A 121,896-nucleotide genomic window follows, 5' to 3' on the forward strand; every position below is an offset into this window, starting at 1 on the left:
GGCACTCTCATCAACATCGTATGATATGGTTCAGCTTTAACTCTTTAGTTCCGGATGTGTCGTTTAGACGTGTGAAGAATACGCGCTCACATACAGCAGCTTCTATGAGCTCTGCCAGCGTCATAGTGTAGGTTTCACGTTCCCCACTCTTGCTTAATAACAAATTTGTTGGAAAATTGGATAGGCCAGGAAAGATTTTTCCTGCCACATGAACTGTTGTCTAACGTCTTTTTTCTAGATCAGCTATTGCTTATTGCACAAGATAGTGCCCGCGGACGACTTTTTCAAGGTTTTTTGTAGGGAAGTAACTTTTTCCTTATCACACCCGTAACCGTAACAGGCTGTATGATCTGATGAGCTGGATATGGGTTAGAATACAGTGTCTCGCTTGCTATCCCGTAAGACCGGTTGGAGAGGAAAATTACGATTTAACTGCACAATCAAACAAAAAGGTAGATAATCCAGCGGTGTAAGTGTTGTGAGGCACGTTGAAGATACACAGAATGCCTTCGGTGAGTGAGCGTTGGTCTGGCGTCATGTAGTTCCAATTCAATCTAGTAGATAAAATCTCTTCACATTCTTACGCTGACACTAGCTGAAAGGGCTACAGAAAAATACGTGGGAGGAGAAAGCGTCATTCGCGTGAAGGCGAAATGCAATTTGCTGCGAGCCAGGGAGCGGCTCAGCCTGCCCCAAAAAAGCAGGAACTTTCCAATTCAATACCACCACGGGGCACACTAAAGAGTTGGTTGAATACGCCGGCACAAGCGATCTCGTTGCTGGCCTCCGTTTGCTTCGTGATACTCTGTTTTAAAAACAGGAAGCAAGACCAGCTACGCTTGCACGTGCCAACAGGGAACTTGGGTCGGGAACGACGGGGTACCATTTTGCAGATTTGGCTACATAAAAGAGAGCATTCAAATTCACGCGATCACACTTAATAGGTGGGCAGGCACAGGTACAGCGTAAACTTTTTTCTCTTTATCATTTGCCTCCAATTCCACCTCTGTACCAACCGTCCAAGAAAATGAGGAAAGGGACGCTACGCTCCGTCTGTTAGCGTTTGGACTTTCATACCGGGTTGTGCATTCTTCCGAATGACATAATTTGCTTCATCTCGTAATCATTCGTTATTGAAATAATCGTGGATGAAAAATTTGGTCACTCTTTTATTTTTGGCCTCTTCACCACTTACATTACCGTTCAATTTATTGCAATTTACCGTTTATGGAACGGTGCTCCGGCCGGTGCACTAGCGCTTCCGGTTGGCTTGCGACTTGCGTTTTCGCTACTTTATGTAACATGGATTAAGATTCGTATTTGCTTTCAGTGAGTGAAGGCATGGCGTGGATGTGGTTTTGGGTTGATAAAAGGATTTTTTGTGGTATGTCGTGGTATCTTTTTGTCCGCAGAAATGATTTATTTGTATCTGCCGTTTAATGAAGAGGTTTTATTCGTTTTTAGACTGCGCGATGATTGGTGTTAAATTTATCGTTTGCTGTCACTTCATCGTTTTTACGACCTATGTAATTGAACGGTGATGTAATTGGGAGACTATTGGTTTAATAATATTTACCTTCGTAGTTTCTGTGGGTTTTTGTTTTTCTATCTTTGAAAGAAATAAGCAGGTTGGTGTGATATTTTTGACTTTTTATTTGTATCAATTTGACAAGCGCTACACCCCGCGGCTTCAAAATTCTCCTCTGTCATCAATTGAATAAATAAATAAATTTGCTGCTTGCACTGAGCACAACATCAATAATCTATGTTTCTTATTTAAGCAATTGTTTACACATGTTCACACCATTATGAGTAGTTCTACCAGCAGAAAAATTATTACCAATTATGAATATCATGCATATAAATAGTTTTTTTTGCAGATCTTAGTCAGAAACACTTTTCTTCTTAATAATTATGTAACGGGATAATACAATCACTTTTTTGTAATCACTTTTTGAGAATAATCTTTGATATGGCATGAAAAGAACAAATAATTGGTGAAATAACATGAAATGTAAATCAATACATTTTGGTAACTTCCAATTACCAATTTCATATTTTGATAAAATGTATCAAATTGTATATTGCACTACACACTCATATTGTACTTCAAAGCACCCTTTTACCGACGACCGGCTTATCCAACAATCTTTAATCCAATATCCACATGATTTCACTGAACCAGTAGACGGCAACCATATACGCAATCATCGCATGTTGTGCAGGCGGTTATTCCAAAGCCTCAGCATGCAAACAAATAAACAGCAACACATCAAACGAATGACGAGTATTTCGCCGGCGTCAAATTTCAGTTGGAAAAATCGCCACCACCACGGTGACGGCCTACGTGACAAAACGAATACTTTTTAATAAAGTCATAAAAATAGTACCCATACAACAGCAAACCGCGGGAACCGAAGACAGTGTACTGCGTTACCATCGGGTTGCTGGTCATAACAAATATTAATAATAACAACAGTAGCCTGCACTACACCATTGAGGGAAGGGAGGCTGAACTGGCTGAGCGTACGGAATCGATTGCCATGGATTTCAGCATTTTTTATGATGGAATAAAAATATCATCAGCTTAATCACCAGTCTATAAAAGTCGACGGAAACCATTAAACCGGAACACACTCCGGTTGTGGACGGCTTACGGGTGACTAGCCCAGGGTACCCGACTCGGCTCGATAACCTGACCGAATCCTGAGGAAGGTGGGCTCGACACGTTCGTCGAAAATCAACACAAGCTCACATCGGCTGTACCCACACAAACACACGTGGGTTATCGTGGTCGGAACGGAAGCGTGTAAAAAAAGACCGTTTAAAAGTCATTGTCGAAGGGAAATGCTGAGCCGGGCGAACTTGCACACTAGCGGGGTGGGATGGAAGGTCATCAATTTTTTACATTCTCTTTGGCATCTCGTGCTGCAGGCGGCTGCAGCCGATATCAGTGACAGGCGTCGACCAAAGCTATCACCCGGTTGGGTTGGTTTATTGGTTGCGTTTCTTTTATTTTCAGCTCATATTGGGAAGTTTTTTTTTAAAGTGCATGTAGATTGTGTTTTGTTTTTCACTCAAAAACCATCCCCATGGTTCCATCTTATTTGAAGTAATGGCACAGTTTTAACAAGACTATGCTCTTAAATTTTTCGTGCCACTTTGTGGCTACATCGTCCCACTAGTGTCTTTGGATGGCATCAGAACTTTCGCTGCACCGTTGTTTGATACCCTTTTTCCAAGAATTTATCACCAATCTATGAGCTCAATTTTACGCGCAATAATTCAGTGCATCTCGGTGAAATCTCCTCTCAAACTCGACCAAGCAAGCATCCGCTTACGAAGAAGTTTCCCTAACTTGTCTCAAGATTATTAATGCAGAGCGAACCAGAGCTTAAGTTTACTCGTTTTTGTATGTATTTTTTGGAGGATAAAAAATAAACAGCGCTGGATGGCATTATTTGATGGTGGTCATAAAAAACCCTATAATACAATTTAAAACCTTCCCACTTACAAGCAAGTAGCTTTTATGTATCTTTTTTCTAAGCATATTGTGCGAACTACTGAAGTGTTTTCGTTCTGCGCTCTCGGTATCTTGTGACCAAATGTTGGAGAAATAAAACTGCAATAAAGCGTCGGTATTAGTGATGGGTAAAGTTGGCAAAAATCCGGAGTCGACTCCGATCCGACTCCGATAAATTCGGAATCGGCTCCGGAAGGTAGGTCCGCGCTGCAATATCCGGAGTCTTTCGGAGTCGTCCGGAGTTGCCCGGAGTCGGAGTCATCTGGAGTCGTTCGGAGTCGTTCGGAGTCGTTAGGAGTAGTTCGGAGTCTTCGGAGTTGTTCGGAGTCGTCCGGAGTCGCCTGGAGTCGGAGTCGTCTCCGAATCCGGACGACTCCGAACGACTCCGACTCTGGGCGGATCTAGTGGTTCCATTTCGCCGGAGTCGGAATAGAACTAACAATAGTTGGAGTCGGATCGGAGTCGTGGGTGCGCTTCATACAGCATATCACTAGTCGGTATGGTGCTTTAAAAATTTATAACCTAAGGACTGAGTAGCTATATTCATAAAAAAAAACATTAAAAAACATGTTTTTATCACAATCGAATGACCTGTTCACAAAAAATAAAATTCTCGACAAGGTTTCTGATTTGTTGTTATCCTTAATCGAGTTATGACTGTTTTCACAAGAGATATAGCAACTGGAAGCTGGAACAGATATAATCATTATGTCATTAATTTTTTTTTCTCAATTAACTGAGCAATGAAGCACACAGCATGACATTTACGTTGATGAGCGGCTGGTACTACGCTACACAGGTAGACACACTTGTTGAAAGTGGAAATTCACTCGAACAGAAATAGAACACCGGACTGAACCCAATAAAAACCTTCAAAGTCAAAGGAACTGTAAGGTGATATCTCATGTCCAAACTCTGCTTCATTCCTACCAGACATGACTTGTCTCCTTATCTTTTAATTCTTTTTTTCGTTTTTGGTACATCGGGATTGTAGCGGTGATACCTCTCTCACTTGATATTTGCTGTAGTTGTTTTGTACCAGCTCCTAGCACTGAACTTAATGTCGCCATTGTTGCGTAAAGCCTTGATTGTCATGTTAATTATGACATGGGAATCAAAATGGTTGAATTATGAATGGGTCTGTCTGGCAGAAAGTGTGGTCATTTTCACACTACCGTCATATGTTTTCATTTCAATTGATTTGAAACACAGGGCAAATTTCTATCCTAAAACTGATGGATGGGTGTGTTGGAGTGTGCGACAAGTGACGAGCCGACCATGTTAAAGGGTTTGCAATGTTCTATTCTAATTCTATTGAATTCGTAAATATGAAATATGCAATTGATTTCGCCATCACGCTTTGCTCAATTGCATCACTAGCTTAGATCGCTTCGTAAATTTACATGTTTTTGTAATACTCAGTGAAATGTTATAAAAGGTTTGTTTATAGGTCATCACTATTCAGCTGCAGGGTTATCTAGTTGGCAACTGCCTTGGACAATTCGAGTTCCTTTTTTTATCATAGTTTACTAGTTAATCATGCCCAATTCTTACAAACATTTGGAATATTGAGTAATGTTTCATTAAATAGAGAGATAGAAAAGCAAAAAGAGAGAGAAAAACACAGAGACAGAAATTAGGGAAACATTCGCGTTACTCGGATTTTCGGGTAAGAAGAACATCACGACTTTCAATAAAAAAATACTTTATAAATAGTTATTTATGATTAAATCTACTACTTTCATGCACTACATTAATAAAATTTGTGTGGCAAATAATGTTATTTCTGTTTTTTTAGCGATTTCAAAATTTTAGCGAAACTGCATGTTTTGGAGCATTCTTGGCAATTGCTGACATTGTTGGACAATTGATTAATATAATAGTACCGATTGGACATCTGAACTCTATAAAAAGCGTAGTTCAAATTTTCGTATTCAAATTTGTCGTGTAACTTAGAGAAAGACTGTTCTGTTTTACTCAAATAATTTATCTCTACATCTTACGTCATATTTTTTGAATGTCAGTAATAATATTTGTGCATAGATACTACATTTTGTAGCAGTAAAATCACAAACATTCGATGTACAACCTCTGACGCATCGCTACAGAGCTGTAATTTAATCAATATGAAGTTACCTATAATCGTCCATTATACTTGTCAGACCTGCGCTGTTTACATGTCCTATCATTTTCACATATCGCATCATTGTCACCAATCATCAAGCAAAACTACGGCCAATATATGGTTTATAATTACGCTCCAGAAGAAATGGATATTCTCTGGCTTGTTGGATGATTATCTGATAGAGCGGCAAACATTGTATAATCAACGCTCTGCTATGGTTGGACCCGTATCCGTAAGCATTCCATTGCGTAATTGTTGATTTGAATAAACTCAATCAATTCCGAATTTTTCCCACTCATTCTCACCTCACCAATCATCATTAGTTTAACCACCTCTGTGCAGGCAAATTAAATACCCTCGACTGAAAAACTGTGACACAACTGTGTAAACAAAATATTCACTGTAACTGTGGCGCAAAGAGAAAAACAAGCATTCAAAGCAAAATCACTCAAATTGGCTCGTATATTGTTAGAATAAGATTCAGCCATTCAGTGCGGGAATCGTTCAAATGCTCGCCAAAAACAGACTAACTCTTATCGTAACCGGAATCTTGTGACTATCTTCAATTGATACAAATGAAAATAGAATTTGGTGACTCATGTCCGATGGGCGTAATATAGCTGAAAATGTTTGTTTACACCATGCGCACCAAACTATACCAAACCCTGTTTGAGTCTCATCGTAAAAATTTATTCTGTATAAATTCCTTAACTTTTTTTCTTCTCTACTCTCTGGCCACCTTTCAACACCTCGACTGCTATGTTGTAGTGCATTTGATGAAGCTTGTTCCACTTTCTCGTCTATGGAAACACAAGCAGAAATCGTACAAATGAAATTCCTTCGCATTGCCTAATGCAAGTACAGTGGAAATAGCTTGCACTTCACTGTTTGGATCACAGTGTCACAGAATTTCCAAAAGGCATGACACCGTGCTGCGTTGTCATTGCACCTCAGGTATTTGTGAGGTGAACTTTCTAGAAGGCAATATTGTCTCGACGAACAGCAAGAACTGTTACCGAATCCAATCAACAATCAAACATAATGCAATGAATCATGTTCCAGTGCGTACAGCGCTTGTAAATTTGCAGAGAGAAAAGCTGACGGTAGTAACCTGTTTGATTGTTTATCTCTTTAGGTTTTTGTTAAAGCAAAATGTGTTTTTGGATAACTCTCTCTCTCTCTCTTTCTCTCTCTCTCTCTCTCTCTCTCTCTCTGGAGAAAACATTTAGTACATGTTTGCTTAAAGGTATTACAGGTAAAGAAATATTTTATGTTATGATATATCATTATATTTCCCGATTCTTAGCAAAAACCGAGACTTGTTTTTTTTGTAAAGCAGCAGTATTCCAAAAGCCTACTGCTCAGGAAATACGATCATCCCCTTCTGCTTCCTTACTCTCTGAGGAATTTTTTTCGGTGTGCTGAGTTCCGAGAAGGCGAGCAGATGAAAGTAAAATAAATGCTGTGCGAGAAGGCGAGCAGATGAAAGTAAAATAAATGCGCCCTGGACCCACTGCTCCCCTTTTGGATTATCAGCACGCTGCACTTCTTCCACTCTTCTTCATACCCTACCCAAAATATCCCCTACTAGTTGATACCCAAATTCCACGTACATTGTGCCGCTGATGTGCAGTGAGACCGGTAAAGTGTGAGGACAAAATGTTGCTCCTTAAAGCTACAGTCTCACACCACCTGGTCGTTGACACTTCCTTCCCTAAGCCAACCACCAAACAATAACCATGCGACCGGTGACGCTTTAGTGTTGTATTTGTACGCCTTACTGCCCAGTACCGAAACGGGCTGCTGTTTACAAATGTGTTTCATGTTCCGCACATAAAGCAAGTGCAAAGCATAACAATTAGTGCACACCCGGGAAATGGTATAGCCGCCAGTGGGAGTCGACAGTGGAGTGCTGGCAGAAGAAACGATTATACATCCAGGCGTCCGAACACCGTAAGAGACAGTCACCAAACGATGGGCAGCACGTTTTGCCGCCCCGAACCTGGGCACAGTGTTTTAGTGACTTTGACACTCCCTGATGTGTGTTTAGAGAAATCTGCGGGATATTTCTGACAAACCTGCCCAGTCCAGAGACAGAGTTTCGAAAATGGTGATGCTTACGTGCATTCACGTTGACCATGGTTCTGAATCCGGAGAATGTGGTGGGATAGAGACTAATACCAGGAAAGTTAAACTGTACATATAATATCTGAGCATGACGATAGTGTTAAATACCAACGTGTACTTTATTCTGCATGCTCTATCCAACTTCACGCCCTAAATATAAGCAAGTCAGTAGAAATGATAACATCTCACTAGCTGCTTCAGTACACATATAGGTGTTTTGTGTTTTTGGTGTTGGATAGTGTTATTGAAGCAATTGAATTAAAATCAGTGCCGTTTTGATTGTAACTTGTTCACTGGTCCATCTGTCCGCACGAGCCTTCAGCACTGTCGGTCTTAACGGTGTCGGAAGACCGGCACATAGTATTCAGGTGTAGATATACAGTGAAACGAATGTTATTTCAATTGCTTTTTGTACTAAAAGAAGCAGATCGTATAGGTAACAGGTTGGCTCATAAGTCCCCGGTCTAACAAAGAAAAACACTTTTTTTTGTCAAAATTCGTTTTTATTATTCAACATAGTTCCCTTCAAGAGCGATACAACGATTATAACGACCTTCCATTTTTTTGATATCATTTTGGTAGTACTCCTCCGGTTTTGCCTCAAAATAGGCCTCAGTTTCGGCCTCTTCATTGCAGCCAAATTTTTTCCCTGCGAGCATCCTTTTGAGGTCTGAGAACAAAAAAAAGTCGCTGGGGCCAGATCTGGAGAATACGGTGGGTGGGGAAGCAATTCGTAGCCCAATTCATGAAATTTTGCCATCGTTCTCAATGACTTGTGGCACGGTGCGTTGTCTTGGTGGAACAACAAAATAACTAAAAATGCTTGACAAAAGACGCTCTGTACGCTCTGTAAATGTACCAATAGTGGTGGTATTGCACTAAAATGCGGTTCATATGGCAAATTAAAAGTTATTAAGTTATTTACGTTAGTGTGAAATGTTCTTTAGCCTTTTACAAAGGGTTTAAAAGTTAAATGGGGTCATTCCGTTACTTAGTGACCGAAAAATCCATTATTTTGTGACATGTGTCAACATTTTTCCAAAATCCGTAGGATTTCATAACGAAACTTATTTTTCTGTTAACGTTCTAAACGACCACATAACCACGCAATTACTAGTTTTTCAACATAACTGTTATGTAATGTTATTGTTTTACTAAAATTATTTGCCTTTTGACCATATTTATGCATTTTTAAGTATAATAGTGCCATTATAGGTACACAAAACAGGCATGTTCCTATAGTGGTTATAGTAATAAAATCAATAAAAACAGGTCGTTTTAGATTTTTTCGAGAAAATTTTTAACATGTCGTACTGTTTTCACTAAAATAAGCAACAGAAATGAGTTTTCTGTAGGTAATTTACCAAAAACAGGCCAAAATTCGCTTATATGGCTGAATGAAAAATTGACTTCAAATCAAGCACACTCTTCCGGGTTAAGGTTGACGACAGGTGTGATGCAGTACTTTAGTGAATAGTTTCATCGATCAAATTTATACATTTTTTTAGGATCAAATTACGAAAGATATCATTATTATGGCAGTAATCCATGCTATTCATACGAAAACAGCTTCGAAACTAAGTTTCATAGATATTATACACCGTTTTTGATGCATCTTTGTTTACCACCACTATAGGAACACAATACGACGACTATAGAAACCATACTACCATTATAGGTACAACGAAGCAGTCACAAAAATATGTATTTTTTCATAAATTTGATGTATTTTATGGTAAAAATGGTTGTGATTCCGTAGATAAAACATATTCCAATTGGTATGTGTTAAAATATTCAGAAATTGTCCTTCCTGATACTTAAAATTCATTAAAACACATCGGCACCACTACAAATTGCACCACTATTGGTACATTTACCCTATTATCGCTTAAAAGGAAGGTCGTCTCAGGTCATTTCCAAACGATGTTTTGTACGTGTTGAAAACGGTGTGGATTTTTTTAGATAACACTTATTGTGCTGATTTTATTGTGGTGTAATCAAAAATTAGTCCACTGTTCCTGGTTTCCGTTTCAACTAAAGGGCGAGGGCAGGCGCATCCTGCCCTTTTATCGCCAAACTTATCGTTTTCCCTATCTTTCCTCTCGCTCGCTTGACTTCCCTTTCACTCTTTCTTCATCTATCCATTTCTTCTCTCGCGCTGTGACCTGGCAGATTGTTGGGCACTCACGAGTTTCCAACAGTACGATTTCTTTCCTCCAAGCATCCAAGCTTCGGCAAACAGGCAAAGTGCTTGTAAGCTGTTGTCATTTTACCTTATTACATTTATTATTTTGAAATGTCACCTTCACAACGGTCAAATAAAATGGTTTTGGAGTAGAATTATCTTTTGGAAATGATTGAGTTATTTAATCTAAAGTGGTTACTGGTCCTAACAAAAATATAGGAACAAACAAAAATATCCCAATGTAGTACATTTAATTATAGTATTTTCTTAATGATACTATAGGCATGTTCAATAGGTAATTATATTTCAGGGTTTTGCATTTGATAGAACAAAAGTATCAACTATTATGACAACCATTGCAGATGATAGCACAATTGTATCACTTGATATTACCAAACTGGTGCGACACTACCAGCAAAATACATGCTTTCGCGACTAAAAGCATCCAGAGTTAGATTCTGACAACCAAATCAGATTATTTTTTTGCAACCAACACAAGAAATATGCAATTTAGTTGTAATTATTAAGTTAATTAAATGCTTTCTCTTCCATACCACGGTACCAGTAAAGCACATACTCTGGCGTATAAACGCGTTTATGCATACATTTTGACAAACATACCAGCTTTTTTTTGTTCCTTGTGAACACATTTTTCGTAATTGTACTCATTCTGTTAATTATTTAATTATTGTGAGCATGAAATTAAAACAAAAACACTAATTTGTAGCAAAATTTACCACTTCGCGGATATATTCGCGAAAGCATGTCGTACCAGCTTTGTAATATCAAGTGATACAATAGTGCTATCATCTGCAAGGGTGCCATATACATGAAAATTTAGTCTTTTCATCTGAAGCGGTTGTGCTATCATCTCCAACGCTTGTCATAACAGTTGATACTTTTGTTCTATCAAATGAAAAAAATCGTACACATGCTAAACAAAAAGTTCTGGAAATTTACGTAAAAAAAACTATAAAACATCAACCATCTTCAACGTTATTCTTCTTGACGTACCAACCTACGCGTTTATATCAGCCTATACATTTATACAGACTTTCGAGTAGTAAGTCAATCCTTAGGCTATCAGGAAGTTGCTAGTTCGGTTGAGAATCGGTTTAAACCAAACTTATCATGCAGCGTGTAGCTAATATTACTCCTGTTTCTCCTTCAATGGTCTGGTGCATGTGCATGCATAATACTTAAACGCGTATTCATTGAAGCCAACTGTATCGTTCAAAACACACCTACCTCTATTGTTAACAATATAGCTTTAAAGGCACCAACCAGATACCTATGACTGTTCGCGCTATTATCGATGGTTAGCACCTTGGTCATCTCATTGATTTTCGCCAAACACAGTCTACACATACAACATACCAACTACAACGGATTCAAACAACACGCAACTAAAATCGATTTCCCAGAACAAGCATAGACTTTACGGAAACAAATACCATTAATAAACCAACAATCACCTCAAACAATGGGAGGAAGCACGCTTGGACGCACCGTTGGATTTTCTCACGTTCGAAATCATTAGCACACGCTCGCACACATCCAGTAGCTATCGTGTATATTGGAAAACAACAGCATCCGGTAAAATCGAATGCCGCCAATGCTGCGAGATAGATAAAGGGATTTACCGACCGAGTAGAGGAATGCTGGGCTGGGATTTCAAACTGTGACCAGCTCAACCAAACCCGATGCACAGCCAAATAGTTATGCCAAAGAGTGTTCACATTCGAAAAGATGCGTTCGTGAATCGAACAGAAGCAAAGGGGAGTATCTGGAATGCTCTTCCTGTTAGTTTATGCTACAGTCATTGCTTAAATTGATCCGGAAACACAAATTTTGGTCAGTGAGTAGTGAGTTTAGTATCAAACAAGCACATAATCTATTAAAATTTGGCTTGTTCAATTAGCCAGTAGTTCTGCTTCTCTCTCTCTCTCTCTCTCTCTCTCTCTCTCTTTCTCTATCTCTCTCTGTCTATCTCCCTCTCTTTCTCTCGCATTCCTACTGCCACCATCCCATTAAAATAATCTATCTCTTGCTTTGCTTCATGCAATCATACGAACGCACACACACACTAAAGAATCATACAATATCTGGCGTAATGTTAGAGGGTTGAAAAACGCTTGTTTAAGGCTCCCCATTCTGACTAACACTCACACGAGACTTAATGATACAACACTCCCGAGCATATGTATCTCCTGTCGTTTACGAGATCTTATTATAGCTGCAAGCATTCACCTCTTTCATCCACATAAGCTACAAGCTCCAGCATGAACGTAGAATTCAACGTAAATTTTACGTGGAATGAGACTAAGACTTGCTGGTTAAAGTTGGAAGCTGGAACACCCTGCTCCTGCCTCGGTTCCCGGGAGCAATATCGACTGCTATAAATGATAATTTCTATATTCATGATAAGACTCATCCGGTGTTGTGGCGTGCTTTTTAGAAGGATGCATATCATAGCACCGTCTGCCATTGATCGAGCTTTGCCCCTATTTCACGTTCAAACCCCTCGAACGTGGTTTACTCATTAGCCAACCACTAGTGGCATCGCACACTACCGTATACGACGCGCATCGAACCAACGCGACCACATTACCGTTCATCGTACGTTTCGTGGAATTATAGCGCGATAGGAGCAGCCAAATTCAGCGCTACAGTGCTCAACATATTTGATAGCTTGGTTCGCGTACTATCATTCCTTCGAAACCGAACCAACCGACCCCTGATGAATGCATTCATTGAGGCATTGGGGGGAAATATTTGCATTGAAAAATCAATAAATTTTCATTATCATGCTTTTCATCACGATCACACCATGCAAAGCGGAGATCACTCTGGAGATGCTGCATGTGAGTGTTGAAGATGGTGGCACAAAATTATCCCTGTGGGCCCGAGAACATTACCGACTGTAGTGCTGCTTTCCTTACCAATCACACCATATTTTCTGACCATATAGTAGCTCACTCTTCAATTTTGCAAACGCTTGCTATTTGCTTTGGACAACGCGTGTACGAGACGCATAAAAATTATTAAAAACGCAATTTCAAATACGACGGAGAACGTTTTCAATGATACATAATTACCAAAAACGCATAACACTAATTATTTCGACGTTCAGCGAGCTTCACTATTTTTTACAGGCCTGCCTTTGAACAATCAAGAACAGCGCACCGCAGCCCAGTGAATTCGGTGTGATGCAATTGTATTGAACTACATTATTGTACTTAAAGAAAGTGTCGATATAACCTGTTGATCTTACGAAAATTATTTGTACAACTTCCGGATAATATTGACTGCTTAGGAAAATCATTTTAACGATCTGGAATTATGTTAAAAAATGTCTTAAACTTTCTAGAGTATTTTGCAACCGGACAGTTGTTCACTGCAATAGTTGGCCGGCCCATCTTTTGCCATTTTTCAAATTGGGTTTCTATTGGACGAAACTCTTTTTTACTAATTAAAGCAAACGCTGCACAGCACCTAACATAAGCATCCATAACGTTGAACAGAATTACAAATCAGAGTAGCAACGGTACTTATATACACTCCAAGATGCATATCCAGTAAAACTACCGCTTATATGCACATTGCAATCTTATACAGCGTCTTAAGTGAACCACTTATAAATCACCATGCTCATGCGATGAAATGGCTTTATCGGCTTGACTTGTGACATCGAGATTAATTGTGTAATCTATCGCTCTCTCAAGGGCTATCTATCGCAGGCCAATTGTCGGTGATTTGAATATTACAAACTCGGCCCTGTTTCGATCTGTTTATGCTAATGGCATCCTGTAGTAGATTTGACCCAACGGTGCATACACTGTTGCATGAAACGTGCATGGCAGCAACGATGATCAGCTTATGTCCGTTTCTTACCCCTCTCCTTCTGTACGGTTTTCACAAAGCTCACAATGTAATTTGTCTGCAATCTCCATCGTCAATAATTGATGCATCCACGAAGAATAACATGTACCACCAGTAATCAAGACATCGAAAATTATCCAAGCCGTACCTACATAATTTGTCCTCTATCCGAGAGAATCGTTCCTACTCGAGAGACGGATATTGCCACAATTGACAACTGCTGCCGAATTAACTGCAGTACGCAGAGCATCTGCAGAAATCAACTTCCGTCCCGTCAGCAGCAGATGCCGTGCTGCCGTAAGCCAATCTTTGTGCCCGAATCCAGACGCACATAAATCTTCTGCATCAAATGCGTCTTTTGCTGAATGCACTGAGCGGTTGAGATGTTGATGTCAACAAGGAGTATATGGGAACCTGAGCGAATAATATGTGCGAATTTCATAATCTCAACGCCATCATCTGTCACCAGAACGCTAACGGACGCGCATGGGTGAAGACGGAGCGGAACATTTTGCATCCGGATGCTTTTAGGGGGTTTCACAAGCTTTTCATCGACCTACAACACCCAATCGAAGTTGGATTGTATACAGTGCAATAGTTCTATCCGGCTCTCAGTTCGATACTCTTTAGCCACCCCATTCATGTAACATTTTAAAGAGTTCACATTTGAACGTATAGTCCGTTATGTACGTGGAAACTCTTCTAAAATCTGCCCTCCATTCCGCTCGGTAATAATCCTAAACCATATTTCTGTTACCGTACCAACCAGACCCACCCGGTCGAACAGACATCCATCCAGACGAATTGATTTTAAATTATGAGCCACACATCATGCGCTGAAAAGAACCCTTGTCCTAGGAGCTTAAATTATGTATTTATTGTGCAGTAGGGACGGCCCGGCCGTACTGAAGTATGCAACAGACAATAACACACCATGTACTGGGTATGTGAGAGGGTTTGCATGGAACTTTCGAGAAATTATACTTCATTTAAACAACACAAAGGAACGTTTATAATTTATAATTGCACAGGAAACTTATTTAAAAAAATCAAACATAAGAACAGAATTTCAAAGCGAAAAGGCAACGCAACACCAATGTTATGATAAAAGGGTAGTGAAAATGAGTATAATAAGGTTTTCTTTTTTATTGACTACTGCAAATGCCACCAGCTACCATCGGTGGAGAAGTAAGAGGGTATAATATGTGATCAATTAGTCGTTCCATATAATCCCTTTCATGTTTATACCTTGACGGTCACTTCAGATGGTGCAATATAATCTTCTGTATTGATGATAATACGTAGCAGTGAGGAAGTCGGTCAGGGGGGGAATTTTAAATGAAAATAAGGTTTTACAAAATGTGTTGCATCAATTGAGAGCTTAAATTTGTAAGTTTCCATTTTTATTCTTAAAATAGTTTTCACAGAACTGAATTGTTTGCTAATGTTGTTGAACTGATCGACCCATTCAATGAATAAAACAATAAAGTGTAAAGTTTAGAACATTCTAGCGCTATCTTTGAAGTATAAAATTTCCAGAATCAATTATAAAATCAGTCTGTTTACCATCCTAGTCCCATCAGTCTGTTTACCATAACTGGAACTTACCATCCTAGTAAAAGATGCCTGCTATAGCAGTGACTGTACAGTTATTTTTAAGCATTGTCTAGCGCACTCTATCCCACATTCGTGGCAGTAGATCATCAATGGCTACAGTAAAAAATCAAATCAAAACCTGTGCAGTCTATCATTCACCAACAGCAACTAAATCAATTAATCTTTGCTACACCCTCACGCTGTGCAAACAATTAAGACTCCATCTCACCCGTATGATAATATTTTACTCAATGATAAAAATTTACTCGGGCGTCATTTTTAAATCCATTTCTAAGCCCTACGCAAAAAGCAGCGCGTTTGATAGCACTCTCTAAGCACGCTCACCATTCGTGATAGGGCCATGAGTGGATAGTTTATTGGACTTTGTTCAAATAATCTATTGCACTGCATTTTGAAAACTGGACGCGCGTGAACGGGTAATAATTCTATCCGTATCGCGGCACGCTCTTTTTGCGATGCTCAATTGCCGCACATCGTGTTACATTTATTGCATCGTGTGTGTTACATACGAATGCATCGAGCCAGTGTCGCAATCTGTACAAGCAACGATGGATGAATGTTTGCAATCCGTCCGACGCGTCCATAAAGAATGAGCGCCGATACTTTTCTGATGTGGATGAAGCGGTATGGTGCTGAATGAGATAAGCAATGTTGAGTGTTTCCGAGTTGTGTTCGTATCATTTTCCTCCTGCTAAGTTCTGCTCATTAGTCGCCAAACATACATCGATTGTTTTTACTTCCCGAGTAGTACTACCATTCCCGTCAGAACTACGCATATATACACAAGCTATATACACAAGCTAACCCTGAAAAATTCCGCAACACGACCAATAACGCTGCCCGAGATGGCCTTCGTTTCCGTGGCCACAATCTCGGTAGTCACCGGGCAGCATACACGCACAGGCTCCCTTGGACTTACTGTTGGGACAGAACGTACATCAGTGATACACGCCGTAGTGTGGTCGAAGCTTGTGGATTCGCAGCACAACCGAATATTTCTGGACAGCGAAGAAAGTCACATCAATTGTACGCATCTCCAGGCATTACGAACATAACCGAACCATACATTCCTCCAGTAACTTCCCGTCAAAGAAAAGCATCAGGTGCATTACACTGGGTCGCGGCGGTACAAACGTTAGCGCGCACGATCCCGATTGTCGGCGATGGACATGTTCCAGCCGGCGACTTTCTGCACGAACAGCATCAGCGTGTGTAGTATCGAACCAGCGTGCATAGTACCGCACGACCAGTGTCAGCTGAGCGCGTATGTGTGCCTTTAGGGTAGCCTGCTCACCGGCCAAATGCTCAATGCCACTTTGCTGTGGATCCGGTAACGTTGTAAAACAGCGGAACGCCAGTTTGTATCCGTACGCGCGGTGTTTCCCCGTCCGCGAGGATATGCACCGTATCGGTGACGGTTTTGTAAAATGTTAAGGTTGATTTTAGGCACTGCTCGAGCCACTTCAGAATTATGCTGACAAAGGGTAAATTTTCCACCACGCTGCCTTCGGCCATCGAAAGTTCTGAGAACGTTGGTCAGTCGAGAACAAAGGTAATTTAAAATAATCATATGTATTGTATTACGTTTCAATTGGCAAGAAACGTGTTGTTAAATGTTTTCACATTAACGAGAAAAGTGTTAAAATTATGATATGCATTTTTTTATTCATGCATGAACTCTTAAAGATTGTCGAAAAGATACGGTACGGAGTGTTTGTTGTCAGTCTAAGGCTTCTTCTATTTGGTGTAACGTTTTACGCGAGCATGCTGGCCTATAGAAACTTTTGATACTTAGCCGAATAGTCAATCCTTGCTACGGGGAGACGGTCCATTCTGAACCACGGGACTAATAATGCTAATCAACTATAAATAATGTCAAATTTATAGTAAAGATAAAAAATCTACTGCATATTTTTCATATGGAGCAGATAAGGCGATGCAGTTAACATCTTTATCGTTACATTTGCATTACGTTAATTGTTTTGATATTATCTCTACAGCCAGGAAAAACTTTTTTTTAATGCAAACGTTAGGACCAGTGCATACTGAAAATTTAACATACACATAATTGCATCGAAAGATTCAATAATATAAGAGAGGACGTTTAAAACATTCTCACAGATAATTAAAAAAAAAAATTTTTAGCAAAATATAATCAGCTTTGAGGTGATAGAAACTTCAACAATCCATAAAAAAGTTCCATGTTAAGGTCCTTTGTAAATATGGCTGCAACAATAAAAAAAAAAACAGTCACTGTGCTAAGGTGCTAAAAATGTACACTCCCCTAATCCTTAAGCTCATCAACAACACCGAACCTGTTAGTGAGTGTAAGGAAATGGTATATGTAGCTGAATCTCATTGCACATGCACGGTTTACGGCACGTCATTACCACCATTGTATACACTTATCACGTAATGATTTTTAAAATTTGAAGTAAACCACTGGATTTGGACCACTGGAACCACTCTTTACAAATAAGGCACAATTGAAAGTACTTTCACAGCTGCCCTCTTTACTACCAGCTCGAGAAAACTTCACCAAAACTGGTCCAGGGTATGAATTGTTTAATGAGTATTTCATTTTGCGTTACGCTTCATCTCTGCATACGGTTTGCTGTATCACATCAATAGTTCAACATGTACATGACCCTATCTGTTTAGTTCATTCTCCAGAACGTACAAACATATTAATTCTGGGCCATGATTATATCCATCTTTGTCTGGCAAATGTTACCAATCTGCTTGCTCAGTGTACGCTAATGCTCATCGAGCGATGCCACATACTCGTCCACGAACACATCCAGCTTCTGCTGCTCCTCCGCAGCCCCTGTCGACTGCAGCGCTTACTCCTCCAGGGAACTCGTCTGTTTAATTGATGTTAAATTGTTTACTGCACTCACCACAGATCACCTGCTGGCAAGTGGTGCTGGATAGTTTTAATTGATGTTCCGGAAGCATCGGGGAGTGGTACCGCGTCGGTTGCCCCCGGGACGTGCGGCTACCGTCGAGGCCGTACTTTCATCAGCTCACTTAACCCAAGCCGAACGATGCCGTGCAATGCAGCGCCACGTTGCCGCCGGTGTGGTTCTCTGCAAAAATTGCACATCTTCAGTGTACACGTTTGACAGGATACGGTTGTCAGTTGCTGAAAATGTCTGATGATTTTTATCCAGTTAGTGGTCGTCGGATCCCAAATAGTGTTTGTGGCGTGAAAATGAAAATGGAGAAATCGAATTAGTTTTTAACTCAAATAAGTCGCGTAAAAACACTGTAGCGCTCGGTAGGGCTGTGTTCGAATTAAAGTTTTTGCATATAGGATTCGGATGAAAGTTGTAGAAATGAGACAAACAATTTCAAATCACTTCATAACATCCAAACCGACAGCAGGACGCAAAAAAACGGTGACAAGCATCCTGAAATACAGTGCAACGGGGCGCAAGCTGGCGCGGTACCGAGATAACCTTGCGGTTGATTGAGGAACGGTTCTGCTTACCGCTGACTGCGTTTCCATGAAATTGGATTGACAGTGAAAGATTAGTAGGTTTATAAAATGAAAGAATACTTAAATGATGCAGTTTTTCGATGAAAATTAAAAAAAGAATCGACAGGTCGATGCGTGTTTTTAAATTAGCATATGTAGCTAATCCGATTGGATTTTCATCCCAGGAAACTGTAGCATTTTTTGCTTTTTGTTCAACTTAGTGACATTGATCGAAGTGAATTTTGATTTTTTTCTTAAAAATTTAAAATTTGTAATTTGAGTTTCAAATTAAACAGAAAATTATAATTTTAAATGAAAACAAAAAAAGCTCTCAAAAAGCATGAGAAAAATCAACCGATAAAATATGTATACCACCGTGAAGATGAGAAAACTTTGAGTTTTTTTGGGGTTTGATGAAAAAAAAACTTTCTTTTTGTCACAGAAAAATCCAATTTAAAAAAGAAACAACTTTTGGGACAAAAAAGCGATCTCTATTAGGGGCAAGTCTGCCACCCTATTTCATAGGCATGATATGTCAAAAATGTAAACATTGTTGTTGCGTGCAGCGGTATTGTGCGCTATTATGAGCAAAATGACCCATTCATTAAAGCTCAGATTGCATTTAAATCATACTATCATTTGTTCGATTTTAACACTCCTTTATCCCTCTTCCGTTCTCGTCTTCATTCTTCCTCATCCTTATCCTTTCCTTAGTAATAAAGAAACATTGTTAACCCCTCGAGTTGGACATTTGTAGAAATAAATAGATAAATAAATAAATAAATAAATAAATAAATAAATAAATAAATAAATAAATAAATAAATAAATAAATAAATAAATAAATAAATAAAAAAATAAATAAAAAGATAAATAAATAAATAAATAAATGATTTGTACACTTATCCTGTACAAGTACTTTTATGCTTAGCATATTACATCAATTTCTTTCATCCATTATCTGGTTGAACATCTTGCATATATATGGTAATTTTCATTTTGGTTGGTTTTGGTGCCAACTATCACTTCTAGCTTATATTCATGTGTTGAAAACATCTGTTGATACTTTTTTTGTTGGTTTAATTTAAGGTATTTCACTCTCACACTGTGTCAGATTTTAGTCTTTCAGGTGGTCATATTTGATAACACGTAGAGACAGTGTCTCAAAATACATTACGTATGACCATTTCCCGAACACGTTCTATGATTTGTAAGAGGAACAATCATTTAATTTATTAAGCATCAGGTTCAGCCAACATACTGCATGATCATCACGAAAAACTGGTACAGACGCTTTAACACTTGCAAAAATAACATAAATTATATAAAGCTATTTACTGAAACCAACAACTAATAACTATTATTTACACTCATGTACGCCTCGAAATTCATGGGATGAAAGCCATACGCTAACAGCATCATCGGTTTTTGCTGTCTGTTCATGAGAAATTCCTTCTGCTCTTTTATTGGGAGCTTATACCAAGGCATAGAGATGATCTTGTTGTACATTGCGTCAATCTATGATAAGTAAGTTGTAACTGGTCTTAAATACTACGCAATCCGGATCGTTTAGGATTATACTACCTTAAGCTCTACCAAATGTCCAATCAAAAAGAATCCTGATAGTTGAACGAACATCACATACAGGTAGGAATATGTTGGGTACCAATCAGTCTGTAAAAAGATATAAACTATCATATAAACTAGTTTATTAGATTTTACGATGTAGTTTATGCGCCGGTCTGGTGGTACAGTCGTCAACTCGTACGACGTAAGTACATATCCGTCATGGGTTCAATTCCCGAATAGACAGTGCCCCCATACGTAGAACTGACTATCCTGCTATGGTAACAATAAGTCACTGAAAGCCAAGCTCACTTCACTAGTAGTGAGTACTGGCAAGCCTTGACCGACAGCAGTTGCTTTGTCAAACAAAAAGAAGAAGTTTATGCGCCATGCAAGGGTACACACCATAATATGTTTCGTATGTTTCAGGGACGTCCAATTCCAATGGTTCTAGAGAGCTTTTTTTTAAATATCAAATTTTGAAATGAAATTGACCTATCTGCTGACCCATTCAAGATCCTATAAATGGTTCATAGTATTTTTAAAAGAAGCAAAGATATGTTTTATTGCAAATTATGTGCAAAATAAGGTAGAGTTACTTGAATCGTTATTTATAATACAAGCTTTTTTGTCAAATACGCGACAAATACTAAACGACATGTCATTTTAAAAACTGATTCTTCTTCTTTCTCTTTTTCTTCATTAAATGAGTCAAAATGAGTTAGATAATGTAGAAAACAGAGGCAAACCTGCACCTCGATAGGGCTGTCTAAAATAAACATGGACTTGATAAAATTAACATTGGACCAGTCCAAGTACGTACAAAGAGTCAAAGTAAGTTTCGTGAGCGACGAAGTATGCAGCACACATTGCAAAATGATGTGTAAAATCTTGTATTCTTTATGAGATAGTTATTGTACGAATTTGTTTTCCGTTTAATTATCTCTTGGTTTATGCTTATAGCTGACAACCAGGCAGGGCATTGGTATGCGAACGATTACAAGCGACGGATGTGTTATTTATTTCTGGTTACACATGTGTGTTTCTTGGAGCGGTGAACTCGTTTCTCTTCGCGTTGAGCCATGTAAATTCCTCTGCGCATGTCCACGTTCTATTCCGTTGCTGCATTGCTCGGTATGGTTTGTTCGTAGGATACATTCGGTCACTTGTCTTCTTCATTAACATTCTTCATCCAACCAACCAGATTTGGTGTTTCCATGACATGGTAAGAGTATATTTATTAAATACTTTATTATTTTTGTTTTCAGTGGGTTCCACACTCACTCATAGTTTCATACGTGTTTTATAGTATAATAGACTAATATAAGGCGACTTTTAATACCCGTTGGTCAGAGTTGTCCTTAAGAGAATCTGTGTCAATTAACCTAAACCTATCAGTGCCATAATATTTTATACCTCCCAAAAGCACTAAAAGCATTGCGTAACATATTGAAAAAGTTGCTGTTGCAACTTGTGTTAAACAAATAAGTCCAAAAATGCGTTCAATCATGTTGAAAAAGCTTTAAAAACATAAAGAAACAATTACTTAATCTGGGAAATTGAACAATGCTTGCTCGCCTTACCTGGTTGACTGTTGATGATCATGGATGCACTGGATCCACTTGTGACGAATTTCCACAGTGCGTTCTTCATTCTCAGTGGGGTTGTTAAGCATTTTTTCTAGCTGACCAAGATGCACTATCGAAATGTCTGCTCTGCTAGCCATAGCGTACATTGCGTACATGAAAAACAGAAAATCGGTCAGTATTGCTCCCAGAACTCCAATTGCCAACAGATTGATCTGAAAACATATCGTTACTGCATACCCCAAGGAAGAGCTCCAATCACAGAACGGTAGCTCGTACAAAAACAAAGGCATCACTTTTCCCGTTGCAAAGTAATAAAATGCTGGATACATTCCGAATGCAACTGCCAGAAAGATATATGACGCACTTATCATCATACCAAAGAATGCGACCTGTGTGTCTAAGCACACCAGTTTCTTCTTCAGATCCATTTTGATAACGTTGAAGCACTTCTTGTTCCAGTTTAGCAGTAAATAAATTAATTTGTTGGACTTTAGAATGTCCCACAAAGAATTTGATGTAGAGCTAAAAGTAAATACTTAGTATTTGTAGGCCATGATTGATATTGATTTGAACACTTCCTACCTGTACAGCAGTTCCCAGCGTTATGAGGACCTTCATCATATGAATTGGATCATCGATGTACTTTCTCAGTGTCCAAACAGTACTGGCAAAATATACTGTTATATGAAACGAAACGTAATACGAGGCTGGCGTGAACTTTCCAGGTGCTGTCCACATCTCAACCCCGGCCACTTTCGAGTACACAATCAGAGATTTCATCAATTTACGAAAACCTTCAACATTTGCCATTGATTCAGAAAAGTTTATCTAAGAAATGTAAATTATTAAACAAATATCGTTGATAATGCACAATTTGTTGCAAAATTCAATGTTCTTCATTAAAAAATATGCCACAACTTAACAACTGACAAATCTAACGAGCAACTGATTTGCAAGGTAAATTTGTAAAGTTGAGAAGTGCCATTTACAGACTCGAAAGCTAGGAATTAATTTATTACTAAGCATGGGAAGTACTTGCAATCATTAAAGCTTTGCAAAACATTGAATTGAACATCAGTCAAACATATCGTAGCAATTAGGCGTCTTATTAGATCTAGAGCAAAATTGATGGGAACTTCTCCCACAACAGTCTATGTGGAGGTATTTTCATATGCCAGTATGCCGTGGGATACTTTGTTAAGGACAACAACTGTTCAGATTTATTGGAAAAATGAAATTTAATTCATATCTCAGCTGTTGAACTGAATTAAAAATGTGTAGTTTTACAACAAAACATATGCTTGATATGTGTGTAGGGAATTGAGTTCGTTTATTGTGTTTAATTCAACGTTGAGTTTACAAGTATGTCTTCGTACTTTTCGTAATAAAACTGTTCTCAATATTGGATGGATCGATAGTGATAACGCGCTCTTTCTAGCAATCTACCTCTCGCTCTCCGCTCTCCTGCTTCCATCGGGTTATTGTTGTTTGTGTTAAGGGGGCAGTCAACTTATCGACTCAATAACATGCACGTCATGAGTTCATTCCTAGAATGGCCTCGCAGGCCAACGTGGTTCTGGATAAGACTCGAAAACCTGTATAGACTGAGATGTCTGCTTAGGACATTAAGACAAGACGTTATTCAATTATATTTTTAACAAAATTTGCTTCCTTTTAGACTATTTATACAGTGAACTCTCTTATATTTGAGAGCCAATATGACTGTTAAATTAGAGATAGTTTAAAGGCAATAGACAAAGGGCAAACATACTCTGAAAATAATGGGATAGATAAAAATGTTCGAAAAAGAGAGGGTTTCCAAATTTTAGAGTTTTCAGTTATTACAGAGTTCACTGTATAACTCGTTAAATTGTATCTCTTAATGAATATGTATTACGGTTACCCATACTCCGTGTAATTGAAATATTTGCGTGATTATTGAAAAATCGGAAAATTGCGTTTTTATCGGACTGTGCGTATGTTTGACAGTTTCTGTTGTGTATGTATTGGTGGAATAAGGATAGGGGGATAGGGGGGCCGGCACACCAAGAGCAACGGCTTTGCGTAAGCACGTAAGCAAAAGATTCGCGTTATAATTCAATAAGAGAGATAGACAGAGAGAGAGAGAGAGAGAGAGAGAGAGAGAGAGAGAGAGAACAGCAGCAGCAGCAGCAGCAGCAGCAGCAGCACACATTCCTAAGCAAAACCAGAAGGCGAGCTCACCGTGCAGCACGACGAATTAAACTGTTTAGCCACAATGATTATTTTCGGTTCCCTTCGTTAGCTGGTACTGCACGCACCGGTGAGAAATCTGCCAATTGGCAATAGCGTTTCTTGGCGTCAGTGTATGCAGCAGCTAGCAGCAGATAGAAGTGCCTTGCCTGTTATCCAATTTACTTTGCTTCTCGGTTCAAAAATAAAGTGCGATGCTATGACATACGACGCATACACCCAAGCGTCCCGTTTGTTGAAGTTTTGGGGTCGTTTGTTCAATGCGTTTACGGTTTTGGCTTGCTTGCAGCATAGTAGGCTTCCACACACAGCTTGACAATATCGAATTGCAGCCTGTTCAACGTTGTTTATGCGCCGACAACAGCACCGTGCTGCGAGGAACGGGACAGGAACCAGGATTTGTTCTTATCATGGTTCCTATCCCATTCCTCGCAGCATTGCGCTATTGTCCGCGCATTATGCAGCGGTACTCCAGGAAGCACACTGCAATGAAATGACTCAAAACGAGACAACAATTATTTTCCTTTCGCCCTTTTCTTTCTCCCACTTATTATCCTTATCAGATGGAGCGATTAATTGGGAAATTATTGTATTCTTGTTCAAACAAAACCCATACCTTGATGAGCTGAGCGCAGATGTTGACGGTGATGATGACAATCATGCTCGTTCATGGTGGTCTAATGCCTCAGAGGGAGCAGCAGCAGATGTGTTAATTCGTAATGGTATGCATGAAATGTTCCAAAAGGTAGATCTTACATACTATAGGAAGATGCACAATCGGGAATCTAATAATGCGAATGGTATTTGCCTGATCAATCATACTCGAAAGCGTCTTAATGATGCTCTGATGCTATGCTCGAGTAAGTAGTAGTTGCATCAGTAATCAATCAACCGAAACATTCCGGCACTAGCAGGAGGTATAGGTATGCGCATTCCATTTAATTTGCGAGTTATCGTGTTGTCATTATCATTATTGACTGCCTGTTCGGTATAAACTATTCGTGCAATTATTGTTCACCAAACGTTTAATTGTGCCCTTAAATTTGGTGCCTTTTCCGGGTGTGAACACAATCGTCGCGGGTGTTTTGATTAAACCTATTGAGAATGAATTGCGAAATTAATTAACCTAGTAAAAAATATTGTTTCTTTTTTTCATTCGTTACACATTTCAATGTTACACATGTATGCCAATAGGCATTATAATATTAGTTGCTGATCAGTTAGGCGCGATACAAATAGACTTACTATGACTGCGATTTGCAGCAGATCTATGGGAAAATTAAATACGTTGTTAATTTTCTACCATCTTCTCCAACATCTGTGAAATGGTTTAATTTTGATCATCAAAGGATATTCCGTTTCCGTATACTCTTTGATGTGTTTTTATCTATTTATCTCAAGGTGTAAAGAATTTGTGTTATTACTTTTTTGATACTAATTTAAAACATAAAAAATCTCTTCTAGTTCCCCTAATAAAATTCAGGGGAACCCCACACGAGTTTAATCCGTTCCAGTGCTCCAATTGTTTCCTTAATCGAAAATGTACTAATATAAATTTATATTAGTTGCTAACACAAATAAAAATGTCACAATTATTTTGACGTTCAGCTGTTAGACATTTCCTGCTACATTTTTTAATACAAAATAAGCCAGTTTCGTTACAATTAAACAACTGTTTTAAGTAATTATTCTTAAGCACTAATATTTTTTAAATTTAAGATTGGCATCAAATTTACAATGCAACATCATATGATACGAAGTAGTAGCAGTTTATCAGATCGTTGTGTAATTTCGTATGATATTTTGTTCATTATATTAATCCTACAACACATATCACCAAACATTTTACCATAACATAATATTTATGGTTTTCTGAAAATGGTTACTTGAATCATTTGGTGATGATGATGATGACAAATCCCACCTCTTACCCCAACACAGGTTTGAGAAGGACGAAAGTATCTATAAGATAATTCTACTCTAATAGTTGTTATGAAATAAAAAACGAGCAAGTGGTGGCTTCGGAAAACTCTCAGAGGAACCGTCCGAGTCATACACACACCCAAGATGACCAACATAGTTTCATCAAGAAAAAACGGGTCATACTCCATCGAATACAATAGCTTTCCCTAGCACCCTTACGTAGTCCGCCAAGAACCAATACATGGATCCGGCGCACCACTTATCAGGACACAACTGCGACATGCATATGGCCAGTTCCACTAGTGCCAACCGCTGACTCCAGGGTCTCTGGCACCAACGGCTGGCTCCAGGGCACTACCTTCCGAAGCAGGAGAATTTAATGTATCCCTTACGTAGCTCGCCAAGAACCAACTAGTGGATCCGGCGCACTACTTATCGAAACACAACTGCAACATGCATATGGCCAGTTCCACTAGTGCCAATGGTTGGCTCTAGGGCACTACCTTCCGAAGCAGGTGAACCTAATGTATCTGGAATTGGCCACTTACAATCATCAATGAGTGAATCCTGTTGTGACCTCCCAGACCGTGTGCAAACCGTAAATTCCCCCAAATAGATCCCGAACGTCCACTTCAACGCGCGCGTCTCTCAAACCTGTGTTGTCTCTTTCTTATATTTATATTTTTTTAGTTTAAATTTTCATATATAAAGAAAAAATCTTATCATCATCATCAAGATCGTGATGACAACTGTAGTTACACATTACATAGTGACATAGGACATCTACACATATTTTACGTTACACAGTTTGCTTAACATAAACGACGCACTTACGTTTGAAATCAAATAAGTTTCTCGCATTCTTAATTTCTCCGGGTAATCTGTTGTACCTTTGAATTCCTTTGAAGAACAAAGAGTTTCTGGCACTTTGTGACTGCAAGTTGGGTACCCTCGGCTCATTAGCCCTGCGTGTGCAGTGCCGGTGGACGTCGTACCCCCGAATTATGCTCTCCCCCAGATACCCAGGCAACAGGCCTTTTAACATTTTAAAAATAAAGATCATGGTCTGGTATACAATCCTCTGCTCTACCGACATCCATTGAAGAATATCTAGCATAACAGTGGTCGGCGTACGTCGTCCGCACCCTAGTACTAACCTCACGATGCGATTTTGCAACCTTTGAAGCTTTTTAATTTGCCCCTTATTGCCAAGAAATAGAATGGACGAGCAAAAGTCAAAGTGCGGCGATACCAATGATTTGTAGAGGTGAACTTTCCCAAAGAAGTCGAGATCCTTCGCCAATCTACTTATTACTCCACACTTCTTAGCCACTTTAGCGATGACCCAGTCAATGTGAGCGAGGAACTTTAACCTGTCATCTAGGATTACCCCTAAGTATTTAGTCTGTCTAACTCTTTCGATTCGTTCCGAATTTATCACAATAGATGGAGGTTCGTCCAATACACCCGCAGACATCACCATGTAACAAGTCTTGTTAATGTTTAATGCCAGCTTTTTGTGCTTCAGCCATCCATCCAAAGCGTTTAAATCGATATTAATCAGAGACTCTGCTTGCTTGATATCTTTGTGCGAGATAAACAGAACAGTATCGTCAGCAAAAGATTGATCTCACAAGCCTTCAAAACCTGTTTCATGTCATTGATATACATGATAAACAAAATTGGTCCAAGAACACTACCTTGTGGAACACCAAGGGTGTTTTCTATAGGCTCTGATACAGAGCTACCAAATAAAGTTCTCTAATTTCTGTCTTTTAAATAACTTTCGAACCAACTGAGATCCCTCCCCACAATACCAAAACGCCTTAAGGTACAAAGCAATAATGGCCTAGATATTGTTTCAAATGCCCGTTTTAGATCCAAGGAAACAGCAACTATCGATTCTCTCCGATCCATCAACACCCTCCACCTCGCCAGTACAAGATTCAGAGCAGCATTTCAAGTATATTGTCCCAAGTTTAACGCGGAGAGAGGAAGAATTCAAAATTCACCCCAGCAATGAATAGAAACAGGGAAGAGCGCTATCTAAAGCGTAAGATGGATATGAGAGAGTTGGTTAGAATAATGATCGCAAAACACGGCATGCAAGCATTACATTTTCGTGGTCAAAAGTAAGCGACTTCAATAAATAAACATGTAATAATAAAAACTGACAACTGCTTGCAATAAAACTCCATCAACACTCGGATTTGAGAGCTAATTTTGTGCGTCTGAAAATGTTTAATGAGGGACTGAGAACATTTCTTAAATTTCTTAAGCCCCATGGCGTAGCGGCTATACGGTTTTGTACGATAGCACTGCTAGACGCTTTTTAGATGGATAGAATATAATAAAATTCTCTGTTCGATTGTGTTAAAAGTAGGATGGTTTTATTAAATATATTTCTTTTACAATTTTTGCGCTTCAGATATCCTCATCTAAATATTACACAAATGTTGAAATTATAAAATCTATATATATAAAAATCTCGTGTCACGGTGTTTGTTGCGAGCAACCTCCAAAACGGCTGGATCATTTTCAACGAAACTTCGCACACACCTTATGGTGGTATGAAAATAGGTTTTAAGATTTAAAAATCGTCCAGATGTTACACTAAACTTAATTTAATAATGATTTTCTAACTCTCATACAAAGAGCAGGATTGTTGTTGTGTTGTATACGGCACTTTGACACTTGGTGTAAGGTGCCTGGCGGTTTACACTCGATGATCGGATCCTGAGGGGATGCGGGCACGATACAACAATCCCAAGTAACAAAGCAATAATGGAATATTTTAGTTTTTTTTTTGGAATGATTCAGTTTGTCGGGCCAGCTAGTATACAATAAAAATAAAGTGTGGAGGAAGTGAAGTACTAGGCGTCTCCATAAATAGTTTAAATTGTTTGGTAGGCCGCCATGCACCTCCAATATAACAATTGCAGAGTTCCTTGAATCTCATTCGTTACATACTCATAACAGGTACAAAAATGAGTATAAAGTAAAAAGTGATTATGCTAGCTTTTCTTCAGACTTTCTGCTGACGAATCTTCAGACTTTCTGCTGACACCTAATAAGTAGACAGAAATTGTCATTCCAAACGAGTAGGTGCTAACGTATAGAGGACTTCTCAAGAATCAAATAAATAGTGTAACTTATATTGGAAGACTTAATTTGCCAGCAACTCATTGTTTTGTTCAGAAACACCTGCAGCGAAATAAGTCCGTTATCTAGTAGTTGAGAAATCTTTGTGTAGACAGAGGTAGGCTAGAGTATTCTTTATTGCAGCCATTTGTACGGCTATTTGTACTGCTATGTAATATTTTGTACTGCTATGGAACCCGATTATACAAATTCTATTTTGATAATCATTTCATTTTAACAAATCATTGAAGACAATTTGGCGTTGACGCGTAGGGAAAAACTTCTCTATGGAGCTCATTTTCTCGATAAGAGTCTAATCTAAACCGGAATAGGAACAGCCAGTATGTGATGTACTCTATTGCCTGCGGGTATCAGAAGACGATGATGATTTGCATATTAAAGATAATAATATAGCCTTTATTTTCAAGATTATTTGCTTGAACTTGTCCGTTTTATTTTTTGTTTTATTAAAAAAACGAACTAATGTTTTTTTTCTCAATAAAAAAAAAATCATTCAAATTATTATTTTCGAATTTGCGGCTTGAAGAGGTTTTCGGGTAAAGTTAGTGTTGCGGTAGCAACGGGTAGGTCTGAGGAGATTTTTAAATTGCAACGAAATGTTTCATTTGGCACGACTAATTTGGTTAGAATTTGAAACTATTGTAACTTATCTTATGAGAACAAGATCGCTGGCCTAAAAAAACATACATTTTTAGGAACGGCTCGTTCTTGAGTTCATCGATAAGCGTAAGCAACACGGACAAAGCGTAGGGTAATAAAATATTTTTAGAACGGGTACATCCGGTGGGTGCAACCATTAGGAGAAAAAAATGCATACAGGACGAAAACGCGCATATGTACCAGGTAATGAATGCTTTGAGTTATATACCCAAAGCAAGGACGTCATAAAATTTCAAGTTTTCTTAGGATTAATCTAGAATGCGTAGAACTGAAGCATAAACGAAGAGGCATGTAAAAACACAAGGAACATAAAAAAACCATTGCATGGATTTCCGAAAAAGGGCACAATATTTTCACACGCACTAGCACCAATACATTTAAACAACGTGTACGAACACGTTTCAACACCATCGAATATGTTAGTATATAAGAACCACTTTTTTTTTAATAATGTTCAGATCAATTCCAGAACCTGAACGGAGAACGTCTCGATTTTCTTTGAACGTCTTGGCCTTTCCTAGGATTTGCTTTAGGTCTTATCCGGGTCACTCTGCCCCATCCGAAAAGTTATTGTATCAATTGTGCCACTTTTGCAGCATAGATTTCTACGAACCGTGAATACTAGCGGAAAGTTTAATGCACAATTGGTTATAATAATTCCTTTCGGGCAGAAAGTCATCTTTTCCAATAAATTTGTTTTCGGTTGAAACTTAGGACACTGAAGGCCTTTCCTTCGCGTGGCCTGGCTCGAGTTCCGTCGTCAACAGTTAGAAATAAATGTAAAACTAATTTTTGACGGTTTCTAGCAATGTTAAAAATTTCCATCCTCTTACCAACTCGTTTTACTTTGAAAAGAGCAAACACGGATCTCGAACGCTAATTTATTTATGATTTCTCTTCTTCTCTCTCTCTCTCTCTCTCTCTCTCTCTCTGATGCTCTCTCTGTCTCTCTCCCTTACAAAATTTTCCACGACTCACTTATTTGTGTACCAACAATTATTGTAAAAGGCAAGTCTTTTACCAAAGGTGCTCTAACCTTAAAAACTTTAACATAACTAAGCTTAAAGCATTTCCAAAAGAGTCGGTTGATTTAACATGACCAAGCTAGTTAGTAAGATTGATTGGGCATATTTAAACCGGTTTAAACTTTTACGTTTCAAAACTAGCAGAGCAGAGGTAAAATAAAAAAAAAACAAGCAATTACACAGTTTTACACGTTACGGAAAGGATACACGCAGATTATTGAAAGGAAAAATGCAATTTAGGGAAATAAACAGGCAGCATTTGGTTTTATTCATAGCTGCATACCAAAATGGAATAGAATGAGAAGAATGAAAAGGATAATAGTTTGCATCACAACTTATTGCCATAGGTTTGTCCTAACACATAATTGTTTGCATGGGCTCCTTGATGTGCGATTGCAGTTTTCGCATCTTAAGTCAGTACGTATATACACACAAACACTCATGCACGTGCACACAGTACTTGTTTTTGCCAGGAAAGTTTAAATGCTCCTCCAGAATCCACAATAATGCGTCTAGTGATACAATTTATGCCTGGTAATTCTTTTTAATCCAATGCTGAAAGTTGACTGATCCTGTTTTTTTTCTCTTTATCTTTGTTTCTGGCACTTCACTTTTATCACTGAAAGAGGAGAGAAAAAGCGAGTGTAAAAGAGCGAGAGAAAGAGAGAGAGATAAAGAGAGAGATAAAGAGAGAGAGAGAGAAAGAGAGAGAGAGAGAGAGATAAAGAGAGAGAGTGCGAGATAGAGAAGGCGAGTAAGAGAGCAGACCGAGAAATAGAATCTGGTTTTGAATGTGGTTTAAATTTCATGCTGCTTAGCTTTTAGGCAAATAAAAAAGTGTTTATTGGTGTCATTGTCTGCGTGCTTGTGCGTCTGTATGCATTTATCAGCTTGGAACGAGTGCATTTTCTCATTGTTGCATTGTTGCAACCCGATGTGGATGGCCCCCAGGGAATTTAAATCTGTAGTGTGTCATTTCGGTTCTCGTTGGCATTTGATTCGTTTGCCTCCCGGGCGGAGGGTGTATAAATGGTAAAATGAAGATATTTTGTCGAAAGATTGAGATAGTACATTGTATTTAGGGAAAAGCGTTGTTCTGGCTTTCTCGATCCCAGAGATAAAGCACCTTCTGCCAGAGAGATGTCATTCAATCGTATTCTATTCGTTTTTTTGCTGCATAATCCAGAAAGCTGGTGCATGACAGTGACAGCGATCCTTGACAAAAAGCCAGATATATATGTACAGCGAATCTGCGCCTGCCACCGTCGACATGCACTATACGATTATTTCTCAACTGGGTAGGAATTATTCTCAAATGACAGTCCCTTTGCTTCGGGAAGGTATTGTTGCTTGCGCTTTTTGTGCTGAAAGATGCACCGAGCACAACAAGCACCGTGTGGATAACAATTGTGCGATTGTATGTGTATGTGTGTGCCTAAAATAACAAAAATATCCAGCGGAACAAAACAAACTTCAACTTTTGGTTTTGGAAGTGACGCACGATGATGGTGGGCGGAGGTGCATAATGCACCTTCACAACCAGTTTCTTCTACACGCAAAGTGATACTATCGTGTTGCTGCTGCTGCTGCTACTTCCACCGGTGAAAAGGAGCAAGGCCACTGTCTGGGACGGAAGCTGTGATGCAATGTGATCTGCATCCTATTTGTTCGTGCCGGGGCCAGTTTTGAGATGTTCTGAATACAGTGCTGGAAAAAAAGAAAATATATGTGCGTTATACTACAGATGTTGATGTGAGGAAGGCTGAGGAGTCACCTGGTTCCACTTGCTACCCAGAAAGTACACGAGAGCTTCGAGTTTGATAGATATTACAGCGCGTTAGCCTTACTTTGAAATTTGCACTTCTCAACCTCGTGGCCCGGCTTTCGTGTCTAGGCTGACTGAACAACCAACGGCACCATCGCCCCAGAGGCAAAACGACAGGTAAAGGAAAATTAAGTTGTTGCGCTTCCGTCTGTCCTCAGCAATTTCGCAGTTCCAGCTTGCCATAAGGGTAGGTCAGAACAGTGGGAGGACAGTTTAGCATGTTACACGTGAATAATCCCCAAGTAGGGAAGTATTGTACAGTACCTTAACACTTACACATTGTTGTCGTTTAGATATAACCTATTTCCAACGGAAACGTTATCCAGCGTGTGCTTGGAAGATGTATGAGTGAGCTACTGAAAATCAACCCACATACCCGAGAAAACAATGGGAGGGCAAAAGGGCACATCGTTTGCAGAAAGACATGCTTTCCAATTTCTGGTCCCGCCCATGTGGTCATAGTACACATGAGTGGTTTTGATATCTGGTACGCGTTTTACCAGCCAACTGATCATCTTCCCGTTCAAAACTATAAACCGTTTTTCAAGAATGTGTCCTACATCTTGGAGCGAGCTTGCAAGCAGATTGAAGTCCTCGTCCGGTAATCATCACGTGCCTAACGCTTCACAAAGGACAGGACTGGCACTGCTAACGATCTGCTTAGCATCCAGCTTCCACTTATTTTATTTCACCTCAAGACTGAAGGAAGACGATTCTGGTGGGCTTTGCCCTAGCGATACCTTCTAGAGGTTTGGTAAGAGAATCTACCTCCGTTCGTCATCAACAGCTCAGAGCTGCACATCACTGTTTGTGGTGCAGCCGGCCGACGGAGGCGTGAGGGGAAGAAAACATTTCAAGTTTCACGGCGGGTGCGATTCACAATCCTCAGTGTCACGATCTCGTTTGCTTGTGATTGTGGTGCCGGAGCCAGAGGAGCTGTGGCCGCCCGGAATGTCAGCTGATACCATTTATATGGTAAAATATATAAATCGAGCAAGTGCCAGGCATGATGTGCCATCTGGTCGGTCGGGGTTTTCCAGGTGGCTGTGCATCACGGCCAGAAGAGAAACAACTCCTCTACACGAAGAACGACTCCGAGAGAGCTAGAAAGCTGCTGCTGGAGGAAGAAGCAAGCATAGCAGGCTAAATAATAATAATTTTCACCGAGCAGCATTTGATAGATTTGTAGTGAATATGATAAATATTATACCAGAAGCGTGCCGGCACAATTGCAAATACAAAAAAGTGGCATCATGCACGCACAGAAGCATCAGTAGAAGCAAGTCGGTTCGGGTTGGAAAGTGATCTGGTAATTTAGTGCTGAAGTGGCTGACGCTGGAAATCCCATTTTCGAATAGACTGTTTTCTTCCTTTTGATAAAAAAAGTAAGAGAACGAAGTAATTCTGGTTCGAGAAGCAGTCAAAAATAACATGGTCGAATATACTCCTTTCAATCTAAGAACGTCTTATTGCATGGTTTGGTTTGATTACCATTGTGCAGCAATGATCATGTTTGTTGTTAAGAACTGAGATTTCACTGAGTTACTAAAGCAGTAGGGCTAGCGCTGGTTTCTGTCTGAATTTTTGCTAACCATTGTCGCTTGCCAAAAAGCTAAGATGATCAAATCATGCCAAATTTTCTCCGCAATCGTGGGTGTTCAGAATCCCTGTACTGGGCCCCTATAGTTTATGAGTCTCTTCATCCATGGGGCCCCTAACTAGCACAGAAGCTCTTGCTGAGCCTACTGTACACATTGTTCTATATGCTGGAATTACCATACACGGAGCCCCTACATTGACAGGGCCGCCCGCGGCCGTTAAATCCGCCACTGGTGTTGAAATTGTACATGTTTCATTTATAATTTATAATTTCTGAATGCATTTTGCTGGTGTCTTATAGTGCACCGAAGTTGAAGACTAGCAATAGGGGTTTGGTTTCACATCCAGAAATAAATCTTCTTCTTCTTCTTCTTTGGCACAACAACCGCTGTTGGTCAAGGCCTGTCTGTACCCTTTTAGTGATGAGCTTGGCTTTCAGTGACTTATTGCTGCCATAGCAGGATAGTCAGTCCTACGTATGGAGGCACGGTCTATTCGGGACTTGAACCCATGACGGGCATGTTGTTACGTCGTACGAGTTGACGACTGTACCACCAGACTGGCCCAGTGTTTTACCAGTTGCATTTTCCGTGTTGTTTCAGGTAATGCAATGTGTGGTTTCCGTTAATTCAGGTAACCTTTAGCTCTCACATTTCATTGAATGTGTTCAAGACCAGGTCAGAATTAAATGGCTTGGCATGTTTATTTGAAATTAATTTTGTGCCTTTCTGATGGATTGCAAAAATAAAGGCTTTAAATTATTATTATTATTATTGGTTCGTAGGCAATGGAAATGGAATATATTAATTACCAAATTAACCAAATTAATTTTGTGCCTTTCTGATGGATTGCAAAAATGAAGGCTTTAAATTATTATTATTATTATTGGTTCGTAGGTAATGGAAATGGAATATATTAATTACCAAATTACCAAATTAACAACAGCTTGTCCATAACTAAATGAGCAACTGTTGATTAAATAATGTTACCACAAAATAATTAAACATGAAATAAATTAAAATTCGCTTTGCGTTTCAATGCTTATCATGAAGCTTAACCAATTTGTAGAAGTTACCATACAGCAACGATGCTCTGCTGCAGTACGATGCAAATGCAGTAAACTTTAACGACAGTATCGTAGAATTGCAAAATCAAATAAACCACTAATAGTAACGTATTCAAAAAAGACAGTCCCTCTTCTTAACATAGTGCCATAATTATTGCTGTTAAAGCGATGAATAGACCGGTTCCGAGCTGACCCTCATTCGAAACGACGAAACGACGACCACAATAGGAAACCATGCCAGACGAAAACCAGCTTTATGGCCGCACTGCATATAGCTTGTGGTATTGTTCGAGTGTCCGGGTTTTTAGGAAAATATTGAAGCAAAACGATAGTGTCAGTTTGATAAACGTCGGAACAAAGAACTTTTGGTGCCGTCTAGCCGTTACCGCCGTCATACCTTGACGACTCTCCAGAGTTGTATTTCTTTCGCGGCGTCGTTCTTGTTAGGGGAACGGTATCAGTGAAAGGAAGAATTGTGTCGCCGATGCCATTTTTCTACCATTCTGTTTCGCCCATTCTTCTCTCTCTCTCTCTCTCTCTTTCTCGCTCTCTCTCTCTTTCTCTCTCTCGCCATCTCTCTCTGGCCGATTGGTGAGAATTGCCCAATGCAAATCAGAGCGGGCAGTAAATGATGGAAAGGAGGATGTTCAATCTACCGTGTCCTGCGGCATTTCTAGGAACTATGGCTGCGGCTGAAAAGAGTAACTATTGTGATAAACTATTTTGCTAGGGTCGGATTTTGCTACGGAGCAAGAAGGGAGCGTACGATGGAGTACTTTCATGGTTTAAAGCTTGTTTATAAGTTGCATTTGGTGGAAGTTCAGGGAAACCATCATCTTTTAGCAGTTAGTTAAAACAATAGTTGGAGTGAGTATGTGAGGGTGAATAACAGCATACACTTATGCAGAGAAAACTAGGGAAACAGTTATAAGCATTTGGATTTAACAGTTGCTATTACAAACGAAAGCATGCTTGAAAACAGTAATAATTCTCGGCTATACAGACATTAGTCGATGAACAATAATTAACAGGCGTAAAACAAGTATTTATGTCAGTTTAATTATTATGATCAACACTTGTTGCGAAAAATTAAATTACACATAACATTGCAACATGAGACCCATATGCTCCCATAGCCTAAGCATAAATCAAAGTAAAGGTATCTAAAATTAGAACAGGCGCTGTCTTGCATCGTTGGCTATCAGGGCCATTCAACTATAATAAAATAAAACTTTCCGGTAGAGTCCCTTATGGCTGTAGAATACAACTACGAAGGAAGTCGGCTATTTCTGGATACGTAAAATAATAAACATATTTGAATTGTGATGATAGATTTGAAAAGTAAATACAATCGAAAAATTCACAGAGAAACATTTATACATATTTCAATGGAAAAGTAAAGCACAAATTTCAAGAAATAAAAATGTTTTAATCGACAAGACAGAATTGATATGTTTCATTAAATAAAGCTTTTATTTTATGTCATTTATTCAGTTTTATGTAATTTAAAATTGCTTTGTAAAAAGCGTTAAAACACACAAGTCCATTACAGTTGATTAAACAACTTTGTGAGCAAACAACAATTGCTGGCTTAAGAAGGCAATCGCAAAACTCAAATCAATTACAAAAACATGACGAAAACTGTCTGCATCTTCAAAACCAATCATCGTCTACACTCTTTGAATAGATAAATATAATGCATTGCGTATTACCTCCAAGCGCACTCGTCTAAAAACCACTGCTACGATGTTAGTGTTTTCCCTTCATTAACTCTACACTGCCCTTCACTTGTTCTCGCCATGCACAGCGTAGGGATTATACATTGACACAAGTTATATCGGATTAAGAATCACAGTTTATCTGTTCGTAGCTAATTTAAACCTTATCTCATCCGTTGGCTGTTCGATTGTAGCAGCGAGTGTTTACTGGAAGAAGGGAAAGTGATCATCTCGGGAGCGGATAAGGGACTTGCCAGAGAGCGAGTACACTAAAGCATTTTAAATAGTCGATTTTTCTTGTTAATCGGTCGTAATGGGTTAAACTCCTTGCTGTTTGGACCGACCGGCGAGCTACAGTGGAATGATGCTAGTGAGTGAAGAATGCAAAGGACGTTGCCGTTCTTCGTTTCGGTAGGAAATTTGTAAATATCCCCGAACGTTTGGTGCCAATGGCACGGAGCATATCACGAAAACTTTCGTCTTTACAAACAACAAACAACCATTAGCTTGGTCTCGCCACGTTTCACAGCGCACACGATAACACGTCACCATTCGGGAGTGGATCATGGAACTGCGCTGGGCGGTGGCATAAGAGGGTACGGCCTGCGAGCTGATGTTGAAATATGCTCGGTACGGTAGTAAGAGGAATACTTGCAGTTGCTTTGCCGTTTGCTCGCTCACTGACTGGGCGCAGCGAAAGTTGTACCGTTGCCGAAAAAGTTCTAAATAACTTTCCCTGATTCATTAGAAAATGTATTTAACTGCACTGTAAATTGATGTTTGCAATGTTGAGGATTAATTGAAACAAGTTTCGAGCGTGTTTTTCGTAGCTGCTTTTAGATTGTGTTTTCTCTACAAATCTGCACTCCTGCAACAATGTGGGCGTTGGGGCAAGTTTTATTGAATTGTTTGCCGAACAAATGTTTTTGAGTTTACTCTGGAATCTGGTATTATTGTTACATTAGATGCCCTGTGCCCTCCATGGGTGTGTGTGGAAGAGAGTTTGATTGGGGTGAAGCTGTTAAATTGTTTCATTCTTAAAGGCTTGCTAAGAAAATAATTAATTTGTAATACTTTTTTACTATTTGCATACTATTGACTGCAAGCAATGGAAGTTGGAATGTATAAAGTAGAATTTATTAAAATTTCCCAAAATGAACACGTATAAGCCAGTTAGTTCAACACCTCAGCGATGAACACGATGATCGTACAGAACCGTTACTTGGATATGGTATATTCGAGACAAAATATACAATGTTAGGTTGATTTTGTGTAGATTGTTCATACATAAACACTTGACGTCCAAATTAAATTATGATGCCTTTCTGAACATTGTTCAATCGTTACTATAGTCGTCAACCCGAACGATTTATTGACATGCTTGTCAAGGGTTAAGGCTTCATATGGATTGTTTCTTGTAGCATGGACTTATGATTTGGCTGCGTGGCACTATTCACACTTTTCGTATAGAGTTCAACTCTTGCTCCTGAAATCAAGAGAACATTCCATTTCATTTTGGGGTAAGCGGTGGGACTCATCATCATCATCATTAAAAATTATTTAAGTCTGGAGTATTTGCAAAATAAAATGCCGATTCCTTTCGAGCTCTATCAAAACTCTTTATCCATATGTTTGATAGAAGCATAAACATAAGTAATTCATTATTTTTCATCAATACATTTGTATAATAAACGAATTTAGCTCTACTTGAAGTTCCGATTTTGGTTTAAAAAAAACTAGTAATTATGAATTTCAGTGTAAATCGTTATCATGCTGGCTCCTTTTTAGATTTTTTCAATGTACTTCCAAAAACGCTCAACTAACCTGGTGGAATGGTGGCATTTTATTGTTTTTAAACAGATTATGATTTTAAATCCAGAGCATGATTTATTTATTTTTAAGATTTCTTCTCGATGGAATTGCTTAGTTATATTAGCAAATAATCAATAGTCTCGGCTCTATGAAAATGTTGCGGGAACATTTGTCACCATTTCGTATGATTAAACTCATATTGCGGGAACTTTTTTTTTTGCAAGAGAAACAAATCAATTTGTTTCACGTTTATTTGTTGCAGGAACATTTTGGAATACGTTTGCACACCAAAACAGTCAAAAAATAATTTTAACTTCGTCATACAATATTTTAGAAAGAAAATATGTGCACAGTTTCGGGAATAAAAAGGAAAATCCAACAATGATGCCTTTTTACAAATGTCGCTACCCATGCCTTATGTCGTTAATTATGAAATGTTTTTTTAGTTGATTAAAAGTGCTCGAGTGCCACAATTTTGAAAAAAAGCCTCTTGCTGTACAGTGCTTTGTTTTTCTACTTTTATGTTTTCGTTGCTGTTGTTAAAGCCCTATCATTGCGGCAAGCTGAACCCAAATGCCTGGATAATCCACACGTGCATAATTTAGCAGCTCAGGGTGCCGTGCATTGTACCATAATTCATATCAAACAACCAGCTGTAATTGGCCTGGGCACAGTACTTAAGATGCAGTGCTAAAAAACGTAGCAATAGGTTGGCCACGTGGGACATGAACACCGAGTAGGGGAAGTAGTGAGGTGTTTCAGACGCGGATGCAAAACTTCTATTTAATAAACTCATAACCCATGAATAAGTCAAGCATGTTTCGTTGGCCACAAGCATAGTGAACCACCCGCCAATCAGCCAGTGTGGTACCATTTAGTGCCGGATGTAGCCTAAACCGGCTACCGAAATGGTCTGTAATTTCCGGGCGCGATGTGTAGTGCGAAGTTTTCCACTGTGGCAATCCCCAGCAATAGCGAGTGCATCCGGACAGGAACCGTGAAATGGTGTTGGCGCCCAATTTGTTACCCAGTTTTGATTGCTGCTCATTGGCTTGGCAGTATTGTGCATACGAAGAGAAACAGTCACCTCTCTGCTACCCACCAAAAAGCATACTTTCCAGTGGAAGAAGAGGGATGATGCATGATACCTATTACTAAAAGTTTGGTAAGCCTCCACGAACTGGTGACCGGTACTGCCAACGCCTTAAAGGAGTTAAAAGTTCCTTTTCCGTCTGTTTGTCAGTGGGCTATCCTTTGTTCTGCCCGCATAAGAAGCTACAACGTTAACTGCAACAGTAAGTTATCGGTAACAGGAATACATAACAGGAAAACTAAAACACACACCCACTATAATTCATCCACAAAACCGCCGAGCAACGAGGTCTAATTTGTATTCGTTATTGCTCTACTTTATGAATGTGTGTTTGTTCCCTCGCACTATCACCTTGAATAGAAGAATCTACCCAAGGTTAAGGACGTCATTGCAAAGAGTCCTTCCAATGCTTGCAACGTACGACGTACGTCCTTGGTAGGCATAGCAGATTGAGCAATTCATAATTTATTCATAAACTTCATTATATTAGTCTCCCACGGATAGTAGATTCTTGGAACGGATCACCCACCCCTTCCAACGAGATGCCCACCTTGTGTGTGCACGTTTCTGTCTCCGTTTCTACTGCATTATTTCTTTGTTTCGCTATTTCTCACCGTGCGTCACACTAATATGCGATAGTGGCAAATGGTCGCTGGGACGCGAATTTTTTCCGTTTGTTGGCGAGCCAACGAACTATAATGCCGTAAAGTTTTGTGGGAGGATTGTAACCAAGTCGTCGAGCTCGGAAGATTCAACCAGATTCGAAAATGCTCCCGTTTTCTAGACCAGAGTACATTCAAGTAGATGAAATTTAATATTTTTTTATTTATGTTTACTGATTTCATTGTTTACATTTTTCTTTTTTGCTTACTGTTTTTTGTTTTTGTTTGTGCATAAATGAGAACATCTCATCAATGTATTCCCCCACAATGCCTTCACCCATGTGCGTACACTCTCACAATGGATGGAATACTTCGTCAAGAGCGTGCCCTACAACCGATGCTCGATCAGGAAGCACCAAGCTAAGCTCAACCCCGAGTAGTAAAGCAACGTAGCTGTCTCCCCTGGTGCACAACACACTTCATTCGCAAACTTTATGCAATTTGCACGTGATTTCAGACGGGTGGAGTAAAGCACATACCCATTTCCGGCCATTTGGTGTTCATAGGATAGGCAAATGCTGTGGCTACAGTTGTGCTCAAATGTTGTGTAAATATAGCGATATAATTATCTAGTGCCCATATTTACTTGTTTGGGCATATTCACAAACAGTTCACTTTATCAATGCATTACATTTCCATCCAATCATAGCACAAAACGTTACAAATCAAACATAAGTTCCTCGAATCGGAATGCACCGCAATCGTGGTGCGTTCTTTTTCTCTCGTAAATTTAGTACCAAACACTGGATACAATGGAATGGTTTTATTTGTGAGCATCAATCATAGTGACATTTTCCAAGGCAAACAGTCACCGAATCATGCCAACCAGAAAGAGAAAGCATACTCATAAATCTTGCACTGCAGTGTACTGGACGGCATAAATATTATTCCCTTCCCCGATGCCGATCGTCGTAGTATGACGCGATGGAGGGTTAAATTTGTTATCATGAAGTAAACATGCGGAGCAATGCACGTGGCCTATCAGCTGCATCGTCATAGTCGCAGAAATTTGAGCGTGTGATGAAGCTCCAACTCGCGATAAGATGCTGTCTTCTTCGGTATCCTTGAAAGCAGACTTTTATTTTGGATTTTCTACACCTACCTGACTCCAATCGCAATTGTCAACTTGCATTTCATTCTATCACAGGAAGCCTCTCTCTACACCCAAGCGTACACCGTTCGTCCTTAGGAAGAAGGTAAAGTTTATCCTCTACAATGCTAAAGCCACAGCTATTACTTTGCGCTGCAGATTACATAGCAGAGGAAGAGGTATTCCGCCTTTGGGAGCATACTTACTGTTGAGTGCATTGTAAAGACGACTCTCCAGTGGATTTCGCACTACAAAAATATGAATACAATGCGCCAAAAGGAACGACTGTGCAGACAACTTCGATATTGCGACAAGTTCGAGTATTGAAAAGAGCACACTTCCTGTACTAGGACCGCATCTGTGTGCAGGAAACTTGTGCATAATATCGGCATCCTGAATTTCTGAACTTGCAATGAACACCTAAAAAACTTTTACCACGCCAAACTAAGTGAAAGCATGTCTGGTAGATAAGATGTTTGTTCAATTCAGAACAAAAAATACTTTAGCAAACATACAATTTTATTACATTGTTGTAAAACTTTAATATTATAACTGAAGGCAGGGGAAGAAATATTCACCTAAAAGCAAGGTAGTCATGTGTGTGTATTGCACAACAGTAAGATGTCCCTTGTCGGTATAAAATACAGTGAAAGTTCCAAGCACGCCAGAGACACGATTAGTAAAGAAACTGTTGCAAATCTTCAACCCCTAAGAATTTTGGGAGTTAAAAACAGCACATTGCAACTGTGTGTACGTGATTCAAGTGCACCCCTGCAATTTGTCTGCTCCAATCGACGCCTCAGCATAGCCGCAGTTGAGTGAACCGTAAAAGCGCACGGTTTGTGCGCACCGTAAAAGCCGATGCTATTAGTTAAAAAAATTGCCTGAAGAGTAGCAGTGCGATGGCATAAAGCATCGTGAATGGTTTTATGAGGTTCGTTCTCTAACGAATGCAATTAGACCATATGGCTCCACCACGAACTGTCGGTCAAGCTGTACCCTAAATGAATATCATATCAGGCTTAAGAGACTAAGGGGTAAATTATAGATCGCCGGATATTTTTGTATTTTAATGCACCGTTGGGATTGTTGTCACTGCTTAGAGTAGGAAAGTAATTAAAATAATGGTGTACTTTGTAAATAACTTCAAATTGTCTACTTCGTGGTAGAAGGGCGATGGTGGTGTTTGAGTGCACCCTGAGTACTGTTATTGGTACAAGGTAGAAATCTAGGTAGTTAAAAAGTAGTTGACAACGTTTCATCCTATAAAAATTAAAACAAAAATATTAATTCATTAAAATAAATAATAACGATCTAATTTTTTTTTCTAAAAAGAGAAGTTATTTAAAGCAAAAATTGAAACAAACACTAACCAAATCGACCGAAACGAGATATTTACTGAAACTTAAGCCAAGTTTGGCGCGTGATTTTAAATTTAGCCGTGTTGTATTAATTTAAGTCTCCACAGGCCAAACTCTTGTTAAAACAACAACATTGTTTAAAAGATATACTTGTTACGAAAGTATTTACTTTTTTTTATATTGCTCTAAAACAGTCAGTATCTTACAAAATCAAACAACGTGAATGATTATTTACTGCAGTCCTTACGTGTACAGGTGTGTACACATTTTCTAAAAGAAATCATTCAAGTAGATTTTGCATCAAAAAACTATTTATGTAATAGCTTACTGTGTAAGTAAAATACTTTTTTCTTCCTTTTTTATTTCCTATGTTCTCTACTAAAATTTGACCCAAGTTTAATCGATTCATAGATGATACAAGTTCATTGCTGCCATAAAAAATTACATCACAAATAGAGTTTCTGTGGATTTAAGATTACGCGAAAACTACGGATCATGGCACAGAAAGAAGATATCTGCACCACTGTTTGTGATTCTTTTTTATATTGCAGAAAATCTTCTTGAATGCAAGATTATAAAATAAATCAAATCGATATTCCTTAGCAATTATTTCACGCAAATGAGTCAAATAATAAAAGAAAAATTATCAATTTCAGACTATTTTTCAGTCCAAACCCTTCAACATCTTATCGTTAACGCTATTCATTTTCGTTATTTTTCGTAAGTTAATGTTCTTGAAGTGATTGAGTCAGTATGATTTAGTCCTCACCCAACTCTGGTCCTTTTGCTTTGCACTTTGGTTTTTAATGCAAATTCGATGGCGACATGACAGCTGTCATTATGCAAATATTATGGTAATCACCAGGAGCGGGAAGGACAATCACAATAAAAAGATCTAAAAGAAACTTGAGCACCCAGTTATATAACTAACCAAAATGCGTCAATATATACGCCAATATAGACGTCAGAAGACAATAAGCTAAATTGCTGCAGCAACTGTGCAAATAAGGTGAGAAGCATAGTTTCGGATCTTGCTGATATCCGGTCCTTTGGAAAAAATTTTACCCGAACGCAATCGACCAGTACCAGTGGTATTCTTCTATTCATCGTCATCGTGCAACCCATGTCCAGAGTCATGGTCACTGGCATAGGAACACACTCTTTTGTTATGACAATGAACCAGGAACTAGTTTTAGGTGAATAAAATAGAATTGAAAAAAATAAAACTTATGCAGAAATAAAAAAACCTCTACCTTAAAAGCACTTGCAAAAGTGTCCAACAACAGTAGTTTGGTTGTGAAGAGGATTAAATATCTGGAGCGTGAAAGTTGCAACCACAACTTTTGCTATTCCCGCGCAAAGTTAGCCGGCGCCGCCAAAGAGAAAGCGAGAAAGTGGACAAATCTTTGTAGTCGTTTTATTCGTTGCTCTTTTGCACTATTTTTGAGAGACGGAACAAGACAAAAATCAACAAATGCGCAAACGTGCACAGTTGGCAAACACTTACCACAACCAGGCGCCCTGTCTGCATTGGTCGAAAGTTTGGTGACAAATGTTGTCAAATAATATCAACAATCAGCTGGTGCGAAAGAAATTAGCGTAAGTCTTTCACAAACCTTAAATCGACTCACTATTCATTAGACATGGTTACGAGTTGTTTTGATAATTATAATTTGGTACGGTGGCTTGACCATCATACGGTGAAAATCCTTTTTTACCGTGTGGTGTTTACCGGTAGAATGCACGTAGAGGCACAAACGCCAACGTAGCACAGATGCATGTTGTACGAAATGGAGAAAACGAGTGCTGACTTAAGCTTCTTAACAGGGGAAACACATTTACATAAAAATTGCAGTTTCAGCACACCTACTTACACAGCTACTAACTCACTAACTCACATACACGGTAAACCTTGCACCTTGCTTGCGATGGGCTGCGCTGTGCAGGGAATAAATATCTTTGCAACCGGGACATAGATTTCTGCTTACAGTGCTCCTTATGCTGTTCACGTGTTCAGCAAGGGAAATTGAACGTGTACGAACAGCATAAGCAATTACACCGTTTCTTCGCACATGCTGAGCATCCGTATGTATCCGTGCGATAAGTTGCTAGGGTAGACTAAAAGGGTAGAGCTTATATGGTAAGTTCTAAAATTTTATACTAAACTACAAATCCAATAAAATGAACGTGTGGTACTAACTCAACGAATTTTTCGTGATGAAGCTCACATATATTTTCCTGTTAGCAAATTTTATCACATATCACAAGATGAAAATTGATTTATGGTCGGTTTTGTATAAAGATATTTTACTAAAAAATATAACTGGCACAACATGTGAAAATGTTTTCAAACAAGGTCATAATGAACAGATCTGGGTTTTTGTTAATGTTGAGATAATGCATGTGATGCTTTGTTTTTGGGTTACATTTTTTTACCCAATTGAACATATTATTGAATACATTTATTTTTATTCACTTTATTGACGACCTGTTATGGCATCGTTATAATTTTCTATTCGCATTAATATATTTTCTAACAATAAAATCAAACCCCATTTAATAACAATTGCCTGTTTTAATGAAATTATTTTTTATCTTTGCTAACCCGCTAGTGTTGGTTACTTGATGAAAACCTAAATTATATTTTTTTTTTGTTTCATATTAAGAAATCAAGATCATATTTTGTTCACTAATTTAGAAAACAACCATATAACGTAAATGCTATAACATACCATCACCACATTAAGATGTACATTTGTTACTTCACATCTGAGACAGTGTGTCTAATAACCTACAAGCTGAACACCGTTCGACCTTAAGATGGTAAGCATTAGTGCTGAGTCATACAAGTCTATTAACGGATCGACCTGGAGTTGGGTGCAGCTAGGCCGGAATCGATTCGAACCCATGAGTGCAACGATTTCGGTACGTTCAGTAGGATTAACAAAGCATATGCAAATGCGACCCATGGGTGCGACGAGTTCGGTAGGTTCTATAGAGTTTGGTTGGTTCGTACAAGTTCAATAGGTTCATTAGGATCTGTAGGTTTGTACGAATTTAGTAGTCTTAATAGGTTAGAAGGGTGTACACGAGTTCAGTTGCAACTAGCGAGCATGCACTTTATATAGCTCTATAGCTACCGAACCTACTGGAACCGATATTACGACCCACCCATCACTAGTAAGCATACTACGCCATTCAGCAACGCCATAGGCCGCCTCTGTGTTAAACCGACGTGTACGAAGCACCTGCTTCCAAAATTGTTTTCGCATTCACGCTGTGGTCAATATTATCTGGTGGTGCAAATACTCGCAAGCAAAACCTGTTATGCATGCTGAGTTTTGAAACTCATTTCACGTTTTTTAGCAAACGGGAAAAAAGTTTCATTAATTGTATACACTGTTCACTGGCACGTATACTGCTGTTGCAGTTGCATAAATAAGTATTGAATTAATAAAATGCTCTCCTTTCCACGTTTCCCAGACATAACCACCTGAATTCCGTGAAAAATTGCGTAAATGCTTGCCACGCCACAAATGAGACACGTAACAAAATGAGCATTGAGCTAATAAAATGTACTGAGCACGCTCTGAGCAAGACCGTTTGGTTCGCTGGAAGGTCTGAAAAGGAAAATCCCTGGTAATCCATCATATGAGTCGGGCACGTGATTTTTTGCAATAAAAAACAAAAAAAAACGGCTACCTTTATTTACCTACCCGAATGCTAATCTGTAACGCGGTGCATGATGTTGTTTGATGTTTGAAAGCGCAAGTCAAGCAGAACAATTTTTACCACTTCAAGAGAGAGTTTTGTCTCTTGCAGCTGAACAGAAATTGATGTAAGAGTGTGAGAAAATGGTGCTCTACCTATCGTCGGTAGATGCTTCCAGCGCCTGTACAGGAGGCACCTTGCCAAACTGATGAAGTGGCTGTAAGATGGCTGTATTGGGGCTAATATTTTGTTATAGGCGCGGTGAAAGTGGTATACTGTCGGGAGATTAGTATTCCGTGCACGTTTCACAGTTTGTATTGCGGAAACATGTCTAAGCTGCGGTGGCTTAGCGATGGCCCTCTCTAAATCCGGTGTAATGATGTGTATAGCAAATGAGAAGCCACGCGCTTTCACCTGCAATTGTTTATTTTATATCGTAATTTTTTATCTACCTGAACAGATGATGTGCGTGGAAAAAGTATTTTATAACTAAGCTACTACAAGAGCTTAAGATTCTGTTTTTGTTGGAGATCTTTTCGTGGGTTCAAACTTTATAGGAACTACGCAGCCAATACGCAGCAGGACTGACTTTTCTGCTGGTTAATAAAAAGGTTTCTGGCATAAAAATGTTACCAAAGGGTATTGCTACAAATATAATAAAGTTGTAATATTAAGTTTGTTATGGCGTTGAAAGCACCAATTGATTCTTCAGAGATTATTAATATTATACGATTTACCAAGGGCTGTAAAAATCTTTCACAGCTTCGAGACAAAATCGACTGAGCTTCGATCGATATAAAACGACAAAGATTCGAGTCGAAATGGACTGATATATAAAACGTGGTAATGGTAAATGACTCACTTTCCCTAATGACACAATAGCAATTGCCCAAAATTTTACTTTACATTTTTAAAATCTTACATTTGCGGATAGAAACTATTCAGCAAAGAAAGTAATAATTAAAGAAATATAAATTTGATACCATAAATGCACGCAAGTACACTACATATAAAACACAAAACTATGAAAACTCAATTTAAAACATGAACATTCTACGTTTAATAAAAATTCTTTACAATCTACAAGCTTTCTTCCTGCCAATTACAATCTCCAAATCCTTTACCACTAGTAAAAGTTTATTTAACCCAACAAAGAAGGAACACTTTCCATAAAAATTTAGTGCATCGAGCATTTACCAGTAACGAAGCCTGATTATTTGATCGGAAAGTCGGTTGAATAGCATGACCATCCAAGTGGACATCGTTGAGACGCTAGGATCTACCGAATCGACAAAGAAAACGGTCCCATGCAGACGTCTCGCTTCCTGAAATCCCTTTTCCATGGAGTTTTATAGTTTCTTTTAAAATTTTGAGAACAAGTGTCTGACAATGCCCGGCATCGGGCACAGACAAAATTTGTCATTCCTGTTATAGACCCTGGTTGGCAATAGCTTAGCGGTATTTTTTATCGTAAAATTTATGCAGAATTTTTGTTTATTGGATTCTTGATTGGTTATGCTGATTGTAAAACTGCACAATGATGAACTAAAGAAGATTGCAGGCACAGTAAAGCGTACATTGTATTATGTCTAGTGTTTTGTGCCAAAAGTCTTCTGGGTGACGGTGGATCCTTCCACGGTTCAATGATTTAATTCGCTTAGTACATACAACAATAAAACACATAGCTAATGGTTGCTTCCTGAGCATTGAATGAAATCGCAAGTAGAATAACTGAAACGTTTAGCCCTTTTATGATGCATTTGTAAACCTTTTTTTGCCGAACATTTCATGAAACCGCATGAGTTTATTTTAAAATTCAGCATTGAGTATAATTACAAAATAAAAACACTTGCTAAAGAAGCAGTATCAAAAGTAAAAGGAATGGAAAAAGTATGAAAACGTTGTTTGATGATGTAATTAATCCATCTGGAAATGGACTACCCGTGTCTCATACTTATGCATACCATTGAAATCGTATTATTTTAATTGCATTCAGGAGAATTCAAATTATTTTAAATTGCACATGTTGATCATATTACCTTTTACATGTTACTTATCATGAGCATTTTTCTCTCATTCTCAGAAATGCTTAAAAAAGAATGCAACGCGCTTGTGTCCAGCATTGTTTTTATTTTATAGTTTTTTTTTATTAAACTCTTATATTTACAAGTCCGTTCTTCACGCATGCTTTTACGACTTTTAAGGGTTTGTCGAGAATAGGGTCCCAACGTCCATCACCCACGGAGCCCTCGTTGCTAATACAGTCGACTGTTGCTTATTACTTACTTTGCTTGCCGTTAAAGTCCCCACCGACCTTTTCCCGCATCTGATTTACCGCATCATCGTTTCTAGTTTTAGAAACATTCTTCCTACTTGATTGAAAATACAAGTTACTATTTGGAAGATACTAGAGAGGGCAATGCATTCTCGTGCTTGGCGCACAGCCCCCAAAACGGCACTTGCAAACAAAACATACTACTTTCGTACTCGTGGTGCATTATGTTGAACGAGCTCTGGCAGCGGATCGATCGGGATCATGAGCGTCTTCATGTCAAACGCGGTCATGTCATTCACGCCGCCACCCTCGTCGCAGTAGTTGATGATGTTCTCGCGGATGTCGTCCTTGGTGGCCGGCTTCTTGTTGAAGTTTGCTGAACGACACCGGGAGCATGAAAAATAAACAAACATGTTGCGTATAGAAGGAGGCTCCAGCTCGAGTGCGATAAAGTCGGAGAGCTGTTTGGAAGATCCCTTGTGTCCGAAAGCGAAAGCGATTTATCTACATCGGATTCTCGTAGTCGAATGGCTTTCAAACTCTTCGTACTATCCGCGTTTTTTTACCATCGTGAACTTATCCGCCCCGTAACCGCTGTTTTCAATGATTTTATACTAGAAATTATTTATCTCATCATCATCATTCATCGCCACGGTCAGTATCGGTGCCTCGGATAGCACACTATCGTCGGTTTCCTCAACCTCGACGAACCACTCGTCCTTGGTGAACTGAGGCGGCATATTATTCCGATCCTTTACCTTGATGGAAGCTGTCCCCGTACCTTTAAAACCTCCGCCATCGGTGGCCACTATCTGCAGCGAGTAGTCGGGCGTCTTCTCCCGATCAAGACAGCATACCGCCGTCGTGATGAGTCCCGTGTCCGGATTGATGTCGAAGATCGGCAAACCAGTATCCTCCTCGATCGCGTTCTTCTCAATCGAGTAAATCACCTTCGCGTTAGTTCCTTCGTTGATATCGTCATAGTCCTTGGCATTTATTGTCATCACGTGCATGCCGATGATACCATTTTTGGTCACGTTGCCGTACGCAATTCCGTTTGGGAACTAAGGCGCATTGTCGTTGACGTCTTTCAGGTTGATTCAGAGGCTACACATTCTCTGGATCAGGTGTGAAAGGTGGACGATAGGCAAGAGAGGAAGAAAAATAATGAGGTTTAATCTTATTAGATGTGAATACTTTGGTTGCATTAAAGGTTTTGAAATGAAATTGTGTTTCATTTAATAAAGCCTAAGAAATACTTTGGTTTTGCTCTTTGTTTGCGGTTTTGCGGCAAGAGAAAGTTTACAAAATTGCTTGATTTAATTAAATTTATCTATTTACTTGAGAGAAAAACTCGTGTCCAGCATACCAAGTACGATGGAATATACTTCTATTCCCACACGAATCATTTTCAGACCCAACACATGGCATAAGTTGGAAGTTATTCAAAACTGTACAACAGACCAGAATCTAGTTTCGCCATCGAAAAGTTTCTCTATTGGGCCAAGGCTTCATCGCACAGGAGAGGCACATTATCTTTTGTTTCTCCTGACGTTTAAGTTCCTGCAACGGAAACTTAACCTGCTCTTTATTGGGAGTAGAAAATGGCTGCAAAGACTTCCAACGCTCAAACAATTCTTAAACAAAACGGTCATCATATTCCTTCAGTCATTTAGATGGCGACAAGGTTGTGCCGTGAACTTTTTCATCGCTTGTTCGAATATTATCAACCGTACGACCGAAATAAGGTTCCTCCATTTCATTTCAATGTTGTCTGCAGTGCGGTGTTGCCGCAGTTCTCTTTATTTCGTTTCATACCATTGCCTCAGTTAACTGCAGTACTTTTGCTTTGTTTTTCGCCACTGGCAGTCAACTTACGCTTCCGAGTATCAAATGCTGACCTACCTTAATCACAAATATTTCCCCCGTGGCAGTGGCGGATTAACACGAGTGGAGGCCCTAAGCGGTCGCACAAATGTAAGCCTTTCTGAAGTATTGAGCGAGACGCTGTATGAGGTTTTCTTTGCAAGAAAAACGATTGGAAACCAATTTACCAGCGAGGGTATGGGTTCCTTTTTTTCTTTTTCCCTTTCCACGCTTAGTTTACGTAGTGCTTAATCCGCCCCTGCCCCGTGGACTTGTTGATGTCAAAGTTGCTGTCGGAGGGATTTTCTTTGTGAACACCGGGCCCAGTCAGGAAGTACATGATGCTGTTCGGCCGCTCCACGCCCGAATCCGAAACGGTAACCTGTCCGAGGAGAAGAGCAATACATAGAAAGAGAGAAAATAAGTGGCAAGCGAATGTTAAATGAAACCAAAAATAGGGCAAAATACGAGAAATCGGCATAGTAATCGATTGAATAAGGCTTGTTTCTTCGAAATTGATCGAAGAAGCAACATTAAATCAACGAAACACAGCACAGCCACAAGGTGAACGATAGCTTTTCTCAGGTTTGCTTTATGCGCTGTCAAGCTCAGTCAGCACTGTTGCGAACGTGAACGGGAAATATGAATGCTTCGTAACCGGATGATTGGCATGACTATTTGCTCGTTTGGATCGGTGAGATCGGAGAAAAATATCAACGAACACCTGGCGTGTTTGGGTAGGTCGGTTGGTCTTGGTACACAGCTTTAACAGCTAATTCAATTCAATCGTCTGTCCGTTGGAAAATTAGTGTTCCATTTATTACTGAAAATTGCACTGGTCGGTGATGTTGTATGCTAAAGAGTAATTCGTTTGGTAGGAGGTAAAATCATTCAATTTTTTCCAGAACCACACCAACCCAAAGTAACGTGACGTTCAAGTCCAGCTCGAACCTGGAAGGTGTATAGCAGCTCGAGACAGTTATGCCTTCATTAGTCCATGAATGTTTTTTCAGCCATTCTGATTGAGTTGTAGTGATTACAACGTAGCTGACTTGGTTACTGGCGTTTGTGATTGATTACTGTTTGTTTTATTACCTTTAAAACAAACAAGATGGAAGGAGACAGAGATAGAGGGAGATAATGCCGTGTTGATTGGTCGTTGCCGAGCGACCTGTACTTAGGACCTAATTGTAGTTCTTAGGACCTAATTGGAGCTAAGTGTTTGCACCTGTTTAAGCAACAGTGTTAAAGTGATAAAATAGACATGTGTTCTCTCATAGGACAGTGGGTAGCTGCCGGGATGAAAGTCCAACATTTAATTATCTTATGTTTTTAATCGAGAAATTTATTGGAATATACAGTATCAAACAAGGAAAGGCATGAGAATTCAGTCCGCTAGTCGTATAAGTTCTTACGATAGAGACTTTTAAAGTTTTAATTCTTGAGAAAACTCATCATAACAACTACATGTTTGTACCTCCTTTAATCCATGGTAACTTTTACAAAAAACAACCAAAGTTTAAAAATAAATATGTTTTGGAAAAATTCAATCTATTTTAAACAAAAATGCTTATTTTTGTAAATATGTCAAGTACTAAAATCAAGCTAAGAGTATTGTGTGCACTACTTCTTCTTAATTTTATCAATCATGTATCTTTAACATCATGCCAAATTTGAACACCATAATACATCATGGTATCATGTATACCACGTCAAAGCTTTACATCTAAACAAAAGATCTGTAAAGAAATTAGCCGCTACTTCGCCCAACTTTGGCAGTTATTTACGGTTTAATGACAGTATAATACTTTCAATAAAACAAAGTGTTTTCTGGTAAAGTATGAGTAATGACCTATATTTGGGATGTTTAGGGCAGTTGTTGATGGAATTTGGAATGTGCTTATCAACGATGACGTAATAATTGATCATCGATAATTGACAATGTTGCTAGCTAGTCAAATGTACCATGTAAACTTTATTTTATTACAGTCAGGGTACGTAGTATATAAGCGTAGTATAACCCCGAATATTCGTTACGCAGCCAAATAAAAACTTGTATGAGATCTCTTTCAAAAAATAATTATGATCTTTGTTACATATTCATAAAACATACAAATTTTGTGTACCTAAATTCAATGACTATTACTTTTATACCGCTCTACAGTGTCCACTGTGTTTTGCTCAGCAGTGCCCACTGTGTAGAGGCTAGGCTGATACGCAGGGTATTCAATTAGATTATAAGCGTTCACTTCTCTTCCGTAATAAACCCAAACAAGGACTCCTCTTCTACCTTTAGAAACTATCATAACTATTTTCCACGAGCTCGAAACTAGGGCTGCTTGATATAACGGAACGTACGTACCATTTATTAACAGATTTTATCTGAATCGTCAAGAGCGTCGGTCCGGCCTGGATTGAGGGTCGTTACAAACGCTTATCCCATTTATCTCCGATGCACTGAAACACTGCCCTTGCAAAGGTAGAGTGTTGGTTATACGTGGTGTATTAAAAGCATAAGACTTCCCCCGTCCCAACACGGCAAGAAGCGTGCTAATCGATCTTTGTTATGTTCATCGTGTTTCTTGTTTGATTTCTTTTCGCTCCATTCTTACAAGACAGAAAAAGTTCAATGTTGTGGCGCGCATTTAAAAAGCTCCGTCTTTGCTGTGTTGCTGCAACGAGGGAAACGAGAGTGCTGAGCATTAAGGTGGCATACAATAGCGGAGAAAATTGGTGTCGAGTAAATTGAATAGAGTTTCTGTTTCCATTAGTGGGGAGCTATTCGCCTGTGTCCTTATGGCAAGTGTAAAAGAATAAGGAATAAGGAACAGTACAGCAACCAGCACGACACAACCAGTTCGCCGGTGGTTATGTAAATTTTAATGAAATTTCATTCTACTTGATAGATGTATAATTTTTTGTCCTCTCTCGGTATGCAGCGACATTTTCCTTCTCGAATCTACTTGTATTTTTCATGGCCTGCACGCCAGATTTTCCATTCCAAAAGTTAATACGGCTATCTGGGCTTTGCGGTGGTCTGTCGCATTGTCGTCGTCGATGCAGCTTCGGGTAGACGAGCCTGAACGACCAAATTTATGCAAACATTCATTCATACTTATTTCTGGTGCAAACATTGTGTATGTTGTGTGTATGATTTTCAGCGTCAGATTGTCGGAAGGGCGGTTCCGGGGACGCATCTGTGTCGTGAACACGAATGTGGAGGTCACATTAAATGAGTTTTCGGGCAATGCGTGCGAGTAGGCGCAAAATACCGACGCCAACCAGAAAGAGTATGTAACGACCGTGCATTTATATTAATTAAAAACTTTGCTTCTCAAAGTTCACGCTCTCACGCAGATTCCAGCCGGTGTTAACGGCGAACTGGCCTAGCGACGCACCGAGTGACGTTTCCGCTGCGCAAAGACAGATGGGGCAAACTCGCAATCAGAAGCCAGTTGGCGATGCGTTAATGTTCGGTGATAGCTCATAATTGGGTGGAAATCATTTCACAGGAGTTACCCGACGCTTCGACCGGATGTAGCTGGGTCGCCGGATGCGCAAAGCTCCTATGGCATTAAATAGCAATCTGATTTAGAATCGCTTTGCCAACAGCTTGCTGTGCTGCTTGTCGGAGGGATGCTTTTTTAGTGTTTATTTGGACGCTTTAAATGTGTGACAGCTGTGAACTATCAATCATCCTCAGATACGAGAGAATATGTGAAAGATTGAGCTGGTGGTGGAGTAGCGTCAAAATTCTCCCTTAATCACACACACGGACAAAAATACAACACACACTAGTGCAATCAGGGTGCGAAGGAATCGGTCTCTTCGTTTCCTTGGTTGAGCGCATGTTGATGTTATTATCATCGTTATCGTTTTCCCCGTGCGAGAAGCTTGTATACAATCAAAGTCACGTTGCCAATGCTGCCACCAAAACATTTTCCAGCGTGCGATATGAAGGATTGAAAAGAGGATAAACCTGAGGATCATGTGTGGTAGAGCACGGTGCTCAATAAATAGGCTTATGCTTTCGCCTCACTAAAAATGTCTTTACTTCTGTGCACGGAAGCGAAAAAGACTAAGGACGTTTCGGTTCGTATGCCATAAGGGGGAAAGTTTCTTGTTTGTTTAACGTTCATCGGTAGTGGCGGCAACTATTATTTATTTTTGGCATTACATTGGTCCTATTCGAAGTAACGCGTAATGATAATTCGTAGGGCTCAGAGAAGCAGTTGAAGTGACAAAAATGTTTGCGCCAATTATTTATGAATAAATGGTGTTGTTCAAAAATAGTAGAAGAATTGAATAGAAAAAGAGAGAATTACAAAAAAATGAAAAGATTTTTTTTCATAAAAAAACTCCCACATTAGCATCAACTCTGTACCGAGTAAACCCTAGCGAGTGTAGCACTGGAATACACTGGAAAAGTGACGATTAATATCTGAAAGCTTTCAAACACAAAAAAAAACTAAATTTGGTTTGCTTTAAGCTGAAATGCTACCCTAACTTGCTATGACCATCGAAGCAAATTGCTAAAATCATGTTTATTTCCATGAGCCTCCTCATCAGCATCAACGTGCCCTCTACCGTCTTCTCTAGCTGACCAGCATCTTTGTAACCGTTCAGCAAACTATCTCATAAATTAAATAAATGTTTTTCAAAGACATGCTATCCCAACGAGTATGTGCGTCTCCGCTCTGAGCTTGTGCAATAGAATACAGCAGCATACGAGGCCAGATAAGCCGACCCTTCCCAGTGCCCATCGGAAGCGTCTGCGTTTCGGTTTGGCCCAGCGGATGTGTGTGTAGCTGGTGTCATCAAGCATACCCCGTTTTACTACCAAGTACCACCAACTAAGAGGAGCAATGTAACGGTCAAACCCATAATTGAACGTTCGAAAGCAATAAAATTGATAAGTATCTGATAAGAGACAACGCACAGAGGTCATTTATTTCACTTCACCCGGGGAAAGTGCTGCTAAAGCTGCCATCACATATGCATGTCCATGATGTGTTCTAATCCTTTACGAAGCTAATGTAAAATACAATCTATCTTCTCAGTGTTTGTGGTTTTTGGGAAGATGGGGATAGATGAAACTACCTACCGATAAGGACCGGGCTCTATTCGCACAACACTATGCAACGCACGCATCGTCAGTGAGCTTTTGGGGAAGACAAGTGCCCTGTTTCTGGTAAGAGGACAACTTTTTCTTTGATCGCTCGCACGTTATGTGGTGAGATGCGAACAGGAAAGAGAAAAAACTAAGACGAGATCTATCGGTATTTCATGAAGCTTCCTTGCATTTCGAGCACTCGTGAGGCCATCTTTAGAGTGGCGGTTATTGAGGATTTGTTTAAACTTTGGCGAAGGAACTTTACTTTTTGTTTCTGCGCTTGCTAGTTTGGTGTTAGGCAGCGTGTAACATCGGTACTGATCTGTCATCTAATAAATCCACCATCATAGTGCTTAAAAAACTCGACGTTTGGTTTGCCAAAATTAAATACAATGTTTCTGTTCGTTCCCGATTGTAGCACATAACTACTATTGTCCCGATTGTAGCCCATCACTACTCTCGCCGATCGCTACAAATTGTTCGACGGGTCATCGATCGCTTCGTCATCACGCACACCATTAAAAAAAAAAGCATTATAAATAAAGCGGCAAAGCCAAATTCTTTCCTCTTGTCATTCAAACTTATCTAGCAAGCATTACGCTTCGCTCATCATAGCAACTCCTTGGCGCACACAAGTGGCACAGAATTCCAAGCAATACCACCCAGATTGGTAAAACAAAAAGCACACAATCGGCTCTTTTCAGAGCCACTGATTCTTTATTAAGAACATATTTAAAAAAAAATACAAAAACACAACGTAGGGTTCCGTACCAAACAGTTTCCTTCTATTTTTTTTTGTGGTAAACTAACCGATGCAGATGCACCTTGAAGAATACCTTGGTTTGAGATACTCCGTCATACATTCTTCCGCTAGCTATCCGCGGTCAAGTGTTAACCCAAGTAAGATGTAGCTACTTTTCGCTGTTAGTGCTGGTCATCAGCACAGTAGTTGCATTACGCTTTTCTGTAGTTTTGTTACACCCTTCCACAAGTCGTTTTTCGTTAGTATGGGACAATCAAACAAATGGAGAACCGCCGTAAAAGGACTGTATTAGGACTAATATTATTTACGATTCTCTTTATAGCACACCGTATCCTCGGTTCCTCGGGACCATTATATGGTTCCTCCACTTCAAAAGGAGCTGAGAAGTTTACGATTGATTCAACATGTTTGCAGTTCATGTGTTGTAATCCATAAATGGGAGTGCTGCTTGGTGTTGGCATGTGTGGCATGAGGGAGCCCGGTGGATACAGTTGTAGCCTTGGTGCAATATTATACGGCCACGTAACTGTACAGACGTGATTTTTACAGCAATGTTGTCGGCGGTGGTGGTCATGTTTTTCCCATTTTATGGAAACAATTTTATTCTTGGATTCGTTTGTTTTACTCCTTCCCGAGAGTAGTACGTTTTCTGCTTCGGCGTTTCAAAAACTGTTATTGCCGCCGTTCCATAGGCGGTTTGATAAGTGAACATGGGCTCGTTCGTGGGCCATGTATTCGGTCTGTAAAACGACACGTTTGTGAATCCTACAATTCCGTAGAAGGTGAAAACGTATGCCTCTTTCATGGATCGGGCAGAATCACTATGAAAGTGTGTAAAATTGCGGGACGAGAGTAAATTTGTCGTAAAACAGTGAAATTGTTTTTTACGTTCTCACGCCATCCACCCCGTTCCGACGTGCGCGTTTATCTACCATGCCATAAGTAGTGTGGTATGACAGAAACACTTTGTTTTTTTCTCAAACACAGGAGAAAACGATTTTTGGGTGAAATAATGAAACCAATAGCAGTGCACCACCATAAGCATCTCATGACCTAGGGCAAAGCGAACCGGATGGCTTTTGCCCGATGACAGTACCGAACCAGTACACTGACTGAATATTGTACGAGAAAGTTTGGAATCTAACTTTAACGACCCAAAAATCGTGGAAGGGAGTGCATGTGTGTTTTACGGAATGCATGGTGCCCAACCGACGACTGCATGCTACGTTTCGTAAGCTAGTACGACCAACTTTACGACACCATTTTGCTACAGCAGAATCCCGACTTTCCAGTTGGGTTGGATCACAGTGAGTTAACATTAGTGAAGCTAAACAGTCTTTGTCACTTGACTTTAGCAAACATTTTCCATTACGTGTTTGTGTATAGAATAATGGAGAAGGAGTTGTGGAGGTGAGAATGGAGATAAGCGAACTTTTCGCATTGTTTCGGGTATTTGATTGCATGGAGGGGGTGTTCCATTCCGTTGATTAATGATTGGTGGAATTGAAAACCTCGTACGACGCGCAGATACCAAAGGGAGCAAGTTTGATGAAAGTGAATTTATTAACTACGACGAGCTATTGAGTACACAAGAATAGAGTTTGTGCGTGTCGAGTAATTAGAAAAACGATATTTGAGTTGCTGAAATAATAACAAGTTTGAGATGCCTTCATTTTAAGAGTCAAAATTCGATAACTTTAAAAAGCAATCTGTTTGAATCATTATTATTTTGTTTTGTAGAACGTCATAATTGTATATGTTTAAAGTTTTGTTTTGTTTTGTTGGAGATCGGAACTCCTTTTCAAGGAAATTAAATAGTAGTAACATGTCATATTTCTTACAGCTGTTATGTTAATCTTGATTAAATATGTTTGCTGGCAGTCATGGGTTGGTCGCCGAGCTCTTCAAGTTAGGGTCGGATAGGCATACCGTTGAAATGAATCAGCTGATCATGTAAAGCTAAGAGTAGGAAAAAATACCAGAGGAGGGGAAACTGGGTGGCATTTATCCAGTCTTCAAAAAGAGAGAAAGACTGAAATGCTCTAATTTTAAGGTGTCCGTAATGCCGCCTACAAGATCCTGTCCCATATCCGTTTCTGCCAACTTGCGCTCTTTGCTACAAATTTTGTAGTCAGCCACCAAGCTGGATTTGTTCGAGGAAAATCAACCACTGACCAAATTTGCACTCTGCGGCTAATCCTCTAGAAGTGCCGAGAGTGCCAAATCCTTACGCACCACCTGTTCATCGACTTCAAGGCGGCCTACGACACCATAGACCGGAATGAGCTATGCAACATCATGCAGCGGTACTACTTCTAAGGGATGTTGATCCGACTATTAGAGGCCTCCATGAATGGGGTGCAGTGCAAGGTGAGAGTATTGAACTTGACTTCGGAATCGTACGAATCGCACAGATGTCTGAGGCTAGGTGACGAACTCTTCTGTTTGCTCTTCAACAGCGCTCTGGGAGGCCCTGGAAGCAAATCGAAAAGATTTCAAGACCGCTCGAAATGTGAGATATATCGCACATTGATTCACCCGGTGGTCCTTTACGGTAGTCCTCTACGGACAGGAGTCCTGGGCCATCCGAGCGGAAGATGCAAACGCTCTGGGCGTGTTTGGGCGACGCATCCTTCGAACCATCTTTGGCGGTGTGTTCGAGCATGGAGCGTAGAGGAGAAGGATAAACGAGCTCTCTGAGCTGTACGGCGAACCGAGCATCCTGACGTTGGCGAGGGCTGGTAGGATACGATGGCTAGGGCATGTCATGAGGATGCCGGACACAAGCCCCACCAAGAAGGTGTTCGACAGGGATCCTCAGATTGGCTGATGGTTGGATCAGGTGAAGCGAGACCTGATGGAGAACGGGAGAATGGATGGGAGGCTGCAGCCAGGGACCGATCATCCTGGAGAATAATTGTTGACTGGGCCATGTGCTATATCGTGAGCAGGCCAACAAGAAAGAAAGAGCGAGAGAGAGATTGAATAATAACACAGCACCAATTATCAAAAGGATATAAATTAGTTCGAACTATAAAAATGGCACCATCATGCGTTCTAAGCTCTATTTAATAGAGCCTTCATGTTTGCCTTGTATTTGTTGTGTACATATTTTTCCATGTACAAGAAATATATCTTTTTTATTTTATTTTGTTAAGTAAACTCAAGGGATTTTCAAAGCGTTATATAGAGTTGTTCAGACACAGCCCTGATAAGCGATCGTGTTTTACGAAACACGAAAATAGTTTCGTTAGGATTAGCGTGTTCGGCTCGAGCCCGATCGGGCCAATATAGTTTATAAATGTGAGTGTATTTCGTGGAATAAACTCTCTTCCAATCTTGCAACATAACAAACGACTACTGGTTTATTTTTACAAATAAGTATTCATTTTTCAATCTATTTATATATTTATTTATTTTGGTTTTTTTTGTTTTGTTACTTTTTTATGTATAGATTTTTTTTATTCACTCATTTATTAATTATGGATTGATTTATTTATTCATTAATTTATCTTTTTTTAAATAATTATTAACTTATTTATTTACTTCTTAACTAAATATTCTTTAATGAGTAAAGTAATCTTTTAAGATAACTCTGTTGATTTTGGCTTTGTTATTTGCCTTATATATTAAAGAGTAAACAGTTATATTGTTAAACGCTTATCTGATCCACTTGTGAATGTGATATTTACTTAATTTTCGCCCGTGTTTATGTGGTAATATTCATTTATTGTCGTGCAGTGCTGTGTCAATAATAAAGCCAAAGCTTTAGAAGGCAATCTCTTCAACCATAATTTATCAGCCCCTAAAATGTATGACTTGACAATTTAATGGCAAAACCAACATGGCTATTTTTTTTAGCATGCCCTGTTTCTTTGCAATTTCTACACATTTCCCCACATTTTTTTTCATTGTTTTTTTGCATTTTCTACACAAACAATACGCTACAGTGCCTGCACCAGGTTGCTGCCTTGTAAATAAACAAACAAACAAATGCAGCAAAAGCACAACAAGTCCAAACAATGAGCCTGGCAGACAAATACTGCAAACCACTCACAAAGACATGCTGCCTGCTTAAGAAAACACAAACAAATGATGAATCCTGTTGCGCTGCACAACATGCCGGGCCGTGCTTCTCGCAGCAGGTCCGCCCGCGGCTGTCTGAAATGTTGCGATTGCAGTGCAACTGCACTGGCCAAGATATGTAAATGTGTTACTAGAATGTGTGCAATTTTTGTATCTGTTGTTAAATGTGAACAACGTACATTTTCCGTACAGCACAAAATTGCATTGCAACGAAGCATGTTGTTTGTTTGGCGTATACCGTTGTTTCTCTATTGAAATATTCTTTAACCGAAAGCGTTCCCGCTTGCTTTTTTTTTACTTCGGTGTTGCTAGCCTTATATGAAATTGGACACCCACGGAATCGTTGTAACTTTTTATGCAAAATATTTATAGATGCGTAGGTTTCCGACATCTCTGCCCGACCTAACCTGAAGAACGTGGGGACGGTTTTGCTGTTATATTGTGTCACTTGCAGACGTTAAGCTCGGCAAAACAACGGTATAGTTTACAACTGCTGAATAGTTTTCATTGGGGGTGAAGGGTGTATGTATCGCATGGTGAGGCAAGTGTAGAGTGCCATTTACATTTGCTAAAATAAATTGAATAAGTACACGAGGTGACAGACAGCAAAATAAAAAAACACTTATATAATTGTATAAACAGCATTGACTTCCTCGAGCTATACTCTAGCGTATAAGGTAAGGGAGAAATGTTTATAAAAATACAAGATTTAAATGGTGTACCGGACTGGAGCAAAACTTGTACAGCTGTTTATATTATCAGATGACAGCGACAAGAGTGTTTCCATAATGGAACGTCTTATAATGCAAAAATGTTATTTCCGTGTACGTATGTCCAAACTCAACGAAGCGTGGAATGTTGCGGAAATATAGCTGAAGGGAAAAAGCAGCAAGACACACAATAAACAATGATGTATCAGTCTGCGGTGGATATGGTAAAGTAAAATGCCGTAAATACGAAAAACATGGTTTCTCTTTATCGTTACCTCAATTGTATTCCGAAGAATTCCCGATAGTTTTCTAAATGATCGTTTGGTATTGATTGATTTTATAGCCTTGCTAAATGAAACAATCTCAATACTTACATTTATCAACATACCATCCAAAGCTGATAATTTCTTCCAATCAATCATTATAATCGGTGGTCCATTAGCGAATCATCCGAAGCAACTCGTTAACAGTCATTGGAGTCAGGGTTGGAGCTGGTCATTCGCCATTAAAAACCAAATGAGTCCGCATGGTTCACCTTCACTGAAGTGACACTTATCATTACCATCATCGGACAGGTAGGAGTTATCTTAACTATGTGCTCACATTGCAGTTTAGATGCGATGGGAGAAAAGTAGCATATTCCCTTTTTCCGAAAAGTTTCTCCCTGCCCATGGGTCTCATGGGACACTCATTGGTCGTGGGCAATGGTTCACCACGTTTGCCCCTTTCTCGCTCATCCTGCACCAAAGATAAAATCCCAGAGAAACCCCCAGGAAGGAGACAACATAAAAGCGTAACGAATCTTATCAACCTTTAACGAATCTGCTTCAACCGAAACCGCTGGCACACGAAATAGATTGCGGGTCCGGTTTGTGGTGGTGGTTGGTGGTTCCAATTTTACTGAAATGGTCAGTAAAACCTCGTTCCCTTAACCGAATGACATGGGGTTCGGTTCGGTATTGAACTTCCGACCCTGGTTGCCGAGCAAAAAAACGAAACAAAACGGGGTAGTGCGATGGTATCGACGCTCTGTTGCGACTCACTGTGATGTTTCTTTCATTAGCGGTAAATGAAAGAGCCGGAAATTGTGTCATCGGTTTGTTTGGAACCGAGTTAGCGCGTCCTCAAAAATACGCGACAGGGGCAAGGCAAGCAGAAAATGTGCACTTCAGAAGAAACGAGCTAGACGTTGATTCAAATGGATATTTTTCCGGAAGTTTCCTTTCGGTAAACGACGGCATATTATAGGAAGTTAAGCCTGACCCAGTGTCTTTCTTGGAAACTGAGGATGGTGACTTAGTTGTCGTCCCAGTTTTCAAAGACCGGAAAACGATGTTAAGATTTTCAGCCCTCACGACCTTCAAACGCTCCGTTATCGCTCTTTGCCCTTCGGTACAGATTATTATCTACGCCCCGATAGCGTGCAAAAGCGAACGTAACGGCGTCTGAGAGATAAAATATCAATCGAAAAGGCCGTACTTTTGTGATCCTTGTCCACAGCGCGCTGGATGGAAAAAGGTCTTTCTTGGGTGAAACAAACGGGCCGTATCCGGTTGGGGAGAGACGAATTGCAAAGCTGGCTGGACATCCTCCCCAGCCCGAGCGACAAGTGTACGTAATACTTTCCTTACCAGAGTATTACGCTGTAGTCTTAAGGAAGTGAACTTTACGCAAAACATTGGCCCTATCCCAATAGCCGGCAAACACCAGTCGAACGGAAAGTTTTAGCGCTTAGACAGCACAAATTCTGGGAGAACGAAGTAGTCTTTCGGTTGCGCTTGTTTGTTCTTTTCCGAGAACCAGGCGGGGTAAACATGATGACTTTTGAACATTCTTTCCGTGCGGTAAGATTCATTGGTCAACCGTGTCCACGTGATATGTCCCAAGGGCCTTGGGAAGAAGCGCAAAGTTGAAATAAATTATGCATTGTTTGCAAAAGATCGATTGGAGAATAAACCAGTGTCGTGATGACAGAGAGAGCAAAGCTTACGTGAAATTAAAATTGTATACCAATTAAGAGGGTCAAACGATTCAGGACTCTTCCAAGTCACAATAGGAGAAATTGGTTTGCATTCAGTATGTTTTTGACAAAGTTTTGCAATGAAAATTAAATACTTTATGGATCGCTCTGAACGATTCGATCGAATTATGTTGGATTTTTAAACGTGTGCACCAATCCTATAAAACTACCACGGGTTTTGTTGATTTGGGTTAGGAAAAGAGAGGAGCCCAAACTTCCGTTTAAATTCCAACACTAATCAAGCCACCGAGTCAGCTTAGCACAACTTTCTATAATTGATGTGGTTTAGTTAATAGTTGGCCCTCCGGGCTCTACACCGGACGCAGGCTACCAAAGTTGTGGAACGATCGAGCGTTATTTATGACGTGGAATACATTAAGCAAAGTGGCTACATAAAACTACTTCAAACCCGTTGATCCTAGTCCAGCACTCGCCCTTTGGAACGAAACGGGCGCAACGGGATAAAACGAAAGCGGGAGAGAAATTCCAATTTCCAAAGCTTTTATTCGCACCAGAACTAAAACGGCAAACCCGTGCATGCTAGTTTCGTGGTTTTAGAAGGCTGGACAGGATTTTTTTCCACGCATACTCTTACTCAAAAATGGATGTGTATGAGAGAACCTGCTCTCGACTAGATAGGGAGATTTATACCATCCAATGAATTATCGTCTTCTGCTACCCGAAATGTGTACCTCTAAGTTTCGCTCTACTATGGCTATTCCGTGCACATCCTGTTCACCCAAACTGCATGTAGAATAACAATCTTTTGCCCAGATGTGCAGCTTTGCGGGAGTGAAGATCAGTGTGAAATAATAACAATAACAAAAAAAAAAACCAACACTCATCTTTTCGGTAGCCAATGAAACGAATTGATGATTGAAATGCTTGGTACCTCGTAGTGATGGGCGGGTCGACCCGAACCTATCGGGTCGGAGCCATCCGTAAGCGACCTGGAGTCGTTCGGGTCGACTCGAAAGGTACAAGTAGGTTCGGTGGGTGCAACGACTCCGGTCAGATTCGCTTATGCTTTCTCGCACCTACTCATAAGTCTAGTTGACCCGAACTCGCTGCACCCGCGGGTCGGAATGAATCCCCTTTGGCCCGACTCGACCCGAACTCGTTGCACCAACGGGTCGAAGTCGCTTTCACGGAGATGCTTTCTCGCACCTACTGATCTTTCGGGTCGACCCGAACACGCTGCACCCTCGGGTCAAACTGAACCTACCGTGGCCTGACTCGATCCGAAGTCGCAGCACCCACGGGTCGGAGTCGCTTATGCTTTCTCGCACCTACTGATCTTTCGGGTCGGCCGTTGCACCCGCGGATCGGATTTGATTCTGACTCCGACCTAGCGCACCCGCTGCACCCACAGGTCGGAATCGATTCCGGCTGGCTCGCACCCGACTCCGGGTCGGGTCGTGAAATGAATTGTATGACCCAACACTAGTGCTTCGCTTTCGTCGCAAAATTCCCCTGGAACAAATACCAGCTATATGAGAAAATAGTTTCTCGTATTGATTGTTAATTTTCGTATAGTTTATATTCTAAACGCTCGGGTGCTACCGTTTGGAAGCACTTTATCTTGTTCACTATGTTACCAGTCACAGATTATAGCGAATTAATTGAAGCTCTAATTGCATTTAATCACTTTTTTAGCCACGGTCGCAATTGTGAACCGACCAACAGCTATGATTGGAGGAAGGACATTGACTGTAGTAATTGGACGGACCTGGTCATTCGGGTTTTGATTGCCGTAAATCGTATTAGTTTCGGTGCAACTGACTAATTATCACAAACACTCTCTCCCCTACGTGCTGTCCCGTTGGCAATTGTGAAGATTGGAACGCCTATGATGATGATGATGATGATGACTATTGCATAAACGCACAAAAATTTATGAAGAAGAACAAATTGACTCGGTTCTTGACTCGGGCATTATACAGATACGAAATAATTTGGGGTCGCATGTGGCAGGACCAAACAGGCAAAATTTCATTTGATTGTAATGGGAAATTGATACGTTATTTGCAATCAATGCTAAGAGCATTACTGGCAATTTTATTCGCGTTCCTATTCAAAAATCAATCAGCGGGTTGAATGGGTTTTACATTTGCATAGAAATGTGATAATGTGCAAAATGCTACATCTGTAGATGTACTTATTGCAGCAGTTCGCGGTAGTTTTTAATCCCAACGATTTGGTAATTGGTTGTTTAATCAGGTTGTTTACAAACGGGTTCATCAATTTTACGCAGCTTAAGCTCGGTATATGAACCTTTTTCAACCTGTGCACCTTTTTTGTAGCTTTCAAGTTATGTTTAGATTGCAAAGCAAGTATCACACACATTATCATAAGTTCCAAATTATGATGGGCTATTTGGCGTAACGTCCTACGCGAACATGCCGGCCTATACAGGCTTTCAAGACTTAATTCATTACCACGCTGCCGGATAGTCAATCCTTGCTCCGGAGGACGGTCCATTCTGGGCTTGAACCCATGACGGGCATATTATTTAATCGTTCGAATGGACGACTGTACCAAGGCATTGCGGTGGTCCACTTACCAGCGATTAAAGATAAAAAAAAAAATATTAACTAAAACTTTCTTATCATACGATGCACAGGGATCACAACGCTTCAAATCCCCTGAGACAACTACAAGGGAATAGTGTTGGAGAGTGCAGGTGCAAGCAAAGCTCCACTTTAAGCCAGTAGTGTAAGAATGTATTTAAAGATTCAAGCACGCCCGAAAACTCATCATCATCACTTGTCACTCATTGCGGCTGGTTGTGCTTTCTCACTCTGCTATTTCCAAGTTGATTTTTTACCGCGATTTTCTTGGTGTTTAAGTGCTTGAACTGTTTTAGTTCGGTTAATTCGCACTCGCGCGTTCACGTATCACAAATTTGTGCGGCACCTGTGAATTTGTACGGTTCAACAAATAAACATTGCGATCCGCCTGCGGTTGTTGTGACCACTCACTGTGCTATTTTGCGATGGCGTCCGTGATCTGTAAGAAATGTGAAGGTGCTATTAGCAACGATCCAATTCCGTGCTTCGGTCTGTGTGAACACTATTACCACGATAAGTGCATTGGACTTTCAACCCCGCTCCTGCGTGATTTTAAGAAGTCACAAAATTTATTTTGGGCTTGCGCGGATTGTGCTCAGCGTTTGCGGGCCGTTGACACTTTACGCTTCTCGCACGGCCTTTCTCGTGATGCTGCCTACCTGTTGGAATCGTTGCAGTCCGATTTCCGCGATACCTCACGTTCTGTGCAGGCGACATCAGCTGGCTTGCGACTTGAACTTTCCTCTTCACTGGATTGTTTTAGAAACGAGATAGCTTTGATGAAACAGGAATCAGCATCGTCAATTCGTTCCGTGAAAGATTTCATCGACTCACTTACTGCTTCTCACTCAATGGAACGCAACTACTCACAGGCTCCACTACTCACAACGCTTGATGAAGTTAAGCATGGCATCAAGGGGCTTGATCTCATGCACCGTGAGTTTCTCACTTCCTTCAACTCACTAATGAACAAGCTCAACTCTCATCTTGCTACGCATACTACTACATCGAGTGCTCACCATTCCGCGATTCCTGCTACGCACTCAACGACCACGAATCCAGTTGCGGCCTCTAAGCTCACCCATCAAGCTGTTGGTGAGAATCCTTCCAAACGTCGATTGATGGATCGCTCTCCCGACTCGTCGCCTACCAATACCGCTACACGCGCTATGCTGTCATCGGGTACAGGGTTGTCCTACAACAATATTACGACCGTTCCTGAACGCCCACGCCGTACTTGGGTCTTTATCTCCCGTATTGCTCCTGATACTCCGATTGAAGCGATCCGTGAAATGGCCTGTTCCAACATAGGGACAGACGACATCTTGGTATACAGCCTTGTACGACGTGACCGGGATCTTTCTACGCTCTCCTACGTATCTTTTAAAATTGGTGTACCGGATTCGCACCGGGCTATTGCTTTGGCTGCTTCAACCTGGCCTCGCGGGATCTCTTTTAAGGAGTTCATCGACCTTAATCCCCGCTCCGTCAATGTTTGGCGACCCACTACTGCAGCATCCCATGCACCTTCTGCGCCTGTTACCCGTGAATCGGATCATCATTCATCGCCACCTTCTATCAACCACACGACACAACTGCGAAACGCTGATTTCACTATTTCGCCCGATCATGGTCCTATGAGCTTGCCTTATACGCAGTACTTTCAGCAAGCGTAAACCGGCTGATCCGGCTGAAGATTTTCATGAACTACCGACTTTACCCGAATTGATGGAAGCTAACCCTGCATCTAATACACACAATCCGTCTGACTCTCTTCCGCCGTTAATAACTTGCAGCGAGAGCACTCCCGGCGCATCTCGCTCTCTCATTCCTTCGATCGATCGACTAAACATCTACTATCAAAACGTAAGAGGATTGCGCACAAAACTAGACGAGTTACGCCTCTCTCTATCTGAGCTTGATATGGATGTGTTGGTGTTAACTGAAACATGGCTCGATGGCTCAATTCCGTCCTCTCTTATCTCGGAGGATGCGTATGTCATCTATCGCTGCGACCGAAATTCTCTCAACAGTAACCGTCGCCGTGGTGGTGGTGTACTCATTGCCTGCTCTTCCGTGCTGAACACGTCAACTTTATCACTGCCGTTCGACTCGCTGGAGTCTGTTTGGACAATTGTTAAGCTTCAAAACCTTGCAATCTATATCGGCGCCGTTTACATCCCACCCGATTTGCGTTCTTCCGAAGTAGTCCTTGACGTTTTACATGAGAGTGTTAGTTTCGTTGCTGGCAAACTTAAACCAAATGATCTTATGGTGTTACTTGGTGATTTTAATTCACCATCACTCTCCTGGCAACCGTCGGCATCGTGCGTTAATCAGTTCATTCCTACTGGTGTATCTCGTGAAAATGTTTCTCTGCTTGATGGAATGTCGGTAAACGGTTTGCTGCAATTATCCGGCATAAAAAATATACGCGGAAGACAATTAGATCTTCTATTTGCCAATGCTGCCTTCTTGGAGTGCTGCTCCCCCGTCATAGCTTCACCTGTTCCACTCGTCGCGCTAGACAATCATCATCCTGCTCTTGAGACAAGCGTGCTCCTTACGCACTCTCGCCCTGCATCCTCCCAACGAATACCTACGGCTCGTATGTTCAATTTTAGGAAAATGGACTACCAAAAGCTTCATCGTATATTAGCCGATACCGATTGGTCCTTTATTGATGCTGACTGTGACATAAATCAAGCTGTAGCAGCGTTTACTAATGTAATCACTTCCGCCTTCCCTTCCTGCTGTCCTCACCTCAAACCCGCTCCTAATCCTAAGTGGTCGAACAGAGCTTTACGTCTATTAAAATCGGACAAAAACCGCGCTCAACGCGCCTACCGTTTAAATAATACTTTACACAATCTTTGTGTATATAAATATGCGGCTAAGGCTTATCGTCTTCTTAATCGCCATCTGTATCGTCGCTACGTTAGGCGTCTTCAAATGCGCTTCACTATTGATCCTGGGTCATTCTTTCGTTTTGCGAACTCTCGGCGAGGCTCTGCTAGCCTTCCATCCACCCTGTTTCTTGATCTGTCCTCTGCTACGTCCAATCCTGATATATGTAACCTGTTTGCCAAACATTTCTCTAGTGTATTTGTCGATCCTAGTACTTTTAAGGTTCCTTTGGACGTAGGCTTGTCTTACACGCCCTCTGATGTGATATCATGTAATTCAGTCGTTGTAAGTGAAAGCCTAGTAAAATCCGCTTTATCCAAACTTAAAACTTCGTTTTCACCAGGCCCCGATGGCATCCCTGCCTGTGTTTTGAAAAAATGTGGCAATACCCTCACTCCTATTCTCACTCGTCTTTTTTCTCGCTCGCTTAGTGTAGGGATTTTTTCCTAGTCAATGGAAACTAGCTTGGCTTGTTCCCATTTATAAGAAAGGTGACCGCACACTAGCATCAAACTACAGAGGCATCTCTATTATTTGTGCGTGTTCTAAAATCCTCGAGTCAATTGTCCATTTATCTGTAATGCCTTGTGTAAAAATTATATTTCTACGGAACAACACGGCTTTATGCCCAATCGCTCAGTGTCCACCAACCTAATGTGTTTTTTGTCTTCTCTATATCACTATCTGTCTAGTGGTAAGCAAGTAGACACTATCTATACCGATTTCAAAGCGGCATTTGACAGTATACCTCTATCATTACTTGTTGCTAAGCTTCGAAAACTAGGTTTCGGTGGCTCTATATTGCCGTGGTTCAACTCCTATCTTGAGAATCGTTCATATGCAGTTAAAATCTGTGGCTCTTTCTCTGAATGTTTTCTTAGTTCTTCGGGTGTCCCTCAAGGTAGTGTCCTTAGTCCCTTACTGTTCATTCTCTTCCTCAATGACTGTACTTCGATCCTTCCTCCTAACGGCTTCTTGCTATATGCGGATGACGTTAAAATTTTTCTTCCTGTATCTTCTACAGCTGATTGTCTAGTCCTTCAATCCTGGCTCTGTAAATTCTCTACATGGTGTGCTTCTAACGGTTTAGTCCTGTGTCCTGAAAAATGTTCTGTCTTGTCTTTCTTCCGATCTTCTACAAGTATAACTCATGCTTATAGTGTCTGTGATGCCCCTATTCCCCGTGCGTCCTTGTCTAAGGATCTTGGCGTCTTCTTTGACCCGAGTCTTTCTTTCAAGGAGCACACGGACTATGTCATCAACAAGGCCAACAAAAGTCTTGGTTATATTTGTCGCATGTCCACTGAAATTCGTGATCCTTTTTGTCTTAAGTCCCTTTATTGTTGTTGGGTCCGTTCCGTACTGGAATATGCCTGTGTCATCTGGTCTCCTGTTCAACTATCTCTGCTCCAAAGGATTGAGAGGATCCAGAGACGTTTTACAAGGATCGTATTTCGTAGGTCGCTGGGTCATCACTCTATTCCGCTTCCTTCGTATGACGATAGATGCACTCTATTAGGCCTTGCCAAGTTGGAGCACCGCCTCTCGGTCGCTCAGGCTTCTTTCGTCGCTGGCATATTGCTCAATACGATTGATACTCCTTCACTTCTGTCGCGCTTACATTTGTATGCACCTTGTCGCACCTTACGTTATCGTTTTCGTCTCCAGTTACCTATATGTCGTACACGTTTTGCTCGCAATGAGCCTTTTGTAAGAGCTATGTCGTCTTTTAATAGTACTTCTGATCTGTTCGATTTCAACATATCCTATCCTGTCTACCGATCCCGTCTTCGCTCCTTTTCCGTACCATAAACTCCTTCCAACTCCTTCGTGAATAATTGTATACTATAGTCAGTAAGCACTATTGCTGTAACCCAACGTGGCCGAGCAATTAATAAAATAAATAAAATAAAAATAAAAATAAAAAGTAGAAATCACCTCCACCAGAAAGCTTACGAGAGACTTTTCTTTTATTTATGTATATGCCATTGCACACCCAGGAATACGAAGTGCTACCATCATATGTCGTATGAAATTATTTCGCAATCGCATTGTTCAGCTGCTTACCATGATTATTCGTGTGCGAGAGAATGTGAATAAGATCAACACACCAATTTGTTTTGGTGCAAAGCAGCATTTACGATGTGTCTGTGTTTTTTGTTATGATGTTGTTTTATTTCCTTTGGTTTTGGTAAGGGTTTATTCCCTTTGCTCCTGTTGCGTCATGTGGGGCTAGCTTTGCTGTAAAGCCATTTTGCAGCGATTCATAGAACTTTACCCGAGAAGCATTATGATGCCTCAGTGATTTGGGAATTTTCCGGTTGACTTGGCCGGCTGGTGGCTCTTTGTTTTTCTTCTTTTTTATACTTCATTACTTCTCTTTTTGTATAGTTCCGGTCTTCCCTGTCCTTCGTCCTTCATTGTACTCGGAGCCACGCATACCATGCTTGTGCCGTTGACCGAATTCTATTTCCCACGGCAACCTGATTTCTCCCAGGACTCATCTCTTCCGGACTTGCGGACTTGCCATTATTTATAATGTTTATTGTTGTTATGCATATTTTACATTTATTGTTACTTTTTAAGAGCTTTCCGCTTGGCGGTAAGTCTTTTTCAAATGAAATATTAAACGGAAAACCAAAGCGATAGAGATATAAAAAGAGAGATAGGTGTGGGTTATTGTAAATTGTCGCACTTTGGTGGGGTGTGTGAGTTGCTGTCGATTGGATTATTTAACGTTAAATTATTGGTAATGGGTTGAAAATTCCTACTGAATTCATAATTAGCGATTCTAATGATTCTCCCTTGAACCCCCTAGTCAACTGACGACCCCGGTAGGGAATGACTCCCCGTGTCGGGGTTGTCCTTTGCTTACGATTTCTTGCTAATTATAGAAAATATAGGCTATCCGATTCGTTACACCGATATGCCATCCGAATGCGGCAGCCTGTTGGAGTGGGTAAGTTATAGCAAATCGACTGCACCACTATCTAATTCTAACGACTTTCCAAAATTACATCCCGCAGGCACAGCCCGCAAACAAACAATACATCATACCGTTTGATTTGAACAGGTTTAGGCTGTGTTTTTTTCTCTCTCTTTATCATCCCCGGTAAACATGATCCAGGCAAAATTGAACTCATTTTGTGAGCAAATTCTCAAGTGAATAGCAACATCTAGGGCGCTTTAGACAGAGAATAGTGCATTTTATAGCAATTAAAAAATGGATTTGAAGTTTGATTAGCTTACCATACACTGCCCCCTCCCTGGCTATTGACACTCATACACCCATGAAGTTGTAAATTGCAAACTCGTTCGATCTAATCGCAAGATAGCTGACGTTCCCTTGGGGTTGTCCCTAAGCATCAAATTAGCTAACAATTTGGCTTCAGCACTAGCATTGGATTCATTCGACATGGAAGGTAAATTTGGAGCAACGTACGTTTCCACGTGGATATATTTTGCAGGCTCGGCTTAATAAGATCCTGTGACCCTCGTTAAAATTTCTAAAAAGGTCAAGCAAATGCACGGCTGAGATCATATGAAACACACGAAAACGCACACTTTTTCCCAAAGCCGGAAGTGTGAAGGGAAATGTACGCAACAAAGGCTTGGTAAAAAATGGAACCAATTCTAACATCCCGGTGAACGTGTAGGTAAAGATTTGTTCGGGAGAACGATGAACACCCTTGTGGTCCGCATTCAGACAAATCTGCTGGACCATTTTGAACTCCTTGGTAAAATTGTGCAATAGAAAGGGCATCTCAACTTCACCCTCAAATCAGGTGTTTGTGTTGGGCCCGCCCTGTTACGAGATACGGGAGGGGGGGGGGGGGGGGAATTGGGATTGGGGAAAATAAGCACGAAACCAAATTCTACATCCCGTCCCAACGTATCAACGATACCAGCGTTTGGTTATCCCGAGGGAATGCTTTCTCGCTTCTCTAGTCCCTCAAACATATGTTCCCTCAGCCGAACTGTCTCGAAGGGTCAGATAGTCCCATCCGGCCGGCGGCAACACTTACCCGCAGCACACGCTTCGGCAGACCTCTGTCAACTTCCACGGTGATTTGTGTGCGATATGACGATTTCTCAAGCACCGGTGGATTTTCGTTTACAGCGCGTACGTAGATCATAAGGGTGGTGCAGTTCTCCTTAAAATTATCCGAGGCCATCAACCGTGGCTCATACGGGTAAGGGGAACAAGATTAAAAAGGAACGAAACACGGAGAAGCTTTATTGAACGTGTAGATGGGTCGAATTAAAGGGTTTACCAGTCCAATAAACAACTGTCCACTTGTTTATAACAATCGTCGTTTTGAGTAGACACCGCTGTCTACCACTTGCTCACACGTCAGATGGTGTAAGCTACTCTGTCCAATTCAATAACACAATTTTCGCCTTCGATTGCACAACGGTCGAATTCGGCACGGTTTCTTGTGGTTGTTGAATAATTAACAAAATTAATGTTTTGATTTATTGAAATGTATGGTTTATACTGCATATTTCTTGAATAAAAGAAACGTGTTTGAAAATGTTTTGTTTTTGCAAAATTTGTCAAAACAAAACAAACAATGGGGCCCTTTCCGTTTGAAGCTCGTAGTTTGAAATTTCAGGCTGTCAGCTGTTTGCATTGTATAGCAGTTTTCGAGCAGCTATTTAATTTGGTATAATATACAGGTGGGCTTATCCCAAGGTGTATGAATTTAGAAGGCTGATTTTTATCGCTTCTGCTTCTGAATGAAGATCGTAAGAGTGTTTTGAGTATTCGTCAAGTTAACAGAAAGTGTGTTTGTGCAAAAGTTTTCACTCGTTCTGTTAAAAAGTGATATTCAAATTTGGTTATAAAAAATGCATACACTTTGATTCCAGATTCGATCACCTGATTTCTTTAAAGCACCTTGGGATAAATGTAAACAAACCCGTGTTTTCGAGCAGGTACTCGAATCTATATCTAGCTTTTAGGCTAAAATTTTCTAGACTGAAAATCGCAGGCTAGTTTTTTGTGTGGTTTTGTATGGATTGTTTACATGATTTCAGCCTCCAACTGTCAAACTCCATACAAAAAACTGACTAGAATCGTGAAGGCCCCCAATGCCGGATCTGACAGTTGCTACCCGAAGGCGAAAATTGTGTTATTGAATTGGACAGAGTAGCTTACACCATCTGACGTGTGAGCAAGTGGTAGACAGCTGTGTCTATTCAAAACGACTATTGTTATAAACAAGTGGACAGTTGTTTATTATGCTGGTAAACCCTGTATAGGTGAGAGCACTCATAATCTGACACATTTTCACCACACGCGGAAAGTAGGTAGGTGGTCTTACCTTTTTGATCTTCTCATAATCCAACGCCTTGGCTACGTACAGGGCGCCGGTTGTGTTGCGTATCTCATACACATTGCCTTCGTTACCGCTCGAGATCTTGCATCGTACACCGGACGCTGTAATGAAAAGAACAAGAGAAGAAATGGGATGATTGTTAGTCCTGGTGTGTCGCTTTAAATGAGCTTTAATGTTTTCTTCAAACGAATGGCGGAAACAGTACGAGTCGAGTTGGTTCGCTGAAGTGTTTCAAATCGTGTATGATAATTAGCTCCTCCCATCCCAATCATATACCACAGAGTGGGTGCCGGCATTCTTCAACCGATTCACCGATGCTGCGGTTGATTTGGGTCCTACCGAGGAGACGTCATAGAGCGTTACAAAACAACGTAGCATGTGTTGAATTGCTTCATCGGTGTGCAAATTAAACTCCTACTAATTCGCGTACGTGTAGGATCAGCGCCGGCTGTTTAATTGCACTCGTAGGCTGAAGACTCACCTATAGTATCCTTTTGGTCGTTGGGATAGTTAGAAGGTTAATTTTAATGTGGGGTTTCGACGATTGTAGCAAACGGTTCACAATATTATTTGACATTCTGTACTACCCGGGCCAACTGAATTGCTACAACTCCATAATTATGCTTAATTCCAAATAAACTTACCACGATACAATTGGTCCCAACTATGAGCAAATCATACAGTAAAGATGCCTTATAATGTTGAAATTGGCGCTGTAATCCTTTCACCACGCTAGAGAATGTATTGGGTGTGCTAGCTGGTACGTGTTGTGTGCGTTGCAGAGATAATATAAACAGTAAACTTTGTCACTCTGACCCACGGACAGATTATTAGTTTTAGCCAATCACATGTTAAAAAGACTTAATTTCAAAAAAACATCAATAAACATGTGGATTGCTCTTGCAGTATACAAAAATATGTTCGCAGAAACGCTTCTTTGATCGCGTATGCTCCTTGTAGTTTTTTCATCATATGTTTTGTTGCATACATTTTTGATTCAAACTTGTGCTGCCACCCAAGGGTGACGGAAAACTTGCGCTCACTACCACTCACTACCACCAACGGCTGTGTTGCATCATTCCAAACTGCACGAAGCCGGACGGAGCACCGGTCACATTCATTTTTCATGCAAATTATTGTACATCCCTGTTGAGCTCCGATTCACCATAAAGTGCCACCGGCATAGGCGTTCGAGCTGCGTGGTTGGATTTATTATGTTTATTAACATACATTTTCATAAATTACTGCCCTAACGCTTCGCCACTTTCGGGGTGAACAATGGCCCGAGAGGGAAATGTATGTACATGTCGCGGTACGTGGTACAAGTCACGCAAGCTTCCAATGCAATGTTTCGTTCTCTTGTTTGCTACCAATCCAGCTTTCGTGTTAGCAAAGGTGTTAGGGAAGGGGTGAAAAATTACAGCGTCAGGCAGCTGAAGACGCCCCCGGTGTGCAGTGTTAGCATCGGCCAAACCATGGGAGATGTTTTTTGGGACTCATAGCTCTGATATGATTGTAACAATTGCCACCAAGTATTCCCCCGTCCATTGAACTATTTTGGGTGGTCAACTACCACCTCTTACAGCGATTTACAAGACAGTTTTGAATGTGAACTTTGTGAATGGTGTATGTATTCACCTTATGCAAAATGTTATTCCACATCACTCTGATATTTCATTTTCATCATCATAATTAATAATTTCTTCAGCATGATTTTCAACATTCAAAATGCAAAATGTTATTCCACATCACTTTGATATTTAATTTTCATCATAATAATTAATAATTTCTTCAGCATGATTTTCAACATTTGAACGGTTTTTTTACAACAAAGTTTAAAGTCGGATTGCATTACCCGTTGACAGTTAAAGTGTGAAAGCGTGAAAGCGTTACTTTGATTGAATTATCATCGTTCAGTACCACTTTTTGTCAAATAGCTGCCCTTTGGTAAAAGCTGGTGTAGCGGAGGTTCATGCCGCGTACAATGCACGCAACTTTCGATGACATGGGATTATACAATTTGTTGAAGGAGTGGTGGTAGAGAAATGTCATAACTCCTGCATGATGTTCATCAAAAGTTATTTTTTCGTCAGCTTGCAAGGAAAACTCTCATTAAAATTCAATGTTTAAAACAATAAGTTAATTGTTATGCTGCTTAGACCCTGCATAGAGGAAGCATCTGATGGAAGCGATGGCTAGAATTCGCTGGGATTAAGTAATGACTTTCGTTGCAGTTGTTTAAAGGAATGTTCGAAATATTTCGTTGATTTTTGTTAATGCTGTGTACTTGCAAACAATTAGTCAAAATGATATTTATGTAATTCCGCAATAAATTTGGCGTCAAATGTGAAATATTTTAACATCCCATAATCATTTTCACTCCTCTTTTTAAAGATATATGTCCTGTCTCCTAGGGAGAAGTATATGTTCAGTTAAAATATTTGTGCTCCATTTTTCACTGTCCTCGCCAACTAACCTTTTCTTGAAAGTCGTAAATAAGACATTGGCAATTGTTGTTTTTAAATTGTCTGCCACGTTTACCTTTTCTCAGATGACATTTTGAAATTCTTTAGCCACATGTAGCATCTCTACTTTAAAAATGGGGTTCACTTTTCACTTAATCACCAATCACTGATTCCGACCTCAACACATACGGATCGAAGAAGTTTTTTCAACACAATTGAACCGTAACAGTTTATGTGCTTGACCGTGCCTCGTTCGGGCTTAGCTTCACGCAACTGGTGAGTTCGTAAAGGAATCTTATTTTCATTATTTTCCTAGCCCCCGTCCAATTCGTAACATGTCAAACTAAGCCTCTTTTCTTTGGTACGGTTTACCTTTCTAGTGAATTAATGGCAAAGTGACAGTTAAAAGCTGATCTCGGTGTTTCAGTGGTTCGATGTTGTCCACGTAGTACCTAACGCGTTTAGAGCTTATAGAAATAAAAGCGTTCATCCAAAAAAGAATCCAATTGTATTGCGACTAGCGATGTGTTGGACCGTTTCGGGAAATCTATAACATTCCGATAAGGTTCATTATTGTTCGTGCCAACCTGCCACATGCCAACGAAATGTATTTGTGCATGCCAAACAGCTTATCGATTTAATCCCACTCCAAGTATAATGCTTCACAGCTCGATCACAATGACAGAAAAACCATTGGTGCTTGAACTACGAGTTCGTCATGGTGCATCAACGCGTCAGAGAGGTGCATCAACAACTGGTATCTTTGTAGCTGGATGGATCTGTCGCTGACACGAAAATCCACTTGACCAATTTGGAGTCATGATCAGCTGCAACAAACAACGTGTATACAGTTGAATAACGAGGAGAATAGAAACCTCAATGTATTAATCGATAGAATTTGTTAAGTTTTGTCACAATCTTCATCGAGAACAATTTATTTATATTAAAATATCATCGGTGCGTTGGTACGATGGATTAGAACCAGACTCTCTTTTGATTGCAACGTTAGTTAGTACTCCCTTGAACTTCGGTGAAGTTATTTTTGGTCAGTTTGATGTGATGGATGACGGTTGCGGTTACGGTGAATCCTTTCCTAAGGCGAGGCTGAAACTTGATTCACGAACCCGATTGCCGGACACAGAGCTCGCGGGTTATTTTTATTTTCAAGCCCCGCGTGCGTTGTTTGTGCAAGTTCTGTGTATAAAACCGTGGTATTTGTATTTCTTGGAAAAGTTTATGTAGCTGCACTTCTACGAAGGTTTACAAGCTATGGTTTTCTTTGTTATTTGCAAACGACATACGAGACCTGTTTCGGGCAATGTAAAAACATGTTAACCTTCTGAAGTGCATGTTATCCCCAGCAGGAGGTAAATTATAATGTTTTGTTCAGAAACTGATTTTCCAAGTATTTCATTGTATTACAAGATTTTTCAAAGATACAAAAACAAAAACATCTGCAACATTTATGATGAAAAATACGAACAAAAGAAACAGAGGAAACGAAATATAATTTATATTAAGAAGATCATAACATTTTCTCGGGATTACAGGAACTGCATAGGCCTGCTGTAGTTTAGTTATTTCAAGCGATATATAAGCGTTTCTGAAGTGCTTGTTGTGATTTTCAATTATGCGAAAAGTTTACCGGCTTTGAAAGTTTTACACAGTCGCACATTTTCTAAGTAGGACATGGACTAAAAAACTGTTAAAAAAGGATGATCATATCCATGCAATAAACAACAGTATGGTTCTGAAAGAAAATTGAAATTTTCAAATGAAATGTGTATGCATATATTTGTTTGAAGTACTCAGAAATCCTAACAAGCATCAAACTTTTGTTATCTCATTTTGAAATCCCTGGATGAGATGGATATGATATGATGCACTAAAGTGTGTATGAAGCGTTTTTCATCTTCCATGGTTTCTACAAAACACATTTGATTTCTTTACTTTCAATTATTGGGTTTCTCCAGTTGCCGGTGGGCAGTATCTCTTGTAAACCACGAAGAAACCACTAAAGCTCTCGGAATGATTCGAGAAGATTGTGCGGTTTGTAAATCAAATTAGCGCTTCACTTAGAGCCATCGGCGTTGGTTCGCGCTAGGCGGCAGCATCGTGCTGTGATCTTTTTCATTCAACTTCGATGTGGTTTAAGAAGGTCAATATTGGCTCATCTACTTGATGCATGGGAATCCGTTCCTATCACACTGGCTCTAGCACACACACATTCTGCTTGGTTCTTGTTCCCCTTCCCTGCTACTTTCCTTCGTAGCACTTGGAGCAAGGACAAATATTATGACATCTCTCGACCCTTTGTGCAAGCACATTCTTATCCACCACACGGATTTGCAATCGGGCGAATGGTTGACAAAAAACAGTTGTTTGGCGTTGGCCGACCAAGCTGATCTGCAGGTAACATACGACGGTATGCGTTTTGCTATGCAGCATTGAGCAGAAACCGGCAAGTCATTTACTGAAATGACCTGACTGTCGAGCTGGTACGCTCAAGTGGAATGAGATTTTTTGTGAGAATGCAGAAAAGTGGAATGTGAGACTTTGAGAAGGCGAACATGATAGAGTCTTCTTTTACTTCATTCTTGTGCTTTCTACCAACATTGAAGTTTAGTCCAAATCACTCCTCCACGGGTAGCAAATATTGAAACCTTGCATTCTTGTCTCATTCCATTTTCCACGACCTTGTCACGTGTACCAAATGCTTTTTGATAGCTCTGTTAAACGCAAACCAATCATTCAACGGGTTAGTGCATTGGTGGTAAAGAAGAGGTTTTTTACTAATATATCTTCTCGCTTCTATTGTAGAGCGTCTTATCGGCCTCTTTTACGACCGTTCCTACCTTCTTCTTCTTCTTCTTTGGCACAACAACCGCTGTCGGCCTGCCTGTACCCACTAGTGAAGTGAGCTTGGCTTTCAGTGACTTATTGTTACCATAGCAGGATAGTCAGTCCTACGTATGGGGGCACGGTCTATTCGGGACTTGAACCCATGACGGGCATGTTGTTACGTCGTACGAGTTGACGACTGTACCACCAGACCCTTCCTACCACGTCCATCAAAACTAAGCGAGCAATTCATGGATAAGGATGACGGTCCTAACATTTGCAGAAAACAGGTTGCAGCCACCATTCCATCAGCTGAGTTAAACGTTTCCCAAGGGCAATGCAATGAAAACGTTGTACAATTCCATGCCAAGAAACATGTAAGATATGCAAATAAGAAAATGGTTTGGTAGAGCAAGGTTGCAAATGAATAAACAAAGTTAATTAACCGGTTGCAGGGAGATTTTAAATGCGTTGTTAAACAGTTACTGCATCTTTTTAGTGCAATATATTCTTTTGGGATTTTTTGTTAAACTCCGTGCTCTATTCAACGGAACTAATGGCACTTGCCATATTTTTTTTTATTTAGTTGTGCACTTACATGATGCTTTGATGCAAGTCCAGAAATTGAACGTTTCGCTTCTATTCTACTTAGAAACCAGTACGCTGAGTGAACTGATTTGAATATAACAGGCATAGAAAATGGATGAAAAAAATAGAATGAAAGTATCGATCCTTATAGTGGTAAAATTAATCGGTGGTTCGTTTTTTTATAAATAAAAAAACTAAACAACAATTTCCATGTTAGATAACAAAAGGACAATATTTTAACAAAATCAATGAGAGAATTGATTTTTTAAATTACTTGAAACATATTTCTGTAAAAAAAAATCATGTGGTACTCGATTGCTTACTTTTCTGTTCTGTACTTGTTCTGTTCTGTCTTAACTCTACCCCGTAACGTAACGCTTTTCGCTTAAAGTAGTGATTTTTCGGGATAAACCTGCCTGTTCAGGTTTCTTAGAGAGAGTTGTTGTTTTATATGTTCCTCCAAAAACGACAAACTCTAAAGAAGTATGAAGTCAAAATGCTTATTTCCACAACAACTGAAAAAACGATAGAAATTAAAACCGTCAACAAGTCCATCTTACAATTTTTTTAACAACGCACTAAATTCCACTAAACTGCACTTTCATTCCCACATGTATCGATATTTCAAACTGGCTCTGATCCTATGGAAACATGCAAATCAGCCGGGATGCGCCATTTGTTCGAGCACATTGGAAACATTAGACAAAATTTATGACTTTATTTTGAATGATCTATACATCGTGTCCAATTCATGGCGTTATATCGCTTGCACAAGCACAACAACAGGCGTACACAAGCAGCACGACAAATAGAGCAAGATGATGTAGCCAGTGTCTCGAGAGCCGGGAGATGCTTTTTCACTGCAAATTCACGCCCTTGGAATTGCAATCAGTGCCCAAACTCGTACGGCTCCACTCCATGGGACAACGAAAACGGGCACATAGCAACTTTTGTCATTAACAGTTGTTTTGCTGTGTCCCATTGTCCCATCGATGGGCAAGCTTCGAAAGGAAGTCGTTAGGATTGTAGGACTGCATTGCGCGGAAAATGGCAAATGGTGGTGAAGAGATGATTTTTCATTGTTGAAAAGTTTTACAGATTTTTTTATTGCGTTTACACTGGCGAAACATTCCAGGTCTGCTTTCTGCGCTCTGGGTGCAGCTAGTATGTGTGATTGTTCGTACAATTTGAGTGCTTTTTTTCGCTAACTTCTTGTGTTGGTTTTGTGTAGGGCCAAACACAGGAATGCAAACTGATTTTTGGATACTTGGTTGCATGCTCTCCCTGGGGTATAAGTTGTCTATGGGCATCGTTGCGGGCGTTGCGCTGGTGTCAGATTGTGGGATTTTGACCATGCTCACAACATTTCTGTGCCAACAGTACAATGGCTGCAATCGGGAATGTGGAAGTACAATTGCTGACGAGAGGATTTTTGCAACAAGTGCAGATTTGCGTTGGCAAATTGTGTTGTCAAAATTTGCCAAAGAAAACAAATTACATGGAGGGATGGTTGACGCATCAGAAGCGGGTTTATTAAAGCTAGAAAGAGCATTATGAATTTATTTATTTTTCATTCTCCTATAATGTTATGTGTAGTTTATTGGCATAGCCTAAAGGGTAAAATTCCTTCACTATTACAAGCATTCTCGATGTGCCCTATTTTGCTCGTTGCGAACGTGTTACCATTAGTGCGAAGCGTGACAATGATGGTATCATTTATTTTAATTATAGTACCTCACTACTGAATTCAAATCTACATTTGCTGGGCATCGGCGATACCGTTATCCTCACTGCCAATGTGCAGCGTTTGGAGGGGATGGGAGGAACGAGGAAACATTAAACGAGACCACAATAAAACTTATTATTGGGGTAGCTAAAGCAATGAGTCAAAACAAAAGCAACGTCATTTTGTAAGAGCCACATTTCCGAGCCAATGGTGGTTACATGACGGAATCTTCAGCTTACATAAAATGTTTAACGGGCAGTATGTGCTACTTATTGAATAATTTTATGAATTCAAAGGATTTTAGATTATTCAGAATGTCCGTCACGTGAAACGAGGGTTTTTGTTCGGAAGTATGCGCTGTGGTGTGTTGTTTTAAGAGTTTTTCAAAAAGCTCCCTAAGGTGGTTGGCCATCCGTCAATTGTGGACTGTTCACATGAATGTAGGTTACACTGAGATGAGATTACGAAATTCAATTACTAATCGTTGTGTGTATTGTGCATGCTTTTTTAATCCACGTACTTTTTAGGAAAGTACACTTTTTAAAATCAAATGAAACCGAAAAATAATTTACCTTTTTACCTTTTCGTTCTACCTATGTAAACACACGTTGTGTTTCTGCTGCATAATTGAATAGTTTGAAACGATGAATGATTTCTGTCCTTAAGAAAATCGCATTGGATTCTATTAGATTAATAAAGGGATGATATCTTTATCACCTCGCTCTGACTGTTGCTGTTGATGAAGTTTTGGGAATATGGTAGGTGCAATACAACAAAGGAATTAGTTTGATGAGCTGACGACAGGGGCTTATTGGCCGGCCAGCAAAGAGAGCAAAACCCCATGAACTCATCATGTCAATGAAATACGATTCATTAATCACTTCCCTCGCCGGGTTTGGTAGAAGATTTCTCTAGAATGGCATAAAAGATAAACTAAACAACAAGCTACAGCTGTATTTGGTGTGTATCAGAAGGCTTCGGCAAAGATGCTTGGTTTGAGGTATACTTCCGTGTAAAATAATTATCGTAAAGCTGAAGTGGGCCCCGAAAATGGACAGTAAAAGGTAGTAATGGTAGGCCGACATAGCTCTTAAGCTTTGTTTATCTATCTGACTAGTTATATGCTGTCATTGATCTTCATCGCTCTTCCCGGTTTGGAAGTCGGCCACAGGAATGTCTAGCTGTATCGGTAAATGGGATTGTGGTTCTTCACAAGCAAGAGCACCTGAGCAAAAGATGGAAGGATATCAATTACCGAAATGTAGTTTAATACCAAAGTTTAATACCGAAATGTAGCATCATCGAGTTGGGCTCATTGATACAGGGATCCCCAGACTCAGACAAAGGCAGGTTTTCCTGTGACCAATAAATTTACCTATGACAAAGGTTGATTTGATATTGATTTTACCCTCCTTGCATCTATGCAATCAGTCAGTTACTCCAAGGGAAGCAGGTGTAGTATGTTTAAATATGGATACGATCGTCATGTAGCAACTTTGAACTCACGCTGACTGGCCACCCTTCAACCATCATATTTTTATCAACTTTTTGAAGAAACATAAACTATCTAACTGATGTTTATCTTTTTACCGAAACAGGCAGAACTGAGGTGCATGTTGTTTTGAAGTGGACTTATCGACACTTGATCGTTCAGGCGATCATAAAAACCCTTAAGAGGTTTCTTTCACTCGAACGTTGGACTTTAATGGCAATACCTTGGGTAAGGGGGACATAACAAAACCCTTTAAATGAGAAATCCATATATGTAGGAAGGGCATTGTCCTATCCAGGCAATACGAACGAACGGGTTTCCATGTAAGGAAGTGGTTGTATTTTAACCAACATTGGATTTTGTAGGTTTTGTACTTTTGGCTCTGGGTTGTGTGCTTGAAAGTAATTTTTTCACTTTGTTAGAGTTGTTTATCTTTTGTTGACAATAAAGTAGGTTCTTTTTGCTTTGAAAATGTTGTGGGTATCAATGTAGCAGCTGTTCCTGTTTTGGGTGACGATGTGTAAATTGTTGCAAATGTTCAGTGTTTTTCTATCATTGGGTATGCGAACTCGATTCACCTGCTTGTCTATAAGTGTGTCTCAAATGTTTTGTATAATTGGTTTGGCCTGAATTTCTCCAGGTGTCTTACTATGGTGTGATTTGTTTTGCTTAGTATGTTGAAATGAATTCGTATCAATGGTGTGATTTGGTTTTCCCAAGTGTGTAATATAATAAGTTCTGTATTGCACATAAGCTGCACAGGGATCATCTATGCCTGTCAAGAGCAAATCTTAAATGGCTCGGGATCGAAGAGAAGCGTACTTGAAAAATTTAACACCCGGACCCTTCCGCTCGTAAAACGTAAACGATTTATCCTGAGACAAGTTTTGAATCCATGGCCTGGTGAGTAGCAGCTGTAAAGTTTTCCCATTCGGTGTCGTTCGGCCTATGGTTTAAGGTATATGAGGGAAAAGGAAAAGTTTTTTTCCTTTTTCATTGTTCGTTATTATGGATTGGAAAACATTTGCGAATATTTACGTAACCACTTTGGTGAGCGCAAATCTCTCGAGCAATAGAGGATGGTGTTTTGGCTCGAGGTGAAAACATGTCAAAATAACTTTAGTTTCTCTGGAAGGTAGAGCCGAATAACTGGAAAGATCGCTGCACAACTTTCAGATCTTTTTAGTAGTTGGTTTGGTTGGTTGGTTTTGATATTCCTTTTTCCTCTCTTTGGACACCACCGTCCTTAGTCATGGCCATTTTTGCAACCAGTCATTTTGGCATAGAGGGCAGAACTGGTTTGAAAAAACCGCCTCAGGTCAGATGATAAAAGAGAGTTATCGATAAGTCATCCGATAACTACCCAACACCCGCACCATCGAATGCTGAGTAAGAAAAATAACACGAATAATGAGCAAGTATAATCTGCTATATGGACTAAAGACCCCCAGCCTCTTTCCCAAACACGATCGAAGAGGAACGTTAGTCAGCTACGATTGTTCCCAAATTCGATCGAGTTTAAGAAAGTGTCTGCTCTTGACTCTATTTTTCAACAGTAGCTCCTTTTTAAAATGATGCCCGAAATTACTCATCACTTGTCACTCATTGCGGCTGGTTGTGCTTTCTCACTCTGCTATTTCCAAGTTGATTTTTTTACCGCGATTTACTTGGTGTTTAAGTGCTTGAACTGTTTTAGTTCGGTTAATTCGCACTCGCGCGTTCACGTATCACAAATTTGTGCGGCACCTGTGAATTTGTACGGTTCAACAAATAAACATTGCGATCCGCCTGCGGTTGTTGTGACCACTCACTGTGCTATTTTGCGATGGCGTCCGTGATCTGTAAGAAATGTGAAGGTGCTATTAGCAACGATCCAATTCCGTGCTTCGGTCTGTGTGAACACTATTACCACGATAAGTGCATTGGACTTTCAACCCCGCTCCTGCGTGATTTTAAGAAGTCACAAAATTTATTTTGGGCTTGCGCGGATTGTGCTCAGCGTTTGCGGGCCGTTGACACTTTACGCTTCTCGCACGGCCTTTCTCGTGATGCTGCCTACCTGTTGGAATCGTTGCAGTCCGATTTCCGCGATACCTCACGTTCTGTGCAGGCGACATCAGCTGGCTTGCGACTTGAACTTTCCTCTTCACTGGATTGTTTTAGAAACGAGATAGCTTTGATGAAACAGGAATCAGCATCGTCAATTCGTTCCGTGAAAGATTTCATCGACTCACTTACTGCTTCTCACTCAATGGAACGCAACTACTCACAGGCTCCACTACTCACAACGCTTGATGAAGTTAAGCATGGCATCAAGGGGCTTGATCTCATGCACCGTGAGTTTCTCACTTCCTTCAACTCACTAATGAACAAGCTCAACTCTCATCTTGCCACGCATACTACTACATCGAGTGCTCACCATTCCGCGATTCCTGCTACGCACTCAACGACCACGAATCCAGTTGCGGCCTCTAAGCTCACCCATCAAGCTGTTGGTGAGAATCCTTCCAAACGTCGATTGATGGATCGCTCTCCCGACTCGTCGCCTACCAATACCGCTACACGCGCTATGCTGTCATCGGGTACAGGGTTGTCCTACAACAATATTACGACCGTTCCTGAACGCCCACGCCGTACTTGGGTCTTTATCTCCCGTATTGCTCCTGATACTCCGATTGAAGCGATCCGTGAAATGGCCTGTTCCAACATAGGGACAGACGACATCTTGGTATACAGCCTTGTACGACGTGACCGGGATCTTTCTACGCTCTCCTACGTATCTTTTAAAATTGGTGTACCGGATTCGCACCGGGCTATTGCTTTGGCTGCTTTAACCTGGCCTCGCGGGATCTCTTTTAAGGAGTTCATCGACCTTAATCCCCGCTCCGTCAATGTTTGGCGACCCACTACTGCAGCATCCCATGCACCTTCTGCGCCTGTTACCCGTGAATCGGATCATCATTCATCGCCACCTTCTATCAACCACACGACACAACTGCGAAACGCTGATTTCACTATTTCGCCCGATCATGGTCCTATGAGCTTGCCTTATACGCAGTACTTTCAGCAAGCGTAAACCGGCTGATCCGGCTGAAGATTTTCATGAACTACCGACTTTACCCGAATTGATGGAAGCTAACCCTGCATCTAATACACATAATCCGTCCGACTCTCTTTTGCCGTGAATAACTTGCAGCGAGAGCACTCCCGGCGCATCTCGCTCTCTCATCCCTTCGATCGATCAACTAAACATCTACTATCAAAACGTATGAGGATTGCGCACAAAACTAGACGAGTTACGCCTCTCTGTCTATCTGAACTTGATATGGATGTGTTGGTGTTAACTGAAACATGGCTCGATGGCTCAATTTCGTCCTCTCTTATCTCGGAGGATGCGTATGTCATCTATCGCTGCGACCGAAATTCTCTCAGCAGTAACCATTGCCGTGGTGGTGGTGTACTCATTGCCTGCTCTTCCGTGCTGAACACGTCAACTTTATCACTGCCGTTCGACTTGCTGGAGTCTGTTTGGACAATTGTTAAGCTTCAAAACCTTGCAATCTATATCGGCGCCGTTTACATTCCACCCGATCTGCGTTCTTCCGAAGAAGTCCTTGACGATTTGCATGAGAGTGTTAGTTTCGTTGCTGGCAAACTTAAATCAAATGATCTTATGATGTTACTTGGTGATTTTAATTCACCATCACTCTCCTGGCAACCGTCGGCATCGTGCGTTAATCAGTTCATTCCTACTGGTGTATCTCATGAAAATGTTTCTCTGCTTGATGGAATGTCGGTAAACGGTTTGCTGCAATTATCCGGCATAAAAAATATACGCGGAAGACAATTAGATCTTCTATTTGCCAATGCTGCCTTCTTGGAGTGCTGCTCCCCCGTCATAGCTTCACCTGTTCCACTCGTCGCGCTAGACAATCATCATCCTGCTCTTGAGACAAGCGTGCTCCTTACGCACTCTCGCCCTGCATCCTCCCAACGAATACCTACGGCTCGTATGTTCAATTTTAGGAAAATGGACTACCAAAAGCTTCATCGTATATTAGCCGATACCGATTGGTCCTTTATTGATGCTGACTGTGACATAAATCAAGCTGTAGCAGCGTTTACTAATGTAATCACTTCCGCCTTCCCTTCCTGCTGTCCTCACCTTAAACCCGCTCCTAATCCTAAGTGGTCGAACAGAGCTTTACGTCTATTAAAATCGGACAAAAACCGCGCTCAACGCGCCTACCGTTTAAATAATACTTTACACAATCTTTGTGTATATAAATATGCGGCTAGGGCTTATCGTCTTCTTAATCGCCATCTGTATCGTCGCTACGTTAGGCGTCTTCAAATGCGCTTTACTATTGATCCTGGGTCATTCTTTCGTTTTGCGAACTCTCGGCGAGGCTCTGCTAGCCTTCCATCCACCCTGTTTCTTGATCTGTCCTCTGCTACGTCCAATCCTGATATATGTAACCTGTTTGCCAAACATTTCTCTAGTGTATTTGTCGATCCTAGTACTTTTAAGGTTCCTTTGGACGTAGGCTTGTCTTACACGCCCTCTGATGTGATATCATGTAATTCAGTCGTTGTAAGTGAAAGCCTAGTAAAATCCGCTTTATCCAAACTTAAAACTTCGTTTTCACCAGGCCCCGATGGCATCCCTGCCTGTGTTTTGAAAAAATGTGGCAATACCCTCACTCCTATTCTCACTCGTCTTTTTTCTCGCTCGCTTAGTGTAGGGATTTTTCCTAGTCAATGGAAACTAGCTTGGCTTGTTCCCATTTATAAGAAAGGTGACCGCACACTAGCATCAAACTACAGAGGCATCTCTATTATTTGTGCGTGTTCTAAAATCCTCGAGTCAATTGTCCATTTATCTGTAATGCCTTGTGTAAAAAATTATATTTCTACGGAACAACACGGCTTTATGCCCAATCGCTCAGTGTCCACCAACCTAATGTGTTTTTTGTCTTCTCTATATCACTATCTGTCTAGTGGTAAGCAAGTAGACACTATCTATACCGATTTCAAAGCGGCATTTGACAGTATACCTCTATCATTACTTGTTGCTAAGCTTCGAAAACTAGGTTTCGGTGGATCTATATTGCCGTGGTTCAACTCCTATCTTGAGAATCGTTCATATGCAGTTAAAATCTGTGGCTCTTTCTCTGAATGTTTTCTTAGTTCTTCGGGTGTCCCTCAAGGTAGTGTCCTTAGTCCCTTACTGTTCATTCTCTTCCTCAATGACTGTACTTCGATCCTTCCTCCTAACGGCTTCTTGCTATATGCGGATGACGTTAAAATTTTTCTTCCTGTATCTTCTACAGCTGATTGTCTAGTCCTTCAATCCTGGCTCTGTAAATTCTCTACATGGTGTGCTTCTAACGGTTTAGTCCTGTGTCCTGAAAAATGTTCTGTCTTGTCTTTCTTCCGATCTTCTACAAGTGTAACTCATGCTTATAGTGTCTGTGATGCCCCTATTCCCCGTGCGTCCTTGTCTAAGGATCTTGGCGTCTTCTTTGACCCGAGTCTTTCTTTCAAGGAGCACACGGACTATGTCATCAACAAGGCCAACAAAAGTCTTGGTTATATTTGTCGCATGTCCACTGAAATTCGTGATCCTTTTTGTCTTAAGTCCCTTTATTGTTGTTGGGTCCGTTCCGTACTGGAATATGCCTGTGTCATCTGGTCTCCTGTTCAACTATCTCTGCTCCAAAGGATTGAGAGGATCCAGAGACGTTTTACAAGGATCGTATTTCGTAGGTCGCTGGGTCATCACTCTATTCCGCTTCCTTCGTATGACGATAGATGCACTCTATTAGGCCTTGCCAAGTTGGAGCACCGCCTCTCGGTCGCTCAGGCTTCTTTCGTCGCTGGCATATTGCTCAATACGATTGATACTCCTTCACTTCTGTCGCGCTTACATTTGTATGCACCTTGTCGCACCTTACGTTATCGTTTTCGTCTCCAGTTACCTATGTGTCGTACACGTTTTGCTCGCAATGAGCCTTTTGTAAGAGCTATGTCGTCTTTTAATAGTACTTCTGATCTGTTCGATTTCAACATATCCTATCCTGTCTACCGATCCCGTCTTCGCTCCTTTTCCGTACCATAAACTCCTTCCAACTCTTTCGTGAATAATTGTATACTATAGTCAGTAAGCACTATTGCTGTAACCCAACGTGGCCGAGCAATTAATAAAATAAAAAATAAAATAAAATAAAAAATTACCATTCCCATATAGTTTACCATCTCGCTGCAATCCAGTTGACAGGGCTAAAAAGGTGGAAAAATAACGGATTGGATAAGAACAATCCCTAAGAGAAAAAGATTGCCATGTAGCCTTCCTACCGTTGCGTTGGAGAAAAAAAGTAACACCTATCAAAATTCGATTTAATCATTATCACCAGCGGTAGCGTGCGGGTGGAACATTTCGATCTGTAAGTGACAGGTGGTCACCGTAATGGTTGGTGCGGTATCGTAAAAATTAAACTTTTACTGCCTTTTAATAAGAGGATCTTAAAAGCTCCCCTTACGCTTTATAAAAAGCCTGCTTGAGCTTGGTCCGGACAGCAGCTGATGTGTGTGTGTGTGCTTGAAAAAGTATCATTTTATTCCGATATAATCATAAAAAAGGCCCCGTTGGAAGTCGTTCACTGAGTAAGGAACAGTGAAAACAAAAATGTGGTGATGAAAATTAAATGTTTCTCTGCAGTGTGGTTAAACGCTTCAGCGTTTCTCGCGTCTTCCGTTCTACGCATTCGGAAGCGTTGAAAATGCTGAAGTTTCGTAAATCATCTTGATATAACCGTGGAAAGCCGGCAGTGTCATAATTGATTCGCACCTGCATGCTTTAACGATTGGAGTGGGAAGCTGTCGAGCAAGAAGGAGCTTTATGGAAACAGCATGACGGAAATTAAAACTCCAATGACAATAAATTATGGGAAAAATTTTCTCGTTAGAAACTTTGACACCAGCCCAGCTTGACCAACAAGTGGTGCTCGTCTTGATTGTTGAAATTGACGAGTCATGAAACTCAAACATTTTTTTTTTTAATAAAAGTGTATGAAAAGAAACAATACTACCTTTTGCAATATTCTTAAAGAGTGGAAAGGTGAAAATTTAAAAAAAATGGGAATGCTATTGGAGTCCTAAACAAATACGCTTTACTTTCAAAATAAAGTGGAATGATGTTAAGAATAGAAAGATAGTACAATTCATGGTTGGTTGCATTGCTTTTTAGTGCTGCAATGATTTTTTGCGTTGCAGCACTCAAGATAAGAAAAAAAAGATATTTTCCATTATTCTGGGACGTATTTCTGCAATAATGACCGGAAAAAATATAAACAGATGAATAAAAGGGTTTGCATAAAATAGGAGATTTAAGTTCTACGTTAAGGTTGTCTTTGTAATTGTTTTTTTTCTTCATTTTTCATAAGATTGTTTTACTTGATAGCCAGTGAAATTCATATAATTACTCAAATAATTACTACCATACAGTTCGTTTAGCACAATATTCCTGTTACGGATGTAACTAGAGAAGCAAATAAAATAGAACCGGAATCCAGCTTCTTAAAAATTGTTTTCGCAAAGTGATAAAATTTGTTGCACTTTATTTGCCTGGTTTATATTGCATTATCCGTGCCGATCCCGGATAACGGGAGTTGCCTGTTTATAAACCGGGTCAGTTGACAGGACAGTAGCGATCGACTGTTGTTTACTTGCTTACATTTCTGTGATTATGTTTCGTTTACTCATCATCTTTTGCAAGCAAAAAAAATATTGAAGAATTTGCGGAAAGTCAGATGAAACGTTAATAATATTCTGTTGGAAGACAGCACAAACAATCAATGATATTATTAATTTCAAGCAGAGTAGAGCAGGGCATAAAAAAGTTTGTATGTATGGTGGATCTTGGAATTCAAGATAAGTGTTTATTTTTCATTGGATTCATGGAACGTTAATATCGTTTGTTTCTTTTTAGCTTGCAGTTAAATCCGTATCGTAGAATGCCATAATAACTCTAGATCTCCTTCTCTTGGAATATTTTATTTGATATCAAAATTTTGCTTAGGCATGTATAATGCTCGAGTGCATATTTAAACAATCACCCTAACCTACAACCTCAATTAAAAACTATCATACACAAAGAGATTTATTTGAACCTATTTCACTCACAATCAGTAAAACAAATGGGTGCTGCTTATCATGCATTAATTTATTGTCATTTAATTTAAGCCTTTTGAAAGTACACCATGCTTTTACCAACCGATAATAAAGATACACGAACAGCAATGATATTAACTTTGAACCTTTAAATTGAATATCATCACCGCCCAGTTGAGTTTCAGTTTCTCACTACGATCGACACCGTAAAATTTCAACATTCAATGCAATTTATAGTTTCAACCCGTTTCATATCCAATTATGGTAATGTTTACCGTAGTTTTTTTTCACGTATTTGAGGATACCCCTTTATGCACGGATGAGCGATGATACTAATGCACTCCGAAGGGTGAACTCTCTTATACTCATCGACAAAAAATAAAAACAGAGAGCAGATTAAATAAAATAAAATTGAGTGAAAGTAAAGCACAAAAAAGCTATTACAATTTATGAATTGGTAGAAAAGATGACCCGAATTATAAATATGATAGCCATGCTATTGAACCGTGCATATATCACTTACACCAACGGAGCAGATTGAATTATCTGAGCCGAATATTGCTGCCTGAATGAGTTGATAAATTGTGATCGAATTCAATAAACTGGCCATGAAATATAACAAAAAATTGCACGCAGTACATCAGTCTGGCACTCCATGGACACACCTCATTACCCCTATTCTTGTTGAGATGTCTTTAATTTTCTATCGTTTTAATATATGTTAACTTGGAAATGGAATAGTATCGTTAGTGTCGAATGCCACTACAATCGATACGCAAGAAAATATAAAAACTTTTATTTATTCACTCGCTATGAACAACATTTTATAATGAAATTATAAAACATACAAACCAAAATCATTATTTTTGCTCAAAATATTAAAAAAAACTCCTTCTGAAGTGTTACATACATTGCTTAGATCATTCCATATATCTCCGGCAACTGCATCATAAAAAATGATAATAATAAAAAAAACACAAAAAAGTGTAATAAAACAAAAAAGAGACTGAATAAATGAGAAAAGACACTAACATTTGAGTTTGCTCAAAACGATGCGATTTTTTGTTCCGAAACCAATAATATAGCATGATGAATTATTCATACTTTCATTTCAATCCCTATATGAACGACGGTCGAGCAATTTTACGCTGGTTTTGTCCGGTAGCTGTAGCGTGTAGGTTATGGTTAGGTCATTGCAACCCTTTGCATCTTAAGCGTTCTTGCAAGAGGACAATACGTATATGTATACGCGTGTGTGTATGTGTTGTCTACTGGAACGGAATTCTAACAGCAAGCACCCTAGATCGGTATTTTCAGTGGTAAAAGCTCTGGAATGGTATTGAAAAGTTTTATCATAGCGATAAATCCGGAAATGATATTCTACGCCTGGATACATACAACATCGTATGCGAGAATAGTGAGCGCGATAGTACAGAATAGTGTGTATGTGTATGTGCGCAATATAGCTGAAAGAATGATAGCAAATGCATGCACCGACGTTTTACGAGCAGACTCCGTACGATGCTACGTTTGCATATTTTAACCACGAAGATTCCTGCTTCTCCCAGTTCTTTCTCGATTTAGGAATGATTTTGGCGCATTCTTTTCTTCACATTACACCTGACTGTGGCTTTTCTGTTAGTAATAAATTTATCCACTCTTAATAACAAAGTGTAAAATGAGAGTTTTGGGAATGTTGAGCTGTCAAAAAAATCGTCAAACGATGTGTGCGATTAGCGATTTGCTCAGACATGCTTTGCCCGTTGTTTGCTCATAAAGATAGTGAAGGCGCTGTTTGGAATACAAATTTGTACATTTTCGAAGGATTTATTTGGATAAAAAGTTATCTGCAACAGTTTCTGGTATTGTTTTGCGATGTTACAATGTGTCATTTGGTGTTCGGTGTGGATGTGATAAACAATGTATCTAAAATACGACTATGAATCAATGTTGTTTTGTTATTTGTATCTTCATGGATTTTGGATGCAAAGTATCTATTTGTATTTTTTATATGTATTTCATTAAGCTGCCCGCATCCAGGGCTTAACAAATGATTTGTTTTTAAAATAATCCAATAAGCTAACAAGGGATAAGGATTATTAATACAAGGGTTACAAGAAGCTGTTAAAAAGTCGGAACCAGAATGTAGATATGGGTATATTAAAGCGAAGCGCTTTTCTAACCTAACCAAACCAAGCATCGATACTAAAGTTTCGATTAAAAGCTTTATTTTCAATGCGAGTGAGTTAACTTTTTTCAATATTGACTCATCTTTGTCTGGCGGTTACACCGGCCGGTGCCCGGATCTCACCAGCATATTCAAGTATGGGTCGAACCCAGCAACAGTGAAGAGCCTTCTAACCTAGAGGATCTCGAATATCAGCAGACATACGATAAATAAAACCTGAAACTTTACGCTCTTTGGCTACGGCTATGTTAAAATGCTCCTTAAATGATAATTAATCCTCCAACCACACACCGAGGTCTTTCACACGTTGTATAGGAGAGTTATCCAGTGAATATGTGGTATGATCTATATCTATCAAGATGAATCTATAGCGCACATTCGTCGTAGGTCGAGGATATGGAACGAATCAATATGATATCGTCTGCATAGAGCAAGTGGCCGTTGCAGGGTATGTTGGATTTTGAGATAGGCAGAACACACCCGCAAGTTAGGCAATGAATTAACAACGCCTATGCATAGGAAACACGCATTACATGTATTTTCCCATTAGACATAAATCCCATTAAAGCCTGTTCAAACAGAATCCAGTTGCAATATTGCCAAGAAACAAGAAAGTGTATGTATTCGATTTCTTTTAAGAGTGGCAAGACCTCTTTGGTAAATTCTGTTGTAATATAGGCGGAGGTTTCCATTCAGGAGCCATCCTGTTCTAAGGCTTGTGCTCGGGAGAACTGTTCCCCTTTCTTAAATACAGTCCACGGAACGGAGTAAGCCGTAGAAAGCTACAGAGTATAACATTAGTACAGCCATTAATTAATAAATTAAATAAAAGCGGGCTGAGGACACTGCCTTGTGGCACACTGGATAGGATTACGAATTCATATGGCAGAGAGGTACCAATTCTAACACGATAATTTTGATTTGATAAAAAATGAAAACCAAGTTAGTAACAGATCTTAAACTCCCTGTTTGTTCAGCTTTTTGACTAGTAATGTATGAGGAATGCTATTAGAGGAAGCCTTGAAGTTTATATAAATTGTACCAACTTGTTGTGTGGTTGGAATTAGGGACAAGTGTGCCATCATAAGCATTTCATGTTATAACTTAGTAAAACTTGTGTTTCCAAATCCAATTTAAATCTCATAATCATTTTACATTTATTTTCTCACTTATAAATGAGTTTCGGTTGAAAATAGTGCAAAAAAAAACTATTTTTCAAGCGTTTTAAAAAAGGTCGATAAAGACATGGTGTTCTGGGACCCGTATGGAGCATAGCGTCATCGGCCATCTGGTTTAAAATAAACACATTTTTTAGATAATTGTAGATTTTTGATTGTGTGGCAATAATGTATGTACATGTCTTCAGGTATTAATGATCCTTTTTTGATAAAAAAAACTGTACCGCAACACGCTATTACAATGTTAACAATGTTACTCCAGAAAGGTGTAAATTAATTAAATTGATTTTTTAATGTCCAAAGATTCAAAGTTTACATCTTCAACTTAATCCACAAAATAATTACGTTTTCTCAGCTTTACGATGGTATAAAAATGTTCTCTGTTGATTGTTCCTAAGTTTTTGGAACGCTTATTTGGTATGGCACAAAACCTATAATTTTCTGCTCAATTTCGATACTCAACATAAAGCAGTTCATATCAATTGGTAACATCAATTAATCTGCATTAATTTTTCTGGAGTATACCTATAAATAAGAACAAAACCCTCTGTTTACTAAATTGGTCGTTTGACTCAAGCTTTTATTAATAAAAAATGCTTGCGGGCACTCTTGCACCAAGTTCCGCTATTTATACAGGAGACAGACGAAACACATAGCCGCGTTCTCACACAGCATATTCTGCTAGAAATTGTCCTTCAAACACACTTTTCCAAAAACACAGGTAGGGAAAGTCTAGCAGTCTAGGGCGATTTTTTTTCGAGCAATCCACGCTATTCATCGCAGGATGGATAACAAAAAGATTTACTTTCAATGTTTTGACTGGTGGAGAGAAACATCGTTTTTTTCGAGTTGTAACATATTTTTTGACCGCTTGCTAAGTGTTCCAACGGTTGTATATTGTGCATATCTTACAACAAGAACCCATTTTTACGAATTATTTTGTTAAATTACGATATCGAGCGAAGATTCATGATGTGTGAACGGAAAAATAATGGCGAATCTTGTTTTGACACTTGATTCTGGTTCAGGTGGAACGATTCGCGAAGAAAGATATGGTTTGTGAGAATGTATGTACCTCATCAAAATGTATGTTGAAGTGATATAGATTTCCTTACGCAATAACGGGGTTTTTGCAATGTTTCAGCGAGTGTATTTTCATTTTTTTTAAATCGCTCAAATATTCTGTTCTCTTCTTCTTCTTTGGCTCAACAACCGATGTCGGTCAAGGCCTGCCTGTACCCACTTGTGGGCTTGGCTTTCAGTGACTAATTGATTTCCCCCATAGCAGGATAGTCAGTCCTACGTATGGCGGCGCGGTCTATTTGGGGATTGAACCCATGACGGGCATGTTGTTAAGTCGTACGAGTTGACGACTGTACTACGAGACCGTCTAATATTCTGTTACTAACATGAAAAACACAATAAATCAATAAAAAAAATACAAAACTGCTGTTACCAACTCTTGTAAATTGGTTGGTCTATTAAAGCAACTATTTTGCAATGCGACCCAATCTGCAACTGCTCTTATTATTTCAAACGAAATAATTAGATTTATTAGCTTCTGCCTATTATTAAGTTCATGTTGCATTTGTTTTAATTATTTATTGATTGAATTATAGATTTATTTGTTTTTTTATTTGTTTATTATTTTTTTATTATTTTTTTTAATTTTTGAAACATTGTTTGTATAAAATGAAGAAAATTATTGTTTGATTTTCATTACACTTATTTCAAATTAAATAAGTTTGATTTTATTACTCATTTTATTTAATGATTTAATAATTTTTGAATCATTTATTGCTTTATTTATTTACTTATTCATTTATTTATCTGCAACATTCTAGGAATAATAAAGATCCTGGAGAAAAGATCCAGGGACAATGGCATGCAGAGTTGTGCAGAATCTAAGGAACGCCGTATGTCAAATTTAGTCATCAGATAGCTTTTTTGTGGTTTTTTCGAACCAACATATTATTAAAGAATGAAGTGTAAATTTTAATTGAGTTCATTAAAATTATATACTTTGAGAGCCTTGAATGGCATAGATTTATATTTGCATTTGATATATTAAAATGTAAAAATGAACTATTGAAATATAAATTTGATAACTTCCTAAGTTCCACAGTTTCCTTGCTTCCTTATAGTAACCATTCATGTGTAGAAACACATAATTTTATCCGAATTGAGCCATTCTGGACACACATTTGTTCTAATGAGCAATTAACAATAATGAGCGGATAACACACATGACAGGTCCGAAAATCGTTAACATCGCCTGATAGAAGGATTCCGATTCCTAAGGAGTTCCGTCATCGTATCAGGTCAATTCAATCTCCTTGCTAAACCATTCATTTGGCTTCCAATCATTATGGTTACGAGCAGCATCGCCACTTGGCATGGCTAACCTTTAGAGCAATGATTATCCTTTTCTTAGATCACAAATACAAAAAAAAAACACACACACACACATTCACTGATGCTCGCCTAGCGATTTTGGTTGATAATGAGCTCTCTACGGTGATGTGTGTAGCTTTATTGATCACACCCTCCATGGGGAATGCTAACATTAGGAAAGGAACGAGGCGAAAGTGGCGTAAAATCAATTGCCCCAGCCTAAAAGCTTATTCCTGTCAGCTTGAAATCTGTTTCCGGTCACTAGTAATTAGGAGCGTAAAACTGTTTCCGGTCACTAGTAATTAGGTGCGTAAATCTTTGCCAAGATTTTTGAGGTCGAGAGTGCTTTCTTGTTCACTGTGCGTGAAATTCCGTACTTTAATACGCTTTGCTCTGGTCTAGCTCATAAATAATAATGCGTCCGGTACACGTTCTGTTGCAAAATTGAGCCGAGTAAAAAATGAGAAATTATTGGGTGCATTGTCTTCTGTGTCGGGGAGTGTCGTTGCAGATACTGCATTTCACTTAGATGGTTGATTTCAGCACAAAGTTAAGTGTTTATTTATTAGATATTATTATGTTTGGTATACGGTAATACTCTTCTTCAGGCAGTACTCTTCTTTTATCATCCACAATGGGTGTTCGTTTTGGGGGGCTAAACATTTAAAGGAAAGGAATCAGTGTTATGAAAAGGAGTGATTGAATAAAGAATACAGTTGTAAAATGCCCAAAAATTACAAACAGGCAATGTGTTACCCTCTATAGTTGTTGCCGCTAAATTTTTACTCTAACGCACCAATTTTTGTCTCCAAGGCATCCATTTTTACAGCGTGTCACAATGTTTGCCTTTAGGGCTTAAATTTTGTACAGTTTGCTTCAATTTTTGGCTCTAAGGTATCAATTTTCGATTATAATTCGCCTTATTAACAAACTTGTAAATTGTATTTTCTTAAATTGATGTAATAAGCTTTAATAGTTATCAATTTTATTGATAAAATTCAAAATATAACAACTGGCTTGCCAAATTTTGAAGTTTAATGCAGTGAAAAAATTGGCATGTATTTTTTAGTGTAAACTATGGTTTTAGAACTCATGGCAATGTATTGTTTTTTTTCTACAAAAAACAATTAAATGACTCGGTTTTTGTACTGTTTATGTAATGTAAAATAACAATTGTGAAAAATCTTCTCAAATACCTTGTCAAATTATCACGATTCCAACAACAATCAAAAACTTACAGGCTTACAGACAAAAAAAGGTGCGTTAGAGTCAAAAATGTAAGCGTTCTGTCAAACATTTATGCCTTATACCGAAAGATTGATGCGCACTGTCAAAAATTGATACCTAAGAATCAAAATTTTGCAACAACAACTAAGTGCCCATCGTATTACCTCTACTTTACCTTTACGCTTTTACTCTTGGTTTACAATTGCATGTGAAAATAAAATCATCAGTTTTATGATCAACGTAAACATCAAATTTGTTTTCATTTGCATTTTTCTTTTTCCTATTATTGTTTTTTGGTTAACCTTCACGATCAAGATTTGTATCACAGCTCACTGTAGCCATGGCCCTTGAAGCACTGAGTTGAGATGTTTTTAGTCGAAGCAATCCGAAACAGTGTTGAATACAGCCGACATGCAGAACATAGGGTCTGGGACTGACCAGCCATCGCTGGGACGAGGCTGAACGACCCGTACAGTCTCTCTAGACCCGATTGATCGGGATGGTGCGTAGATATTGACGCGATGCAACAAAGGCGGTGAGTCGATAGAGCCATTTAGCAAATTAGTGATAAAAGAGCACTGTGCGTTGCATCTTCTAACCGAGTTTTCTACACACTTTTTCGCTTTTGCTGGTCTGGTGAGTTATTTTTCAGAAGTCTTAAAGTGTATCAGAAAATGGAAACGAAGGCCGCTTTCCATCTTTATCTCTCTTTCAACCACAAAAAATCTTCGTTGAGTATTATTTTCCCATACTTCATTGTATTTTGCCTTGATTCCGGCGTTTCGACAAAATTGGGCATCGGGCACCTGAAAAGCTCAACCTGGAAAGTGAGTAGAATCTTTTCTCGTACTGGATACTTTCATTTTTCTTTTTCCTTTACGCCCGCTGCAATGCTGCGTTGGGACAAACGATAATTTTGTTCGTTTTGCTACCTCAACCCACCAAATGGACTCGTTAGCAGTCGTTGACAGTTGCCTGATTTTGAGAGAGAGTGAATAAGATTAACTACATTGCTCGTTGACGTGGCTCGGTGTCACGCGATCTCGAGTCATCATTTCCTCTCATCACACTGCCCAGCAGTCTCTTTCTTGCTTTAAGACAATGAATACGATGTTGGTACATATTGTAAGGAATTTTTGGCTCACGCTTACAAGTGACAAGGTTACTCGTTGTCCGAAGCGACCCGTCAAAGCATCGAAAGGGCGTTTAGTGTCAATTCAATTATTAATTGATATTGGCAGTGTTTCACATTGGCAAAATCCTTTTGTGTACATATGGCGTGGAGGCGTCCGCCATTACGGCCGGGATTACGGAAAGGCGAAGACGAAGGCGCGAGACCGTGAGCGGTTTCGGACACTCCAAGACCGGAAAGCCCCGGATAAGACAAGACAAGGCAAGAAGTGCATATTGAAGATCGGGAGGGAATAAAAGGAAGCAGATCAAGGAAACTTCAAGAAGAAATTTAATATATCCTTACAATCGTACTATATTTTATAACAATTCTGAAAGGAACTGTATTTGGTTTCGCGCGATACGTTAACGTTTGTGTTTTTCACTTTTGATAAAATGAAGCATGTAAGAGTTCTTAGCGAAAAGAAAACCTAATTTGAAATTTGGGGATGGAACTTAATTGCTTTTACACTTGTTAGTTTTTTTCCAATAATTTCCAACTAGCATAAAAACTTTTAAATTGCTTCACCAATCTTTTGAATATTCAAGCTTTATACAATTAGATTGGCACCCCAAACATTATCGAAAACTAATTTCGAAAGTGTTCACCTGAGATTACCGATAGCCGATTGAAACAACCGATAGCTACCAGGAATGGATTAAGTGGTACCCTTTTGGGATATAAAAGCGATAAAACCATCGCACAAATAGCGTGTTTGTCTTCTTCGTATCACAAATTAACCAACGAACTAGTTCCATTGTGGTACGTTCGTTCCTAAAATTGTACCTGGGATAGCATAGACGTTTTTCGTGGAATAAGTAAAGCTTGCAACTATGCAAATCGTTGCTAGTTGTTACAAAAACCCCATCCATCGTCTGTTTTAGCATGGAATGAATTCACGTGCGACCGTTTAAAACTGCCCGGGAAAAAGTAGAAATCATACGGCAGAGCTCGTATTTGCGCTTCAGCTATCACTTCCCGCAGAAGAGCAGCCGGGAGATTGCTCCGTTAATTGATTATGTCGTCATCAGGAAGGATTAGCAACGCGGGTTGCTAATTTATGGAAAAGGCTAGCTGCGTTTCAAGAACCAACTGTGTGCTATATCTACCACCGGTGCTGGTAACGTTCTGAGTAGTGGCCTGTGCAGTCGTTCAGCAAAATGAAGCGAACCATCCATTTTCAGTGCTTCGTTCTATCTTCTTAACTGGACAATGGTGCGCCCGGAACGGTATAACGCCACCCAAACAGGAAGTTGTCCGAAACAACTGTTGGATTTTCGTGCGGGATTATTGGTTAATGAAGGAAAGCGAATTGGTTCGGTGCAACATTGGGCTTTTTGGGGGTGATAGTGAAGGAATGTTCGGAAACCATGGCATTAAGGCTCAATTAGACGGTAGTTTGTCATAGCATCAGCGTTCCACGTAGCCTTGGCTTGTAATCCCGTGCTGTTAGTTTTGGAGTTCTCATTTCTTATCCACCCAGAATTTGGGTAGTTCTTGTAACACGTGTAACGCTGTTGCTGGATAAGTGCTTCTCAGAAACGGTTATGCTTGATGAATTAAAGTATTTGATATTCTACGCTTTGTGAAGCAGCAGTCACTTGCGTGGAATGTGTCTAATTAATGTGCGCAAAGCTAACGAGCGAATCGACGTTCGGTTGAATGTCATTAATGCTGCAGGCGGATGTGTTGCTCCTAGCGCCCAACGCCGGTGCTTTACCCCGAATTGGGTATATTTCCTTTACTGAAAGTCAAGCTCACTCCACTAGTGAGTACAGGCAGGCTTTGACCGACAGCAGTTGTTGTGCCATAGAAGAAGAAGAAGAAGAAGATCTCCTATATACTATGAAATTGCAGACCTTATATATGTCAGGTAACTTGTGACTATGACTATTTTGATAACAGGTTTTTATTTATACTGCGACGTGTACATATGATTTATGAAATGCGTAAGGTAACTTCTTCTTTTAAACCAATTGACTACATGTTTATGTTTGTTGCATTTCTGAAGCGCGCGCTTTTGCTTGAGGGGTGTTTTGCTTGAGATGTGTTTACTTGAAATATGTTTTAAGTTGAAGTGTTTTTACTTCGCAACATCCGCACATACGCTTTTTCTTCACAATGAGGTCGTACGAAACATACATTCTGCGTGGGAAACATGTCGAGCAGTATATTCGTATTTCCAAAATAAAAATCACACTGATTCCCGGTATAAGCTCAAGATAACATAAAGCATTTTTTAAATTGTAATACAACACTGTAAGTGTTGTTTTGATTGATTCCTGAGTACATAAAGTACCAGCCAAAATATTAATCAGCAAGCAACAGTGAAAAAACTTGTAAAAAAAAAACAATTTAAAGTGTCATACTGTTGAATGGTGTCTTTAAATTTTGCAACAACAAAAAAGCATTCCCGTTAAAGCTACTTGTGTTCGCTTCAAGCAACACGCTTGGTGCGCTATCTTTTTCAGTTCAGACAAGTGATTTTAAATGGTTCTTTGAAATGTTAGATTCTCTTTAACCGTTATCCAGTCTCCTATGCTACTTTTTATTGCGTTTGAGGCATACTTTTCGATCTATTTGTTATAAAGATTTTCTCGAAAGTAAAAACTGGGGAAAAAGAGATACACCTGATAACGGCAGTTGGTGGGGCTAGATCTGAGCGAGTGCGCGGAAAAAAAGACAAAACCAAATAAAAAAGTATCTTCTTGTCGTTCGGTGGTGACGGATTTTTTCCACGCTTTGGCCGCCTGTTTTGTGTGCACATTTTTGTATTCTTTATTTATTGGTCACTGAGCTTCCTATTCACTCGGAACACAACAACTTATAAAAGAAAACGTCACAGAACCTAATCTGAAACCGTTCCAGCGTGTATATCGTCCCACGGCGTATATGGGACGTCGTCGGTCCCTGAAGCCACTAGACGGGAATTGGGTCGGGTCAAAACGGCTGTCACAAGCTTTACGTTGGCCGCGGGTAATCAGTTTTTTTTTATGTGGCTTTGTTACCAGCACTGTTGTCTGGAAAATTAAACGTCAATTGAAAAACACGCAGTGCGGGTGACGATATTTTGCTGAAAATTGAGCAAATCTTTTTTCAAGCACGCTCATGTTGTTGCGAATTTTATTTTTTATGAAATTGCCAATTTTTTTTTACGAAAGACACCTTTTCCAGACAAAAACAATAACGACTAAAAATTCCCGGAACCATCCCTAGAAGAATGGTGCGCAATTTGTTGATATGTTGTCGTAGCAGCAGAAGAATGATGATATTTTTACTTTTCACTGTTGCGAAAACAGACTGTCTGAAATTGTTCACATGAACTACCTATTTAGAAAAACTCCATGAATATTGAAGCTCTTTAGAAAGCAAAAAAAGGCTCAAATAAGTATAAAGTTTTACAAAGGAAACATTAGTATGGAAATTAAACCTCACGAGAGCGTAACACGGGCGCACCGGTACATAAATTTCATCTTTGCCACGTTCTTTTCTCCATTTACCGAAACATCCTTTCATGCACTTGCGTGGAAATTATTTCAATTTTCAATAATGCTTTGCAAATTCAATGTTTTTTCCTTATCGGGGTAAAAAGCCAAAAACTTTCACAACAAAAATTGTTGCAACATCGATAAACTGTTGCGCTCATAAATGTGTTATCTTTTGCGCTTTGGAATGGGGAAATCTTTCGCTTGACTTATGGTCCATTTATAATTAACAGCGTTAAACAAATGTTGGTATCCTTCCTGTATTTTCCTTTCTGGAGTAAGGATAGGGCTGAAAGTAAAGCCCCAACTAAGCGCAAAATCCTTTCAAACAAACGATTTCGTGAGCAGTTAATCTTCTTCGCTACGCCCCCTCGCCCTAACAAGCGGTGGTAGAATTTCCGATGTCTTCACTTTGCCACCGACCCTAGTACTAGAGGTGGGTATTTCGGTTCTTCGTGAGAGTACCGAGTCGTTCCTTGCTGTTAACGTGAACGTAATTTCGGTTCATTCGTTCTTTTGCTAACTGCAATACCATTAAAGTCTGTGAATCGGTATAGTAATTGAAAATCGTTAGAACTACATATTAACCCGTTGGTATGATCGCATGAAAAGCAAGCCAATATTGACAATCTATTATTTGACCCTAGAAAACGATTCACACAAACAGTTTGATCATTTCTAATTTTTTCCCTAAATTTGCGAATGTTACAGGGTTTTTCTCATCATTATTTCAAAATGATCATGAATGTTTGCACAAATTTTCATGATTTTTTTCAAATTTTGATGTATTCAAAGAAGAAAAGCGTTCTTTTCTCGTGAACCAGTTCATTCTTTTTTTTTTCAAGTGAACTAAATGAACCGCGCGATTCCGGTTCCACCTCTACATGGTACTCAACCGCCCCCCCCCCTCCCCATCCCTGTCAAAGAGAGCGATGGGAAGGTGGACTCCGGTTGGCAAACTTTGCTCCTAAAAGACTGATAAAAGCTAAATTATCGCAAACATCATCAGGCATTAGCTCGACGCCCAAGTGCCCTCGCAGGACCGATCAAGGGTAGGCCGTTATGCTGTAGCGGCATGCGTTATGTGCCATTGCACCACGTTCGATCCAAAAAGCAGAACCAAAATTTTCCAGAAAGTAAATTTGTTCTTTGGCGTGCAAAAGTACGATAGTGTGAAGGATGCGAAAATGTGCTGCACAATATACACCAGAGAAGTCAAACTGGTGGCCCGAGAGATCTTTCGGTGTGGTCCGCGACCCCTTGAGCCAAAATTGATTTGCAGAAGCATTTCTGCTTCTATTAGTATATGGCAGTCTATTGCAATTGGCTCCTGAAATGCGAAGAGATTTTCAATTTCTTCTTTTCTTATTGTCAGACCATGCAACGTCATAAAACCTTGTGGTTGTTTAATCGTACCTACTCTCTATGCATGTATGCACAAAAAAGTTAAGAAATTCAAAAACTGTTCGAGATATAGAAGAAAATTTAAAACTGTTTATTGTGATGAAAATGAGTATTCCGGTCTATATTAAAATGGTAAAATGGTTATACAATTCATGCAAATTCTGTTTCCATAAACCATTTCTGATGAACAAATGTGTTAGCAAACAAATATTTGATGAACATTTTTTAAAGAAACATCTCGCGTTTAAGCTTCAAATTCATACAAAAAAATATCATACAAGCTTTTCTCTCCGACTGTCAAATAAAAATTTATTTATGTTTGGATTGGACGAACTGACCTGTAGTAATTTAATGAGCTTGGACAGCATTAAATGTAACAATTTACTTTTTCTAACGTGCGTAAATGCTGTTCACAATCAATACCAGCTCAATATAATTGATTATTAAAATGGCACCAATGGGTACTATTTTGGATAAACCAACGTAGTCCAGTCCAGTCCGTAGTCATGTCCAGTTTTTGCCACTATTTTTACTTACTTAATATTGTTAGTTGGCACACAACTGTGCAAATTTTGGAAATATCAGGAGTTAATGGCCATTTGAAAATAATCTGGTACAGTTTAGTTTTATTTTATTTTGCATCAAAGTTTTACATATTGCAACGTAACTGTTATCCCAAAATAAAATAAAAATAACAAAAAAGATCTGAATTTTGTATCATGTAACATAATATAATATAAAAACTAGGCTTCGGCCCGTGCTACTATTTTCAGTAGCATTTTGATGAGCTTTTTAAACGAGTTTGACATCGCTGATACACACAGAACGTACGGTGGTTACTTCAAGTCAGTTCGGTATCGAGATCCCGGCGCTCGACTGCGCCTCGTCTTGTGTCACACGCATCATTCCCAGCACTCTCTCGCGAGTGCAATAAATAATCGCAAATGGGTTTGGCGTTCGGCACACACGCAAACACATTTAAAGCTCGCTTGATCGTGCCAAAAGTGTACGATGAAATATGTTTCCCGTCAAACATTCGCATCAACTCACTCCGTAAACCGGCACACACTGTACGCGTGCTGCCATTTTTGTTGCGAAAAACATACGTTCACCCGGCTAAGGTTAGGAGTCTGTGTTTAGGAGTGTCGCCTATGTCACGTCGCATATGCCACTGCGAACCGACCGTTTCGATAAAACTTTTCGATGTGATGGAACTTTAACCCAAGAAGAAAAAAAATATCACTCTTCAACATAGAAGTGTATCGGTTTCACGGAGTAAACAAGGACAGAAAAAAAGAAAACAGGAACGAAGCATTCGCACTCACAGGAAATATGTTTGTGGCGCTATTTTCACCCGACCGATAAGAGGACATGCCAAGGGCTACGGGAAACGCCGCTCACACTGAAACACAGTCGGAAAAGAAAAAAGAACTGTCCAAAGACCTTCCCAACATCGGCGCGAACAGTATAGAAAAAGGAATTGTTCCAGAATATGTCCGTTTAACGCTCGGCGAAACAACATTGGAATTTTTATTATATCCGCTGATAAAGCTTTATCAGCAGCAGTACAAACTAGTGTAGAGAAAGTAAAATAATGGGATAGAAAGGAGAGAGGCGACAGGAATGCACTCTAGCTAATGGTTTGCCGCTCTAGTGAAGGAACTTGGTGTCAGGGACAAAAAATGATGATAATGTGTCCCACCTCATACCCCTTCACAGGATTTAGATAGACGAATTATCTAGCAAATGGGTGAAAATATAGATTGGAAAATACGCGAATTAATAAAGTAATAAGAACGTGTGGTAGATAATTCTTGTGGCCGGAAGACACTCCACCAGTGACTTATGTTGCCCCAGCAAATATAGAACGCATGAGATGAAATGCTGCAGTAGATGGGTGGTGAAAAATTGGCTTCCCTGCTTGGGATAGGGAACAGTGATAAGCTATTTTTGAGCATACACACCACAATCTAGACAAGCGGATATCATGGGTTTATCTGTTGTAGATAACTCACCGGGATATGAAGCAAACCAGGGTTCTCCTTGGGGTTTTCCGCTTCTGAATTAACTCGGAAAATGTTCCTTAAGTTATATTTTTTCACAAAATCTAATCTCAATCTCTTTAGATTGTGTGTATGGTTGTAGTACGATGTTTAACAACCACTAGAGGAGGTAGGAAGTTATTTAGGCCGCCCACAAGGACAGAGGAGCCGTGGTATCTCCAAACTGAGGTAGCAAGATGGCAAGGAGGTGTCTGCCATTAAGGCCGGGATAACGGACTGGCAGACGAAGGCGTGAGACCGTGAGCGGTTTCGGACACTCCTGAGGTAGGCCAAGACCGTAAAGCGGAAGTAGCGCCGGATAAGTAAGTAAGTAAGTAAGTGAGAGGAGGTTGCGACAGCAAAGGTACAAAAATGAGCTTACTCTGGGATGAGGTACGTACGTACAACAGTTTACCCTCATATTAGCAGGTTTAAACTTTTTGCCAGCAGTTTAAAAAGTAATCATTTTTGACTTCTCAAGCAGCCGCACCTTGCTGTGATTCTATTAGAATACTTGTTGTAGATTGCCCCTGTAAGCAATAGGAGGAGATGTTCCCATTGCAAAACTCCTGCAGCTAGAGCAGCGTTGGGTGTGGTAGAAAATGATTTTATAATAAAGGCATCCTTTGGGATGGAGTGCTGCAAAGGTTCCCACGTACACATGCTTTATAGGCAAGCTTTTCCGTCCGGGCTCGATAGCCTTCCAGTGTATGGCTTGGCACAGACCAGCAGCTATGGGTTGTGGAAAAAGATACAAAAAAAGTTTGCACATCCAAGGGCACCTTCTATTTCCGCAGGTTCTGCTATGGGAGCGGGAAGTCGGTCGGAGTAAATAAAAAAAACCTACAACAAGAAAAATTAAATGTTGACAGGGTCCTCGTGCTGCACCACCTCGGGGAAAAACTTTCTGTATACCGGGATGCCTGTGTCATTAGGATTTTGCCTCAATCTTTGTTGCTGCAAGCTTTTTCAACCTTCATCTAATAGACCGATGTCCATAAGATTGAGAAAAACGAAGAATCTATACCATTGTTTAGGGATTACACATGAAAGTAAATGTAAAACAGCCCCTAAAGTACAACAATTATTTTTATTGGTACAAAGGAAATGAAATTGTCTCTACAGTTTTCGTCATGAAGTCGAAAAGCTGAAAATCTTATCAGTTTTCATGTGTTGAGCAAGTAATCGGAACATAATATGGAAGGCAGAAGGAGAATGAATGATTTGGTTGAAGTTTCCCCGAGATTTAAACATTAAACATTAATCATCTCTAGCTTGAAGCTTCATACGCGTTTATTAAAAGTAAATGACAAAAGCTTCTGCTACTTTGCAAGTAGTTTCAGTTCTTTAAGGGTTTATTAAGAGTATAAAATTATTTCAACCAATCGTCATTGTAGAACATTAAGAAGCAGTATGACTTCTCGAAAATAAAAGTATCTTTATTAGAAAAAATATATAAAAACTTCGTGTGTAAGTCCTCTACAAACTTGATTTGATTAACATCTGAGAAAACGATTAACATCTTTCACACGTACTTGGCGAGTAGATCTGTGATCTTTCAAAAATCTTCGGAACATTTTTAAAACTCATGGAAAATATTTTTAGCAGCTACTAGGTAGTAAGGAACGTAGCCTGATGTTATATATGGCTTACAAAAAATCTATAAACCTTTGCACAAATAAATTTATTTAAATAAGTAGATTTATAGTTGATCAAAGCAGTTATGTGAGCGAAAATCCAATTTGCGTAGGCATTAGGTGTGAGACATAACGTATTTGGACTTCTAACAACATTCGTAAGGCAACATGAACACGTTTTGATTTAATTTTTACGATAGGAGCTGAAAAAGAGAAATAACATTTAATCAGACATTGAAAGGAATTGACATAAATCTTATCTCAGCAATAGTATTGATATGTATATATTTTTTAGAGTATATTTCTGTGTAAATAGAAGTAAAATAAAAGGTATTCAAACAATGAGAATAAGAAACTACATAAAATCATGTACAATACTTTTCTTGACATAAAATTTATATTCTGCTTGTAACCTTTTATCAACTCGTACGACGTAACAACATGCCCGTTATGGGTTTAAGCCTCGAATGGACCGTACCCCCATACGTAACGACTGTCGTGACAAATGATAAAGAAGAAACTTTTATCATGGAAAATCTCTTAAATTCTGTCATTGAGGCCTTTCACGATACTTGCCAGCTTTTTACTATTGAGTTTGACTATTGACGGCCGAAATTATGTCAACATACAAAACCACACACAAAACTAGCATGCGATTGTCAGTCTTGATTATTTTAGCCTCAAAAAATCATCAAAGAACCTGCTCTAAAAAATGTCCAAACAAAAGCCAGCATCGCGAAAGAACTGATGAAAAATTAACAGTTTAAAAAAATAAGCAGAGACGTTAAACATTGCTCTAATTCATCATTGCGAACGCATTGAGTTAATTTGTGTTTTTTTTAATGACTGGTCCTTTGCCGTCGATAAAAAACGATCGTCAAGAGCGTATGAGATACAAATGAACAATCGTTTGATTATACTGCTCGAATTTTTTCGCTGTGATTGCCTACTTTAAACTTTAAACTAGTGTTGAAATGTGTTCATTTATTCGCGAAACCGGCTAAAATGTCGTGTTTTTTTTATTTATCCCAAGGTGCATTGAAGAGATTAGGTGGTGGAATCTAGAATGAAAGTAAAGCAATGTATGTAAATTCTGAATAAAAAAAAGATCCAATAGATTGAACGGGTGAAAAGAATTATCATAGTCGTTTACATATCGCAAGGCACATACGTAGTAGACATTGGTCTCCAAATCGAAGATGTTCAGCTGTATCGGGAAACTCGTTCGTCGAAGAACGTTCGTCGTTCATGAGTGGACAGGGTTGCACAATTAGGTTGGGCAGTACAAAACCTAAACGGTCTTCTAATTTTTGATCTAGAGGGCTATGAAATGAGTGAAAATGAGCGTCGCGGCGAACGTACTCGGGAACGAACGAGTTCACCGATACAGCTGGTTGCATCGAAACAAAAATAGATGTTAAAATGTTTAGATTTTATTTAGATTACCAATAGCAGTATTTCACGTGTTTGAAGAACTTTTAGTGAATATAATGAAGATGGAGGATGTTTTGTGTTTTGGTCAAGTTACCAAAAGGCCTGTTCGAGTAAAAGTTTTCACCCGTCCTGTCAAAAAGACACTTTTAAATTTGATTATAAAAATGTCTCCCACAATGTCGCTCAGCAGAAGCGATAAAAATCAACCTTCTGAATACATACATCTTGGGATAAGCCTGCCTGTATATTATACCCACTTTGACAGTTGCTCTACAATTACTATACAATGCAAACAGCTGACAGGCTGAAATTACAGCCTACAATCTTAAGCATGCGTAAGAGCTCCAGTGAAATATGAACGTGAAATTTCGGGGTTTTCTGCTACATTTCAATAAATGTTTATCAAAATTTGGCTTATCGCACACCAAAAAATAGGATATTCAATTCCCCAACTATCTAATTCAGTGGTTTTCAACCTTTTTGCAGCATAGCACTCCATGTATGGTGCATGTAGGATTTCATTCCCCACTCACAAGATCATGAGCATGAGGAGAGCGTTGTAACCCAAGGTATTAAATGAAGATTTGATCAAAACTCCCCCCCCCCGTTCCTCCCTTGGGGGAAAGTCCAAATTCCCCCCTTGGGGAGAATTCCACACCGAGTGAAAACCGCTGATCTAGACAATACAACATTTCAAAATATATTGTAAAATAACCAAAATTTCGCGTTCACTTTCAAGGTTTCTGTAGCGACTGTTAAAAGGGAAAAGGGCCCATTATTATTAATTGAGTGTAAGCGCATTTTCTCCCACTTACATCCCACTCAAATGGGATGTTGTTTGAGCAGTATAATACATCCCGGAGGAACATTATTGTTTTTATGGTTTATTGCTTGTCCAAAGACGGTACACGATTCTCCGTGCTTGTTTCATCTTCACTATGGCTATTTGGTGCAGTTTTACTAAGTTTTACTGGTTTACTATGTTGGCTATTGTTTCCAGGGAAGGAGAAACTTCCCAACTTCATCAAACCACAAAGTGTGGTGTAGAGTAAACTTTATAACCTAAATGAGCAAATATTAAAAGCAGCACCATAAGGAAATGAATCGTTTACGGTAAAAGTAACCTTACCTCGAAGCAAAGGTACTGTTGTGTGCCTACTGTTCCCACCAAATGTCTGTGGTCTACTGCCGCTATTCTGGCAGCCACAAGGAAGTAGTAAAAGATTCACACTTGATTGCTCGTTTATGCATTCTGCAATTTTATGGTGCCACCGTTTAGCACGGAAAGCTCATTAGGCGTGAGCTTAAGCTTGGTCGGAAGATTTGTTTCTCACAAATCACGACACCCTGTGTCTAGGTATCAGTCGCAGTACAAGCAGCAACATCGGTTAAAAGCGTTATTAATTAGACTGTCTTCTGTCTTTGATGTCGCTGCAGGACATTGATTCGCACGTCCATACTCCGTTGCATTTTTTACCCTTTTTAGATGATAGGCATAAATGCAAATTCAATTAAGACAAATTATGACGATTTAATCATCAATAAATAAGCAATTTAAAATTGTTTATGCTTGTTCTCCGCACATTTGTAACATGATGATGATCCTTCCAACCATACTTCATAGTTGTAGTTCAGCTATTAGCCCTAAACAGCATGGGTTTATGCCTGGTAGGTCTACTTCAACTAATCTCATGTCTTTTATTTCCAATATTTTTAGATCTTTTGAGGACGGTACCCAACTTGATGCAATATACACCGACTTTCATGCTGCTTTTGATAGTTTGCCCCACTCTTTACTATTAGCTAAACTATCTAAACTTGGTTTTGGTGATGGCATTATTAGCTGGCTGTCTTCATACTTAACTAATCGATCTTGCAGGGTTAAAACCGGGTCGTACTTATCTGAAGAGTTTTTTTGTACGTCAGGTGTCCCTCAGGGTTGTGTGCTAAGTCCACTTCTGTTTTCTTTGTTCATCAATGATGTCTATAATGTTTTACCTCCTGATGGTCATCTCCTTTATGCGGATGATATCAAAATCTTTTTACCTGTGTCCTCTTTTTCTGATTGTATGAGTCTTCAGCATTACCTTAATGCATTTGTTCATTGGTGTTCATCCAACTTACTTCGCTTGTGCCCTGATAAATGTTCTGTTATTTCTTTCTCTCACTCTCTTTCTCCTACTTCATTTAACTATACTCTCTCTAACTCGTCTCTCTCTCGTGTTTTGTCCATCCGTGACCTTGGTATTATACTCGACAGTCGTCTTAACTTTAAACTGCAGCTTGATGAGGTTCTACTAAAAGCTAATCGAACTCTTGGGTTTATTTTACGTTTTACCTCTATTTTTAGAGATCAAAGCTTCTTAAGAAACCTTTATTGTGCTCTGGTAAGGCCTCTTCTTGAATATGGTAGCATCATCTGGAATCCTCCTACTATTGATGGCTGTTCGAGAATTGAAAGCATTCAGCGCCTTTTTCCCAGGGTTGCTTTTCGTCGTTTGTTCGGTGCTGCCTCACTACCTCCCTATGAAACGCGATTGCAGTTATTCAATCTTCACTCTTTAAGCTTCCGCCGCCAAGTGTCAGGCATGTTTTGTTGGTGGCTTATTACTTTCTGATACTGATGCTCCTGATTTACTCTCGTCCATCTCGTTGTATGTTCCCTCTCGTTCCCTTCGTCCTCGTGATCCTCTGTCAATTGAAACACGTCATACACTTTATACTTTCAATGATCCTGTTCTATCCTGTTTCAGGTTGTTTAACCACTTTTACTATCTCTTTGATTTCGACTCCTCTCTCAACTCTTTCCGTAACCGTATTTTTTCTTCTAATTCTCTTTAATTATTCTTCTAAGTTTCATTAAGTTTTGATAGTCTCTACGCTCTACCTATGTTTTTTTTCTTTAATTTTTTTGCTAGGTCTAGACTAGTTTAGTTAGGCTTAGTTTTTCATGAATTATTTTGTTTATTTGTTAGGGTTTATTTAGTTTTAAGTCTGCCTTATTTAGCCTTGATGGCGGATATTGTATTAATAAATGAAATGAAATGAAATGAAATGATGTGGCATGGTTGAAAGTCATCATTGACGAGTTTGTCCAGCTTTTCCTGAAATGTTTGTGAATCCTTTTTCTGTTTTACTCACCTGTGGAGTCGGTGCGCTGTTTCATTGCCTTGTGGATATATTTAATGAAATGATTATGCAACGGTTTGCGAATCGTGCTCTGTGCTATGCCGGCAGTTGTCCACAAGCGCCTGATGGATGACAATGGCAAGATTTGAGGATAGATACAGGGTTAAAACCAGTGCTTAAACGTGAAATGTACGCCTCAAAGGGTCGAAATCTGTAAGCACGTAGTAAGCAACCGAATGATCCAATGGGCTTTTGCTGACATTTGCGACCCCAAGCGACCCAGTACGGAAAAGAAATGATGATATTCAATTACTATGGTTATTTTAAACTAGTTTAATATATGAACCCGTGCCTATCAATCTATCATGTTCAGTGTTACGACCAAATTGCTTATTTTATTTTAAGCAGTTGTATTCTTTTTTCTTTTTTCTTTGATACTATACTTTTGTTTTACCAATTTCATTATCAGTAATTGAAAAATATATGTACGTCTTTACTCCTTTCCAAATTCATTAGTTATGGCCAAATTGTGTTCTGAACAATGTAAAATAATTTTGAAAACACATGTTTTAAGTAAATATGATAAAAATATTTTGGTTTCGTTTGAACGCTTCACACAAGCTCAATGATACCCAACAATTGGATCTCCTAAAATACAACTGCAAAAAACATCATAACTTAACAACATCTTCCGTTCCATCGATTTAAATGATCCAACAAATTGAAATTGAATGTTAAATAGTTGTAAACATTCAGCTGTGTATTATATAACTGCATGATCTTTCCTTGCCATTTAATCCTTTCGGTATTTGCTCAGAACATCCTGAATAGCGTGAAATTTCGTACTAATATACGTCAACTGTAATAACATAAACTAAACAGCACAGAAAATGCTTCCTTGAAAGCAGCTGCGTCCTTTTTCATCAATAGTAAGCTGTAATTAGCGCTGGTGTTTTTTGTTCCGTTTTCTCAGCTTATGATTCTAATTAGCTTGAAGTGTTTTTTGTTCATTCGTGCTTTCTCAGCCTATGATTCTGTTGAATTTGACTTACGAAGTTACACTTAATGAAGTTTTCAATCGAATGCTCGGGCCGGATGAGCAGTAAAAGCTCGATTGTGTGCAGTGTTGACATTTGTCTTCCTCCGATTCGCTACTAGCGACGTCTGTTATGTTTTACCTAACTAGGCCGCTCGTTGATGACCCAACTAGCCACTACGCTTCGATTTGTCGCAACGCTATTCTTTTAACGAAAATGGTTTTGTTTATCACTTGTTCTAAATTAAAGGGCAGTTATATGAGATTTTATAAACAGCTTTTTGCATGTGAAGAAACTTTCATACAGCCTTTATGTTGACGTAGCAGTATAATCATTTGCTTGATTTCGGTTTCGGGTCAAAGACAAATATGTTAAAACCCTTGTGCATGCTGTGAGTTCTTGAGAACAGTGAATCATTCAGGATATCAGAAGACCGGTTAAAAGTCTGAACTGGCCTAAACAATTCTGAGACCATTCGGTAAATATTGTGACAAAATGTCGCTTATGCACATATAATATTGTACCTTTCTATTAGCTAAATTGTAAGAAGGTAGACGTTTCTGTTGTTGTAATTAACCGTTTTGTGTTTTTCTCAATGATAGAAAATTCACCAACGTACACATCATATGTGCTTTTCTGAAAGGAAACTTACTCTACAACTCACTTAAGGCAGGGAAAGATTTGCGATGACATGCCGATAAATATTTGCTCGTAATTTCGTACCACATCAACAACCTTCGGTTGCTTCCCATTCCAAGAATTTATATGTGTACACCCTTGTATGGGGTACGTGTAGGGATGTATTTGTATTTTATCCCTGTTACTGCTATCCACAGTTTGCTTTTAATTAATACCATGCATACCTCTGCCATCAGTTGGTCTCTCTGTTGGAACGAAAAAAAGCTCAACCCAGTAACACGATGGGATTATATGTTCCTCCCCTACATGTAGCACCCAGCAGCTTTGTGCTAACGTAGCACTAGGGTTTTTGGTACCCGACGGGCAACACAAACACTAATCCCATCGTCACATCGTTTGTTTCGTTTCGAGTGGGAGGTGAAACCTTGTCCGCTTCAGGGACCATAATCCTTTTCCGTCCTTTCCGCGATGGCTTCGCATGGCTCAGCGGGAGTTCATACAGTTTTCGTAATTATAAACTTTTCCTGACCCAAAAACGGGCTGCCGCTCAGATGTATGGCAGGCCGACGCTTATCCAAATGCGCTGCAAAGTCATCCATCGTCTGCTTCCGGTGGTGATTTGAATGTCTTTGCCCGTTCCGTTTTCTTCGCCGGATGACGGGTTGACCCGAAAGTATGCCGTACCGTTTACTTGTGACTGCAACGTTTTATCTACTCAGCCGAGCTGAGATTTTGCTAAGGACAAGAAAGTTATATCCCTCGATTCCGGCATGTCATCGTCCGGAGCGGTACCAGGCGGCATGAGAGCGCGTGTTTGGTGCTTGGCAAATTTGAATCCCCGAATCGAGCAAAGGCCATGCTTGACCATGAAAGCCACAAGCGTGTTCGTGTGCTCGAAGCGGAAGCTGTGGCCTGGCAGCCGGTTGCTTGCATCGGGACCAAGTTCCGATGCGCTACGGGGTTAGTTCTTGCACAACCGACACTGGTAGGAAGTAGGATTGTGGAACGAACTACTTAAGATTACAAGCGGTACAAGAACTGGTAGGATGACAGCAATGATTTCACAATCACACAACTTTTAATGGTAATATTTTGTAGCGTAAGCGGATGTGACTCATGTACTAGGTGAAGATCATGGGAATGGTTACTGGTAGGGTTGGTGTGATGCTGAGCAACCTGGTGCATTTTGCATGATTTCATGAACACCAAACCGAAAGACCGTGTAAGTGATGCTGGCGTTTTGAATCCCAGCAGAATGAAGATCGAAATGAAATTGTAAGTGTAACTAACAACGCATGAACAGTTCAGTAAGCATGTACAGCGGATTGGGTTTGTTTTGTACATTTTCCAGGGAAGAATATTGCAATTACTGGGTAGAGTTGAAATACCTGGTACTCATCTATTCGAATGCCTTCCACTATTGCTTTGAACTGTTGCCTCAACCATTTAATAAATATCAAGCCTCGACTTTACTCTTGGCAATGATTTGTTTGATTTCGTAACGGTAGATGGCGGTGTAGCTAACGAGCAGAGCACGAACGAGGATATTTGCAGCAGCACTCGATCAGTGTATGCATGTACACACACAAGCACGCTCTGAGGTGGTGTACATACAAATTCTTTAAATCATTTGCTTAAATGAACTTCACAGTACACCGATGCAGACAGGTTCACTGATCAAATGAATTATGACGGTGGCTGTACTGATGAGTTAATGTAGCAAACTAATCATGAGATAAAGTTGCAGGAAACCTTTCACAGGGGCAGTAAACGACCCTTGCGAGAAATATGATTATATTCAGTTAAATCAAAATATGCAAGGAGACGTTTTTTGTACGTAACGAGAGCGTTATTCCACCGGCAGCAAGCACCGACGGACTCAGTCTCCAGCAATTCAAAAACCTAACAGACACCTCAACTTCTGCCTTTACCAGACAGGTGTCTCGTCCCCTTTGAAAGACGTGGCACTGGCTGTATGCACTGCAGCTCAAACTACAGCCAAGAGTACCATACCATAAGACTTTTGCGATGTATCCATGAAATCCTTTTTATTTGAGCTGATACTTTATGCTGTAGTTGCTTTTCCCAAGCTTTGGTTCGTGGCGCAAGCATCTTCAAGGCATTTAGGAGTGCTTCAGAAAAGAGGATATTAGGGGCATAGGGGAGCGTAAGAAAATGCTTTGCAGCTTTAGAAGATGAGTGGCTGAATGCTACTCGGGATGGGTGCAGAGGTGATTCAATTTAGTAACCACGTGAAAATGAAAGTAGCTATGTAGTTTCCCCCAGTGATGAAGAATGAAGTTCTTACTGCACATAGTAAAGTGACAAATAATGTTCGTGCAGTTTTGGGCTTGTGAACAAATGTAGCGTTGATTTTTGCATCTTGAAAATATGTACTTTGGACTGGTGAAAATGCATTTCAATATTGTATATTTGAATGACCGGTCTGGTGGCACAGTCGTCAACTCGTACGATATAGCAACATGCCCGTTATGGGTTCAAGCCCCGAATAGCCCGTGCCCCCATACGCAGGACTGACTATCCTGCTATGGTAACAATAAGTTCAAGAAAGCCGAGCTAACTTCACCAGTGGGTACAAGTTGGCCTTGACCGAAAACGGTTGTTGTTCCAAAGATGAAGAAGAAGATATCTGACTGAACTAAGGTTACTTTTTTAAAGGTCCATTGTTTTGTTTGATCTTTTACATCAATTGCTCTTTAATTCAGTGGCATATGCGCGGCTTACAAAACGCTACTTAAAATTGAATCATTTTATCTTTAATGATAAAAAATTAAGCATTTCATATGCATGCTTTTAAGCAAAACTGTTCAATTAATATTCGAGTAAAGTTGCTTAAGATATAAAATATATTGTTGTTTAGTTTTTATATGAACTAATTGGGATCTCTGAAACATATTTGTTTCCCCACTTGTGGGGTTAGCTTTTAATGACTTTTGGATTACCCCCTACAGCAGGATAGTCAGTCCTACGTATGGCGGTACGATCTATTTGGGGCTTGAACCCTTGACGAGTGCACTATGGACCATGAGAATTATCGATATAATAGTGTCATAATCAAAACAACACCACCCAAGGAACATATCATTATTTTGAGTCCAAAGAGCCAACAATAAATAAGGATTAAAAGTTATAAAAGCCTTGAAAACATTAATAGAAATAATCAGATCATTACCATCAGTAATGGTTTAAATATCCGCTTCTTTCATGGCACTTCATGAAGTAACAAGAGAATCAAAAAATCAAAAAATCATCTAAGCATGCATTACACAGTTTAGAAAGCTAAGCTAAGACCTGGTTAATTATACGGTCATTAATTTGCGTCGTTCTTCGCACGCCCGCGAGCTCCGCCACAACGAAAATGTACATTCGGTGCTCGGTAAAAACGCTATACAAATCAAAATGTTCACCCGTCCCAAATCATAGACACCAAAAGGGGACCTAATTAGTCTCGCCGCCGATTGATAACTTGTTTGGGTACCCCATATGGGAAAACGAGGAAGAAGCACTAGCACTGGATTTTGTGTATTACCAGCTAGCAGCTCGTGCTACGTTATACCATTTTAATCCATCCCTTTTCCCAAGCTACGCACGGGTACCAATGCTCGGCACAACCACCACCGGAGAAATGAAACGATGCTGGGCGTCCACTCTCGGTTCATTTTTACTCCAATATTTGAATTAACAGCGTTACATTGACTAAGTCAGCTAAGCTTCATCGAAAGCCGGCGGTACATTAACTTACTGACACTGGAATAGCAGCGAAGTAGATTGAAAATCTACACTGATTGAAAAATCAGCTTGATCGCTCCCGCGTTCACTCCATAGTCGTGGCCTTGAGTTACTTTCGTAAAGGGATTAATTTATTGAATTAATGCCTACCTTGCGTCAAGCGGGTGGAACCCGTGCTGGTGTAAAATGGTTCCATTTCTTTCGTATCGCATCACCAACTTGATTCCATTTATCGATTTCCACGCGATAGGAAGGCAGGCAGCAACGTTACGGTTAGAACCAGAAGGTTTTGGTGATTGTAAAAACGCAATCGGACCGGAGTTGGAAGAAATTGTATTGCTCACTGGGTGGCGTTTGGCGTTTAAGTTTTTTGTGGTTCCTTTTGCTTTCGGCCTCGAGCTGATGCTACCCTGCTGCTAAGCTCTTCGTGTTAATAATCCAATCGAATCGTATTTCCTTGTTACCCGTCCCTTCACAGCCTCTTTGAGCTAACTCCATCTCTTTTCACCAAGATTAAAATACGAAAGGAAAAAAGAAGTTGTTTGTAGCATACTTCGCATCATACTTGCAGACGAGCGATATTTGTTGGTTTAGTCTAGGAAAGTTGCCTATTCTAAAGCCTAGGTTCGAAACTCTAATGAAATCGAAATAATTTGATTCAAGCACAAACAAGGAAAATCACACACCCACAAAAACAGTTTTTTTTTGTGTAACATTTGTGTCATTTTCCTACACGCGACCTTCATTGACGATTAGATTTTGTTTTTTTTTCTTATTTAGTCTGCTTCCTGTTTAAGAGTCTGTCTGCATACCATAACTGAAATAAACCTTCTCGTTCGTTCGCTTTTGTGGTCGATAAAAAGCATTCACTGTTTAAGCATGTGGCCTACTTTTGAAATCGATTCGCTCTTTCCAAAAAAAGCTCAAGCGTAGCGAAAACGAAATCTTAAAGCTGAAGATACCAGCTCCAGTACTAACAGAAACTTCACTTTAAGAAGAAGAATTCCTCAGCAAACATTCCACCCAACCGATTCGCAGCATATACGCGTGCGAGATATCTCAAAGCATACCAAGCATAGTTTCTTCAGCGATAAATATTTGCCTATCGTGTTGTCGTGTTGTTTTGTAGTGTAAGGAATGCTTGTCCACGAACGGCTCCCATCTTGTGGCATTCATTTTTGTTTCAGAAGTTAACTGACAACTTATCCAGCATACTGTGCACACACTGGGTGCAAATTTCACTTTAAAATCTTCAAATGTCAACGCAATGACTTGGATTACACAGCGCCAGGTATGAAATTTTCAGCGTGTGTCTACTGTTTTTTTAGAATAATGTTCACCGCAGAACAGAATAAGGATTTTCTGAGATTTGCTTTTCATGACGCAACAAGAAACTTTCTTCAAGTGGTGGCAGGCATGCAGTGTAACATGCAGGCATACAGATTGTGAGGGTGAAATAATGGTTTATTAATGCATTTTTCAGGTTTCTGGAGGAGGAAGGCGCACAAAAAGTGAAAAAAAACAATATTTCTTGCACAGGCCGGCTTCATGCACTCCCACGGGTTTTGAAACGTAAACTTACTTTGGGATAAAGTGAAGAATGCTTTTTACTGGGGCGCAGGGCTGATCGCTCAGTCCATGTTCAGGGTTTCTTGTTTCGCTTATCAGTGGTTATAAAAAATGATCGGAGCTAAGCGGCAAATATTCGCAAAACATTTATTAATGTTTTCCTTAAAATATTTATTTTAAAAAGAATCAAATGGTCAAAACTCAGTCAAAGATATTATTTTGATTATTTAAAAAAAATACTACTCTTTTTTTATATTTGTGATTCTGAGGGAGTTTGTCAAAGCATTTCACGATTCTACTATATCATAACACTTACCCCCACCGTGCGTCTTTGCGGTGCCGTTAAGAAAGTTGTGATTGATTTCCAAATTCTTGTCGATATCCGCCTCATAGATAACTTTCTCGAAATAGAGTGGGTTGTGGGACCTTGTTTGATGAATTTAGTAACTGAAAGGAAAACCAAACATACACAATGTAATCGTCAGTTGTTCGTTTAAAGTGGTGCACTAAAACAGTGCGCTCTAAATAAAAGAAAACTGCATTTATGCAAGAAAACGCCACATTTGAAAGTGATTTGCAAACGAAACGAAAGACCGGAAAAACATTTGGTTTTGATCCTATTTTCGTGTTATATCCGGCATCCAAACAGTAATCGCATATGTCACGCACGCAACCGATTCCGGATCGAACGCTTCCGAGCATCAGTGCACCGCATTTCGAGCACCACTAATAAAACACCTCTAACGTTAAATATCGTATTTCCTGCTTCCATTACGGTCTCGAGCCACGGTAATTGCAATGCAAAGTTACACAAAGTATGAAAAAGTCAGTCAAAGACAAAGACACAACGTAAAGTAAATAAGACGAAGTTTTGCACTTGAACTGGTAAAGATGGAAAAAGTGCAACAGCAAGAATTGCACAAAGTTAAAATAGAAAAAAAAATAGTCGTACGTTGCCGAAACCTTCACTGATCAACCCCACCCACCTCCCAACCAATGCAATGGTTCGTTTCGTTGTCGGTGGAAATGGATCCATAATGTGTTCTCGATTCTATCCTCTTGGAGAAAATCCTCTTGCAGCGGTTCAAAGGCGCAAAAACCCGACAGGACGTGTGCTTGTCTGTATGTGTGTGTTGGCGCCCAGCACAAATCTCAACTCCAAACATAGATATCCATCGAATCGCGAGCGTACGGTTGTTCGCGCGTTCCAGCTGAGCTTGTGAATCGGTACAATTGCTATCGCTGCATGAAATCGCCACGATACCATGGCACAGTGGGTTGTGTTGGGTATTCCTTCCCATGGACAATATGTGCCGAGAAGAACAGACCGCAGCACAATTTAAAACAATTTAAAATCCATTTTCTACTACCATGATTTCTGACTTCGATTCGTACGTTCGTTCGTACGCTGGCCATGTACGCCATGCCGTGCCTCGAGAGACAACACCATCAAGTAGTATAATAGTACGACGCAAATTGATGATAAGAAATCGTCGCCATCCGGCCACAATTTGGAGCTTCTTGTTTTTGGTTTTATGGATTCTAGTTTTTTTTCTGATAAATGATGCTTTGATGTTTTTTATGTCACTTTAATTTTACGTCAGACAGATTCCCTTCAACGACGCATTTTTGTTTGTTTGCTTG

At 39.7% G+C, this 121,896-nt stretch overlaps 1 protein-coding gene across 1 annotated transcript; it reads right to left on the bottom strand.

Moving 5' to 3' along the window:
* Positions 1–51,213: 51,213 nt before the first annotated feature.
* On the bottom strand, positions 51,214–120,692 carry LOC120899816 (putative neural-cadherin 2; the record flags this gene model as incomplete). The annotated part of the gene is made up of 4 exons (XM_040306043.1): positions 51,214–51,555; positions 73,368–73,533; positions 74,671–74,785; positions 120,569–120,692. Coding segments are annotated over 4 exons (555 nt in total), but the record flags the coding sequence as incomplete, so codon positions are not given.
* Positions 120,693–121,896: the final 1,204 nt, after the last annotated feature.

This window comes from Anopheles arabiensis, chromosome 3 (assembly GCF_016920715.1).
Source record: "Anopheles arabiensis isolate DONGOLA chromosome 3, AaraD3, whole genome shotgun sequence".
Taxonomy (NCBI): Eukaryota; Metazoa; Arthropoda; class Insecta; order Diptera; family Culicidae; genus Anopheles; species Anopheles arabiensis.